The sequence below is a fragment of the Xenopus tropicalis genome, chromosome 3 (assembly GCF_000004195.4).
Source record: "Xenopus tropicalis strain Nigerian chromosome 3, UCB_Xtro_10.0, whole genome shotgun sequence".
Taxonomy (NCBI): domain Eukaryota; kingdom Metazoa; phylum Chordata; class Amphibia; order Anura; family Pipidae; genus Xenopus; species Xenopus tropicalis.
Window position 1 is genome coordinate 139,189,719 of NC_030679.2, and position 109,857 is coordinate 139,299,575.

Consider the following 109,857-nt stretch of genomic DNA (forward strand, 5'->3'; position numbering starts at 1 on the left):
AAGGCACTCAGGGGCGGGGTTACTGGAATAAGGAGTTACAGGGACAATAAGGCACTCAGGGGCGGGGTTACTGGAATAAGGAGTTACAAGGACAATAAGGCACTCAGGGGCGGGGTTACTGGAATAAGGAGTTACAGGGACAATAAAGAAAGGTTTATAGGACAATAAGATGGCAGAGGTAATGAGGCAGTACAGTTCTGCAGGCTCTGGGGAAATGTGTTTTTATTTGTAACACACAAAACAGAAAGGTCACAGAATCACAGTCAGACAGATCTCTGGTTGGCGTCATCACCCGCTGTTCCCACAATCCTGCTGCTCCCTCCAACGTCACGACATGCAAGTCCCTGACCCTCTGTTCTGTGCGAAGCCTCCAAGTCCTATCTGGAATGTAATGGGGATGCACACGGAGGAACAGAGCAAACAGAGAAAGGTACAAATCCGGAGGCAATTGGGACAAACAGAAAAGTTTGCTACTTTAACGGAGGAACCACAAGATTATTTTATTATAAAGACAAAGGGAAAAGGGTTATTTAATTTTAAAGGGGCACTTTGCAGGATTGAGCCTGTTGTATGTATGTAAGATATTTAGAATCAGATGATGAGTACAGGGAATTCTGGGTGTTATAAAGAGGGCACAGATACAGTTAGGGGTGTCCCAGATAGGCTGGGGCCTAGCACTACAGCTGAGCTTGTATCTCTGAGATAATGGTGGGAGCCTCTGTAGAACAGAGACCGGTGAGGGGTTGGTAGGAGGGTCCATCACTGCTTGCCCTTTTTCTTCTTGGGGCGGGTTCTCCTCTTTGTTTTCGATTCAATGATTTGCTGGGACTGTCTCTTTAAGGTTGCTCGTGTCACCACATCACCTTCATCTTCTCCGCTGTCCTCTTCATCTGCAGTGAGGGAGACAATGGAGGCTTACGTCATCGTAACAGGAAGCGGGATGGAAGGAAGTGACTAGTGGCTTCCAGGGTTAGATATTCTTAGCGAATTGCTAAGTAGAACTTAGAAGGTATTCTATCCTGTGCTGTGATTTGCCTACTGCCAACACCTGGAAGGGTATCTGCCCTCTGTATGCCAAGTTATACATTTCCTGCATTCTTTGAGCCCACCCTTGTGTGGAGACATTGAAGCCCTGTACAATGCATGCCACTTTAGTCAGAATATGTGCTCCTACCCACCTCCCTGTCCCCTGTCCCCTATACTAACCCTAATGGTGTCAATCACCATGCAGCTACCAACCTCCCTGTCGCCTGCACCTACCCACCTCCCTGTCCCCTTTACCAGCCATGCAGCTATCAGCCTCCCTGTCCCCTGTACCAGCCATGCAGCTATCAGCCTCCCTGTCCCCTGTACCAACCATGCAGCTATCAGCCTCCATGTCCCCTGTACCAGCCATGCAGCTATCAGCCTCCCTGTCCCCTGTACCAGCCATGCAGCTATCAGCCTCCCTGTCCCCTGTACCAGCCATGCAGCTATCAGCCTCCCTGTCCCCTGTACCAGCCATGCAGCTATCAGCCTCCCTGTCCCCTGTACCAGCCATGCAGCTATCAGCCTCCCTGTCCCCTGTACCAACCATGCAGCTATCAGCCTCCATGTCCCCTGTACCAGCCATGCAGCTATCAGCCTCCCTGTCCCCTGTACCAGCCATGCAGCTATCAGCCTCCCTGTCCCCTGTACCAGCCATGCAGCTATCAGCCTCCCTGTCCCCTGTACCAGCCATGCAGCTATCAGCCTCCCTGTCCCCTGTACCAGCCATGCAGCTATCAGCCTCCCTGTCCCCTGTACCAGCCATGCAGCTATCAGCCTCCCTGTCCCCTGTACCAGCCATGCAGCTATCAGCCTCCCTGTCCCCTGTACCAACCATGCAGCTATCAGCCTCCCTGTTCCATGTACCAGCCATGCAGCTATCAGCCTCCCTGCCCTTTGTACCAACCATGCAGCTATCAGCCTCCCTGTCCCCTGTACCAACCATGCAGCTATCAGCCTCCCTGTCCCCTGTACCAGCCATGCAGCTATCAGCCTCCCTGTCCCCTGTACCAACCATGCAGCTATCAGCCTCCCTGTTCCATGTACCAGCCATGCAGCTATCAGCCTCCCTGTCCTCTGTACCAACCATGCAGCTATCAGCCTCCCTGTCCCCTGTACCAACCATACAGCTATCGGCCTCCCTGTCCCCTGTACCAACCATGCAGCTATCAGCCTCCCTGTCCCCTGTACCAGCCATGCAGCTATCAGCCTCCCTGTCCCCTGTACCAACCATGCAGCTATCAGCCTCCCTGTTCCATGTACCAACCATGCAGCTATCAGCCTCCCTGCCCTTTGTACCAACCATGCAGCTATCAGCCTCCCTGTCCCCTGTACCAACCATGCAGCTATCAGCCTCCATGTCCCCTGTACCAGCCATGCAGCTATCAGCCTCCCTGTCCCCTGTACCAACCATGCAGCTATCAGCCTCCCTGTTCCATGTACCAACCATGCAGCTATCAGCCTCCCTGTTCCCTGTACGAACCATGCAGCTATCAGCCTCCCTGTCCCCTGTACCAACAATACAGCTATCAGCCTCCCTGTTCCATGTAACAGCCATGCAGCTATCAGCCTCCCTGTTCCCTGTACCAACCATGCAGCTATCAGCCTCCCTGTCCCCTGTACCAGTTCTGCCACTATCAGATTTCCGGTCTCTTGTACCAGCTATGTGTCAGTCTTCCAGATCCCCTATACCTGTAGCTATCAGACTTCTCACTGCCTGTTCCAATCCTACACTAATCCAACCATGCAGCAATTCCTACCCATATACCTATGCCGAACCCTCTGCCCATTTATTCTCAATTACTATCAAATCAGCCCTAAAAAGTGAAAGTAAATGTCTGTTCACCCTCTTGCACACATGGTATAACCGAATCAGTGAAAGAAACACACACATGGATATCAAGAACATTTTGTACAGACTGCTTTTTTTTTTTTTAAATTGGTTCGCTACTACCCCTCCCAGCTACCCAACCATGTGCTTTGTAATGGTTTTGTATTGCTAAAGTTAGTGCCAGGAACACTTACCTTCAAACATGTCCTGCTTGGATGGAGCTGGAAGGGAAATTCGTATGTTGTGCGCTGGCAGTTTGCCCTCAATGCTTGCCTGGAACTGAGAATATTGGGATTATAATATAGCGCATAAATGAATGCAAATCTATGCCCCTTTAGGCGCACTCCCAGCATCAAACAGTTAAGTACCAGCCATGGTACTCTCCCCCTTCATGATGCACAAAGCCATTAGAAATCACCAAAATCAATAGGAGTAATGTTCATTCCTTACCTACACATAGGGCGCATTACTCATGCAAGGTGCAAAAAACACAGGCCCAGTGGGCTGTGCGCTTCAGAACCATTACTTTCTCTTTTACTCACCTCTTCTTCATCCATTTGTTTGATAATCTGTCCCAGATCCTGCCCCTCCAGCTCTTCCAGAAGCTTCTGCAACTTCTCCTCAGTGATGCCCATTAGGTCAAGGACTTGCTCATCTGACAATGGAGAACCATCCAGAGCAGGAAAATAGACCTTTGGCTAAAATGGTGAAGAGATTAATCATAATATGGTTGTACTGTGCAGCCAAGAATGATACCCAGCTCCCCACGAGAGTCCTGGGAATCTGCTCCGAGGATGCTCTTGGGCCTAAAACTAACTTTGACTTTTAGTACAGGCTGTCTCCAGGAATTTAGCACTACCAAGGAAGCAGGCCCAGACTGCCAATCTGTGGGTTCAGGCAAATGCCAGAGGGGCTGCTGTAAGGTGCCATAGACACTCACTATTTATTGGGCCTATGGGGGGCTGTTTGGGCCTCTGTGTACTGAAAATCAGGCCCAGACTGGCAATCTGTGGGTTCAGGCAAATGCCAGAGGGGCTGCTGTAAGATGCCATAGACAGTCACTATTCATTGGGCCTATGGGGGGCTGTTTGGGCCTCTGTGTACTGAAAATCAGGCCCAGACTGGCAATCTGTGGGTTCAGGCAAATGCCAGAGGGGCTGCTGTAAGATGCCATAGACAGTCACTATTTATTGGGCCTATGGGGGGCTGTTTGGGCCTCTGTGTACTGAAAATCAGGCCCAGACTGGCAATCTGTGGGTTCAGGCAAATGCCAGAGGGGCTGCTCTAAGGTGCCATAGACACTCACTATTTATCGGGCTGGTTTGGGCCTAACTGAACTTAAAATACCAGGTCCTATTTTAAATCCCAGTCCAGGTCTGCAAGGAGGCTAACCAGCCTCCGATTTGGAAAACTTTAAAAAAATTCATAGGTTGTGAAAAAAATTGTCAGTAGTCCACAGCTGTAAGGTCATGTGAGTCTAAAAGGTTCTGACTCTGGCTAAAGAGTTTGGGTCCTGGAATATGCAAAGAGTGCCGAGAATTCTGGAATAAACCGGGAGCTCAATGCATCCCTAAAAATTTCCCCTGGCACCAGTCAGCCATTCCACTTTCTGTTGGCCGCTTTCCCAGGCTGTTCAGGAAAACCTGCAGCTCTCAGCAATGTACACTGTAGGATGGCAGCCAATCAGCACTGAATACATTTCCTGTATTGCATCAACCTAGTACTCACCACCTTGATGTGCTTGACTTTGCTTGCTAGATGTTCCACTCCAGCTTTGGTCTCATTCAGAATTTTGGACATTTGTTCTAGTTCCTCTTTGGTTTTCTCACACCTTTTCTCTTCTTTCTGGAGGTGACTCTGCAGCTCTTCCAGATCCTGCTGCCCTCTATTATGGAACAAAGTAAATGATGAGAGATATTATGTGGCTCTAGGCATTACAGTTAGGGTGAAGACACACGGAGCTAATTAGTAGCAGCTACTTGTCACGGCTACTAAATGCTGGAAAATCCCCTGCCATAGACAATACTGAGAATTGCCTCTGCTAAAACACACAAAGAGACAATTATCAGTAAATTATCAGCATTGTCTTTTTTTGTAGCCTTGACAAGTAGCTGCTACTGGTAGCTCTGTGTGTCTTCACCCTTAAGGTGGCCATACACATAGGCCTTATATTAACAACAGACCCCAGTCAGCCACTCCAGACCAATTCAGCAGCCATACACGTAGCAATAACGATCGTTCCTACCCTCCACTGACGTTCAGGGCTGAATTGTCAGATATGGAGGTAAAAACAATAGAAATTCTACCTCCACCTGCCAATTCAGTCCTGAAAATTTTGCTTGGGCGCCTTCAATGGTGCAATCTGGGCAATCACAGGGGTGGGCATATTGGGAACAGGTCCGCTCCATTGGTGACCTTGTGCTCTTTACATGTATGGCCAGCACATATGGCTAAATATAGAACATAGTTCCCTCTGTTCAGGATGATGGCCCAAACAAGCATTAAGTGAGATGGTTCTACAGCTCTGCTAGCAAACCTTTCTGCAGATGCAATGATGTGACTGAGGATTTCCATGACCACATAAGACCACTCTCAGTGGTCACAAGGAAACATATATACCTGGACAATTTGGCTTCCCCAGAGTACTTCTGGTTACGGAATTCCTCCTCCAGTTTCTCCTTCTGCTCTTTCAGCCTCACCAGTGTCCTTTCATTCTCAATCTTTAGTTCCTCCAAGTGTTTGCTAGTTTCTCCCTGGGCTATGAAGCGCCTCACAATCTCCTGCAGGGTTATAGGGGGAACATGGGGTGAAACCTCGGTAGTGCTGCAAGACACGTGTCCCAACCAGGCATTCAGCCTCCAGGGCACTCTATTGTATGTCACATGGCTAATGTCCCAGGATTGCTTTGATCTCAATGAGAAACGTGAGAGCACTGTGGTATATACCACGTATTACTGACAGCCCCCTCACCTGAGTATCTGTCACGCCAGTGGCTTCCTTTATCCTCTGAAAGGCTTCCTGGAAGGTGCGTATCACCTTTTCTTCATCTTCTCCACTTGGCGTCTGTTGAGTGTCCACTGTAGCATCGTCTCCAGGCAAGGCCACTCGCTGAGCCTATAAAAGCATCACAATTTCACATTTCATCAGAACAGCCAGGATCCAAAATGGATAACAGAGAGTAACATGATGACAGGGCCATGCCTATGGTCTCATTTATCAACAAGTGGAAAGGAGCAAAACCAAAACGTGCATGGCACTATGATTTCTGCCCACTATGCACAGTCACCTCCAAGTGGTGCTTAGAATAGTGCAAGAGTTGTGCTTTTCTCTCTCCCTGATAAATTTCACATGGAAAAGAGTTGGGTGTTCCTGGCATGTCCTACCTTGACATTATTCAGCATGCACCAAGCAGCATTGCTGGGGGTGGGGGCGAAAGGCACAAGAGAACCCTTTACTTAATGCCTCAACTTGAACCAATGTAGCAATAGTCAGCTGTCCTCCAGCCAAAAAGTCCCACAATGCTTTGTATGCTTCTTCACATTAATCAGTTGGCTTCTGCTACATTGTTTCAGGAGTCAGACAGATACTGCATTAATAGCAATCACATTTAGAAACTGGCGCTTGCCCTCAGAGTAGCACACAAGTGCCCACACTCCCACATGCCTTCCATGCTTAGTGCAACTTGCACCCAGATGAACAGTATTCACTAACCTGGGAGATTCTTTGTGTCTCTGGGTTTGGGCACAGAGATTGGCAGAGTCATTATGAGGGAGAGATATGGGGTAAAGCTCTTTGGGTGGGGTAGGGAATCAAAACCTTACCCTTCTTTCCACGCGCTCAGCATGAATACGTCTCTCTTCCGCTTGCTTTTTGTAATTCTGAAGGGTGCGCTCTCTTTCCCTTCTTTCTCTTGTAACTTCTTCTTCCTGCTGCTGAAGGTCAGTCTGTCAACCAGAAGGTAAAAGAGCATACCATAAATACCCAGCGCTCAATGCACACGAACTATAGTAACTATACTATATAGTAGGGATGCTTCGAATCATGGATTCGTTTTGGGATTTGGCCAAGATTTTGCCTTTTTCAGCAGGATTCCGCCGAATCCATGCTCCTGGCCAAACCAAACCCGAATTCTAAAAAGCATCTGATTTTTTTGTCACGTAAACATGGAAGTTTTTGCCGCACAACCTTTAACCCTTCCATGATCTAATTAGCATTCAGATTCAGTTCAATATTCGGCTGAATCTTTTACCAAGGATTCGGGGTTCGGCCGAATCCGAAAAAAGTGGATTTGGTGCATCCCTACTATATAGGGATATTTCTAGAAGTAAAGGACTCCCTGTCCCTCGTACCCGCGCCTCATCCCGTGCTTGCACAGCATCTCTGTTCATCTTCTGAAGCTCCTTCAGCTCACTTCTCTGCTTTATGATCTCAGCCTCTATGAGATCCAGCTGAGTCTGAAATGTCAGGCTTTCCTCCTGCAGAGATAGAAAGAGAGCATTGAGAGAAGGGACTCCTGTTCTGTGGAGCTTACACTCTAATACAGTGATCCCCAACCAGTGGCTCGAGGGCAACATGTTGCTCACCAACCCCTCTGATGTTGCTCCCAGTGGCATGAAAGCAGGTGCCTATTTTTGAATTTCTGACTTGAAGACAAGGTTTGGAGGCATAAAGACCATATATACTGTCCAGCAAAGCCTCCTGTAGGCTGCCAGTCATCACTGGGATACCAAATAACCAATCACAGCCCTTATTGATCATCCCCTAGGAATTTTTTTCCTGCTTGTGTTGCTCACAGGTAAAAAAGGTTGTGGACCCCTGCTCTAAAACATAGGGGGAAACAGATAAAATACAGTGTGAGGGGAATCCTATCCTATTCCATACACAAAGGCAGAACCATAGAGTGACAATGACTAAACCCAGTGACCAGAAGTGGAAAGAAGTGGCAGCATGAAGCAGTGGCCAAGCTCTAGAGACTCCTGTTACCTGCATGTGCTCTCTTAGCTTTTGATAGACGCTGAAAATGTGTTCTGCCTCCTGGTTCTTCAGCTGCGCCTTTTCCAGTCGGTTTTCCAAGAGACGCATGGCCTGCTGAACAAAGGGCAGGAGAGACTTACTGAGGGGAAACCATATAGCTGACTAGAGGTAAAGAGAAACCCAAAGCCTGTTAGAAAGCTAGCACCAGTTGATTCGGCAATCGAAAATCACAAATGGTTCTGCAAAGCAAAGGAGGTTCAGACAAAGATATAATAATTAACCTGTTCTGGTACTTCCTCTTTGTCTGCAGCTTCATCCTGTGGATGAAATAAGTAAACTGTGAACAAAATAATTTTCAGATGAAACCTGGAGTCTGTAGGCCTCATTTACTAACAGCAGCCATTGTGCAAAATGCAAAAAAGTTGCTGCAATCAGCCATGGTTTTAAGTTGGCACACTCATTGTTTTTCAGAATCCCAGCACCTTTGCATGGGTTAAAAGTTTCAAGCTATGCATCAGTACTACCTCCTGCTGTAAAGCGCAATGGCATCCATACAGCCCCCACATGGACCTGCCATAGTTGTATGTGTAAGCTATAGCACAAACTATATAAATAACTAGAATTAAATGAAAGCTTTGCTGCATCTATTCACCTGCTCATCCTGTGAGGGTCCCTCCTCTGCCACCATCTTGCCCTGCATTTCTAGTTCCCTCTGCTTGTACTCGGTCTGCAGCTCTTCCAAATGTTTCCTCTTCCTCTCTGCCTGGTGGTGCAGGGCATTCAGGCGCTTCATCTTATCACACAACTTCTGATCCATGAGCTCAATGGCAGCCTGAGCAATGGCAAAACATAAAATAACACATTAGGAAATGATACATGGAATAGTAGAACCACAATAGTCAAAAAGCCTTCTTGCTGGACATCCCTCCTTTTCAGAAGAACAGCAACCCCAGGGTCTATATCTGTTGCTGGTAATGTGAGGTAGGGACTGCTCATTAAAGCTTGCTCCAGAAACTGCCATAGGAAGTGATTTTCAAGTCATTGCATTGTGGGGCTAAAGGATGTTTTGCCCATTGTAGCTTTACCTGAAATAACTGAAGTGGTTAAATTCCTTAGTGCGTCAGATCACTAATGTAACACCAGATAATAAAATCGCATTCATGTATTTATCCATAACACTGGCAAAAAATATCTGCATCAGTAGAAACATTGGGTAACAGTTACCCTGTATCGTATTAGGGGTACCCATGGCACAAATAAACACTCACCCCAAATCCCCCCTAACTGGCCTTCAGGCTGGGCCCCCTTAGCTCATAACAAGGTTACAGATATATAGAAACATTGGGGTAACAGTCACCCTGCTATCGTTCCAGGGGTACCCAGGGCACAAATAAGCACTCACCCCAAATCCCCCCCTAACTGGCCTTCAGGCTGGGCCCCCTTAGCCCATAACAAGGTTACAGATATATAGAAACATTGGGGTAACAGTCACCCTGCTATAGTTCCAGGGGAACCCAGGGCACAAACAAGCACTCACCCCAAATATTACTGTTGGTCACTGTTACAAAAAAGATATAATATTCTAAGGTCTAAAGCTTTTAAGATGCCGGGAGTTGTAGTATAACAGCTGGAGCACTGCATAAGGAAATATCTGCATCTGACATGGAGTAAACCTTTAGTAAGCAGAATTTACATCACACAGGCCATTCAATTCAGCGTGTGCTGATGACTCTCCAGATTTCTTTGCTCGTTGCTCACTTACAATTACCCACCTGCCCACTCTTGTTTTTCATGGCGGCTTTTTCCGAAGCATGTCTCTGAAATGCCTCCTTTATCACTTTCTCATCACCCTGAGCGATAAAGAAGGATACAAGTTACTCAGATATTATAGTGTATTAGGTCTAAATTGCAGGGCAAAAAAAATCTCAGTTACTAGGAAATCTCAATGTTCCACTGCAATTGTTAGGTTTAGGGCTGGATAGTAGAAGGTTAAAGGGCAAGAATCCTCTCTTATGCTATTTCTTCAATATGGTACAGATTTGTTCCCGGCAATTACAATAGCAGGTAAGGGGATTCTGGCCAATCGTTATACTTGCTGCACAGCCTGGGCACATCTCAGTAAAGAAGAGACAGTACAGGAGTGAGGAGAAGTATATACCGCGAGCATGTCCGCCAGTTTCTTGTGCAGCTTCTTGTTTTCTTGTCGCAGGCTCTGAATTCTATCTTCATTTTTCTCGATATCCGACTGCGACCTCTCCACATAAGCCTTGTGGTCCCCATCTGTAAACACAGGATTCAACAGTACAGTATATGAGATACACAGACACACTCTTCCCAGCCACCTTTCAGTTTACCTAATAAGAACTGTAGCTTACAGCAACCAATCAGCACTTAGGTGTTCTCTAAGAACTGAAATCAAATATCTGATTGGCTGCTAAGAATTACTGAACTAGGAAAAACCTTCTCGATCTCACAGTTTTTACAGACAAGGAAATGCAGGTTGTGATGTATTAAAGTGTTCTCTCTGCTTCCCTTTGCTGGCTTTCCATTTCCATTTTAAAAGTGAACAAGAAAAGTTTGCAGTATATATGCGTTAACAATATGCAGCCTTTTTAATATAATAATATGGTTTGGAACAGTTCCCTAAGCCCCGCCCCCTGTTCCCCTGCTGAGACTACTTTGAGACTCAAAAAAAATGTAACAGTAGTCGACTGCCCTCAGCCTGCCTTCAGCCTGCATCCTGCAAATCCCACAATCCCCTGCACACGTGATCACAGTGCAATGCATTGTGGGTTATGTAGTTCCTGTATGCTGTCTGTAAGTTGTAGGGAAGTTGTTACAATTTGTTACAACTTGATAAAGGGCATCACATTGCCCGAAACATGTTGTGTATTTTGGTCTGAAATAAATGGCGTTTTAGCAGAATTCTGCTTTATGGTGCTTTCCTCTATATTTGGATTGTATTGAAGGGCTCAGCGGTGTGCCTTGCGAGGATGGATGCATCAAGCCTGAGTAAGAGGCTGTGCGGTTGAATACCTATTTGTTTATTTGTAACATCAATGTTTCAGTCCCTCCTCCCCTGCCAGGATTTCAAATGATGAAAAAGAAGAATTGTTTTGCAGCTGGACTTCAGCATATAAAAATGGTATTTATTTATACTTTTTGAAGGAACAGATTACAGAGACAGGTATATATAAATATATAGGGGTTTCTGTGTTGTGTGGGGCTCTTGAACAAATGTTGGTTGGGAATCTGGAGCCCTCATTTAATGACCCTTTTCTGTTGTAGGAAGAAATGTTATTATGGATACCCAACCTAAATAGAATTGGGACCCATTACTGTTCTGTGACTAGAGACACAAATGATGCTTACTCAACATTCCTCTTTGAACAATGATATGACTCGGTGGCTAATTACAGTGCTCAGTGATTGGTGGCATTAATGAGCACTCTTAAAATGGATCTGCGACGGCTATTTGGCCAGCCAGCCATGTAGCTAAACTGTACATTATAACCAATGAACTTACCCAGGAGTTGGAGTTTCTTGTGCAGCTCAGAGATCTGCTCATGTATGGGTGGTTTAACTGCATCCAGGGTGACTGTGGTTGGCATGGCTGCCCGTCGGAGATGGCTGGAAGCAAGATGTCTCAATTCAGATATTTATGTTTTCCATTAACTCTTCCCCACCCACACAATTCAAGTCTCCCTTGATGGGTTCCCACTGCTTAGCAAGACCAGGGGCAAATCTTTCCTATACCCCCTTATCAATTCTGTGGCATAAATAGAAGAGGTATGCGAGTTGCCCTTTAGTACCATAGTAACAGCCTGGAAAGTCTGACGTGCTGCCAAACTACAACTCCCATTACATTACATTACATTAACATTTATTTATAAAGCGCCAACATATTCCGCAGCGCTGTAAAATATAACTGCTGAGCCCTGAGTTTGCTAAGTTTTTGTATGCCTTGTCATAATTTATATTATTTCCTGAACACAATGAAAATATTTTACTTTTACCCACCGTGATACTGAAGCGCTATCTCTTTCCTCACTGTGGCTTATAGCGGCGTTCAGTTCCCTTGGCTACTAAGCAACGGTCTCCATGGTATCGGCATACAAGCCTTCTCATTGGCTGATTCGCCTATTCCACCTGCACCGTAGTACCAGTGAGACGTCCTCCATCTTGGTTCACCCAATGAAGGCACCTCCTTTAGTTTATAGCCTTGTAGTTACAACACAAATGAAGTCGCAATAATACAGGCTAGGCAACGCCCACTCCCAGTAGACAATGATTCAACGTTGTCAACCTGTTCTGCATTTTTGTGATATTTACCCCACTTTTTTTAAAAAATGGAATTGCTTTCTGCCACACTTAATATGGCGCCCACACGGGGTCGCCGAAAGTGATGACGTTGAAGGAAGTGCGCCGGTGCGCTCGGAACTCGTTGGCGTTATCTGATAGGTTGCCGATAGCTCGCCATTGCCGCTTTGCTGTGTGTCTGTATCGTGTCCTGGCGGAAGGAAGAATGAAGGCTTTGCTTTTGCTGCTGCTTGTCGGGGTTCTCGGCTGCTGGGCGGTGGAGGTGAAGAGGCCCCGGGGGGTCTCCCTATCCAGTAAGTGCAGCAGGAATCCATGTTCAGGCTTCCCATTCAGTCGTCCCTTAGCAGCTCCTTCTTGCCCGGGATTTGTAACATGGCTGTCAGTCTGAGGCATTAAAGGGGAACTCCACCCACAAAGTGGTTTTTGTTTGTCTAATGAAAGCAAATGCCATTGCAAAAGGCTTCCCAATAGACTTTCATGTATTTATGCCATTTCTTTGGTTTTAAAACTAATGTGTAAATGCAGTGGCTATGGAAAATAGCGCTAAAAAAAGCCGTAATAATTAACATTTTTCCATTTGCAGACCGCGCTTTCTACGATGATTCCAAGCCATTCACTTGCCTAGATGGATCTCGGACAATTCCTTTTGATAGAGTCAATGATGATTACTGCGACTGCGCCGATGGGACAGATGAACCTGGTGAGCGGGGGATTCTATGTCTGTGTTTGTAAGTTAAAGGGGAACTCCACCTAAGCACGACTTGAGCTTTCTGAAAAGCAGACACGGTTTCAAGCAACTTTGCAATATACATCAATTAAAAAATATTTTTTCATGATTTGTAATGTAATAAAAGGGTTTGGTACACTTCCCTAAGCTCCACCCCCTGTTCCCCTGCTGATCTGGCCGACTAATTTTGAGACTCAAATAAAATGTAACAGTAGTCGCCTGTCCTCAGCCTGCATCCTCGCAATCCCATAATCCCCTGCTGCACACGTGATGTCAATAAGGAAATGAACATCCCATCACAAACTTTTTAGTGTTTTCAGAGACATTTCGTAGTTTTAGACTGATAATACCAGGCTTTGAATGTAACAGTTCTCTTTGAAAGTCAGCGACCCTAGCTGTCCCTGCAGTTCTAGTTGGTTCACCCAGGGGTTCTGGGGTTCTGACTTTCAGAGAGAGAGCTGGTGAGGCAAAAGCCTGGTGTAAGCAATCTGAAATTATTAATATCCCAGAAACTGCAAAAATCCTCTAAAACATTCTGATTTACATGGATAGAAAACTGGCTACAGGATCGGGTACAGAGGGTGGTTGTTAATGGCACATTCTCTACTTGGAGTAAGGTTCTCAGTGGGGTCCCTCAGGGTTCTGTACTGGGTCCACTTTTGTTTAATTTGTTCATAAATGACTTAGGGGAGGGTATTATGAGTAATGTATCAGTGTTTGCAGATGACACAAAACTCTGCAGACCAGTCAATTCTATCCAGGATGTGACATCCCTGCAGCAGGATCTTGACCAACTGGCAATCTGGGCAGCTAAGTGGCAGATGAGATTTAATGTGGATAAATGTAAGGTCATGCACCTGGGATGTAAAAATATGCAAGCCCCGTATAACCTTAATGGGACTGCACTAGGCAAATCCATAATGGAGAAGGATCTTGGAGTCCTTGTAGATAATAAACTTGGCTGTAGCAAGCAATGCCAGGCAGCAGCTGCAAGGGCAAACAAGGTTCTGAGCTGTATTAAAAGGGGTATAGATTCACGGGAGGAGGGGGTTATTCTTCCCCTTTACAGAGCACTGGTAAGGCCCCATCTAGAATATGCTGTTCAGTTTTGGTCTCCAGTGCTCAAACGGGACATTATTGAGCTAGAGAGGGTCCAGAGAAGGGCAACTAAGCTGGTAAAGGGTATGGAAAGTCTCAGTTATGAAGAAAGACTGGCCAAGTTGGGTCTGTTTACACTGGAGAAGAGGCGCTTAAGAGGTGACATGATAACTATGTATAAATATATAAGGGGATCATATAATAACCTCTCTAATGTTTTATTTACCAGTAGGTCCTTCCAACGGACACGAGGGCACCCACTCCGGTTAGAAGAAGGGAGGTTCCATTTAAATATTCGGAAAGGATTTTTTACAGTGAGAGCTGTGAAGTTGTGGAATTCCCTCCCCGAATCAGTCGTACTGGCTGATACATTATATAGCTTTAAGAAGGGGCTGGATGGATTCTTAGCAAGTGAGGGAATACACGGTTATGGGAGATAGCTCTTAGTACAAGTTGATACAGGGACTGGTCCGATTGCCATCTTGGAGTCAGGAAGGAATTTTTTCCCCTCTGAGGCAAATTAGAGAGGCTTCAGATGGGGTTTTTTGCCTTCCTCTGGATCAACTTGTAGTTAGGCAGGTTAGGTATAGGCATTATGGTTGAACTTGATGGACGTATGTCTTTTTTCAACCCAACTTACTATGTTACTATGTTACTATGTTACCAGTATCTGCCAAGTGAATGTACAGTGGCCCACATGGCACTTCTGGCCCACCAATAGAAGTCACCAGCTGGGGGCACTTTGCCCCTGCCAAACAGGGTCGGAGTGGGCCGCCAGGACACCTGGAAAATACCCGGTGGGCCAAAGCGGCCCAGACCCGACCCTATTGCTGCTTCCTCTGGCCTCCGATGTCCTCCCCTGACGCGTTTCACAGTTCAGGGGAGGACGTTGGACAGGGGCCCCTGAGGGGGGGTTAGTGGGCCCTGCACCCCCCAGTCTGACCCTGCTGCTAAATGACTAATGTTGCTTAAATCCAGTTGGGGGTCAAGATCTGACAGAAGGAAGGATGGCGCTGCCCACTCCTGCACGGTGCCCACCATTTTGTTGTTCCATGCCACTTACCCAGCCCTGTGTATGACACTTTATCTGCTTGCTCTGTAGGAACCTCAGCCTGCTCCAATGGGCGATTCCACTGCACCAACGCCGGCTACAAACCCCAGTACATCCCATCGTCTCGCATCAATGATGGAATCTGTGGTAAGTGTGCAATTGGACTACATGCTATATGGCACGGCTGGGGATTGTGTTTTAGGCTGAGCCCCCCTAATGTTTTGTACAGTTTCCGGTACACAAGGCAAGTGCAGCAAGAAAATGCCTCACTTCTGCCAATGAACACACAAGGGTTTTGCCTGCTGCATTTGCCTTGTGCACTAGTAAATATTCTTCTAAACTGCAGTATAATGAGAGGGAACCATTGGGAGAAGGGAATCCTGCCCTGCAGAGCTTACACTAATATACAGAGGGACACAGATACAATACAGGGAGAGGGAACCATTGGGAGAGGGGGATCCTGCCCTGCAGAGCTTACACTCTAATATACAGAGGGACACAGATACAATACAGGGAGAGGGAACCATTAGGAGAAGGGAATCCTGCCCTGCAGAGCTTACACTCTAATATACAGAGGGACACAGATACAATACAGGGAGAGGGAACCATTGGGAGAAGGGAATCCTGCCCTGCAGAGCTTACACTCTAATATACAGAGGGACACAGATACAGTACAGCGAGAGGGAACCATTGGGAGAAGGGAATCCTGCCCTGCAGAGCTTACACTCTAATATACAGAGGGACACAAATACAATACAATGAGAGGGATCCATTGGGAGAAGGGAGTTCTGCCCTGCAGAGCTTACACTCTAATATACAGAGGGACACAAGTACAATACAATGAGAGGGATCCATTGGGAGAAGGGAGTTCTGCCCTGCAGAGCTTACACTCTAATATACAGAGGGACACAGATACAATACAGGGAGAGGGAACCATTGGGAGAAGGGAATCCTGCCCTGCAGAGCTTACACTCTAATATACAGAGGGGCACAGATACAATACAGGGAGAGGGAACCATTGGGAGAAGGGAATCCTGCCCTGCAGAGCTTACACTCTAATATACAGAGGGATACTGATACAATTCATGGGAGACGTAATCATTGGGGGGAGGGGTAAAATATGGTAGTAGGGGACCCTAACACAGAGCTTACACTTTCTCTCCCCTTTCTCCCCAGACTGCTGTGACACAACAGATGAATATAACAGTGGGGCGCTGTGTGAGAATACATGCAGGTAAGGTCCTGTACAGCAACATGGAGGGGATCCTTCCTTGTACTAGAATGTACCACAGAGTAACACTGGTTTGCTCCGACTCTCACCCGCTCTCTGCAGGGAAATGGGCAAGAAAGAGCGAGAAGAGCTCCAGATGGCGGCGGAGATAGCCAGAGAGGGGTTTCGGGTGAAACAATTGTTGATTGAGGATGCCAGGAAGGGCAGAGAGGAGAAACAGGTACAGACCTATCCCACGCCTCCCTGTGAGGATACAGTTGCATCATGGGTAACAGCAGCTGTGTAATGTAAATTCATGGAGAGGGGAAGTGACATCAACTTTTAGCATAATGTAGAGAGTGATGTTCTGAGACAATTTGCAATTGGTCTTTATTTTTTATTTTTGTTTTTTGAGTTATTTAGTTTTATATTCAGCAGCAGTTTGGAATTTTAGCAGCTATTTGGTTGCTGGGGTCCAAATTACCTTAGCAACCAGGCACTGATTTAAATAAGGGGCTGCAAATAGGAGAGGGCTTTAATATAAAAATGAGTAATAAAAAATAAGCAATGACAATACAATTGTAGCGTTATAGAGCATTTTTTTACATGTTGGGGTCAGTGACCCCCATTTGAAAGCAGAGTTGGAAGAAGAAAGCAAATTGCTTAGAATTAGCCATTCTATGACATACTAAAAGTTTGCTTTTATTAAGTTACAGAATGGCCAATTCTAAGCAACTTTTCACTTGGTCTTCATTATTTATAGTTTTTGAATTATTTGCCTTCTTCTTCCAACTCCGCTTTCAAATGGGGGTCACTCAAAGCTTCTAACTCGGCTTTGAAATGGGGGTCACTCACCCCGACAGCTAAAAAACTATTGCTCTTTGAGGCTACAGTATTATTGTTATTGTTACTTTATATAATATATTTTTCTATTCATATTTCAGTCTTTCATGCAAACCACTCCCTGGTTGCTAAGGTAATTTAGACCCTAGCAACCAGATAGCTGCAGAATCTCCAAAACGGAGAGCTGCTGAACAAATTTAAATAGTTTAAAAAAAAAAAAAAAAAACTACAAATAATAAAAAATGAAGGCCAATTGCAAATTGTCTCCGAAAATTACTCTTTACATCATACAAACAACCGCTTTAAGTGTGCATTCCAAACAGGCACATATGAGACTAATTGGGACTTTTTGTCACAGACCAAGTTACAGGATATGGTACAGAGGCGCCAGGCCCTGCAGAGCCAAGTGGACGCTCTGCGCTTACAGAAAGAAGAAGCAGAAAAGCCTGAGCAAGAAGCAAAGGATGCACATCAAAAGGCCTGGGAAGGTAAGTGTTCATGTACCTGCCGCCTATGTATATTTGTGTGTATTTGCAAGTTTCATGTATTTTGTGTGTGTGTGTGTGTGTTCTGATTGCCCTTGTGTTACAGAGCACAAAGAAGCAGAGAAGGCTGAAGAGGATAAGCAGCGATCGCTGGAGGTCTTCACTGAGCTGGACCAGGACTCTGATGGAATGTAAGTGTGCAGCCATTGGCCAGAGCAACATGGAGTCTGATCGTATTCTATTATTCTTGCATCAGGTGTTACTACACATACCTTAAAAGTGGCCTATTTTCCCCTTTACTACCCTCTTGCTGGGTATCTTTGCCCTACACCAGGGGTCCTCAAACTTCTGAAACAAGGGGCCGTATCAAGGTCCACTCATCAGACTGTTTGGGGGCCAGACCCCCATCACCAGCAACCCCCCCCCGTCGTCATTGCAAACTGTGGCCCAAACTAGTCGCATTCCCCCCAACCGCTTACCCCGGTGCTCCGTTCGTTTGGGGTCTGCCATCTGTCCTCCCGTGTCCCGCTCCCTGCTGAGTCCTCTCTCTCTCTCTGCTGTCAGGGGTGAGGACGCAGCGGGGGGCCGGGTAAATTTCCCCCGCGGGCCGTAGTTTGAGGACCGCTGCCCTACACGGTTGTCCTGAGATGTGTAGGAACTACACAGGGTGCATTCAGATATGCATGTTGTGCAGGCTTCTATCTGTTTTTAGTTACTGTCCCCCTTGATTATACTAAGTATCTATCCAGTGGGAGGCCATATTATGGGGTATATTTATTATAGTGTGTAAGCCAGCTTCAATGGTGATGCTGCCTGTAGCAACCAATCAGCAATGAGATTTGAATGGTCAACTACAAGTTAGGAAACAAAAGCAAAGATCTAATTGGTTGCTATGGGCAACATCAGCAGTGATGTTGACTTACACACTATAATAAATATTCCCCTATAAGTATTATTGTTGTATCTGTCTGCTTATTATTGACTTGTGTGGCACCTTGTCTGTGCTTGCTGAGGCCAACTCTACCTATTGCCCTGTTCCCAGGCTGGCTGCTTCTGAGCTGCGCTCTCACATGGAGCTGGACGTGGACGGCGATGGAGCTATGTCAGACGAAGAGGCACAGGTGAGCACCCATTCCTGCACATCTTATGTCGCTCTGTAGGTTCACAGAATTATTTCACTAAAGTGTTGTCTTCTCCTTGTGCTCAGTCTTTGCTTGGCGACACTTCTGTGGATGTCGGCATTTTCCAGGAGTCTGTCTGGCCTCAGATCCGAGAAAAGTTCAAATCAGAGGTGAGATGTAGGAACTGGCCTCGCTATGGCCTTGCATGATAGATATTGTGGTGTGCTAAGCAGGCAGATTTGATGGGGGGGATCTAAAAGCCCATGTGGAACTTGGTGCAACCAGGCATAGGCATATGGGGCATTTACTGGTAGACCCCATGGGAGTGTGGAATATCCCCCTTCTGTTTGTATCTGGCACTTAGACCGATGCCCAGGCAGTGCCTCCTATAGAGGAACCAACTGAGTCTCACCCAGAGGTCCCTGAGGATGAGGATGAGGAAGATGGAGATGAGGGAGAAGATGATGAAGAGGATGAACCTGAAGAGGACATTAGGGTAATGAACCAACCAGACTCCCCATTTCCCATACTAACAGTGACAGCCAGAAGGGAGGGGGTTCTGTCGGGGAGATAGACTGATGCATGGGAAGAGAGGGGACCTGGCTTATAAACCTTCATCGTCTCATAGGTTCCACCCAGCAAGGCACAGGAGGCAGAACCAGAGATGCCACCTTATGATGAAGTGACGCAGGCTTTGATTGATGGTGAGCATGTGTAAAGCTGTCTGTGCTTCGGGTACTCCCTAACCCTGCCCTCTGTATGCATGCTAACTTTATTGAATCTTTCACTTCCCTGGCCTTAAACTCTGTAATGCTACTTCTCACCCATAATGTCTCCCTTATTTCATCTGTGCCTGGGGTGTGCACCCTTAACCTACATCTTCCTACTTCTCCAGTACAGATAACTGTTAGATTGTTTTCCTTTTCTTTCGTAGCTGCTCAGACAGCCCGTTCAACGTATGAAGAAGCAGAGAAGTCTCTGCGTGACATGGAGGATACTATTAAGTTAGTAATAAACATTTTTTTTTCTTTTGAGTCCCTGAATACCCCATAACTCCTTATTCCAGTAACCCCGCCCCTGAGTGCCTTATTGTCCCTGTAACTCCTTATTCCGGTAACCCCGCCCCTGCGTGCCTTATTGTCCCTGTAACTCCTTATTCCAGTAACCCCGCCCCTGAGTGCCTTATTGTCCCTGTAACTCCTTAGTCCACTAACCCCGCCCCTGAGTGCCTTATTGTCCCTGTAACTCCTTATTCCAGTAACCCCGCCCCTGAGTGCCTTATTGTCCCTGTAACTCCTTGTTCCAGTAACCCCGCCCCTGAGTGCCTTATTGTCCCTGTAACTCCTTATTCCAGTAACCCCGCCCCTGAGTGCCTTATTGTCCCTGTAACTCCTTGTTCCAGTAACCCCAAGTGCCTTCTAAGTGCATTCTGTAGGAATGCAGCTGAACCTGTTCTTTACCTTTGCTGTAACCACTATTACTCTGTATTTTAGGGGTTTGGAGAAGGAGATTTCTTTAGATTTTGGACCCACTGGAGAATTTTCTTACCTCTATGGAGAGTGCTATGAGCTTTCGACAAGCGAGTGAGTAGAAAGATTTGCTGGGGGCGCCAGTGAGGGAGTAGCTGGGAGGCTGTAGCATGGGGTGTTGGTGCTGAGAGAACTGAGTGAGAAGCCATTATGGGAAGGGTATGGGGGGGGGGGGGCATAATTAATGGGCGATGAAACCCAAATATAATGTTTTGTATTAAGTATGTAAATTGCGGTTTCTTTCCTTGGCTGTTCGCTACAGCAAGAGCGCAGGGCAGTACACTGAGAATTCTCTCTCTTGCTCCCCCAGGTACGTTTACCGTCTCTGCCCATTTAATCGTGTGACTCAGAAGCCGAAACATGGAGGATCTGAAACCAACCTTGGGTGAGGCTTTGCAACCCTTGCATACAGTATCCCTCCTCCTATTGTACAAGTTGTATATAGATACATTGCAGTTATTGGCTTTTATGGAGCCCTAATGTGGTGCTACTTACCCTTACCCAGCTCATTTATGTACATTACTTCCTGCTTGTGTTAAAGCAAACCCTCTGCTTATAGAGGTGGAGAAAAGGGGGAGAGTCATATGACTGTAGCTCAGGGCCATTGATATTTTAAATAACTTTTTTTAAATTAAGGCATACAGTGCTTATTGGGTATTGTAACTGGGTTTTCTATTCCCTTAAATCCACATGCTTTTACCTTGAAGTGCTATACCTGAGACAAATGTGGAAGGCAGAGTCTAACGCCACTGGAAATTTCCATGCATAGCATTGCTTATTGTTTCTCACATCCCACAGGTCATGGGGATCCTGGGCAGGACCTGAGGATAACAAATTCAGCTTTATGAAGTTTGAGCATGGTACATCATGTTGGCAAGGACCAAACCGCTCAACACTGGTACGTGGCACTGTGGGACATGGAGTCTGTCCCTCCCACTGCAGGGTGATACAGTGACACAAACAGGAGGGGGCTATGGGACACGGAGTCTGTCCCTCCCACTGCAGGGTGATACAGTGACACAGACAGGAGGGAGCTATGGGACATGGAGTCTGTCCCTCCCACTGCAGGGTGATACAGTGACACAAACAGGAGGGGGCTATGGGACACGGAGTCTGTCCCTCCCACTGCAGGGTGATACAGTGACACAGACAGGAGGGGGCTATGGGACATGGAGTCTGTCCCTCCCACTGCAGGGTGATACAGTGACACAGACAGGAGGGAGCTATGGGACATGGAGTCTGTCCCTCCCACTGCAGGGTGATACAGTGACACAGACAGGAGGGGGCTATGGGACATGGAGTCTGTCCCTCCCACTGCAGGGTGATACAGTGACACAGACAGGAGGGAGCTATGGGACATGGAGTCTGTCCCTCCCACTGCAGGGTGATACAGTGACACAGACAGGAGGGGGCTATGGGACACGGAGTCTGCCCCTCCCACTGCAGGGTGATACAGTGACACAGACAGGAGGGGGCTATGGGACATGGAGTCTGTCCCTCCCACTGCAGGGTGATACAGTGACACAGACAGGAGGGAGCTATAGGACACGGAGTCTGCCCCTCCCACTGCAGGGTGATACAGTGACACAGACAGGAGGGGGCTATGGGACACGGAGTCTGCCCCTCCCACTGCAGGGTGATACAGTGACACAGACAGGAGGGAACTATGGGACACTGAGTCTGTCCTATTACAGGGTGACACAGTGACATAGGGATGCTTTGGGACAATGGAGGAGGTGGCATTCATTCATGTATATGTCATTAGGTGAAGTTATCCTGTGGGAAGGATTCCATTTTGACCTCCACATCAGAACCAAGCCGCTGCGAGTACCTGATGGAGTTCTTCACCCCTGCAGCCTGCCACCCACCCCCCGAGGTCCTGCCAGATGACCATGATGAGCTGTAATACAGGTGAGTGCAGTTTCTCTAGAGCCCATAGCAGCTCTACACCTTGGCTTCACTATGTGATTGCTACGTGGCTTTGGTAGCAGTTACATTTTATCAGTGCTACTAGGTGGGAATCACTGCCCTGCACTGTATATCATTGGCAGGGGCTGTGGGAACCTGTGGGATTCAGTGGGACCTTTAATGGCCCCAAAAACATGACTAAATGAATGCAAAAGAAATAAAATGCCATTGGTATGTACTTAGGGGGGAATGGGGAATAATACATGGCACACAGAGGTGGGATAACTTGGAAACTGAGCTCTGTCTGCCTTGGAGGAGCTGATGTAGGGAACCAGGCATACAGAGACTGTTTTTGGGGTTCCAGCAGTATCTGTTATATTTGAGCTTCGAGGCCAAACCTTAACTTTGTTGGCTGTGCAGGTGCCCAGCTTGATTGGCCCAGGGCTGTAGTAAGCTCAGTTGGGTTAAGCCCAGCAGTATGGGCCCAGCATAGATGTAGCCATTTGCCGGTTTGTGTTCAGTGAGCAACTTAGTGAGCAACCCAGTGACTGCTTCAGATTTTGTATTCCAGCTCAGGATATAAAAATGATGGCACACCTCATTGCCAACAGATGAAGCTGCTCTCTTTTGGGGCCCGAAGATGTGCGACCAGTAAGGTGGGAACCCTCCCCTGCTTAAGAAAACCTCTCCAGAAGAGCCTCCTCTCTGAGCCAATCACGTGCCGACACCCTACCCTCCTTCCACGGGCAACCAGACACTGGCAACCAGAAGACACATTCCATCCCTTAGCACTTTGCCTTTCCCTAAGCTGTACATATTGCTGGAAATGGCTTGTCATGTTGTGTTTTGTTAAATAAAAGAGTCCTACCTTTTAGTCTGCCGGTTTCCTCCATGGACCAATAGGAAATGGGGGATGATCCATGACCGGATATCACAACATCAGCTATTAAAGGAGACATATCCTATAAAAATGATGAATGTACCAGTGAATTATACTCTAGATAGTTGTGTTTCAGACTATTTAATTGAGAAATTCCCCCCAAAACCCCACTAGCCCTGCCCATCTGTTCCACTTACTGCTGGCTGAATTCTCTGGATGTGCAGGGGGGCCGGCGGCACTCAGCACACTGCATTGTAGGATAGGAACCAATCAGCTGCTAGGCTGACCTGATAGGGAACTGAAGCCTGTCTTTGCTTGTTTGACTGCAGGGCTGTGATTGGCTCTCCCCCTCCTACTGTGCTTCTAGCAGAGACTGTTAGAACACGCCCACCCTTTATTTTAAACATAGACAGAGAAGTGAGAGGATCTATAGGAAGCTCCAATAAAGGGGCCATTTTTACCGGTAGGATTAATGGGCTTCTAAACAAGGAATAGGGGGATCAGTAATAACATTTTAATGAATGTCATAGATATTAGGAAAAACCCCAGTCTGTTAGCTGGTATTGGGCAGCAGTGGCCAAATCTGATCCGGACAAGACCAGATGCTTGGTGGCAACCATTTTGAACCATATTTAATGAACAGCACCCAATCCAAAAGCAAGGTTAATTACTGTCCTATGCTGTCCATTTACTGTGAGAACCACTTCGTCCAATGACATTACAGTATTCAAAGAGCCGCTGAATGGTTGTCAGCTGACCCAGCAAAGTCCTGGTACCTGCGGTGAAATCACTCCATCTTCAGACACCAAACTCCAGAAATGGAAATGCTCTTCTAAAAACAATGTCTCGGTCCAGCGGGTAAATGTTAAATAGATTTGTGTGTATTACTTGTTCATTCCCAGATTGTACTGACTACTTTGAGTGGCGTAGCAATAGAGTAAGCACGGGGGGGCGGGACCCTTGGGGTCTGCTTCCTCCATTTTACATATAAATCCCAGCTCCACGCTGGCTCCATGACCCCATTAGGGCAGGGGGCCTGGGAAGTTTGCTACTCTGGGCCGGGCCCCCCTGCAGAAAAAAAATATCTTCAAAGGGGCCCCACTGGCCACTATTAGCTTGTTACAGTAAGTGTGGAAAGTGTGGGTCGGCAAAGTTAGTGCAATAGAAATAACCTGTGTCCGAATATGCTTTATTATGTTGTCAGCCAGTCATTTAAAGGAGAACTAAACTCTAAAAAGGAATATGGCAAGAAATGCTCAGTGGGATCTGGGCTGATAAGAAGCTAAGCTTAGGGGTCTGCCATAGAAACTGATGCTGCAGGGCTGATTACTAAAATCTGATGCACACTGCACTGGTTTCAGAGCTGCCATGTAATGAGAATCTGGATTAATGACTAATCAGCCTTGTATTCTGACATTTATATGCTATATATACAGTATATTGTGAGGTGGTCCCTAAGCTCAGGTTATATTGTGCCATTTATATTCTGTATATACAGTATATTGTGAGGTGGTCCCTAAGCTCAGGTTATACTGTGCCATTTATATTCTGTATATACAGTATAGTGTGAGCGGGCCCCTAAGCTCAGGTTATATTGTGCCATTTATATTCTGTATATACAGTATAGTGTGAGCGGGCCCCTAAGCTCAGGTTATATTGTGCCATTTATATTCTGTATATACAGTATAGTGTGAGTGGGCCCCTAAGCTCAGGTTATATTGTGCCATTTATATTCTGTATATACAGTATAGTGTGAGCGGGCCCCTAAGCTCAGGTTATATTGTGCCATTTATATTCTGTATATACAGTATAGTGTGAGTGGGCCCCTAAGCTCAGGTTATATTGTGCCATTTATATTCTGTATATACAGTATAGTGTGAGTGGGCCCCTAAGCTCAGGTTATATTGTGCCATTTATATTCTGTATATACAGTATAGTGTGAGCGGGCCCCTAAGCTCAAGTTATATTGTGCCATTTATATTCTGTATATACAGTATAGTGTGAGCGGGCCCCTAAGCTCAAGTTATATTGTGCCATTTATATTCTGTATATACAGTATAGTGTGAGCGGGCCCCTAAGCTCAAGTTATATTGTGCCATTTATATTCTGTATATACAGTATAGTGTGAGTGGGCCCCTAAGCTCAGGTTATATTGTGCCATTTATATTCTGTATATACAGTATAGTGTGAGTGGGCCCCTAAGCTCAAGTTATATTGTGCCATTTATATTCTGTATATACAGTATAGTGTGAGTGGGCCCCTAAGCTCAGGTTATATTGTGCCATTTATATTCTGTATATACAGTATAGTGTGAGTGGGCCCCTAAGCTCAGGTTATATTGTGCCATTTATATTCTGTATATACAGTATAGTGTGAGTGGGCCCCTAAGCTCAGGTTATATTGTGCCATTTATATTCTGTATATACAGTATAGTGTGAGCGGGCCCCTAAGCTCAGGTTATATTGTGCCATTTATATTCTGTATATACAGTATAGTGTGAGTGGGCCCCTAAGCTCAGGTTATATTGTGCCATTTATATTCTGTATATACAGTATAGTGTGAGTGGGCCCCTAAGCTCAGGTTATACTCTGCCATTTATATTCTGTATATACAGTATAGTGTGAGCGGGCCCCTAAGCTCAGGTTATACTGTGCCATTTATATTCTGTATATACAGTATAGTGTGAGCGGGCCCCTAAGCTCAGGTTATATTGTGCCATTTATATTCTGTATATACAGTATAGTGTGAGCGGGCCCCTAAGCTCAGGTTATACTGTGCCATTTATATTCTGTATATACAGTATAGTGTGAGCGGGCCCCTAAGCTCAGGTTATATTGTGCCATTTATATTCTGTATATACAGTATAGTGTGAGCGGGCCCCTAAGCTCAGGTTATATTGTGCCATTTATATTCTGTATATACAGTATAGTGTGAGTGGGCCCCTAAGATCAGGTTATATTGTGCCATTTATATTCTGTATATACAGTATAGTGTGAGCGGGCCCCTAAGCTCAGGTTATATTGTGCCATTTATATTCTGTATATACAGTATAGTGTGAGCGGGCCCCTAAGCTCAGGTTATATTGTGCCATTTATATTCTGTATATACAGTATAGTGTGAGTGGGTCCCTAAGCTCAGGTTATATTGTGCCATTTATATTCTGTATATACAGTATAGTGTGAGTGGGCCCCTAAGCTCAGGTTATATTGTGCCATTTATATTCTGTATATACAGTATAGTGTGAGCGGGCCCCTAAGCTCAGGTTATATTGTGCCATTTATATTCTGTATATACAGTATAGTGTGAGCGGGCCCCTAAGCTCAGGTTATATTGTGCCATTTATATTCTGTATATACAGTATAGTGTGAGTGGGCCCCTAAGCTCAGGTTATATTGTGCCATTTATATTCTGTATATACAGTATAGTGTGAGCGGGCCCCTAAGCTCAGGTTATATTGTGCCATTTATATTCTGTATATACAGTATAGTGTGAGCGGGCCCCTAAGCTAAGGTTATATTGTGCCATTTATATTCTGTATATACAGTATAGTGTGAGTGGGCCCCTAAGCTCAGGTTCCTGACAGCAGCACAGAGTATGTGCAGGGAATCTAACCCACTCAGCCCCCTCCCTCAGGAATTTACTTTGGCTTTTGGCTCCTGGGCATGCTCAGTTCTTCTCAGCTCAGATTACTAAACACGCCCTCCACTCTAGCAGCCAATGGCATTGCTGGTTCCTATAGAAACTCAGCTCTAGCTGTCTTCACATATTTTTTTCTCCTGACCAACTCTTCTGAGCTCAGCTTAACCATCACAGTGCTCAATCAGAGCAGAACTTTTTGCCAAAGGATGTTCTGCCTGGGTAAGGCTGCATTCTCAATGACATTTACGCTGAATAAGAGTTTTTATACCTGTATGCTGTTTGCAGATATAAAATGGCCGCTGGGTGAAAGCTGCCATTTGTTTTAGATGGTTCTGGCAAACTGAGGGAATATATGCAGTGCAAATGGTGCCATTTGGGTAGGGATAGAGGAGCCCAACTTACTGTACATGGTAGGAATATGTAGGGTTTACATGTCCATTAAAACCCCCCTAATTGTTTTGCACCTGAAATGATTCCTCTCTTGCGCACCATTCACTATACTTTTGTCCATTCATTGCCCCCCATCACCATTCCTCCCCTTGCTCCCTACACACAACTCCCCCCATCACCATTCCTTCCCTTGCTCCCTACACACAACTCCCCCCCCCATCACCATTCCTCCCCTTGCTCCCTACACACAACTCCCCCCATCACCGTTCCTCCCCTTGCTCCCTACACACAACTCCCCCCCCCATCACCGTTCCTCCCCTTGCTCCCTACACACAACTCCCCCCCCCATCACCATTCCTCCCCTTGCTCCCTACACACAACTCCCCCCATCACCATTCCTTCCCTTGCTCCCTACACACAACTCCCCCCCATCACCGTTCCTCCCCTTGCTCCCTACACACAACTCCCCCCATCACCGTTCCTCCCCTTGCTCCCTACACACAACTCCCCCCCATCACCGTTCCTCCCCTTGCTCCCTACACACAACTCCCCCCATCACCGTTCCTCCCCTTGCTCCCTACACACAACTCCCCCCCATCACCGTTCCTCCCCTTGCTCCTTACACACAACTCCCCCCCCATCCAGGGCCGGATTTCTATCCTGGGCGCCCCGAGGCCTCCCCTGTGGGTGTCTCCCAGTGCGCATGCGCAACGCGCCATCTCCCCAGTGCGCATGCGCGAACGCTCCTTTAAACTCCCATACGGAGCAGTGGGGAGAGGTCCCGACTGCTCCGTATGGGAGCCAAATTTAAAAATTTTCCTTGCGGCGGGGTGGCATGCCGCCCCTAAACTTCTGCCGCCCTAGGCCCGGGCCTTTGTGGCCTCTCCACAAATCCGGGCCTGCCCCCATCACCGTTCCTCCCCTTGCTCCCTACACACAACCCCCCCATCGCAAATAAACACACAGAGTAGTTATTAATTATCTTTTTATTTTTTTTATTTTTTTTTCTTTAAATTACTCAGTGCTCTTAGCTCCTTGGATTTCAAACCAGCTTATAAAAAAATGCACATTATTCGGTTTTTTTTTGTTCAGTTTGTGGTTTTTTTTTTCTCTTTTTTAAACAATGTTTCAGTCCCTTTCTCGCTCTTTAAATAAATTAACCTTTCTTCCCTTACAACCAATGAAAGCCTTTTCCTCTGTCGGGGGAAGGGCTTCAAAAAAACCTTGTTTGCTTCGGCTCGGAACAAACATAAATAAGCACATATTTATACCCACACAAATAAAGAATAAATACTTCGAAATAAGTTAAAAACAACAATTCAAAAAGATCTCGCCAGGATTTCATAGTCATTTTTTTTTGCATTTTTTTTTTAAACATTTTCTATGTTCTCTGTTGATTCTTCTTAAATTTTTTTTTTTTTGTAATTCATAAGAGATCCTACAACTTTCTACTAAACACAGCCATAATAACCACACGGAACCTAAAATACAAAGATCTAAATAAAATTTGTGGGTTCGGGCAGGAATTCTCCTCCCTCTTTCCCAACTACATTATATATATTTTTTTTTAAAAGAAACACAAACAATTTCTGATTAAATCATATTAAAAACAGTGAAAAAGAGATTTCAGGGGGGAACTGAAAATAAACGAGAAAACGATTTATAGAACAGACGCTAACTTAATAAACAAAACTAATTGTTCTAGCGATGTCGTCTCCTAGACTAGAAATAAAGGCCAAGCCAAATTTTTTTTGTGTGTTTTTTTAGAAATCATTTTGTTTCGATATAAGGCTGCAGTCCCACTTTCCAATAAAATCGTACAGAAATGCCGTTATTTGACCCAAATGCAAATGGTTTGTTCTAAGAAAAGCTGGCTCAAGGTCCTGCAAGTGATAGTGAGGACAAAAAAAGTCACGCAACAAACGCGTTTCGCGTTTCATGCGTTTTCCTGTCCTTTTGCAAATTTTTTGCCGAAGAGAAACAGGACAGATTCGCTCATCGCTAAAATTCAAGCATTTTTTTTTACTGATTTATCAGTATTGATTTATCTGAAAATCAGACAAGTTCAGTATTTGACTAAAACTTTAGTGGAAGATTCAGTAATCAGTTGAAATCCTGAATCTGACAACCCTACTCCCAACCCATAAAGCCACGTGACTTTGAAGCTTTGGACAGCTGGACATGGCAATTTTTTTTATCAAGTATGATCCAATTCTTTTATTGTTTTCAAATGTGAATTATTAAATTAAGGTTTAGATTTGGTTCGGTATTTGACTAAAACTTTAGTGGAAGATTCAGTAATCAGTTGAAATCCTGAATCTGACAAACCTAACCTTAGAAGCTTTGGAGAGCTAAACATGGCAATTTTTTTTCTTGTATGATCCAATTCTTTTATTGTTTTCAAATGTGAATTGTTAAATTAAGTTTTAGATTTGGTTCGGTATTGAACTAAAACTTTTGTAGAAGATTCAGTAATCAGTTGAAATCCTGAATCTGACAAACCTAACCTTAGAAGCTTTGGAGAGCTAAACATGGCAATTTTTTTTCTTGTATGATCCAATTCTTTTATTGTTTTCAAATGTGAATTGTTAAATTAAGTTTTAGATTTGGTTCGGTATTGAACTAAAACTTTTGTAGAAGATTCAGTAATCAGTTGAAATCCTGAATCTGACAAACCTAACCTTAGAAGCTTTGGAGAGCTAAACATGGCAATTTTTTTTCTTGTATGATCCAATTCTTTTATTGTTTTCAAATGTGAATTGTTAAATTAAGTTTTAGATTTGGTTCGGTATTGAACTAAAACTTTTGTAGAAGATTCAGTAATCAGTTGAAATCATGAATCTGACAAACCCATTCTTAACCCATAAAGCCACATGACTTTGAAGCTTTGGACATGGCAATTTTTTAATCACGTATGATCCAATTCTTTTATTGTTTTCAAATGTGAATTATTAAATTAAGGTTTAGATTTGGTTCAGTATTTGACTAAAACTTTAGTGGAAGATTCAGTAATTAGTTGAAATCCTGAATCTGACAACCTAAGCTTTAAAGCTTTGGACAGCTAAACATGGCAATTTTTTTTCTTGTATGATTCAATTCTTTTATTGTTTTCAAATGTGAATTATTAAATTAAGGTTTAGATTTGGTTCGGTATTTGACTAAAACTTTCGTGGAAGATTCAGTTGAAATCCAGAAATTATGAACTTAATGCATCCCTAATCAGATCATATATATCGTTTTAACACTGCAGAAAAATATATTTCAATGATTTTCATAGAAAAAAATCAGGAATCCTTTATATCCATGATTAAAAATTTTTACCGCTAGTAGGCAGATTCACAGCCCGATTTTTAGAGTCCTTTTGCTTTTCCTTATGGCCAAAGCAGACCTTATATTTGTTTTTGTCTAATATATATTTATATACAACTTTTTTACATTTGCTTATGGGTTTTCCTCATGCATTTCTGTTTTGTTATAAGAAAAGAATCCTTAGAAAATATATATTCTATGTTCACCAGCTGGAAGATTTAATTGCGCAAATTCGCTTGAAATTTTTGTTCGTTTTTTAAGATTTTTGTTCAAATTTCCCGGATAAGTGGGTCTGGAGCAATAATCGTTAAACATCGGTCCAATCCAGATTTTTTTTCTTCTAATCTCCTCCCCCCAAAAAACCTGGCACTCTATTTAGTAAGAAAAAAGAATATTAATAAAAATACATGCTATTTTTGTTTACCCTCATTTTTAAAACATAAAGTCGTTTCCTGGCTTTTAATTCCCTAAAATGGAGGCCTCTGGTACACAAGCAATGGAGACTCACTGAATGAAACCTACTGAGAGAGATGGAACTGAACAGCACAATCCCACTGGGCGGAGTAAGTGTTCATTGGTTATTTTTTTTTTTTGTCTGTATAAAAATAGGATTTCTTTTCTTTTTTTTTATTTCAGAACCCACATTAGGGAATTAAAAGCACAATTCTGTCCAGTGGGCTTATTTTTTGGACAGGTATGAAGGTTCTGTCTGCTTGCGGGATTTTTTTTTTATGCTTTTTTATATAAAAATATATATATATATTTTTTAAATGTCTGCGCCCGTCTCATTTCTTCGTTTATAATCACCTTTCCGTAGAAGCATGAGGTTAGGGAGGTGAAGAGCGCGGGGTTTGCAGGGAGCTTGGAAAATGGTTACGGCAGCAGATGGGTTAATGTTTTTTTTAGATGTTTGGAAGGGCAGAAGATTAACCCGTTCACTGCCAGAGAGAGAGTAGAATAACGTTATTAGACCGCCATGTCAGGATAAATATCCTCACTGCTTAGCCCTACTTTAGGATTTCCCATGTCCAGCCACAGGAATTGGAACTGTTTTGGAACCACAAAGAGGCTGGTTTCTAAACCAAGACGTCACGCTCAATGTCCTGTGCCAGACTCTTTGCTTTGGGACACAGGCTTAGAGGTGACTCTATCTCCATATTTGTTTTTTGATTCCTATTCCTCCTCTATCCTCCCCTTCCTCACAACACCTATTTCCCTCTATCTCAATCCTTCCCCCTCTCTCTCTCTCTTTTTCTCTCTCTCTTTTTCTCCCCACTCCTGCCCTGCCTCTCACTCCCTTTCCTTACGATATTTCCCTTCAGGCCTTGTGCTGTTTACTGGTTTTGAATGACACTTGCAGGACCCGGTCTCCCAGGCGGTATCCGTTGAGACTAGCGATAGCCATGGCAGCTTCATCGTAGTTCGTCATTGTGACGAATCCAAAGCCTTTGCACTTGTTAGTAGTGAAGTCCCGGATCACTTTGACGTTTGTCACGGCTCCAAATGGTCCAAACAGCTGCCACAGGACACTCTCATCTGCCTCAGGGGACAAGTTGTAGACAAAGATGCACCAACCAGCAGTGGTGGGACCAGTAAGGCTGACGCCGGCAAGGTTGGTAACACTGTCTATGGTGATAGGTGAGAACCTGGGGAGGAAAGAAAGCGGACTACATTGGGTGTAAGGAAGAGATCTGGACGAGAGAAATGGAGGAGAGGAGATTAGAAGAACTGGAGAAATAAGGAAATAAAAACCCTTTAGAGTACAGGGAAAGAACTACTCAAGAAGACTTCTCTTCAAGCACAGACACAGGGGGGCCCTGTGCTTGCTCAGTAGTTCTGCAGACATAGAGGAAGAAGCAGGCTGAGGATTGGCCAGAAAGATCGAAATAGAGGTCATTATATATTTCACAATGGCAATGGCTGGAAATGTCTGTGTAGGAAGTTCAAGAGGTAAGAGGGTGTGAAGAGTGGAGGCTGCTATTTTGTAAATTGTAGCATAAAAATAAGATAAAAAATTAGTAGAGGAAATGAGGGATGAGTGAAAGAAGAGATAAAATAAAGAGAAGGAAATGATTTAGAACCTACAGAAGATAATGTGGTTGGGTGGGTAGGGCAGATACATGGTGGATGGCAGAGGAGAATGGTGAAATACATATGAAAGAGAAGCTACTGTACAGCCTTCTGTGCCTGCCAAGACTCTATGAATGTGGGACCTGCCTATCTCACCTATCATATGACAACATTTTCTAGACCCTCTGTTTGGTTGCCTAACTTCTATGTACATCATCTTATGTACATCATAGCTAACCAGTCCCTTAGGGATATCTAATAAACAGCTCACCGTATAGTCCCACTGAATGTTGTTTGATCACTTTGCTCCCCAGTGGGACTGACCCAAATGTTAGGGGATGGCACTATTTTGTCCTAAATAATGAATTATTGAACTACATAATGGATTGTTGGTGGTTCAGCTGCTTACAATTCCAAGCCTGACTCACTTAGGAGGTTTGGTAGCGGTATCTTGCCCAGGAAGTGTTGGTGTTTGCAGTACGACCAAATATCAATGTTTTCTGAACAAAATGTAATCTTCACCAGGCAAACAAGGGGCAAACTGCCAACCTAAGTGTGGCATAACACGCTAAATTCATCCTTTGTATGCTCACAAGGCATTGGTCGGGCTTAATAAATGAGCTCCTGAGAACATGAGGGCACCTTTTTATCTTTTGGTACCTTTATCTACTCATTGCTAGACCTTGGATGGAGACCAAACACAGCCAGAGCCTGGCTTAACTTGTGACTGGCTGTATCCATGGCGGCATCATCATTAATGGACTTGGGTTCATTGCTTTTGACCACACATAAGAAGACTAGAGCATTGCTTCCCATTGGATTGGAAAGGACAATTATAAATATAATGAGTTATTACTAAACCCAAAAGACCCTTAGATCACAACCTATACTTAAGGTAGAAGGTAATTGTGGTATTTACAGGAACAGATAAAATATTCTGCCATAAAGGACATTGGTGGTCAATGGTTTAACCCCATTGATCATTTTAACATCTAGCCCATTGGATTTGGGCTTGTTTGATTTCCCAATATATTGAGCATTTATGACCCCCAGATCACTGACAGCCAAGATCACGTGATCCATTCCTTGTTACCTCCCAAATAACTTATGATTTAATTGCATGTACCCCCCTGCACGGACCTGATTGGACCTTTTTCTAGGATGTATGGACCACCTCCCTTTTTCTGATTATCCTGGGGTTCCCCCTTTATTCATGGCACGGGATCTTGGCTTGTCTAACTAAACCAGTCAACCTATATTGGTACCTTATAGTATTTTGATAAGAGGCACTGTCCAACCCTAGCTGGCCACTAGTTGACCTTACAGCATGGCATGGAAGCAGGATATAAGTAAGGCAGTTGCCTGGCCAATTAAACTCCGCCCCAACATGTGAGTGTTTGCACGACACAAGTGAATCATTGATAAGACAAATATACTTGGCACACAGGCACACAACATAACGATACACGATCTACAGTAACACTAAAAGCGAAATTAAATGCCAACGAGAAAGAGAAAAAACTGATACTCTACGAAAAAAGGACAAAATTAAAAAAATGCACTAAAAAAATAATTCCCAGAGCAGCCAAAAAAACTAAAAAAAAAAGAAATTCTCAAGAGGGGGTTGTACTGCAGTTTAATGTGCGGAGGGAATTTCTGAATAATCATAAGTATAGTAGGTGTATCTATGGATGAACTGGTGTCTCCCAGTCTTCCATATGGGAGCAGCCATATTGCCATTACCTTCCACAGCTCCGTATTGTCCATCCCTATTTTGATCACTTTCTAGACTAGATTTTAGGAATTCAGTGTTCTATGAACACTTACTGAGAAGGTCTAATCCATGCAAGCAATATTGCTGGCCTTAGTGCTCCAACGACCATTCTACCTCTATCTATGGGATCATGTATGGGATCGTGGGATTGTGTAATAAAAAAGGGCAACATTTGTGTAGATCAAGTAACACTGAGCAACCAGTCAAGAATCAACATAAAAACCCCTATGGAGCCAGAAGACCAAGTCTTGGAACTGTAGCTTCCTATCAGTTGACCAATAAGTTCTCCATGTTGAAAGGTTGCTATGGGTTACTAGACTTATGGCAAACTATGCACCTTTTATTATATTACGAAAAAGGTTAAGTTAATGATATAACGACCCCGCTCAATAATAGGGATATATTGAACCTTGAACTTATTTTGCCTTACTGTTGCTATGTTGTCCCGCCATCTTGCCAGTGAGTAGCAAATGTATGCCAGATTCACTATTTACAATGCATTTTGCGCCCATGTTTATGAGCCCATAGGGGCAGTGGAAGACAATTTGCCTTTGTTTAAGTGGTGGTGGATACTAGTCAAGAAGAAGAGTATTCCCACCAAACAGCGGAACCAGTTCTATATACCCGCCTGAGTATCCCTAACCTCGTTGTGAATATATGTTGCACTGTATAGTAATGAAGAGTATCCTAGTCCGTTCATTAAACTGCAGTAATGGGTAGGGGAGGTAGTGGGGCAGCGGGTTTGGCTCTTGTTTACCTTTTGACTCCATACGCCATGTTTATTAAAGAGTCCAGCCTGTGAGAGAAGGGACAGGAGAGGGAGTGGAGTGTTAGTAAGGCTGCAGGAAGAGCAGGGGTGAGGGTGGGGGGTCGGTGGGGAGACTGCTGCTCTGTAGATGGCACCAAAGACTAGCAGAATCTGAGGGAAGAAATGAAATATACATTTCACTCATTTAATCCATGTCTTCCTGCGTCCCCGTCTCTCTGCACATAATTGTCCGTATTTCCACCAGCCGCCGAGAATTGGATCAACACTCGGAGGTGTTTCAACAAAAATAAAAATAACAACTAGAAATGGGGGATCAACACAGAGCTATCGGGTTGCTCGACACAGAACAACACAGAGAATGATCTGGAAGATATTACACCCACACACAGGGAATGATGGGAGCTCTGAACATCTAGAAGAGCCTCGCTTATCAAAACTGGGAAATTACAACAAATGTACAAAGAAAAATCATAAATGTGTGCAGGTGTGTGTGCACAAGTGGTTGTGCCATGCCTAATGGGTGCCCAAAGCACGTGCAAAGCTGAGAAGTCCTTGAAAAGGCATGGTGGTTACAACTGTAGGGCGCCCAATCATTTCTTAGGGTGTGGAAGACAGTAATGTTTACTATATTATAGGGGAACCCTATGGAGCCCGTGGGGTGAATGTGGATCTGATTGCAGCAAAGATATACAAGATGGCGTTGAGATCGGTCTTGTGTTATAGAGTCACCCTTTTACATGTCAAATGACTTTAGGACAATGGGTTCCAAACTGTGAGGCTATTCCCTGCTAGAACCCAGAGCCTTGGCTTGAGAAGCCCATTTTAAAGTCTATTTAGAAAATTAGGAAGAATATACTGATATATAGCTTTGGAAGCCTAGCTTGAAGGTCAGTAAGAATGAGATGATGGACTACATAATGGGACTTGAACTGAAAACCTAGGGTTTAAATAGTAAAGTCCACATAATACAAATAGCTTTTGGTTCTAATCTGTCAAGACTTTGCAGGGCAACATTCACACACCACCACTGGGGGCAGCATAGTCAGTTCTGATGCAAACCTGATTTCTGCTTTCTGTTGGTAATGTTCTATAGCCATGGCACTCAGTCGTGTGGTCACCAAGTCCAACACGTTTGGCTGTTGACCACTTTGGTTAATGGGGTAACTTTAGACAGGATTAGGGTAGCCAATATTATTTAAGCATGAGTATCTACTGCCACAGAGTGTAAAATAATGAGAGATGTAGGTGGTGTACATAGAAGTTCTTTATACTAACCAAGATATCGATCAACCCCATATTCTCCATCATCAGGTTAAACATGGCTGGGGGTTATTTACATATGGGCTGCAGAGCAAGGGTAATAATTCTGGGCAACACCAGGTAGCATTTATAGACCCATCTCCTACAAAGGACCATCAAGGCTGCACAGACTTTTTGTTGCCCATCAGAAGATGCCACCAGTATGTGTCCCTCTGGAACAGCAGGATTTTGATGGCCCTCTATGCCAGTTGGCATCTGCCTTAGGCCTAATACCATCCAATCATGTTTGTAAAATTGTAGTCAGCCAATGATAATAGTTTCCTTGTCTCTGTGAAAGCATGGGCTTCTTTGAGTCTCCAAATGTCAATGGCAACAAACTGAAGCTTAGAAAGGCTGTATCTACCACACAGGCCAAAAAAGCACAGTAACCTCAGCCTACTTCTGAAAACCACACCTTGGCTTTTAGGCAAAACAAATAACAACAAGTCAGTGACATTCTGTAGGAATATTTTGGTGTAACCGCCTTGTTGCCATCATGTAGAATACAGACACAAGCTCACCTGATTGGTTGGCCATCTCTTACCTTGAAATGGCAAGGAGAGGTTTGGAAGGACTAGTAGGGAATGACAAGATGGAGCACAGAGAAGCAGACAACAGGTTTAAGAGGTGTTGAAGTGGGGATTTGTACAAGTGGGGACCATGAGCCGAGTCTAGCTAAGACCTTAGCCAATCATAACTGTTAGATTTAGTTGTGTGACCTGGTGTACAGAGGATCTCTACAACCCTCATCTGCTACGAGAGCTTTGAAGACTTCAGTCAGTATAATCAATCCACAGAGTATTTGGCATATCAGGTTGACTGAAGAACTGTAGGTAAGAATCAGTAATAGTGTACCAATAGTTATGTGGCTAGTTGCCTAATGGACTCTAAGGCTACTAGCACTCATAGCCTTTTCACGGTCAATGGCATATGAAACAGGAGGTATCAGAAGGAGAAAGCACTACATGTGTTAGGCTAAGTACTTTGGCTGGAAATGGGCAGCAGATGCAGCTAGTTGTAGGCAAGCACAGAACAGGCATGGCTGGTGGGTTGTCCTACCATAGAAGCAACATAGGCAGCAGAAAGAAGTTGTATACTGAGAAGAAGCAATGACTGTGTGATGGGCATCATGGGAAATCTTGGAACAATTGAGAATGTTGCTAGTAGAATGGGCAGCCATGAAACATAATGTGAGGTTATTGGGTAATGTATATGATAGGAGGAGGAGCAGAGGAGTAGAATAGCATCAGTAAAATAAAATTGATAGGAAAGAGCAAAGGGGTTTCTTGTAACATGAGATGGCCCGCAACTTGATGGACTCTAGAGGGCATAGGGTTGGTGGTATAGATAAAAAAAATAGGTTGGGGCTAAAGAGGCTATAACAAAGTTTGGGAATTAGATGGATGTGACATGGACTGTAGAGCTGATAAGAGAGTGACAGACCAATAGCCGTGCAGGATTGGCGGTGAGGGGAATAGAATAACATGTGGGTAAGGTAATGAGCTTTGCAAGGCATGGGATTGAGGTGATAGATATGGAGGATTAATGATAATAGGAGCGTCCCCTCACCTGAATCTCTGAGTTTGATGGTGCAGGGGTCCTGTGTACCTCCGAGCTGTAGTCTGGTACAAGTGAGTGAGTAGCGCCTGTCCTGTTTTCTGACTGGGATTGTTGGCAAATTTGACTGTGATTGGTTCACTGGCACCAAGTGGTTTCTGTCCATTAAGGCCTTTAATAGCCTCCTCTGCCTCTATTCTCTTATCAAACCGAATAAAGCCCACACCTCGGGAAACACCTGATTGGAACACAAAAAGGATCATTAAATATGTCCAGGGCTAACTCTAATAAATAAGGCGTCATACAGACTATAAGGTGCTCAGCGGCAGGTTACAGAAATAAGACAATAAGGCACTCAGGGGCAGGGTTACTGGAATAAGGAGTTACAGGGACAATAAGGCACTCAGGGGCGGGGTTACTGGAATAAGGAGTTACAGGGACAATAAGGCGCTCAGGGGCGGGGTTACTGGAATAAGGAGTTACAGGGACAATAAGGCACTCAGGGGCGGGGTTACCGGAATAAGGAGTTACAGGGACAATAAGGCACTCAGGGGCGGGGTTACCGGAATAAGGAGTTACAGGGACAATAAGGCACTCAGGGGCGGGGTTACTGGAATAAGGAGTTACAGGGACAATAAGGCGCTCAGGGGCGGGGTTACTGGAATAAGGAGTTACAGGGACAATAAGGCACTCAGGGGCGGGGTTACTGGAATAAGGAGTTACAGGGACAATAAGGCGCTCAGGGGCGGGGTTACTGGAATAAGGAGTTACAGGGACAATAAGGCGCTCAGGGGCGGGGTTACTGGAATAAGGAGTTACAGGGACAATAAGGCACTCAGGGGCGGGGTTACCGGAATAAGAAGTTACAGGGACAATAAGGCACTCAGGGCAGGGTTACTGGAATAAGGAGTTACAGGTGCAATAAGGCACTCAGGGGCGGGGTTACTGGAATAAGGAGTTACAGGGACAATAAGGCACTCAGGGGCGGGGTTACTGGAATAAGGAGTTACAGGTGCAATAAGGCACTCAGGGGCGGGGTTACTGGAATAAGGAGTTACAGGGACAATAAGGCACTCAGGGGCGGGGTTACCAGAATAAGGAGTTACAGGGACAATAAGGCACTCAGGGGCGGGGTTACTGGAATAAGAAGTTACAGGGGCAATAAGGCGCTCAGGGGCGGGGTTACTGGAATAAGGAGTTACAGGGACAATAAGGCACTCAGGGGCAGGGTTACTGGAATGAGGAGTTACAGGGACAATAAGGCACTCAGGGGCGGGGTTGGTGGAATAAGGAGTTACAGGGACAATAAGGCACTCAGGGGCGGGGTTAGTGGAATAAGGAGTTACAGGGACAATAAGGCACTCAGTGGCGGGGTTACTGGAATAAGGAGTTACAGGTGCAATAAGGCACTCAGGGGCGGGGTTACTGGAATAAGGAGTTACAGGGACAATAAGGCACTCAGGGGCGGGGTTACCAGAATAAGGAGTTACAGGGACAATAAGGCACTCAGGGGCGGGGTTACTGGAATAAGAAGTTACAGGGGCAATAAGGCGCTCAGGGGCGGGGTTACTGGAATAAGGAGTTACAGGGACAATAAGGCACTCAGGGGCGGGGTTAGTGGAATAAGGAGTTACAGGGACAATAAGGCACTCAGTGGCGGGGTTACTGGAATAAGGAGTTACAGGGACAATAAGGCACTCAGGGGTGGGGTTACTGGAATAAGGAGTTACTGGGACAATAAGGCACCATATCATAATCAGACCATATGGAACAATAGAGCAATGTAGTCAATCTATAACATGTCCTTTGCAGGTATGTTCTGTGGGGGAGGGGTTAGGAAAAAGTACTGCTACCTGTCACTTGATCCACCAGGATACGGGAGGTTATGATTCTGCCATACTGAGAAAAGAGCTGCTCCATTTCTTTCTGGTTCATAGTTTTCGGAAGGCTACTGACATATAAATTGGCATCTCGGATGGAGGCAGAGCTGGGACGAGCATAGGAGACCTGAGAAAGAGGGAAGACAAGGCATCAGCGGTACTGAGATTATGTACAGTGCCGATCACTGTATTGGGTAAAATACCTTACTTTGCAGAGCTGACAGTATATATAGTGTTCATTGCCCAGTGAGAATCATGGAATCCATTATACTCACCTGTAGATTAATATTAAAACCACTATAAGATAAACTATTGAGGAACATTGTTTACTTATCTAATAGCACACATGGTGCAACAGCAATTATGGCCAATGTGGGTTGGAGCAAGGAGGGGACAGGGAGCAGGTAGTAGTTAATTACGCCATAAAGTGCAGCGGTACTATTGACCTATATTATTTCTTTTTGGATTATCTGCTTCTTATTGTATTATTATATATTCTTATTCTGCCTGCACCTGATTTGATGTTGTGATTGTTGAGGTCACTGACCCCAGTAACCAAAATAACAGTCTGAACCGTACAGTTCTCTTAGCCATATAATAATAGCCTGACCCATGCAGTACCCAGGGCCATATAATAACAGTCTCAACCACACTATACCCATGGCCATATAATAATAGCCTGACCCATGTAGTACCCAGGGCCATATAATAACAGTCTCAACCACACTATACCCATGGCCATATTATAATAGCCTGACCCATGCAGTACCCAGGGCCATATAATAACAGTCTCAACCACACTATACCAATGGCAATATGGTAAAAGCCTGATTCATACAGTACCCAGGGCCATATAATAACAGTCTTAACCACACTATACCCGTGGCCATATAATAATAGCCTGACCCATGCAGTACCCAGGGCCATATAATAACAGTCTCAACCACACTATACCCATGGCCATATAATAATAGCCTGACCCATGCAGTACCCAGGGCCATATAATAACAGTCTCAACCACACTATACCCATGGCCATATAATAATAGCCTGCCCATGCAGTACCCAGGGCCATATAATAACAGTCTCAACCACACTATACCCATGGCCATATAATAATAGCCTGACCCATGCAGTACCCAGGGCCATATAATAACAGTCTCAACCACACTATACCCATGGCCATATAATAATAGCCTGACCCATGCAGTACCCAGGGCCATATAATAACAGTCTCAACCACACTATACCCATGGCCATATAATAATAGCCTGACCCATGCAGTACCCAGGGCCATATAATAACAGTCTCAACCACACTATACCCATGGCCATATAATAATAGCCTGCCCATGCAGTACCCAGGGCCATATAATAACAGTCTCAACCACACTATACCCATGGCCATATAATAATAGCCTGACCCATACAGTACCCAAGGCCATATAATAACAGTCTCAACCACACTATACCAATGGCCATATAGTAAAAGCCTGATTCATACAGTACCCAGGGCTATGTAATAACAGCCTGATCCATACAATGACTAAAAGACACCAGTGTGGGCCTATAAGATGCTGTTAGACCTGTTTAGCAACTACTCTGGAGCCAATGTTAATTGAAGGGGATAATACAGACATTAGTGCTGTTTGGGGAAGTTCATAACAGTCCAATTATATCTTTGTCTCTTGTCGTTCATTAAGTTACGAGGGAACGTTTGTGGTCTCCCTTCAACTTGCAGGAAGCTAAAGGTGCAACCTGCTACCTTCCCTTTCCCCAGGGCATGTGGCCTGTTGAATATAATGCTGCAGGGGTTACTATGGAAACATGGCAGTCCCATAAGAGATTTTCCCGCTGTGTTGCTAAGGGCAGATGGAGTCTGATGCAACTGACTTTAAATTTATCTGTGTTCCCTGCTATTATATTTGTTACATACCTCACTCTTCCTACATACTGCCGCTGGATTACGAGTATTGCCCTGGGCAGTCATCAGAAAGGCAAATAATACAAACATCATAACCGTTTCCAGTGGTTTTTAAAGTTATTTGTAAATGTACACAGTATTTCTCTGGCTGGTTATATTCTCTGTACTGCTGGTTCTGACTTTTGAAAAAATGTAGCAGAAGCCAGCCCTCTCAATAGCAATTACATTTACAAACAACTTTAAAACCAGGGGCATATTTTAAGAAATGCATTTGGGATTTGCTAAGAAGTTTCCCTTCAAAACTTTCTTGCACTAACATAAGCCACATTGGTATTAATATTTTTTTTATTAATGTATATATACAGACTAGGGATGCCCTGAATCCAGGATTCGGATTTGAATCCATGGCCCTGGCCAAACCAAATCCGAATCCAAAAAATCACATGACTTTTTGTCATGTTTATATGGACGTGGACATTTTTTTGCCACACACAAAGCGCATGGCAACATTTAACCCTTCCAAATCCTAATAAGCATATGCTAATTAGTATTCAGATTCGGTTCAGTATTCGGCCAAATCCCTTAAGGTGGATTCGGGGGTTTGCCCGAACCCGAAAAACTGGTTTCCGTGCATCCCTAATATGGACTAAGCTATGTTTGTGTCCGGCCTAACAAAATGGCCGCCTGATTACTAAATACACAGAGCTGTGGTTTTTCCTCACCCTGCAGTTGCTCAGTACTGCTCTCCATCCCATTGCTATGTTTGTGTCCGGCCTAACAAAATGGCCGCCTGATTACCAAATACACAGAGCTGTGGTGTTTCCTCACCCTGCAGTTGCTCAGTACTGCTCTCCATCCCATTGTTATGTTTGTGTCCGGCCTAACAAAATGGCCGCCTGATTACTAAATACACAGAGCTGTGGTGTTTCTCACCCTGCAGTTGCTCAGTACTGCTCTCCATCCCATTGCTATGTTTGTGTCCGGCCTAACAAAATGGCCGTCTGATTACCAAATACACAGAGCTGTGGTGTTTCCTCACCCTGCAGTTGCTCAGTACTGCTCTCCATCCCATTGTTATGTTTGTGTCCAGCCTAACAAAATGGCCGCCTGATTACTAAATAAACAGAGCTGTGGTGTTTCTCACCCTGCAGTTGCTCAGTACTGCTCTCCATCCCATTGCTATGTTTGTGTCCGGCCTAACAAAATGGCCGCCTGATTACCACATACACAGAGCTGTGGTGTTTCCTTACCCTGCAGTTGCTCAGTACTGCTCTCCATCCCATTGTTATGTTTGTGTCTGGCATGGATTTGTCATGTCTGGTCTAACAAAATGGCCACCAGATAAACATACACAGAGCTGCGGTGTTTCCTCACCCTGCAGGTGCTCAGTGCTGACTCTCCATCCCATTGCTATGTTTGTGTCTGACATGGATTTGTCATGTCTGGTCTAACAAAATGGCCACCAGATAAACATACACAGAGCTGCGGTGTTTCCTCACCCTGCAGGTGCTCAGTGCTGACTCTCCATCCCATTGCTATATTTGTGTCTGACATGGATTTGTCATATCTGGTCTAACAAAATGGCTGCCAGATAACCACATACACAGAGCTGTGGTGTTTCCTCACCCTGCAGGTGCTCAGTGCTGACTCTCCATCCCATTGCCATGTTACTCTCAATCTCTTGTCATTCATAATTCGCATGCTGTGAGGGCCCCTATTGTTCCCCCTGACTGTAATTCCTTTTTATTGTCCTCTTACTGCCGCAGTAGCTAAAGGCTCTGATTGAGCCTATTGTCCCTTGTCCCTTGAATAGCTTTGCTTTTAAATAGAATAAGCAGGGTGTGCAATCACTTTATTTTCCTGTAAATGTCCAGGAACAGATTGGCTTAGGTAATTCTCAAGGGGGCCCGGGGGGCCTCATATATTTGCATACTTGTGTTTATTCATGGGAACAGCGACACCGTCACTAATGAGCTACTCTTGTGCAAAGACTCCACTGAAACAGTGCCCTCTGGTGACTTCACTGTGCAATAACCTCTTAACAATGCATCTCTGTATTTAATATTTTCCAACTCAGTATAATATTGCCTTTCTAAGCTTCGTTATCTCACTCACTCTGCATTTTACTTGGTGCTTTATGGTGATTATTCATGCCAATTCCTGCCCAAGTAGGGTTTATAAATGAAGATCCCTACAGTCATCTGGAAACAGTTAAACCGACTGTATATTTTTGGAGTGTGGAAAGAAACTGTAGCATCCAGAAGAAAGCTACACAGACACTGTGAGAAAATACAAATGGCCTGAAGGTAGTGCCCTGGGGTTGGAATTAAAGCAATGAGAGAGAGCTGCAATATATGTGCCAAGGTGCTGCCTGTGACCATTCCCATGGTTTTAGATGGAATTTGTGTCACCGTCACAGTATACAGATAGCTAGAATCTCAGAATACACTGTTATAAAGATAGCTAGATAGCTAGAATCTCAGCTGTAAAGCAGGGCAGACCTGCTGCTTACAATGAGGATTGAATAGGATCTGTGCCACTGTGACAGAATGCTTTGTTATAAAGATAGCTAGAATCTCAGCCATAAAGCAGGGCAGGACTGTTGCTAAAGGTGGCCATACACGAGCGGATCTTTCCCCGATATCCCCACCTACGGGTGGGCGATATCGGGGACCATTTAGGTAAAAAAAATAATAATCCGATCGTTTGGCCCTGGGGCCAAACGATCGGATTATGTGGGCGGCAATGGGGCAGTCGGATCGGGGACCGCATCAACGAGCCGATGCGGTCCCCGATCCGACCAGATTTTCTAACCTGGCCGATCGAGATCTGGCCAATTTCAGGCCAGATATCGGTCGGCCAGGCCGCTCTGCTCTCCCCATACACGGGCCGATTAGCTGCCGAATTGGTCCAAGGGACCGATATCGGCAGCTATAGTCGGCCCGTGTATGGCCACCTTTACAATGGGGGGGATCAGATAGGATCTGTGCCACTGTGACAGAATGCTCTGTTATACAGAGAGCTAGAATCTCAGCTATAAAGCAGGGCAGGACTGCTGCTTACAATGGGGGAATCAGATAGGATCTGTGCCACTGTGACAGAATGCTCTGTTACACAGAGAGCTAGAATCTCAGCCATAAAGCAGGGCAGGACTGCTGCTTACAATGGGGGGGATCAGATAGGATCTGTGCCACTGTGACAGAATGCTCTGTTATACAGAGAGCTAGAATCTCAGCTATAAAGCAGGGCAGGACTGCTGCTTACAATGGGGGGTATCAAATAGGATCTGTGCCACTGTGACAGAATGCTCTGTTATACAGATAGCTAGAATCTCAGCCATAAAGCAGGGCAGGACTGCTGCTTACAATGGGGGGGGGGGGGTCAGATGGGATCTGTGCCTCTGTGACAGAATGCTCTGTTATACAGATAGCTAGAATCTCAGCCATAAAGCAGGGCAAGACTGCTGCTTATAATTAGGATCGAATAGGATCTGTGCCACTGTGACAGAATGCTTTGTTATAAAGAAAGCTAGAATCTCAGCCATAAAGCAAGACAGAGCTGCTGCTAGACATTTCCCCTATAGAAGCAGCAACTGTTTCACAAAGCAAATTGAACTGCTGTACTTTACTAAACCTTACACCCCGTTTTACTGGTGCATATATAAATGTTATGGGTTTAATTGTAACCCCTACTCCCATACCGACTATCAGAGTGGCTGACCCCCTTTCTCCTTCTCCTTGAGTCATTGGGTCGCTCCGTTACCTTAACTTTCCCTTTCCCTAACCCTAATTTCTTATTTAACAAGAGCAGCTGCTTGAGCATTCACTCTTCCTCCTACTTACACTCCAGGGAAAATGCCCCCATAATTAGCCAGAGAGAGAAGACAGATGGCTGAGTGCTTTTTTGTCTCTCGAGCCCCCGCCTCCCTATTCATTGCAGCCCCCCCTTCGACCAAGGGCCATGTTGTATTTGAATGACAATAGAATATAAAAGAACTCACTCCCTTCCATCAATCCTGACCTGCTGCTTCTGAGTATATTGTGTGACCTTAAGAGGGGTTTGTGGGCGAGCTGGAGGGCATCTGTCAAATGCGCCTTCTGGCAGGGTGGTGGGAGTCATATCTGATTTCTGCCGGGGAAGGGATGCAATCTGTTAGCACCACTAGAACGCAGGCATTTATAAACCCTGTCAGATCAGTGACTGAATAAGAATATAAATCTCAGTATGTCTGAACTGACTGTGACATAATTTACTTCCATAGGGTGTGCAGGTTATTGTAGAACAGGTACATCTTACTGGCGGCCCACAGCAGGGTGAAGTAAGGCTTTTCAAGAGATTTTTGTAGCCCCCAGCATAGCTAAGACCTCCATAGGCTTCTGTATATGACATTGTTTTATAATAATCCCAAGACATGATACAGCAAATTAATGGCCCACGGACAAGATATAGAGGAGGAGCAGATAATGAAGCAGACAGAACAATAAATAGATATAGGGTGGGCAAAACAATAGAGATATGGGAATGCAGAGGTGGAAACAGAGGTGGATATACAGTAGATATGTAAGTACAATGTTATCAGGCAGCCAGTCATGTGCATTGTAACATCATCCTTATTAGTACTAATCATGTGATCTCTGAATGCCCATTATATATATAACAGCCACATGCATTGTGACATTATCTGTCATGTATGAGCCATGTGCATTGCAACAATACAAGCCATGTCTGCTCTCAGCACTCCTTATCAGTACCAGCCATGTGCAGAGTAACATGATTGTATCAGTGCCACCCAAGATTGGGCCAATCAATACCAACCAAGCAGATAGCAACATGATCATTATCAGTAGTCAGACTCTGATACACCTACAAAGAATCCGGACATTACAAAAGCAGATTGCCACGAGTCACATTTAGTATTCTATCAGGGTGTAGATATGCTGTATGATTACGCACTGTGGGGCATGTTCCTATGGGATTGATGCCAAGCTAAATATATATACATATATATGGAATTAAATATTTACCTTGATGGTCTTAGTCTGTAGTTTCAGTCCATTTAGGGTGTTTATTGCTTTATCTGCATCATTTGGGTCAACATAGTTTACAAATCCATACCCCAAGCTCTGACCTGAAAGGAAGAGAAAAGAGGGAACGTCATTACACGTGTAGAAATGCAGGCCTTGTGGCACAAGGGGCTAGGAAAGACTAGGCCAATACAGCTGATGGCTATGGGGGTGTTTACGCTATCAACTTCTGCTATGAGTGCTGGATAGACTACACCGGCCCCATGGGCCAACCATTGGAGATGTTAAACTTGATGAGCTTTGGCCTTTTTTTATCCTACTGTAACTTAATATTAGATCACCTTGGAGATAACTACACCAATGGTTTGATGTGGTCTTTGCCCAACGTGAGCTTTCAGTGAGCTTAGTTGCCTAGCCAAGATACAGCCAAGGTTGGAGAGGGAACTGTTTTCACCTCAAAGTGGCCCATGGGCCAGGTGTGGCCTCCCAAGTGCTTTTTATGGCCCTCAGCATGGTCAGAACTTCCATAGACCTCTTTTGAAACCCACTTCATAACTAAGTACTGGATCACATTAGGTGAAGACCTGGGAGACTACTATTCTAATGGTTCAATGTGGTCTTTGCCCAACGTGACCTTTCAGAAATCTTAATTGTCTGACCAAGCTCCGATCACATGGAGGTCAGAGAGGCCAGTGTTTTGACCTCATATAAGGGCAAATAAGTCGATGGATAAATCAGGAGTGACCAAGTTTGGAGACAATATTGATCTGTATCTGGCCGACTCAAGAATCTGAAGAGGAATGTCGAGGGATCCTGACAGTTACAACTGGAGGTTTATATAGCAGACACGTTGCACAGATAACTGAACATATTACACTTCCTTTCTCTGTTTCCCAAGCTAATGCGATAGCTCAGCAACATTCACTGCACGGCTGCAGAGCCAGCTGTAGCTCAAGGACACATCAAGGGCGCCCATGTAGCTGGATGCGCATAATAGCTAGGAGGGGATTTAGGAAACTTGGGGAGATATACTCGTGCATTAATTCAAACACAGTGTAAAGCAAATGGGGGTCTTTGCATATAATTAGATTACAACATTCCCATAATAATATTATTATAAGCCTCAAAGCCATTGCTTAGCATTAATTACCACCCATGAGTCTAGCTATCCAATTAGTGCGCAGTTCCTAAGGCCAAGAATAATCTTTCTGACTGGACTTGATTCCTCATAATGGATGAGCCAGGTTTATTAAAAGGACTGAGTGTATGGGAGGGTAGAGAAGGGCAAAGCTTCTGCTTCTTTCCACTTCCCTCACGTGGGGATGTTCTGCAGCTCCTCGTCCATGAAAGGAAGAGCCAGTACCTGTGATTTTGTCCCTGACCAGCTTGCAGGACTCAATCTCTCCTATGCTTCCAAACAGGCTCTTGAATTCCTCCTGGGTCATGTTCTGAGGGAGGTAGTTGACGATCAGGTTGGTTTTGCTGTCATCGGCTGCCCCGTTGGTGCCATTGAGGATACCTACACTTCCTGGCCCATTACTGGCCTGGGTCTCCATGGTGCTGATTATCTGCTGGAGGGAAGAGGAGAAGGGGAGAGAGCGGCAGGTCAGGGCTTATCCATGTCTCAGGAGGAAATTACCATGTCAGCAAATCAAATGTAAGGAATAAAATGGAACAAACTACTACATCATCCCAGTATGATGAATATGCCATCATTAACTATCTTTACCTTTCTGTGATGTCATATCTTAATAAACAGCACTACAAAAACTATATCACATATATATATTACAACTGTTTTATATATGATAGGGAATTCTATAATTCTCCTACTATGAGGCAGTCATTAAAACACAATATTTCCATCTTGGAGTCCCTAGACCCAATGCCACAGGATGTATAGTAAGCAAGTGGGGGCTATGCATCAGAATATTAATGGCACTCCTGCCAGACACCTATATTAATGTAAATACAATTATCATGTGATTAAAAAAAATATATATAAATATAAACACATTTTGTAACAATAATCAACTGGCATATTGTGAAAAAATGTACATTAATATGTCAAATGTATCCTTATATATGCTATTTAATCCACTAATATCCAGGGAATTATGTACCCCCCACTGTAAATTATAAGGATAATATGCATGACATCTGATATCATGTATATGACATCACTAAGCATTTTAATAAATATATTTTCATGTTATTCACTTTTGCTTATTATATATACACACACACACACACACACACACACACATATATATATTTATTTATTTATTTATGTTGGCCTGCTCTATAATAAACGATCCCCCTAATTACCTTGTGTAACCTAATGGAAAGGGTTACGTGGAGCAGGCACAGCTAATGTGACCCAGATCTGTAGTCCCTTATTAGATTTTTCAGACTCCATGAGAATGCCATTCATGAGCAATCTCTGGATAAAAGACCAGTCCAGAAAAAGAGACAGATCCATGGGGAAGGAGGGGGTGAAGGGGGCAGCATCTGCCTAGCAAGAGATGCGTCCTGTAATTAGCAAGACAGCCAGGGATAAGCAGGGCGACTTTAACAAGATTTTAGCAGCATTATGTATTAACGACCCATCTCATCCACCCGGATGGGATTAAAGTAGGGCAATGGGAACTAAAGCTTTAAACCCATTAAAAAATTCTCTTCTGGTAGATCAGGGGTTAAGGACTTTCATTGTTTTTTATCCCAATAAATGAGACCCCCCAAGTGGATTCAGGCGGGTTTTAATTGGGCTATGGAAGATCCCTCTGATTAGACCTGCAGGAAACTAATAAACTTTGCAAATCAGACCTCAATGGGCAGTGGCACAAATATGTGTGAGAGAGAGTGCTGGGCACCCCGGGAAGGGGGTATTGCATGGGCCTTTAGTTATACCACTATTAGTTGGTACCTGCAGAATTGTCCTGTGTCAAAGAAACCAGCCTAAACTATCTTTTGACTTAATTTCATTTGTATGTGGCCAGCAACACCATCAAGTAGCTTGGATGGAGTAAGAAAGACTGGGTTAACTCAGTAGGGAAAGATGGTGACAGTGACACTCTATAAGACTGTTACTCAATAGAATTATCTTCAGGAGTCTTTACTCATTATATTATATTCGGCCATGCCTACTATCCCACAGCCCCAGTCCCTGCCAGGCAGCAGCTGCAAGGGCAAACAAGGTTTTGAGCTGTATTAAAAGGGGTATAGATTCACGGGAGGGGGGGTTATTCTTCTACTTTACAGAGCGCTGGTAAGGCCCCATCTAGAATATGCCGTTCAGTTTTGGTCCCAAGTGCTCAAACAGGACATTATTGCGTTAGAGAGGGTCCAGAGAAGGGCAACTAAGCTGGTAAAGGGTATGGAAAGTCTCAGTTATGGGGAAAGACTGGCCCAGTTGGGTTTGTTTATACGGGAGAAGAGGCGCTTAAGGGGGATATGATAACTATGTATAAATATATAAGGGGATCATATAATAACCTCTCTAATGTTTTATTTACCAGTAGGGCCTTCCAACGGGCACGAGGGTCCCCACTCCGTTTAGAAGAAGGGAGGTTCCATTTAAATATTCGGAAAGGATTTTTTACTGTGAGAGCTGTGAGGTTGTGGGATTCCCTCCCCGAATCAGTCGTACTGGCTGATACATTATATAGCTTTAATAAGGGGCTGGGTGGCTTCTTAGCAAGTGAGGAAATACAGGGTTATGGGAGATAGCTCTCAGTACAAGTGAGGGAATACAGGGGTAGGGGAGATAGCTCTCAGTACAAGTGAGGGAATACAGGGGTAGGGGAGATAGCTCTCAGTACAAGTGAAGGAGTGCAGGGTTATGGGAGATAGCTCTCAGTACAAGTGAAGGAGTACAGGGTTATGGGAGATAGCTCTCAGTACAAGTGAGGGAATACAGGGTTATGGGAGATAGCTCTCAGTACAAGTGAGGGAATACAGGGGTAGGGGAGATAGCTCTCAGTACAAGTGAGGGAATACAGGGGTAGGGGAGATAGCTCTCAGTACAAGTGAGGGAATACAGGGGTAGGGGAGATAGCTCTCAGTACAAGTGAGGGAATACAGGGGTAGGGGGGATAGCTCTCAGTACAAGTGAGGGAATACAGGGGTAGGGGAGATAGCTCTCAGTACAAGTGAGGGAATACAGGGTTATGGGAGATAGCTCTCAGTACAAGTGAGGGAATACAGGGGTAGGGGGGATAGCTCTCAGTACAAGTGAGGGAATACAGGGGTAGGGGAGATAGCTCTCAGTACAAGTGAGGGAATACAGGGGTAGGGGAGATAGCTCTCAGTACAAGTGAGGGAATACAGGGTTATGGGAGATAGCTCTCAGTACAAGTGAAGGAGTGCAGGGTTATGGGAGATAGCTCTCAGTACAAGTGAGGGAATACAGGGTTATGGGAGATAGCTCTCAGTACAAGTGAGGGAATACAGGGTTATGGGAGATAGCTCTCAGTACAAGTGAGGGAATACAGGGTTATGGGAGATAGCTCTCAGTACAAGTGAGGGAATACAGGGTTATGGGAGATAGCTCTCAGTACAAGTGAGGGAATACAGGGGTAGGGGAGATAGCTCTCAGTACAAGTGAGGGAATACAGGGGTAGGGGAGATAGCTCTCAGTACAAGTGAGGGAATACAGGGGTAGGGGAGATAGCTCTCAGTACAAGTGAGGGAATACAGGGGTAGGGGGATAGCTCTCAGTACAAGTGAAGGAGTACAGGGTTATGGGAGATAGCTCTCAGTACAAGTGAAGGAGTACAGGGTTATGGGAGATAGCTCTCAGTACAAGTGAGGGAATACAGGGTTATGGGAGATAGCTCTCAGTACAAGTGAGGGAATACAGGGGTAGGGGAGATAGCTCTCAGTACAAGTGAGGGAATACAGGGGTAGGGGAGATAGCTCTCAGTACAAGTGAGGGAATACAGGGGTATGGGAGATAGCTCTCAGTACAAGTGAGGGAATACAGGGGTAGGGGAGATAGCTCTCAGTACAAGTGAGGGAATACAGGGGTAGGGGGGATAGCTCTCAGTACAAGTGAGGGAATACAGGGGTAGGGGAGATAGCTCTCAGTACAAGTGAGGGAATACAGGGGTATGGGAGATAGCTCTCAGTACAAGTGAGGGAATACAGGGGTAGGGGAGATAGCTCTCAGTACAAGTGAGGGAATACAGGGGTATGGGAGATAGCTCTCAGTACAAGTGAGGGAATACAGGGGTAGGGGAGATAGCTCTCAGTACAAGTGAGGGAATACAGGGGTTATGGGAGATAGCTCTTAGTACAAGTGAAGGAATACAGGGGTAGGGGAGATAGCTCTCAGTACAAGTGAGGGAATACAGGGGTAGGGGAGATAGCTCTCAGTACAAGTGAGGGAATACAGGGGTAGGGGAGATAGCTCTCAGTACAAGTGAGGGAATACAGGGGTTATGGGAGATAGCTCTTAGTACAAGTTGATCCAGGGACTGGTCCGATTGCCATCTTGGAGTCAGGAAGGAATTTTTTCCCCTCTGCAGCAAAATAGAGAGGCTTCAGATGGGGTTTTTTGCCTTCCTCTGGATCAACTAGCAGTTAGGCAGGTTATATATAGGCACTATGGTTGAACGTGATGGACGTATGTCTTTTTTCAACCCAACATACTATGTTACTAAGTTCCCAGAGGCTATTATCCCCCCACTCCTACTATAGGCACCATCTCTCCCTACTATACCTGCTATCCCACAGCCCCAGTCCCTTCCCAGAGGCTATTATCCCCCCACTGCTACTATAGGCACCATCTCTCCCTACTATACCTGCTATCCCACAGCCCCAGTCCCTTCCCAGAGGCTATTATCCCACTGCTACTATAGGCACCATCTCCCCCTACTATACCTGCTATCCCACAGCCCCAGTCCCTTCCCAGAGGCTATTATCCCCCCACTACTACTATAGGCACCATCTCTCCCTACTATACCTGCTATCCCACAGCCCCAGTCCCTTCCCAGAGGCTATTATCCCCCCACTGCTACTATAGGCACCATCTCTCCCTACTATACCTGCTATCCCACAGCCCCAGTCCCTTCCCAGAGGCTATTATCCCCCCCACTGCTACTATAGGCACCATCTCTCCCTACTATACCTGCTATCCCACAGCCCCAGTCCCTTCCCAGAGGCTATTATCCCCCACTGCTACTATAGGCACCATCTCTCCCTACTATACCTGCTATCCCACAGCCCCAGTCCCTTCCCAGAGGCTATTATCCCACTGCTACTATAGGCACCATCTCTCCCTACTATACCTGCTATCCCACAGCCCCAGTCCCTTCCCAGAGGCTATTATCCCCCCACTGCTACTATAGGCACCATCTCTCCCTACTATACCTGCTATCCCACAGCCCCAGTCCCTTCCCAGAGGCTATTATCCCCCCCACTGCTACTATAGGCACCATCTCTCCCTACTATACCTGCTATCCCACAGCCCCAGTCCCTTCCCAGAGGCTATTATCCCCCCACTGCTACTATAGGCACCATCTCTACCTACTATACCTGCTATCCCACAGCCCCAGTCCCTTCCCAGAGGCTATTATCCCCCCACTGCTACTATAGGCACCATCTCTCCCTACTATACCTGCTATCCCACAGCCCCAGTCCCTTCCCAGAGGCTATTATCCCCCCACTGCTACTATAGGCACCATCTCTCCCTACTATACCTGCTATACCACAGCCCCAGTCCCTTCCCAGAGGCTATTATCCCACTGCTACTATAGGCACCATCTCTCCCTACTATACCTGCTATCCCACAGCCCCAGTCCCTTCCCAGAGGCTATTATCCCCCCACTGCTACTATAGGCACCATCTCTCCTTACTATACCTGCTATCCCACAGCCCCAGTCCCTTCCCAGAGGCTATTATCCCACTGCTACTATAGGCACCATCTCTCCCTACTATACCTGCTATCCCACAGCCCCAGTCCCTTCCCAGAGGCTATTATCCCCCCACTGCTACTATAGGCACCATCTCTCCCTACTATACCTGCTATCCCACAGCCCCAGTCCCTTCCCAGAGGCTATTATCCCCCCACTGCTACTATAGGCACCACCTCTCCCTACTATACCTGCTATCCCACAGCCCCAGTCCCTTCCCAGAGGCTATTATCCCCCCACTGCTACTATAGGCACCATCTCTCCCTACTATACCTGCTATCCCACAGCCCCAGTCCCTTCCCAGAGGCTATTATCCCCCCACTGCTACTATAGGCACCATCTCTCCCTACTATACCTGCTATCCCACAGCCCCAGTCCCTTCTCAGAGGCTATTATCCCACTGCTACTATAGGCACCATCTCTCCCTACTATACCTGCTATCCCACAGCCCCAGTCCCTTCCCAGAGGCTATTATCCCCCCACTGCTACTATAGGCACCATCTCTCCCTACTATACCTGCTATCCCACAGCCCCAGTCCCTTCCCAGAGGCTATTATCCCCCCCACTGCTACTATAGGCACCATCTCTCCCTACTATACCTGCTATCCCACAGTCCCAGTCCCTTCCCAGAGGCTATTATCCCCCCACTGCTACTATAGGCACCATCTCTCCCTACTATACCTGCTATACCACAGCCCCAGTCCCTTCCCAGAGGCTATTATCCCCCCACTGCTACTATAGGCACCATCTCTCCCTACTATACCTGCTATCCCACAGCCCCAGTCCCTTCCCAGAGGCTATTATCCCCCCACTGCTACTATAGGCACCATCTCTCCCTACTATACCTGCTATCCCACAGCCCCAGTCCCTTCCCAGAGGCTATTATCCCCCCACTGCTACTATAGGCACCATCTCTCCCTACTATACCTGCTATCCCACAGCCCCAGTCCCTTCCCAGAGGCTATTATCCCCCCACTGCTACTATAGGCACCATCTCTCCCTACTATACCTGCTATCCCACAGCCCCAGTCCCTTCTCAGAGGCTATTATCCCACTGCTACTATAGGCACCATCTCTCCCTACTATACCTGCTATCCCACAGCCCCAGTCCCTTCCCAGAGGCTATTATCCCCCCACTGCTACTATAGGCACCATCTCTCCCTACTATACCTGCTATCCCACAGCCCCAGTCCCTTCTCAGAGGCTATTATCCCACTGCTACTATAGGCACCATCTCTCCCTACTATACCTGCTATCCCACAGCCCCAGTCCCTTCCCAGAGGCTATTATCCCCCCACTGCTACTATAGGCACCATCTCTCCCTACTATACCTGCTATCCCACAGCCCCAGTCCCTTCTCAGAGGCTATTATCCCACTGCTACTATAGGCACCATCTCTCCCTACTATACCTGCTATCCCACAGCCCCAGTCCCTTCCCAGAGGCTATTATCCCACTGCTACTATAGGCACCATCTCTCCCTACTATACCTGCTATCCCACAGCCCCAGTCCCTTCTCAGAGGCTATTATCCCACTGCTACTATAGGCACCATCTCTCCCTACTATACCTGCTATCCCACAGCCCCAGTCCCTTCCCAGAGGCTATTATCCCCCCACTGCTACTATAGGCACCATCTCCTGGAGGCTATTATCCCCACAGCCAGGACATGAGTTGCCCCCACTCAGTTGTGGTACTTTATTGAGCCTTCCTACACTATTACTTCTTACAGGTTGCCCCCTATGAGCACTTCCATAAGAAAAACTGTGTAATGGATTGTATTTTCAATATACATGACGGTACTATGCAGTACTTTGCATCCTATATATGATTTATATACACTCATTTAATATAGCATGCAGACTTGTGCAGGACATCTCTAGTAGCAAAGAATGTTCATCCCCATCCCCCCCCCCCCTCCACATTTTTATCTCTTGTGCAGACATCTGCCTTAGTAGGCCCTAAAGGCCTGGGGCCATGTGAGCCTGTTGCCATGGATACCAAGCATCCTATGTATAGAAGGAGCAAGACCACCCCCCACAAACCCAGCTGAACCCCATTCACTGGAGAGCACGCGGAGAGTTAAAAGAGGGAGAATCAGGAAGACAAAGAGAAAGGAAGCACGGGCTGCAGCTGAGGGGAAAAGAAAACCTAGATAGATATGTAAAGGGGTGGGTGGGGCAATGGCAGACAGATTTCCCATCACAATGGTTCTTTCAGGTCCAGTGAGAGCTCTCTGCCTGACACCGGCACTCCATACACTCCTTAATATCTGTCTCAACAATACCCTTGCCTTTTGTTTGGTGGGAAGCCTGGCACTGCCAATGTCTACCGGGCGTGGAAGGGAAAAACGGACACTTGAAGTTTTGTAGCATAGTTGTCCCCTGTACAGTAACCTAGCCAGCCAATAAGAAGCTTGCTTTCTCTACTTTAACTTTACTAGACCAGTCCATGCTGTCTGCTAATTGGTTGCTATGGGCTAGTGGGCTGGGGTGCAAAGGAGATTAAGTACTAGGTAGCGTACCCCGTGCTTCAGTGGTGGCTACCTCTAAGTTAACTTTCAGTATGTTATAGAATATACCTTGTGGTAGTGTATGTGTGGAGGGGACATAGGAACTGCCGCTGCCTGTACTGGATCTGTGTGGCGTATATTGTACATTTCCATGTTCACGTGTCTCTGCCCACACTGTCTGAGTTGTTCCACTTAATATGGTATCTCTGGCAGAGCCTAAAAATATCCTAGGTGTGTAAACCTGGCTCACAAAAATAGATGCTCCCTCCTTGTAGATCAGCGGGGAGGTGAGGAGACAACAGGCAGGGAGGAGGAGCAGAGCGAATGAGAGAAGGATGAGAAAGAATAATAAAATACCAGCTTAATAAAATAACAGAGTGCGGATAGGCTCCAAGGGAGATGCATAGTCTCTGTATATCTGACAGATGCCAAACAAGCCACATGTTGGCCATAATCTGATATCATTAGTCCTGATTCAGTTACTGGAACAGTCGCAAGTTCCATCTTCTCTCTGTGACACAGGCCCCAAAAATACACACCCTGTATATATAATACACAAAAGGCACAAGTAACCTGAAGGATAAATGGTGAATAATGTACCCCATATTGTAAAATATAAAAATATAAGTTACCGAGGAGTTTACAACATGGCATTACGTAATTTATTAGTATACACACAGTTCAGTCAGTCATGTGACAGAAATGACATCACAAAGCACCGATTACAATGGATGACATCACTAAGCAACGTTTATAAGGATATCATTTACTGGATAGACATGGCTCTGGTGTATTATATCCTTATAAATGACTCTTAATGATGTAATCATTCATATTTGACTCCTGGTGATGTCACTTCTGGCACATGTAACTGGCGTATTGTTATATATATGGTTGAACGTGATGGACATATGTCTTTTTTCAACCTAACTTACTATGTTACTATATTCTACTTTAAATATAAAGTCATCTTGCAGTCCTGAGACTTTCTGGACACAGAACAGGGTACATACATTCTCTAAAGAGACAGACAGGATCCCTGATAGGGTTTATGCTGGAACAGTCCATGGAGATCACATGGCTGTGGGTAAGTGTCATTAAGAGTCTCTTTGCATGCAAAGCTCATTGTGCTGCCTTCTTATTAGAGAGAGAGAGAGGATAATGGTAATTAGTCGAAACAGAACTCTGCAGTTCAATTAGCTCATTTGGCCCCTTTCTAATTGGTAACCTCTCGGAAGCCAAGCAGTAGGGGTCACGATTTGTATTCTGTTGTTGGAAATCCGGTCTTATGCCTTGCCCGTGTAAGGAGATTAATATAGTAAATTCATATTAATATATATTTATTTATTTTCAGGTTTGTTGTCCCTGTTTGTATGTTTGTACTATCTATCGTCTATCTTGTTATCTGCCTGTCTGTCTCTGCAGTTTCCCATGTCACACATACAGTGTGTATCTACAATATAAGCAAGCAGACATTTTATCAATGCACAGCAAGGCCGGGCCTTATGGTCATCCACATGTAGCCTATCTGCTCAATAGTCAGCCAGCCAAATATCTTATATCTTATCAAATATCTTATTCTATAGCCGCTCCCTATCCTTGTCCCTTGCTGTACCCCAATAACATTCCATTCCTGTATCCATCCTAGCACCCTACTGCTCCCCATTCCATTCCCTTACTGAATCCCACCCCCATTTCTTGTAACCCACACCTGTCCCATACCGTACCCCATCCCTACCCTGTATTGTACCCTATCCATGTTCCTTCCTGTTTCTTATCCCATTCCCTGACAATACCCTCTCCAATATCCTTACTGTACCCCATTTCTTTTCCTTACTGCACATCTTCCATTCCCATTAAGTACTCAACCCTTTTTCCTTACTGTGTCCATTTTCTTACTTTCTTACTTTAAATGTTCCTTACTGCTTTGTTATTGTACCATAACTGCTTGTCATTCAATTTCTCTTACCAAACCCCATTTTTATCTTTTGCTGTACCCCACCCCTAGCAGTTACTACTCCACATACTCCTTTATCGTGTTCCATGTTTGTCATTTACTGTACCCCATCTGTGCCCCTTACTGTATCCCATCCCTGCCTCATACCTAGCTTTTACTGTACCCATCCTTGTCCCTTACTGTACACAATAAACATCCTTTACTGTAGCCCCAACCCGTCCCTTACTGTACTCAGTTGCAGCCCCTGTACCATCACTATCCTTTACTATCCCTTACTATCCTTACTATGCCAATCTTGCAGTCCCCCCAGCCTTGCCCTTACTGTATCCTGTCCCTGTACCGTACTGTACCCCATGCCTGTATTTGAGCATTTCCTATTCTTGTGCCTTACCTCTCCATATACATGTTCCTCGCTGTACCCAATAACTGTCTACAGCTGTACAATATCTCACCATACTTGTGCAGTCAGAATGTGCAACATGGGCCGGGCTGTCACTGGCAATGTGTGTAAGACAGCTCAGGATATCTCAGGCAATGTGTGATGCAGGCCAGGTTGCCTCAGGCAGTGTGTGGCACAGGTCAGGCTTTCTCAGGTATTGTCTTACACAGGTCAGACTATCATAGCAGTAAGTGGCACAGGCTCTCAGGCAGTGTGTGGCACGGGATCTCAGGCAGTGTGTGGCATGGGATCTCAGGCAGTGTGTGGCACTGGACCTGGCACAGGATCTCAGGCAGTGTGTGGCACTGGACCTGGCACAGGATCTCAGGCAGTGTGTGGCACTGGACCTGGCACAGGATCTCAGGCAGTGTGTGGCACTGGACCTGGCACAGGATCTCAGGCAATGTGTGGCACTGGACCTGGCACAGGATCTCAGGCAGTGTGTGGCACTGGACCTGGCACAGGATCTCAGGCAGTGTGTGGCACTGGACCTGGCACAGGATCTCAGGCAGTGTGTGGCACTGGACCTGGCACGGGATCTCAGGCAGTGTGTGGCACTGGACCTGGCACGGGATCTCAGGCAGTGTGTGGCACTGGACCTGGCACGGGATCTCAGGCAGTGTGTGGCACTGGACCTGGCACGGGATCTCAGGCAGTGTGTGGCACTGGACCTGGCACAGGATCTCAGGCAGTGTGTGGCACTGGACCTGGCACAGGATCTCAGGCAGTGTGTGGCACTGGACCTGTCACGGGATCTCAGGCAGTGTGTGGCACTGGAACTGGCACGGGATCTCAGGCAGTGTGTGGCACAGGATCTCAGGCAGTGTGTGGCACGGGATCTCAGGCAGTGTGTGGCACAGGATCTCAGGCAGTGTGTGGCACGGGATCTCAGGCAGTGTGTGGCACAGGATCTCAGGCAGTGTGTGGCACTGGACCTGGCACAGGATCTCAGGCAGTGTGTGGCACTGGACCTGTCACGGGATCTCAGGCAGTGTTTGGCACTGGAACTGGCACGGGATCTCAGGCAGTGTGTGGCACAGGATCTCAGGCAGTGTGTGGCACGGGATCTCAGGCAGTGTGTGGCACAGGATCTCAGGCAGTGTGTGGCACGGGATCTCAGGCAGTGTGTGGCACAGGCCAGACTATCTCAGCTATCAAGTACAGACATTTTTGTTTCTATAGATATTTTGCTACTAAGAGAGGTGACAATGACCCTGGCAATGCTGTGTGCAGAGTTCAAGGAGTTCAATACCAAGGTTATATGTAGGGCAAGATGAGTGGGCAATAGAATATATCTGTTTATCCAGCTTTTCACACATTTTTACTTGAAATAAAAACAAGAATACGCGGTAGCGAGGCCCTGCACCAACATTCTCACGCACACACGCATGTTCACCCGCACACGCCCAAAGCCTGACATGTCTACTCTATTGTTCTCAAGAACCTTCTCTCCTCCTTCTCTGCTCCCTCCCCCCTGCGCATGTAGGTCTGTAGGTACCAGCTGGATGTGGGTTGGGTATTTGTGGTATCAGCCTGTGTCTCAGCTCAATATCCAATCATCCACCCATTGTGTGTGACTACATGTGCCGTGTAACAGTGACAACTGTATCCTTCTATCCTCCTAGTTCCATCAACTCAAATATATGTCCACTATCCACCAGTCTATCTGCCTATTATTCAGTCTAACTATCCCTATATCTATCCAAACAATGACTAACTAGCCCTCTGCTATTTATAATTCTACCTTGTCTAATAATCAATCAGCCCATCATTTCCTCCATCAAATCATTCTGTCCACTCATTTCATTGTAAATCCACCCATTATCCATCTATCTATCTATCTATCTATCTATCTATCTATCTATGTAATTAACTTTCTTTCTTTCCATCATTCTATCATCCATCTGTATGTCTATCTGTCATCTCTCTATATAACGCCCTGTATTCATCCCTCCAGCCAACCATTAGCTACTTATCCCTCTGCATAAATCTCCAACCTTCTATGTAGCTATCCAGTTATAAATCTGTCAGTCTATGTAGTCCTCTATGTACCCACCAATAACTATCCCTCTATCTGACTGTCTTTCTATGGATCATTCCATCCACCCACCCATCCATCCATCTTTCCACCCAGTATCTTATGGTCTAACCAATTATCTCTTTGTCTCTCTACATATTTGTCCATCCATTATCCATCCCAGTTACATGGCAGTACCACAGTGCACCAAGGACACAGTTTCTCCTTTCGGCCCCCCCTTCCTTCTCCTTCACCCTCCCCCCCACCCCTGTCCTTCCCTGTGCTGCATTGTAAGACGCATTTAAGTCCCAAAAGGGGCTCCCCTGGGATTTTGTCCCTACCCTTCATCCCTACCCACCCCATGTAATACCAAACAGAAAATAACCTGCTTCGCCCCCTCGTAACCCCTTCATCTCATGCAGCATCAGGACACCAAGAATCAGTCATTAAAAAGAAAGATGGCGGCACTTACAGTCACCATGCTTAGGGAACGTAGGTTGGATCCTGTAGATTTTCGGTTGCGCCTCTCTAGCCTTCTTGTTCCTTTCCTCAGCGTCCTGGCGTCCGAGGTGCGCCTGCCCACCCCGCCGCTCCCCTGCTCCCTCCCGGCGGCCGTCACGGGATCGAATCAGAAAACCGAATTGTGAAAAATAATGGTATCAAAATACTCCCTCAGCTGGTGAGAAGGGGCAATAAATTCCAAAAATGGTACAAAATTGGGAGAGGTGGGAAGAAATCCCCAAAATAGGAATTATATATATAGAAATGAGTGACGGAAAAACCGGTGCTAAAGAGGAATTGAGGGATAGTGTCAGTAGTAAGTTGGGGGGGTCTTTGTCTGGAAAGAGGAGGAGGGGGTTGCAAGATTTTGGAGAGAGAGGGAAAAGGGAGGGGTAGAAATGGTTCTCCTGGTGCCGTTATCCCAGTGTGGTGACACCTCGTTCCCTTGCTCAATCTGAACAATCCAGTCCCCCCTCTCTTGTCTTATATACAGCACTCTGCATGGTGCAGCTCTCTTCTCTATTGGCTGGGAGGCAAGGGGGATGAGAAGAGAAGAAAGGAGGGGGGGGAGGCAGGAGATGTAAATCGCTCCCTCCTCTCTCCTTGTGATTTTTTTTCTTACTCCTTTATGTGCTTCAGACCCCCTGAGAAGAGGGACACAGAGGAGGAGACTGTCACACCTGCCAAGCAGCCTTTCTGCTTCTGTTTCCATACATCCTCCATCCTCCATTGACTCCATCTCTCTCCCATAGGCACATTCTCCCCCCCCCCCCCACTCACTCACACACATCAACCTGCATCTCCTTGCATTTATTTTCATCCTCTGCTCCCTCTCGGCTCCAGCCGTTGCCTTTATTCTCTGCCTGTGGCACCCTGCCTGCATTCCTTGTGCTGATGCCTCCCTGTGTCTCCATCTTCCTATACATCAGTATCAGAGATGCCTGGTCCCTTCCCTCGTACCTTTCGCTCTCCTCCCAGAGGCTTCTGTCCATCACTGTCTCTCTCTCCTCCCTCCTCCCTCTGTCCCTCTCCTATATACTGGCATAAGAGCATATAACACTAAATATTCACGTACAGTCAATGGAATGACAGGCTTATTTTGCCTTGGGCCCTCCACCCCCATGTAACAAATGGACCCCAAGCCACAAGATATTATTGTCAAATTACAAATGCCATGTCGTTTTTGTTCTCTCACATTGGCTTCCTTCATTGAATGAGACCTCCTAATCTCTAACTCATACCCTGGGCCTCATTTATGAATAGAGCACCAAAGTCTTTCAGTGGTAAAACACCTGCCCTCCACCCCCTGCCCGACTTTTCACTTTATATCTGAGGCACAAAGAGAGATAAAGGGAAAGTTTCCCCTTTAAATGATCATGTACCATGGGGAAGAAGGGAGCAAGCAAGTGGGAATGAGAGATGAATAGGAAATGCCTGGAGGAATATAAGCACAAGCAATAAAACTAAGAAGGAAACTAAGGCTGCAAAGGTGATCTGTTTCTATGGTTGCTAGGGTCAGTGACCCAGACAACAAGATAGCCTTTTTACACTCACAGGCTGGGAGAAAATCAAAAAAAGGGAGGCTAATACTTGTACTTGAAAATACTTTAAAAATGCACACTTAATAGTGAATATGTTAAATGTTCATTTAAAGGTACACTTCTCCTTTTTACTGAGCAACTTGCAGTTACCTGTTGCTACAAGTGGTCCCTAGTTACAGGGCTTCCTGCTGTGCCCTTCATGCCCTCTGGGGAGGGAATTATTGACACTAATAATCTGTGTCTTTGTGGTTACTAAAAAAATATTCAGCTCAAAGCTGCTACAAATATAGTGACTGTCACTGGCTTTCCTGGGAGTCTCGTGAGTATAAAGGTGGGATATAGAGAGTGAGAGGGAATGCCGAGTGTGAGTATAAAGGTGGGATATAGAGAGTGAGAGAGAATGCCGAGTGTGAGTATAAAGGTGGGATATAGAGAGTGAGAGAGAATGCCGAGTGTGAGTATAAAGGTGGGATATAGAGAGTGAGAGAGAATGCCGAGTGTGAGTATAAAGGTGGGATATAGAGAGTGAGAGAGAATGCCGAGTGTGAGTATAAAGGTGGGATATAGAGAGTGAGAGAGAATGCCGAGTGTGAGTATAAAGGTGGGATATAGAGAGTGAGAGAGAATGCCGAGTGTGAGTATAAAGGTGGGATATAGAGAGTGAGAGAGAATGCCGAGTGTGAGTATAAAGGTGGGATATAGAGAGTGAGAGGGAATGCCGAGTGTGAGTATAAAGGTGGGATATAGAGAGTGAGAGAGAATGCCGAGTGTGAGTATAAAGGTGGGATATAGAGAGTGAGAGAGAATGCCGAGTGTGAGTATAAAGGTGGGATATAGAGAGTGAGAGGGAATGCCGAGTGTGAGTATAATGGTGGGATATAGAGAGTGAGAGGGAATGCCGAGTGTGAGTATAAAGGTGCGATATAGAGAGTGAGAGGGAATGCCGAGTGTGAGTATAAAGGTGGGATATAGAGAGTGAGAGGGAATGCCGAGTGTGAGTATAAAGGTGGGATATAGAGAGTGAGAGGGAATGCCGAGTGTGAGTATAAAGGTGGGATATAGAGAGTGAGAGGGAATGCCGAGTGTGAGTATAAAGGTGGGATATAGAGAGTGAGAGGGAATGCCGAGTGTGAGTATAAAGGTGGGATATAGAGAGTGAGAGGGAATGCCGAGTGTGAGTATAAAGGTGGGATATAGAGAGTGAGAGGGAATGCCGAGTGTGAGTATAATGGTGGGATATAGAGAGTGAGAGGGAATGCCGAGTGTGAGTATAAAGGTGGGATATAGAGAGTGAGAGGGAATGCCGAGTGTGAGTATAAAGGTGGGATATAGAGAGTGAGAGGGAATGCCGAGTGTGAGTATAATGGTGGGATATAGAGAGTGAGAGGGAATGCCGAGTGTGAGTATAAAGGTGGGATATAGAGAGTGAGAGGGAATGCCGAGTGTGAGTATAAAGGTGGGATATAGAGAGTGAGAGGGAATGCCGAGTGTGAGTATAAAGGTGGGATATAGAGAGTGAGAGGGAATGCCGAGTGTGAGTATAAAGGTGGGATATAGAGAGTGAGAGGGAATGCCGAGTGTGAGTATAATGGTGGGATATAGAGAGTGAGAGGGAATGCCGAGTGTGAGTATAAAGGTGGGATATAGAGAGTGAGAGGGAATGCCGAGTGTGAGTATAAAGGTGGGATATAGAGAGTGAGAGGGAATGCCGAGTGTGAGTATAAAGGTGGGATATAGAGAGTGAGAGGGAATGCCGAGTGTGAGTATAAAGGTGGGATATAGAGAGTGAGAGGGAATGCCGAGTGTGAGTATAAAGGTGGGATATAGAGAGTGAGAGGGAATGCCGAGTGTGAGTATAATGGTGGGATATAGAGAGTGAGAGGGAATGCCGAGTGTGAGTATAAAGGTGGGATATAGAGAGTGAGAGGGAATGCCGAGTGTGAGTATAAAGGTGGGATATAGAGAGTGAGAGGGAATGCCGAGTGTGAGTATAAAGGTGGGATATAGAGAGTGAGAGGGAATGCCGAGTGTGAGTATAAAGGTGGGATATAGAGAGTGAGAGGGAATGCCGAGTGTGAGTATAAAGGTGGGATATAGAGAGTGAGAGGGAATGCCGAGTGTGAGTATAAAGGTGGGATATAGAGAGTGAGAGGGAATGCCGAGTGTGAGTATAAAGGTGGGATATAGAGAGTGAGAGGGAATGCCGAGTGTGAGTATAATGGTGGGATATAGAGAGTGAGAGGGAATGCCGAGTGTGAGTATAAAGGTGGGATATAGAGAGTGAGAGGGAATGCCGAGTGTGAGTATAAAGGTGGGATATAGAGAGTGAGAGGGAATGCCGAGTGTGAGTATAAAGGTGGGATATAGAGAGTGAGAGGGAATGCCGAGTGTGAGTATAATGGTGGGATATAGAGAGTGAGAGGGAATGCCGAGTGTGAGTATAAAACAGCCCCCCAACAGCTAACTAAATAGTGACTCTATGGCACCTTACAACAGCCCCCCTGCTGCTGCCTCTAGAGGGGAATACATGGTCTTGCTTAGACTGAAGGTTAATTCAGGCCGGTGCTGTGAGGGCTGCACCAGATGCTGAGCTATATAATGCCTCAGGCACTAGGGTAAGAAGGCTGTGTCTGGGAGACTGTAGTTCTGCATGGGTAGAGTTTGGATGATCTTGGGTCTTTGCTATGTTCCCTTTATGTGAACAAAGTATTTTTCTACTCTGTGGTTACTATGCTTCCAATCTATGGTTACAATGCTTCCACTCTATGGTTACAATGCTTCCACTCTATGGTTATTATACTTCCACTCTATGGTTATTATACTTCCACTCTATGGTTATTATACTTCCACTCTATGGTTATTATACTTCCACTCTATGGTTATTATACTTCCACTCTATGGTTACAATGCTTCCACTCTATGGTTATTATACTTCCACTCTATGGTTATTATACTTCCATTCTATGGTTATTATACTTCCACTCTATGGTTATTATACTTCCACTCTATGGTTATTAAACTTCCATTCTATGGTTATTATACTTCCTCTCTATGGTTATTATACTTCCATTCTATGGTTATTATACTTCCACTGTATGGTTATTATACTTCCACTCTATGGCTATTATACTTCCACTCTATGGTTATTATACTTCCACTCTGTGGTTATTATACTTCCACTCTATGGTTATTATACTTCCGTTCTATGGTTATTATACTTCCACTCTATGGTTATTAAGCTTCCATTCTATGGTTATTATACTTCCACTCTATGGTTATTATACTTCCACTCTATGGCTATTATACTTCCACTCTATGGTTATTAAACTTCCACTCTATGGTTATTATACTTCCACTCTATGGTTATTATACTTCCATTCTATGGCTATTATACTTCCACTCTATGGTTATTAAACTTCCATTCTATGGTTATTATACTTCCACTCTATGGTTATTATACTTCCACTCTATGGCTATTATACTTCCACTCTATGGTTATTATACTTCCACTCTATGGTTATTATACTTCCATTCTATGGTTATTATACTTCCATTCTATGGTTATTATACTTCCACTCTATGGTTATTATACTTCCACTCTATGGTTATTATACTTCCATTCTATGGTTATTATACTTCCATTCTATGGTTATTATACTTCCACTCTATGGTTATTATACTTCCACTCTATGGTTATTATACTTCCACTCTATGGTTATTATACTTCCACTCTATGGTTATTATACTTCCACTCTATGGTTATTATACTTCCATTCTATGGCTATTATACTTCCACTCTATGGTTATTAAACTTCCATTCTATGGTTATTATACTTCCACTCTATGGTTATTATACTTCCACTCTATGGCTATTATACTTCCACTCTATGGTTATTATACTTCCACTCTATGGCTATTATACTTCCACTCTATGGTTATTATACTTCCACTCTATGGTTATTATACTTCCATTCTATGGTTATTATACTTCCATTCTATGGTTATTATACTTCCATTCTATGGTTATTATACTTCCATTCTATGGTTAACATGGTTCAACTCTGTGGTGGTTTCACTCGATGGTTAACCTGCTTTATCTGCATGGTTATTTAGTTTTCAATGTGCAGTTTAAATGGTTTTATTGATTGTTTCCCACTGCGTGAACCATGGCAGCATGGCGTGGAGCAGTGATCCCCAACCAGTGGCTCCTTTGATGTTGTTCCCAGTAGCCCCAAAGTAAGTGGCCATTTTTAAAGAGACAGTTTTACTCCAAGCAGAGCCTCCAGCAGGCTACGGGGGGCTACCCAACAGCCAATCCCAGTTGATATTTTGCATCCCCAAATACATTTTTTCATCCCCAACCAAGTAAATAAGGTTGGGGATCCCTGATATCAGGCAAACTTGAGATTCACCCCCAGGATGGAACCCTTTGCCTTTGAATGTTTTTAAAAGCAGACTCAAGACATACTGTATATGCCTATACATGGCTTTCAAAATATATTCTCAGCCGTAAGTGCAGTAAAGCTAAAATAGATTCAGTTGATGCAGGTTTTGATGCAGTTTATTAACGGTACAGGCTCCTACATATCCCTATAGTAACTCCATGGGTCATTGGCTCCATCCCTCCGCTTCTGCTGAATCTCGTGCAAGTGCAACTATTGATGCAAGGGGATTCCAGGCTTCTCGCTGCTGGCTGCAGGGAATACAATCACTCACAAATATCATTTTAATGCTGAGCACAGCAGTTCGGGTTGTATTATAAATAACATGGCCCTCTCTGGTCCCTTCACCACCAAGGACAGCCCTATTGCCAACCTCAGAACCACTCACTAAGACAGGCCTGGACTGGCATTTAAAGTAGACCCTGGCATTCTAAGTACACAGAGGCCCAAACAGCCCCCCCTCAGCCCAATAAATAGTGAGTGTCTATGGCACCTTACAGCAGCCCCTCTGGCATTTGCCTGAACCCACAGATTGCCAGTCTGGGCCTGATTTTCAGTACACAGAGGCCCAAACAGCCCCCCCATAGGCCCAATAAATAGTGAGTGTCTATGGCACCTTACAGCAGCCCCTCTGGCATTTGCCTGAACCCACAGATTGCCAGTCTGGGCCTGATTTTCAGTACACAGAGACCCAAACAGCCCCCCATAGGCCCAATAAATAGTGAGTGACTATGGCACCTTACAGCAGCCCCTCTGGCATTTGCCTGAACCCACAGATTGCCAGTCCGGGCCTGATTTTCAGTACACAGAGGCCCAAACAGCCCCCCCCCCATAGGCCCAATAAATAGTGACTGTCTATGGCACCTTACAGCAGCCCCTCTGGCATTTGCCTGAACCCACAGATTGCCAGTCCGGGCCTGATTTTCAGTACACAGAGGCCCAAACAGCCCCCCCCCCCATAGGCCCAATAAATAGTGAGTGTCTATGGCACCTTACAGCAGCCCCTCTGGCATTTGCCTGAACCCACAGATTGCCAGTCCGGGCCTGATTTTCAGTACACAGAGGCCCAAACAGCCCCCCCATAGGCCCAATAAATAGTGAGTGACTATGGCACCTTACAGCAGCCCCTCTGGCATTTGCCTGAACCCACAGATTGCCAGTCTGGGCCTGATTTTCAGTACACAGAGGCCCAAACAGCCCCCATAGGCCCAATAAATAGTGAGTGACTATGGCACCTTACAGCAGCCCCTCTGGCATTTGCCTGAACCCACAGATTGCCAGTCCGGGCCTGATTTTCAGTACACAGAGGCCCAAACAGCCCCCCCATAGGCCCAATAAATAGTGAGTGACTATGGCACCTTACAGTAGCCCCTATGATTGCCAGGCCAGTGAATCCTACATTTGGACTGGATCTGATTTGGACAGCTGAGAATTTTTTCTCTAGATAATTCAGTTGCGAGATTCACTTTGCCATTTGGCAGGTATAGTTTTGGCGCATTAGTACAAGCTCGTTATCCATAGCGTCTCTGTCCTGCCCCGTGATCACTTACTCATGTTCCTTCTCAGTGAAATTTCGATTTGTGCTGTTTAAGCTTTTTCATTCACTGCCCTACATTCGGCTGGGGGTTTAACCGCCCACATTCCCATTCCTTATGCAGCTGAGCCAGGTGATCAGTAAGCGGCACTTTGGCTACTACCTGTAAGGGATTAATTTAATAGGGACAGTCACCTAAAAACACAGTTTCAGCATTTTCTTCTCATTTGTCTTTTCCCTTCTTCTTTGTAGTTCAGATTTTTCACTCTTCTCTTCCAGCCATAAGCAAGTTAGTGGTCAGAATTGTGTCTATAGAACAGTGGCTCCCGAGGCACATTTCAGCCACCCCATTATTTTACGTGCCCATAACAAGCAATGTCAATGAGCCTAAATTGCTGTAATTTGGGAGTGGATGTGTCGGCGTGGGGAATAGGCCTGTAAGGGGACAAATTTGAGCGTTGGGTCCGTACTAAGGTCCTGGTCATAAAGAGCCAGTTGGAGAAGTTAAGAGTAAGTGCAACGGGAGAGAAACCTAAGAAATAAGGGGAATAAGAAATTTATTGACAAATTTATACCGGCCCCGATTTACCAAATGACCAGTGAATTATGAGCCGGCTGGCAACCCTATTTATGTGCGGCCCAGACAGAAGCACTAAGGGGTGCAATAGGCCTGTCCTTTCCAGCAGGGCACCATTGCAGCCTGCATCCTCTGCTGTTTAGGGAGGGGTGCTATGTGACCCCCCGACCAAACTGCCCATGGCTAATGTGCATAAAAACGCACAGAAATATATTGTTGTTGAAGATAGTATTCTGTTATTTAGCACCTTCTGTTAGGTTTGGCAACCAGCTAGGGACCCCCCTCCAAACCCTCTGAGCAAGCCGGAGACTCCAGCACTTACAGTTGCGGTGACAGATTGCCCTGTCTATTTCTCCTTGCTCACCGATTCCCAACAGGGCCGGAGAGCTCATTAGTTGGCTGCTCAGGGAAATCCCTGCCCAGTAATGCTCCCCTCACTCAGCCTGGCAAAGTGCTCAGCACTGCTCTCTCTGGCCGCTGAACCATATTAAGGCTCCAGTACATGGGCATCTAAGTGCTCTGATAAATCTCCCTCTGAAACTTAGCCGCGCTCTGTTCCGGAATGGGCACTGTATGCATTTGCCTCACAGTAATGATGCTTAAGTAATGCCTATGGCTCAGTGCTGGCACTTTCATAGATCCAGGGTTAGATATAGGGCAGCCTAGTGGGCAGGGCAGTCATCAGGGGGTACAATTCTGTTCTATGGCAGGTGTAAATCATTGGGCTGCCTTGCTCCTGCTCCTGAACAGGGCCAGAAGTAGGGGTAGGCAGAAGGAGCACCTGCCTAAGGCACAACAATGGGGGGTGCCAGGCTTGGGGAGCAAGGGGCGTGGTGGCTGACCCGATTGCCTAGGGAACCTGGTTGGCTTGGTCCTGCCCTGACCCTCAACCTCTTTCACATGAATATCCCCTGTGGGTGCACACTTTTCCACCACAGTAAATAAGCCCATTTATATAGTAAATATTACAACTGTAAAATAGTCACAATTTATACATCAGAAATACATGTTTTGCCTGAGATTGGGGGTCCCAGCTTCTCTGCAATATCAGGGGCCCCTGAAAGTCAAACTCCATCCTTTCGGCCTACAGCTAAGCCTGATAAGCAGATGAGAAGAACAGCTGGTGGGAGACTGCTGCATTGATCCTTATCTGTATTCAGAGCATTGCCACGCTGCAATGAGGGAGGCTGCCCGATAGCTGAAAGCTGCAGTGCCTCTCCGGCCAATCTGCTCTGCATCTGAGAGTCAGTAGTGCTGCTCGCTTGTGGTACCTTCCAGCTAAATGAAATGGATTGGCGGATGCATTGTACTAGCAATGGAGTCACAAGGCCTCTTTATGAATGGGTCGGTGGAAGCCAATGGAAGTCGGCGCATGTAGTACCTACTAGGACCACACTTGCAACCTGTTAAGCTGTTCATTGTCAGACTGGGGTGCGTGGGGCCCCCCTGCCCCAGTTTGAGGCTCTCCATAGGGATCATTGCTAATGGCAACCCTGTCACCGCTGCATGTCCATCTGGCTCTTAATGGATGTGATTGGGGTTGGAGGGGGGGAGCCCGGGAGCACCCACGGACAGTTCCCGGCAGGGACAGAGAGCAGGACCGTGTCAGCTGGGTCCACAAGGTCTGGGGTCCACTGGGGTTTTTCTTGGAGTCCCGCAGGCCCAATCCAACCCTGAAGCTGTCTGGTTAAGCTAGGTTGCAGATCATTCCCCAATATGCCCATGTGTATACACCTGCCATCAACATTGGATCACAACAAATGGGAATGCATCAGGGTGAGAACCGTATCAATCAGCCAATTCAGTTCTTGCCCCATACACAGGTAGATAAGTTACCGATACGGTCTAAAGGACAGGGTTGGAATATCCAAGGCTATTGTGATACTAATATCTACAGTTAGTATTACTGGTTGTATATATATATAGTTTATGTATGTGAGTGTATAGATTGGTTAGTATAGGTTGTGTGCTGGGTTTACTCGGATGGGTTGAACTTGATGGACAATGGTCTTTTTTCAGCCCTATGTAACTATGTAACTATGGAATGGTCTGGTGGTAAACTTTGTGGGCTATGGCCTTCATGGGTCCCTCCAACCCAGGCCCACTCCCTGTACTGCACACACTCCCCCCACACACTTTCCTCTGCAAGAAAGTTAAAGCAACAAGTTAAAGGGTGGCAGGGGGATGTATGTCCTTAATGTTGCAAGAGGGGTCTTGCTGGTCTGATGCTGCTGAAGGTGCTGAATTGGCATCTTATCTGGCCACCTTTAGAGAATGTGACAACCTTCTAGCAGGAAAATTCACATGATCTGCTCAAGTGGAGATTCAAACTTTCCCTTTGCACAGAGAGCAACAGAAGGCTAAAAAGTGCTGCCCAATGACAGGGGAGAACAATGTCATTCAAGTGCTGCCATAGCCCATGGGGGTGTACATTAAAATGGGGTGGGTGCAGCTGATTCCCTGGTAACTAACATGTGCAATCTGTTCTGAGACCCCAAACAGACCAATTATTTATTATACTGTGTAAATTGAAATTTGCTGAAAAAAAACAGTGTAAAAAGCTGTGTAAAATAAATGGAAAAGTTCACCGTCCAAATACCAGATTTTACACCATTATTTTATGCAAGTTCCAAAAAACGTGTAAAAAAAAAGTACACCGTTTTTATGCCATTTTTACACAGCAAAGCCTGCCGACGCATGGCGAATTTTGTCACCCTTTTTTACACAGCATAATAAATCTGCTCCCAACTGTACATGGAGGAACAAGCTCTCACAAAAATGTGTGAAGCGTCAGTTGTTGTAAAGTTTACAATCAGATAGGGGGGGGGGGGTCTTCTGTTTCTGTCAATGAAATAAAGGGGGCTGGAGCAGACAGGTAAGCAATGGTACAGCATGGAGCAAATCGGGTAAAATGAAACCATATTAAAACTAGGGATACATGGAATCTATGATTTGGTTCGGGTCAACAGGATTTAGCTGAATCCATAAAATCACTTGCTGCATGCAGGGTCATGCTGGGCCGCCAGGACACCGGGCCGCCGGGACACCGGTAAAAATCCCTAGTGGGCCCCCGCGGCCCAGACCCGACCCTTGCTGCCTCTTGCTCCCTCTGCCCGACCGTTCCTCCCGACGTGTTAAATTTACACATGCTCAGGGGAGGACGTCAGGTGGGGGACCCAGCGGGGGTTTAGGGGGGCCCCTGTGGGGGGGATGTAAGGGGGCCCCGGTGGGCCCTGCACTCCCCAGTGCAACCCTGGCTGCGTGTAGCACGCAGTTGTCTTTACCTCTTATCATTTTCAGATTTGATTCCGTATTTGGCTGAATCATTTGCAAAGGATCCAGGGTTCGACCAGATCCTAAAATAGTGGATTTGGTGAATCCCTAATTAAAAAAACAAAAAGAACAACAAAGAAAAAGTTACAAACCACTGGGGTCCTGCCTCAGACTAATGGGGCCACATTTGGGGGGAACTGGGAAAAGGTGACAGTGGCAGATGTACCGTGTTTTTCCACTGAGCACTCAGCTACCCCAAAACCAAGTTAGGCGGCCATTTTCAAGCAAGATCTTTCCAGGCATTGCACATGGGTTTTCGTCCATTAAGTTGATTCTGAAGTGAGAAAATAGAGCAGATTCGACAGCTGCTGGGGGGGGCATGAGGTACTGAGGGCCCAGTGGGGATCCTGACTGAACAACATCATATTGGAACATATTTGTAAGAGACAACTTCACACAAACTGAGGAGCTATTGCTGTACAACTTGCAAATGGCCTCACAGAGCTACCGTATCATGGCTGCCAGCAGGAAGAGATGCATGCTGGGCGTGCACCATGTTGTTTAGAACAATAAAGGCAAGTGATTGTATTTGTATCTTCCTGCAATCCCTGTTATGTTGAGGTTTGTAAAAAGAATCAGTTCCCCTCTCTTTCTCCTCATGAATAAGTAATCCCCCACCCTCTCCGCCATCCTCTTCTCCCCTCTCAATTACCAGCCATTAGCTGTGATCAATAATTAATGCCCTTGCTGGTCCGGGGTTGGTTGGATGATGTGCTGCACTCAGACAGATCAATGCATTGATTGAATAAGAAGCCGGGTGTTTTAACCCATAACAAACCTTATTATGGCCTCCCCATCTGTTAAGAATAGACCCCGTGCTTTGCCAACACAAAGTGCTCTCCTTCAAGGAAAAGCCATTACTTTCCCTTCCCTCATGAAGAGTTAGAGCTGTTAGAAGCTAGGGGCGCCAATGGATTTCCCTTGCACCTCATACTTCCTGTTTAGGGAATAGCCTTCTGGGTGTTGTATTTAAAAACAACATAGATCCCTTTATGGGTTAATACATTTGATTTATGCAGTGCAAGGGTTAATTCATTGATCCGCAGGAGGGAAGCTCAGAAATAATTGGAAATACAAAGTTTTTTTCTGTGATCAGCTTTTCTGCTTGCTCCTGTGAGTACAGACCCACCCGGCAGGCTTAGTTAACTCTTGCTTTGACTGTGGGTCTGCGGTACAGAGCTTTCTGCTGGGCCCCAGTCTGGCACTGGTTCTAGATATGAATTCAGGATGAGAGCACTGGTCTCTGAGGTGATTCACCAGTGACTCATTGGAGGCGGCCATGTCTTCACTAATGAGTAATGGGAAGTGCAGGGAAATGCCACCCCCCCACCTGAGATCATTGCTTTATATGAGGGAATGCATGGTTTTGGCCAATAAGACAGGGCCGTTGTTTACCCCACTGTATTCTGGGAAATGCTTGGAGCTTGTCCGGTAAATTGGGAGCTGGAGTCTATTGAATATACTGAAAATGATGATATAATTGGTATAACCTGGTGGGATGGATTGTGTAACTGGGCTGTGAATTATAAATGGGTATATATTTTATAAATGTGAGTGTATAGATTGAACTTGATGGACTTTGGTCTTTTTTCAACCCAACTTAACTATATGCAAACTCAGGTTCTCTCAAGGCCCAGGTTTTGGGGTGTTCAACTTGTGCGGCTACGTAGAGCGCCGTAAGGGAACTATGGGTCTCGCTCTCCTGGAGGGGGCTTGTACCAGTGTTGGGGTGCGGTGGGGGAGTTTTTAGGTAAATTACATGAACGTTAATGGAGCACAATATTGGGACGCACTGCCATTGTGTGTGATCTACTAAATAGTTAATGGTTAAAGGGATACTGTCATGATTTTTATGGGGTACATTTTATTTCTAAATGACACTGTTACACAGCAAATAATTCCCTCTGCTATTTAACCTTTTATTCTTGAACCAACAAATGTATTTGTAGCTGTAATATTGGTGTGTAGGCGCCATCTCAGTGCATTGTGCCTGAGTCTGAGCTTTCAGCCAGCGCTACACATTAGAACTGCTTTCAGCTAACCTATTGTTTCTCCTACTCCCATGTAACTGGAGGAGTCCCAAGCCGGACTTGGATTTCTTACTATTGAGTGCTATTCTGATACCTACTGGGAGCTGCTATCTTGCTCCCTTCCCATTGTTCTGCTGATCGGCTGCTGGGGGGGAGGGGGGGGATATCACTCCAACTTGCAGCGCAGCAGTAAAGTGTGCCTGAGTCTGAGCTTTCAGAAGGAGCCAGCGCTACACATTAGAACTGCTTTCAGCTAACCTATTGTTTCTCCTACTCCCATGTAACTGGAGGAGTCCCAAGCCGGACTTGGATTTCTTACTATTGAGTGCTATTCGGATACCTACTGGGAGCTGCTATCTTGCTCCCTTCCCATTGTTCTGCTGATCGGCTGCTGGGGGTGAGGGGGGGGGGATATCACTCCAACTTGCAGCGCAGCAGTAAAGTGTGCCTGAGTCTGAGCTTTCAGCCAGCGCTACACATTAGAACTGCTTTCAGCTAACCTATTGTTTCTCCTACTCCCATGTAACTGGAGGAGTCCCAAGCCGGACTTGGATTTCTTACTATTGAGTGCTATTCTGATACCTACTGGGAGCTGCTATCTTGCTCCCTTCCCATTGTTCTGCTGATCGGCTGCTGGGGGTGAGGGGGATATCACTCCAACTTGCAGCGCAGCAGTAAAGTGTGCCTGAGTCTGAGCTTTCAGCCAGCGCTACACATTAGAACTGCTTTCAGCTAACCTATTGTTTCTCCTACTCCCATGTAACTGGAGGAGTCCCAAGCCGGACTTGGATTTCTTACTATTGAGTGCTATTCTGATACCTACTGGGAGCTGCTATCTTGCTTCCTTGAGAAACTGCAGAAGCCCACTGATCAACCCACGTGAGAGCTGCTACATTCGTGCAAGAGAAAGAACCAGCAGTGCAGAAAGGCACAGATACTGCTTTCAGTAGCAATTACATTTACAAGTTGCTCAGAATTCAATTTTCTTTCATTGTTTGGGCTCCCGTCCCCTTTCACGTTGACTGGTCCTCATTGTCCCCAGCCTTCCTTATCTTCACTAAAGGAAATCACATTTTCTTCCTATAGGGAATCTGGTTTGGCCCTTACCGGAAATTACCCCCCCCCTGTTTTTGCTGACATTTTCAATTGGAAGAGCCTTTTATCCTCTCAGCATTGGGAAGAGAGCAAATTCATCAAGTTTGGAAGCCCATTCATTATTCCTCCCCCACTGTAAATCTCCCCTCTCTCCCTTTTTACTATCCCCCCCCCCTCCGCCATTATAAACCCCTCTGTGCATTTCTATGTACTAATATATACAGGCACACTCCCAAACAAACACACAGATGTGGGAGGCATATACAGATAGCCTCTGGCCCCTGACCCCCAGACATCTGCCACTGAAAGTGCTGGGGCCTGAGCTCTCTGGAGGAGCAGGGGGGAGAGAGAAAGAGAGGAACCGGGATGGCCCCTCATAGATACATCACATTGCTGATATCCTACTCTGCCATATATATACAGATTGTAAGCTCTATGGGGCAGGGACATCTATCATCTTGTCTCTTTGATTCTTGACTTATTGCAGCTGTACCTTGTATTTATGTATGTATGTATGTATATCTTTATTTATAAAGCGCTACTTATGTACAGTAGGATACACTGATACAAACAGAGGGTTATTAAGATAATAATAGATAAATAATAAGATGATAATAATAGATAAATAAGATAATAATAGATAAATACGATAATAATAGATAAATAATAATAAATAATAATAATAGATACATTTAATGTTATACTATCTATTATTATCTTATTAACCCCCTGTTTGTATTAATGGATTCTACTGTACAGCGCTGCGTACATAAGTAGCACGTTATAAATAACGATATACATACATACATATATTGTAGCCTATAGACCTATGGAAGAGCACAGTATGCATTTTACAGTATTAAGCTTCAGTATTATGTTCATCGATTGTATGAGTGCGATACGGCCATTAGATTGTAAGCTCCATTGGACAAAACACTACGGAATATGTTAATAATCAAGGGTATCTTTATTTATAAAGCGCTACTTATGTACAGTAGAATACATTGATACAAACAGGGTGTTATTAAGATAATAATAGATAAATAATAAGAGGATAATAGATAAATAAGATAATAGATAAATAATAAGAGGATAATAGATAAATAAGATAATAGATAAATAATAATAATACATTTATTGTTATACTTTGTATTTATCTATTATTATCTTAATAACCCCCTGTTTGTATGAATGTATTCTACTGTACAGCGCTGCGTACATAAGTAGCACTTTATAAATAAAGATATACATACATACTAATATTGTAGCCTATAGACCTATGGAAGAGCACAGTATGCATTTTACAATATTAAGCATCAGTATTATGTTCATAGAGTGTGATACGGTCATTAGATTGTAAGCTCCATTGGACAAAACACTAAGGAATATGTTAATAATCAAGGGGTATCATGCCCTAATATTACAGCATCGTCAAAATTCCCCCCCCCAGCCCTTCACTTTCCCCTATTACACCTGACACTAGTGATCATGTGGTCAACATTTATTTTTGGGTTTATGTCCCCTTTATTGGCGATAAAAGTCAGGGATTTGACATTGGATTTTTCACAAGATGCTGCATTGGGGTGCAATGAACCCCCAGGAGCCTGAGTTAAATGTGATACAGCGGCATATTAGCCATATATATTCTAGGTCTAATTAAGAAAGGGGTCCTGGTACCAACTCTGATGAGTTGTAGCTCCAATTGGGGGGGGGGAGAGTATTATTCTTTGGGATAAGATTGTAAGCTCTTTTGGGCAGGGCCCTCTTCCTCTCTTGTATCGGTTATTGGTTGCTTTATATGTTACTCTGTATGTCCAATGTATGAAACCCACTTATTGTACAGCGCTGCGGGATATGTTGGCGCTTTATAAATAAATGTTAATAATAATAATTAATAATAATATTTAGCTAGTGAGCTGACAGAGTGCAGCATAGCTGTGCTCTTGTCCCTGGCAGAGCAGGGGGAGGCACAAAGATAATGGCAAATCACACCCTCTGCTCTTTGAACGATGCTCCGGGTGGGCAGATTGCAAGACCAGCAAAGACTGGGGGCTGGGAGGACAGATGTAGAGTCCTAGAGGTAATTAGTGGCATATGGTTGAACCTGAGGAGGGCGGGGGATTGAACCTGGCCACCTGATCCCAACAGAGAGGTACTTAGGGTGGGATGAGATAAAATAAGACATAAGGGTAAAAAAGTGTCACTTCTTTTCAAGTCAGTGTCCTCAAGAGGAAAGTCACACTTATGTACAGCTATAGACTTATCAGCACACTTATGTACAGCCATAGACTTATCGGCACACTTATGTACAGCCATAGACTTATCAGCACACTTATGTACAGCCATAGACTTATCAGAACACTTATGTACAGCCATAGACTTATCAGCACACTTATGTACAGCCATAGACTTATCGGCACACTTATGTACAGCCATAGACTTATCAGCTCATTTATGTACAGCCATAGACTTATCAGAACACTTATGTACAGCCATAGACTTATAAAAACACTTATGTACAGCCATAGACTTATAAAAACACTTATGTACAGCCATAGACTTATCGGCACACTTATGTACAGCCATAGACTTATCAGCTCATTTATGTACAGCCATAGACTTATCAGCACACTTATGTACAGCTATCAACTTATCAGCACACTTATGTACAGCCATAGGCTTATCAGAACACTTATGTACAGCTATCAACTTATCAGCCCACCTATGTACAGCTATCAACTTATCAGCACACTTATGTACAAGCCATAGGCTTATCAGAACACTTATGTACAGCTATCAACTTATCAGAACACTTATATACAGCCATTGACTTATCAGAACACGTATGTACAGCCATAGGCTTATCAGAACACTTATGTACAGCCATAGGCTTATCAGAACACTTATGTACAGCTATCAACTTATCAGCACACCTATGTACAGCTATCAACTTATCAGCACACTTATGTACAAGCCATAGGCTTATCAGAACACTTATGTACAGCCATAGACTTATCAGAACACTTATGTACAGTTATCAACTTATCAGAACACTTATGTACAGCTATCAACTTATCAGAACACTTATGTACAGCTATCAACTTATCAGCACACTTATGTACAAGCCATAGGCTTATCAAAACACTTATGTACAGCCATAGGCTTATCAGAACACTTATGTACAGCTATCAACTTATCAGAACACTTATGTACAGCTATCAACTTATCAGCACACTTATGTACAAGCCATAGGCTTATCAAAACACTTATGTACAGCCATAGGCTTATCAGAACACTTATGTACAGCTATCAACTTATCAGCACACCTATGTACAGCTATCAACTTATCAGCACACTTATGTACAAGCCATAGGCTTATCAGAACACTTATGTACAGCCATAGACTTATCAGAACACTTATGTACAGTTATCAACTTATCAGAACACTTATGTACAGCTATCAACTTATCAGAACACTTATGTACAGCTATCAACTTATCAGCACACTTATGTACAAGCCATAGGCTTATCAAAACACTTATGTACAGCCATAGGCTTATCAGAACACTTATGTACAGTTATCAACTTATCAGAACACTTATGTACAGCTATCAACTTATCAGCACACTTATGTACAAGCCATAGGCTTATCAAAACACTTATGTACAGCCATAGGCTTATCAGAACACTTATGTACAGTTATCAACTTATCAGAACACTTATGTACAGCTATCAACTTATCAGCACACTTATGTACAGCTATCAACTTATCAGCACACTTATGTACAAGCCATAGGCTTATCAAAACACTTATGTACAGCCATAGGCTTATCAGAACACTTATGTACAGTTATCAACTTATCAGAACACTTATGTACAGCTATCAACTTATCAGCACACTTATGTACAGCTATCAACTTATCAGCACACTTATGTACAAGCCATAGGCTTATCAGCACACGTATGTACAGCTATCAACTTATCAGAACACTTATGTACAGCTATCAACTTATCAGCACACTTATGTACAAGCCATAGGCTTATCAGCACACGTATGTACAGCTATCAACTTATCAGCACACTTATGTACAGCTATCAACTTATCAGCACACTTATGTACAAGCCATAGGCTTATAAGAACACTTATGTACAGCTATCAACTTATCAGCACACTTATGTACAGCCATTGACTTATCAGAACACTTATATACAGCCATAAACTTATTTCACCAAAGTACAGTCATAGACTTATCCCAGTGTAAACCTATTGCACAGCCACAGGCTTATTAAAATGCCAATGTGCAGCCACAAAGCCTTAATGTATAGCTACAGACTTTTCAGAGCATAAAGACACAGCCAAAGATGTATCAGAGGCAGAGTACTAAGCCAAAGAGTTACTGAAATGCTAATGTACAAGCACAGACTTATCAGAGCAGGAATATGAAGGCACGGACTTATGGGAACACTTACAGTACGTTGACTTAGTGAAACACTAATGTACAGCCACTTATTCATAAAAATAGTAATTTACAGCAACTAACAGGTTTAACTAACTGACAATGAACACGGGCAATATAACATATCAGATCCTTGTTATATCAGACACAGTAGAAGATCATTTCCATGTGGGGGGGGGGGTAGATTTGCTATGTCATGCATGGTTTTTCACACCCCCCTTAGTTCTGATACCTATGCTTCATATACAAACTGTACAGATATACATATATAACATTATACACATATAGAGCAACCCCCTGCTACCCTCTACAGGTCACAAACAGTTAAACTCTGACCCCTGCTGTCAGCCCCATGGCACTGTCCCATAAGGCCATCTGTTTAGTTTACCCTATTCTGCCTCTAGACCCTTCATCTCAGTTATATACAGAGAGCCAAGACCAAGAGGCTTCTGGGGGGGGGTACCATAATGGGTGGTCAGTTGGGCAGAATAACACCCACCCATCGCAGCCAGCAGGGCATTCATTTCATTGGCCTTGCAGATTCCAGGATGAAAAAGGGTTTCTTATCTTGAAATCGAGTAACCCCCATGTGCAGGAGTAAGGAGGGTGAGATGCTGGGTAGGGTGATAAAGAGAGAGAACGGGAAAAAAAACGAGAGATTAGAGAGATAAAAGGAGAAGATGAGCTGAGACTGAAAAGAAAGGATGAAAGAGAGAAAGAAGAAGGGGGAGGGAACAAGGTCTTCAAGATTGTCCTTGGCTGCAAAGCATTCTGGGAGCTGCTCTACCTGCCCCCCCCCCCCCCCTTTCCCCACTTCCGCGTTCCCTGCATTATTAATAGCGCTAAATAATGTATGCTGATTATCCAATCCCTGCTATTTAAAGGGACTGTGGAGACAGAGGGTGGCATCAGCCGAGTGGAAGTAATGTGCAGCAGCCGTACGGATGGATCCAGATAGAAAATGCCTTCCGCTCTCTGAGGCAGAGATGGGATCCCCCTGGCACCATGAGTGCCACACTGGCACCTCCGATACTATCATTAAATTCATAAATAAAATGGCAGCCTTCTTATCCGACGGGCAATTAATTAAAAACACAAATTCAGACAAAAGCCATGGATGGCCATAACCGTATAAACTGGCCGTGCCATTCCTATTGTGCCCTAGGGGCTCCTTCTCCAGTCGCCCCCTGAATCTGAATAGACAGACTGAATTCCGCCAAGTTCCATGATCTTTATAGCCAAACCGGCAGCCTTTATACATGGCACCTCAGCCAGTAATACACTGGAAGATCCGCTCACTTGGCACGGCCAATAGTCTAGTGGCTCGGTGACCAAATACACATATTCAGTGGTCCAGCAGAGTGTGCTGGTTAAAGGAAACTGCTATCAAGATGGTGGCCCAACTGGTGCCAATGGGTTCCCCCTGCAGGGCCATTGGGAGAGTCCTTGCCCGACGGGATTTCTGCCCAGTACAACTTTACCCCAGATTATAAAATGGAAATTCAGCTCTGAAAGTTACCAGGAGCAGCTTTTTGCCATAATAACATAAGGGGCTCTGCCGCCTCAGGCAAGTTTCTCATCTCACCTCAATGCAGCAGAGCCCCCGCTTTAACCAGATATCAGTAGGGGAGGCTGTCACTTTGCACCAGTGCCAGTCAATAAGCCGGTGAGGCTGTCAGGAGTGGCCAAGTGAGCAGCCAATGTATGGCCATCTGTACTGAGGCAGTCAGGGAGGGAGGCTTTATCCAGCAGTGCATGTAGTTCTGCACCTCCGCAGCGGCGCCGGGAGAGCTGTCAGAATTACCCACCCACTTACTGACCAGCATCCTGCTGGGGCGATGGTGCACAAAGCACGGGATTGGCCATGCTTGGAGCAGCGATGGGAATCACTAGAGTAGAAAAGCCTGGGAGGATCTCTAAGTGAAGCAGGCGGCAGAGCTCCCTCTGCTGGACAAATTTGATATGGCTCAAACGGCTCCATTTTATTGCAAAGCATGTTGGAACATTGTTGGGGGATTGGCTTGAATTCAGTCACAGGAGCATTAGTGACGCCGGCCAGTGATGTTGGGAGATCAGGCCTATCCTGCAGTTAGCATTCTAATTCATTCAATTGGGGTTCAGTTGGGTCAAGGTCAGGGTTCTGTGTTCTCTCCGTCTCAGCAAATCCATTCTGTGCAGACCTGGCTCTGTTCTATTACAGTTATACAGGCGCCGCCCCTCTGGGGAGGGATCCCAGTAATATCTGCGCATTTATACGGCCCCTTTCTATTACAGTTATACAGGCGCCGCCCCTCTGGGGAGGGATCCCAGTAATATCTGCGCATTTATACGGCCCCTTTCTATTACAGTTATACAGGCGCCACCCCTCTGGGGAGGGATCCCAGTAATATCTGCGCATTTATACGGCCCCTTTCTATTACAGTTATACAGGCGCCGCCCCTCTGGGGAGGGATCCCAGTAATATCTGCGCATTTATACGGCCCCTTTCTATTACAGTTATACACGGCGCCGCCCCTCTGGGGAGGGATCCCAGTAATATCTGCGCATTTATACGGCCCCTTTCTATTACAGTTATACCCGGTGCAGCTCCTCAGGGGCGGGGTCTCAGTAATATCTGCGCATTTATACGGCCCCTTTCTATTACAGTTATACGCGGCGCCCCTCTGGGGAGGGATCCCAGTAATATCTGCGCATTTATACGGCCCCTTTCTATTACAGTTATACGCGGCGCCGCCCCTCTGGGGAGGGATCCCAGTAATATCTGCGCATTTATAAGGCCCCTTTCTATTACAGTTATACAGGCGCCGCCCCTCTGGGGAGGGATCCCAGTAATATCTGCGCATTTATACGGCCCCTTTCTATTACAGTTATACAGGCGCCCCCCTCTGGGGAGGGATCCCAGTAATATCTGCGCATTTATACGGCCCCTTTCTATTACAGTTATACGCGGCGCCGCCCCTCTGGGGAGGGATCCCAGTAATATCTGCGCATTTATACGCCCCTTTCTATTACAGTTATACAGGCGCCGCCCCTCTGGGGAGGGATCCCAGTAATATCTGCGCATTTATACGGCCCCTTTCTATTACAGTTATACGCGGCGCCGCCCCTCTGGGGAGGGATCCCAGTAATATCTGCGCATTTATACGGCCCCTTTCTATTACAGTTATACGCGGCGGCGCCCCTCTGGGGAGGGATCCCAGTAATATCTGCGCATTTATACGGCCCCTTTCTATTACAGTTATACACGGCGCCCCTCTGGGGAGGGATCCCAGTAATATCTGCGCATTTATACGGCCCCTTTCTATTACAGTTATACACGGCGCCGCCCCTCTGGGGAGGGATCCCAGTAATATCTGCGCATTTATACGGCCCCTTTCTATTACAGTTACACACGGCGCCGCCCCTCTGGGGAGGGATCCCAGTAATATCTGCGCATTTATACGGCCCTTTTCTATTACAGTTATACGCGGCGCCGCCCCTCTGGGGAGGGATCCCAGTAATATCTGCGCATTTATACGGCCCTTTTCTATTACAGTTATACAGGCGCCGCCCCTCTGGGGAGGGATCCCAGTAATATCTGCACATTTATACGGCCCCTTTCTATTACAGTTATACACGGCGCCGCCCCTCTGGGGAGGGATCCCAGTAATATCTGCGCATTTATACGGCCCCTTTCTATTACAGTTACACACGGCGCCGCCCCTCTGGGGAGGGATCCCAGTAATATCTGCGCATTTATACGGCCCTTTTCTATTACAGTTATACGCGGCGCCGCCCCTCTGGGGAGGGATCCCAGTAATATCTGCGCATTTATACGGCCCTTTTCTATTACAGTTACACACGGCGCCGCCCCTCTGGGGAGGGATCCCAGTAATATCTGCGCATTTATACGGCCCTTTCTATTACAGTTATACACGGCGCCGCCCCTCTGGGGAGGGATCCAGTAATATCTGCGCATTTATACGGCCCCTTTCTATTACAGTTATACACGGCGCCGCCCCTCTGGGGAGGGATCCCAGTAATAATCTGCGCATTTTATACGGCCCCTTTCTATTACAGTTACAACACGGCGCCGCCCCTCTGGGGAGGGATCCCAGTAATATCTGCAGCATTTATACGGCCCCTTTCTATTACAGTTATACACGGCGCCGCCCCTCTGGGAGGGGATCCCAGTAATATCTGCGCCATTTATACGGCCCTTTCTATTACAGTTTATACACGGCGCCGCCCCTCTGGGGAGGGATCCCAGTAATATCTGCGCATTTATACGGCCCCTTTCTATTACAGTTTATACAGCGGCGCCGCCCTCTGGGAGGGATCCAGTAATATCTGCCATTAACGCCTTTCTATTACAGTTATACGGGCGCCCTCTGGGAGGGATCCCAGTAATATCTGCACATTTATACGGCCCCTTTCTATTACAGTTATACGCGGCGCCGCCCTCTGGGGAGGGATCCCAGTAATATCTGCGCATTTATACGGCCCCTTTCTATTACAGTTATACAGGCGCGCCCCTCTGGGGAGGGATCCCAGTAATATCTGCGCATTTATACGCCCCTTTCTATTACAGTTATACGCGGCGCCCCCCTCTGGGGAGGGATCCCAGTAATATCTGCGCATTTATACGGCCCCTTTCTATTACAGTTATACAGGCGCCGCCCCTCTGGGGAGGGATCCCAGTAATATCTGCGCATTTATACGGCCCCTTTCTATTACAGTTATACGCGGCGCCGCCCCTCTGGGGAGGGATCCCAGTAATATCTGCACATTTATACGGCCCCTTTCTATTACAGTTATACGCGGCGCCGCCCCTCTGGGGAGGGATCCCAGTAATATCTGCGCATTTATACGGCCCCTTTCTATTACAGTTATACGCGGCGCCGCCCCTCTGGGAGGGATCCCAGTAATATCTGCGCATTTATACGGCCCCTTTCTATTACAGTTATATGTGGCGCCGCCCCTCTGGGGAGGGATCCCAGTAATATCTGCGCATTTATACGGCCCTTTTCTATTACAGTTATACAGGCGCCGCCCCTCTGGGGAGGGATTCCAGTAATATCTGCGCATTTATACGGCCCCTTTCTATTACAGTTATACGCGGCGCCGCCCCTCTGGGGAGGGATTCCAGTAATATCTGCGCATTTATACGGCCCCTTTCTATTACAGTATACACGGCGCCCCTCTGGGAGGGATCCCAGTAATATCTGCGCATTTATACGGCCCCTTTCTATTACAGTTATATGTGGCGCCGCCCCTCTGGGGAGGGATCCCAGTAATATCTGCGCATTTATACGGCCCCTTTCTATTACAGTTATACGCGGCGCCGCCCCTCTGGGGAGGGATCCCAGTAATATCTGCGCATTTATACGGCCCCTTTCTATTACAGTTATACACGGCGCCGCCCCTCTAGGGAGGGATCCCAGTAATATCTGCGCATTTATACGGCCCCTTTCTATTACAGTTATACGCGGCGCCGTCCCTCTGGGGAGGGATCCCAGTAATATCTGCGCATTTATACGGCCCCTTTCTATTACAGTTATATGTGGCGCCGCCCCTCTGGGGAGGGATCCCAGTAATATCTGCGCATTTATACGGCCCCTTTCTATTACAGTTATACGCGGCGCCGCCCCTCTGGGGAGGGATCCCAGTAATATCTGCGCATTTATACGGCCCCTTTCTATTACAGTTATACGCGGCGCCGCCCCTCTGGGGAGGGATCCCAGTAATATCTGCGCATTTATACGGCCCCTTTCTATTACAGTTATACAGGCGCCGCCCCTCTGGGGAGGGATCCCAGTAATATCTGCACATTTATACGGCCCCTTTCTATTACAGTTATACGCGGCGCCGCCCCTCTGGGGAGGGATCCCAGTAATATCTGCGCATTTATACGGCCCCTTTCTATTACAGTTATACAGGCGCCGCCCCTCTGGGGAGGGATCCCAGTAATATCTGCGCATTTATACGGCCCCTTTCTATTACAGTTATACGCGGCGCCGCCCCTCTGGGGAGGGATCCCAGTAATATCTGCACATTTATATGGCCCCTTTCTATTACAGTTATACAGGCGCCGCCCCTCTGGGGAGGGATCCCAGTAATATCTGCGCATTTATACGGCCCCTTTCTATTACAGTTATACAGGCGCCGCCCCTCTGGGGAGGGATCCCAGTAATATCTGCGCATTTATACGGCCCCTTTCTATTACAGTTATACGCGGCGCCGCCCCTCTGGGGAGGGATCCCAGTAATATCTGCGCATTTATACGGCCCCTTTCTATTACAGTTATACGCGGGCGCCGCCCCTCTGGGGAGGGATCCCAGTAATATCTGCACATTTATACGGCCCCTTTCTATTACAGTTATACGCGGCGCCGCCCCTCTGGGAGGGATCCCAGTAATATCTGCACATTTATACGGCCCCTTTCTATTACAGTTATACAGGCGCCGCCCCTCTGGGGAGGGATCCCAGTAATATCTGCGCCATTTATACGGCCCCTTTCTATTACAGTTATACGCGGCGCCGCCCCTCTGGGGAGGGATCCCAGTAATATCTGCGCATTTATACGGCCCCTTTCTATTACAGTTATATGTGGCGCCGCCCCTCTGGGGAGGGATCCCAGTAATATCTGCGCATTTATACGGCCCTTTTCTATTACAGTTATACAGGCGCCGCCCCTCTGGGGAGGGATTCCAGTAATATCTGCGCATTTATACGGCCCCTTTCTATTACAGTTATACGCGGCGCCGCCCCTCTGGGGAGGGATTCCAGTAATATCTGCGCATTTATACGGCCCCTTTCTATTACAGTTATACACGGCGCCCCTCTGGGGAGGGATCCCAGTAATATCTGCGCATTTATACGGCCCCTTTCTATTACAGTTATACAGGCGCCCCTCTGGGGAGGGATTCCAGTAATATCTGCGCATTTATACGGCCCCTTTCTATTACAGTTATACACGGCGCCCCTCTGGGGAGGGATCCCAGTAATATCTGCGCATTTATACGGCCCCTTTCTATTACAGTTATATGTGGCGCCGCCCCTCTGGGGAGGGATCCCAGTAATATCTGCGCATTTATACGGCCCCTTTCTATTACAGTTATACACGGCGCCGCCCCTCTAGGGAGGGATCCCAGTAATATCTGCGCATTTATACGGCCCCTTTCTATTACAGTTATACGCGGCGCCGTCCCTCTGGGGAGGGATCCCAGTAATATCTGCACATTTATACGGCCCCTTTCTATTACAGTTATACGCGGCGCCGCCCCTCTGGGGAGGGATCCCAGTAATATCTGCGCATTTATACGGCCCCTTTCTATTACAGTTATACACGGCGGCGCCCCTCTGGGGAGGGATCCCAGTAATATCTGCACATTTATACGGCCCCTTTCTATTACAGTTATACGCGGCGCCGCCCCTCTGGGGAGGGATCCCAGTAATATCTGCACATTTATACGGCCCCTTTCTATTACAGTTATACAGGCGCCGCCCCTCTGGGGAGGGATCCCAGTAATATCTGCGCATTTATACGGCCCCTTTCTATTACAGTTATACGCGGCGCCGCCCCTCTGGGGAGGGATCCCAGTAATATCTGCGCATTTGTACGGCCCCTTTCTATTACAGTTATATGTGGCGCCGCCCCTCTGGGGAGGGATCCCAGTAATATCTGCGCATTTATACGGCCCCTTTCTATTACAGTTATATGTGGCGCCGCCCCTCTGGGGAGGGATCCCAGTAATATCTGCGCATTTATACGGCCCCTTTCTATTACAGTTATACACGGCGCCGCCCCTCTGGGGAGGGATCCCGGTAATATCTGCGCATTTATACGGCCCCTTTCTATTACAGTTATACACGGCGCCGCCCCTCTGGGGAGGGATCCCGGTAATATCTGCGCATTTATACGGCCCCTTTCTATTACAGTTATACACGGCGCCGCCCCTCTGGGGAGGGATCCCAGTAATATCTGCGCATTTATACGGCCCCTTTCTATTACAGTTATACACGGCGCCGCCCCTCTGGGGAGGGATCCCGGTAATATCTGCGCATTTATACGGCCCCTTTCTATTACAGTTATACACGGCGGCGCCCCTCTGGGGAGGGATCCCAGTAATATCTGCGCATTTATACGGCCCCTTTCTATTACAGTTATATGTGGCGCCGCCCCTCTGGGGAGGGATCCCAGTAATATCTGCGCATTTATACGGCCCCTTTCTATTACAGTTATACAGGCGCCGCCCCTCTGGGGAGGGATCCCAGTAATATCTGCGCATTTATACGGCCCCTTTCTATTACAGTTATACACGGCGCCGCCCCTCTAGGGAGGGATCCCAGTAATATCTGCGCATTTATACGGCCCCTTTCTATTACAGTTATACGCGGCGCCGTCCCTCTGGGGAGGGATCCCAGTAATATCTGCGCATTTATACGGCCCCTTTCTATTACAGTTATACGCGGCGCCGCCCCTCTGGGGAGGGATCCCAGTAATATCTGCGCATTTATACGGCCCCTTTCTATTACAGTTATACACGGCGGCGCCCCTCTGGGGAGGGATCCCAGTAATATCTGCACATTTATACGGCCCTTTTCTATTACAGTTATACGCGGCGCCGCCCCTCTGGGGAGGGATCCCAGTAATATCTGCACATTTATACGGCCCCTTTCTATTACAGTTATACGCGGCGCCGCCCCTCTGGGGAGGGATCCCAGTAATATCTGCGCATTTATACGGCCCCTTTCTATTACAGTTATATGTGGCGCCGCCCCTCTGGGGAGGGATCCCAGTAATATCTGCGCATTTATACGGCCCTTTTCTATTACAGTTATACAGGCGCCGCCCCTCTGGGGAGGGATCCCAGTAATATCTGCGCATTTATACGGCCCTTTTCTATTACAGTTATACAGGCGCCGCCCCTCTGGGGAGGGATCCCAGTAATATCTGCGCATTTATACGGCCCCTTTCTATTACAGTTATACGCGGCGCCGCCCCTCTGGGGAGGGATTCCAGTAATATCTGCGCATTTATACGGCCCCTTTCTATTACAGTTATACACGGCGCCGCCCCTCTGGGGAGGGATTCCAGTAATATCTGCGCATTTATACGGCCCCTTTCTATTACAGTTATACGCGGCGCCGCCCCTCTGGGGAGGGATTCCAGTAATATCTGCGCATTTATACGGCCCCTTTCTATTACAGTTATACACGGCGCCCCTCTGGGGAGGGATCCCAGTAATATCTGCGCATTTATACGGCCCCTTTCTATTACAGTTATATGTGGCGCCGCCCCTCTGGGGAGGGATCCCAGTAATATCTGCGCATTTATACGGCCCCTTTCTATTACAGTTATACACGGCGCCGCCCCTCTAGGGAGGGATCCCAGTAATATCTGCGCATTTATACGGCCCCTTTCTATTACAGTTATACGCGGCGCCGTCCCTCTGGGGAGGGATCCCAGTAATATCTGCACATTTATACGGCCCCTTTCTATTACAGTTATACAGGCGCCACCCCTCTGGGGAGGGATCCCAGTAATATCTGCACATTTATACGGCCCCTTTCTATTACAGTTATACACGGCGGCGCCCCTCTGGGGAGGGATCCCAGTAATATCTGCGCATTTATACGGCCCCTTTCTATTACAGTTATACAGGCGCCGCCCCTCTGGGGAGGGATCCCAGTAATATCTGCGCATTTATACGGCCCCTTTCTATTACAGTTATACACGGCGCCGCCCCTCTGGGGAGGGATCCCAGTAATATCTGCGCATTTATACGGCCCTTTTCTATTACAGTTATACACGGCGCCGCCCCTCTGGGGAGGGATCCCAGTAATATCTGCGCATTTATACGGCCCCTTTCTATTACAGTTATACGCGGCGCCGCCCCTCTGGGGAGGGATCCCAGTAATATCTGCGCATTTATACGGCCCCTTTCTATTACAGTTATACACGGCGCCGCCCCTCTGGGGAGGGATCCCAGTAATATCTGCGCATTTATACGGCCCCTTTCTATTACAGTTATACGCGGCGCCGCCCCTCTGGGGAGGGATCCCAGTAATATCTGCGCATTTATACGGCCCCTTTCTATTACAGTTATACACGGCGCCGCCCCTCTGGGGAGGGATCCCAGTAATATCTGCGCATTTATACGGCCCCTTTCTATTACAGTTATACGCGGCGCCGCCCCTCTGGGGAGGGATCCCAGTAATATCTGCGCATTTATACGACCCCTTTCTATTACAGTTATATGTGGCGCCGCCCCTCTGGGGAGGGATCCCAGTAATATCTGCGCATTTATACGACCCCTTTCTATTACAGTTATACGCGGCGCCGCCCCTCTGGGGAGGGATCCCAGTAATATCTGCGCATTTATACAGCCCCTTTCTATTACAGTTATACACGGCGCCGCCCCTCTGGGGAGGGATCCCAGTAATATCTGCACATTTATACGGCCCCTTTCTATTACAGTTATACAGGCACCGCCCCTCTGGGGAGGGATCCCAGTAATATCTGCGCATTTATACGGCCCCTTTCTATTACAGTTATACGCGGCGCCGCCCCTCTGGGGAGGGATCCCAGTAATATCTGCGCATTTATACGACCCCTTTCTATTACAGTTATATGTGGCGCCGCCCCTCTGGGGAGGGATCCCAGTAATATCTGCGCATTTATACGACCCCTTTCTATTACAGTTATACGCGGCGCCGCCCCTCTGGGGAGGGATCCCAGTAATATCTGCGCATTTATACGGCCCCTTTCTATTACAGTTATACACGGCGCCGCCCCTCTGGGGAGGGATCCCAGTAATATCTGCACATTTATACGGCCCCTTTCTATTACAGTTATACAGGCACCGCCCCTCTGGGGAGGGATCCCAGTAATATCTGCGCATTTATACGGCCCCTTTCTATTACAGTTATACGCGGCGCCGCCCCTCTGGGGAGGGATCCCAGTAATATCTGCGCATTTATACGGCCCCTTTCTATTACAGTTATACGCGGCGCCGCCCCTCTGGGGAGGGATTCCAGTAATATCTGCGCATTTATACGGCCCCTTTCTATTACAGTTATACACGGCGCCGCCCCTCTGGGGAGGGATTCCAGTAATATCTGCGCATTTATACGGCCCCTTTCTATTACAGTTATACACGGCGCCCCTCTGGGGAGGGATCCCAGTAATATCTGCGCATTTATACGGCCCCTTTCTATTACAGTTATATGTGGCGCCGCCCCTCTGGGGAGGGATCCCAGTAATATCTGCGCATTTATACGGCCCCTTTCTATTACAGTTATACACGGCGCCGCCCCTCTAGGGAGGGATCCCAGTAATATCTGCGCATTTATACGGCCCCTTTCTATTACAGTTATACGCGGCGCCGTCCCTCTGGGGAGGGATCCCAGTAATATCTGCACATTTATACGGCCCCTTTCTATTACAGTTATACAGGCGCCACCCCTCTGGGGAGGGATCCCAGTAATATCTGCACATTTATACGGCCCCTTTCTATTACAGTTATACACGGCGGCGCCCCTCTGGGGAGGGATCCCAGTAATATCTGCGCATTTATACGGCCCCTTTCTATTACAGTTATACAGGCGCCGCCCCTCTGGGGAGGGATCCCAGTAATATCTGCGCATTTATACGGCCCCTTTCTATTACAGTTATACACGGCGCCGCCCCTCTGGGGAGGGATCCCAGTAATATCTGCGCATTTATACGGCCCTTTTCTATTACAGTTATACACGGCGCCGCCCCTCTGGGGAGGGATCCCAGTAATATCTGCGCATTTATACGGCCCCTTTCTATTACAGTTATACGCGGCGCCGCCCCTCTGGGGAGGGATCCCAGTAATATCTGCGCATTTATACGGCCCCTTTCTATTACAGTTATACACGGCGCCGCCCCTCTGGGGAGGGATCCCAGTAATATCTGCGCATTTATACGGCCCCTTTCTATTACAGTTATACGCGGCGCCGCCCCTCTGGGGAGGGATCCCAGTAATATCTGCGCATTTATACGGCCCCTTTCTATTACAGTTATACAGGCGCCGCCCCTCTGGGGAGGGATCCCAGTAATATCTGCGCATTTATACGGCCCCTTTCTATTACAGTTATACGCGGCGCCGCCCCTCTGGGGAGGGATCCCAGTAATATCTGCGCATTTATACGGCCCCTTTCTATTACAGTTATACAGGCGCCGCCCCTCTGGGGAGGGATCCCAGTAATATCTGCGCATTTATACGACCCCTTTCTATTACAGTTATACGCGGCGCCGCCCCTCTGGGGAGGGATCCCAGTAATATCTGCGCATTTATACGGCCCCTTTCTATTACAGTTATACACGGCGCCGCCCCTCTGGGGAGGGATCCCAGTAATATCTGCACATTTATACGGCCCCTTTCTATTACAGTTATACAGGCACCGCCCCTCTGGGGAGGGATCCCAGTAATATCTGCGCATTTATACGGCCCCTTTCTATTACAGTTATACGCGGCGCCGCCCCTCTGGGGAGGGATCCCAGTAATATCTGCGCATTTATACGACCCCTTTCTATTACAGTTATATGTGGCGCCGCCCCTCTGGGGAGGGATCCCAGTAATATCTGCGCATTTATACGACCCCTTTCTATTACAGTTATACGCGGCGCCGCCCCTCTGGGGAGGGATCCCAGTAATATCTGCGCATTTATACGGCCCCTTTCTATTACAGTTATACAGGCACCGCCCCTCTGGGGAGGGATCCCAGTAATATCTGCGCATTTATACGGCCCCTTTCTATTACAGTTATACACAGCGCCGCCCCTCTGGGGAGGGATCCAGTAATATCTGCGCATTTATACGGCCCCTTTCTATTACAGTTATACGCGGCGCCGCCCCTCTGGGGAGGGATCCCAGTAATATCTGCGCATTTATACGGCCCCTTTCTATTACAGTTATACGCGGCGCCGCCCCTCTGGGGAGGGATCCCAGTAATATCTGCGCATTTATACGGCCCCTTTCTATTACAGTTATACGCGGCGCCGCCCCTCTGGGGAGGGATCCCAGTAATATCTGCGCATTTATACGGCCCCTTTCTATTACAGTTATACGCGGCGCCGCCCCTCTGGGGAGGGATCCAGTAATATCTGCGCATTTATACGGCCCCTTTCTATTACAGTTATACGCGGCGCCGCCCCTCTGGGGAGGGATCCCAGTAATATCTGCGCATTTATACGGCCCCTTTCTATTACAGTTATACGCGGCGCCGCCCCTCTGGGGAGGGATCCCAGTAATATCTGCGCATTTATACGGCCCCTTTCTATTACAGTTATACGCGGCGCCGCCCCTCTGGGGAGGGATCCCAGTAATATCTGCGCATTTATACGGCCCCTTTCTATTACAGTTAAACGCGGCGCCGCCCCTCTGGGGAGGGATCCCAGTAATATCTGCGCATTTATACGGCCCCTTTCTATTACAGTTATACGCGGCGCCGCCCCTCTGTAGAGGGATTCCAGTAATATCTGCGCATTTATACGGCCCCTTTCTATTACAGTTATACGCGGCGCCCCCCTCTGGGGAGGGATCCCAGTAATATCTGCGCATTTATACGGCCCCTTTCTATTACAGTTATACGCGGCGCCGCCCCTCTGGGGAGGGATCCCAGTAATATCTGCGCATTTATACGGCTCCTATCTATTACAGTTATACGCAAATATGGGTGCCTTGACCCATGTTAAAGGTGAACTAAACCTCCAGGCTGCTGTCAGACACCTGAGCTTATGGGCCAACTCAGATACAGTATATATACACACAAAATACAGTCTACATACTACAGGGTGGATTGCTACTAATATCAGATTACGTGGCAGCTCAGAAACCTATGCAGTCTGCATCAGAATGTATTCATCCTTGTAGCATCAGCTTCTGTGACAGATGAACCTCACTTTTCTTTGTTTTGATGCTTTCCAATGGCCCCTAATCTTAGCAGCAGTGCAAAGCACACTGAGCATGTGCAGGGCCAGTGACACACACACACAGCCAATACAGCAGAGGCCAGCTGACTGGTTCAATAGGCAAAATTGTATTTTTTGGGTCTGCAGCCCTTTTGGTTTGCCCTTTATTAGGGGGCCAGACATAGCCAGCTAGTCAGATACTCTGCACAGACCTCACTCCATCCAAATGGTACCAGGGCCTCATTCTCTATACAGGGTGGCAGCTTAAGGGGGGGGCTGTCTGTGGGTGCCTATAGAAGGGATGAAAAATGTCCCCTGCCGGGCACTTGCTGTATGATCCAGTGGCAGAGATGATTGGGGGTTGGGGTAGTACCCCTCTACTACTGAATTGATGGCTGGACTATACTGAATCTAAGCCAATCAGGAACAGGGCAGGTACTGGGCCTCAATGGGACACTGAGCTGCACAGACGCTGCATTAGGAACTGCACTGCTCAGTAAAACACCCGCTGCTGGGAAAATTGTTTTTAATGAACTAATACTGAACATCAGTAGAAATAATAAATACCGGGCAGTTTAACAAAAGCAGGGGTGGGAAACAGGCACTTCAAGTAGGCCAGGGTGGGATTCATAGGCGTCCTCTAGTGCAGGGCAGTTCTGCTCCAGTGCCTCACACCCCTCCGCTAACACTAAGTGGGGAAGCAATCTAGGGAGTGATGTGGGGGAGCCTGCAACGCCCCCTCCTGGTAGTGCTACAACTACGCCATGTCCCTTCATTCACACATGGAGGGTAGGCGCCTGGCTGGCCCATACTGATGGCTATACACAGTCTGCATCCAATGGAAGCCAAGTGGAAGGGTGAGCCCCCCAGCCGCCGCCTCAGGTGGGCTTCTCATCGGGGTGACTCTTCAGCTTATGGAACTTCACGCTCTCCTTCTTCTCAAAGCGCTTGCCGCAGTACTCACAGGAGAAGCTGTAACTGATCTCTTCCCGGTGCTTCCGCCTGTGCCAGTTCAGGGAGGCCCGCTGCCTGCACTGGTACCCGCACACCTCACACCTCCAGGGCACAGAGGGACAATAGGTTAGGGACACGGGCAGCAGTACAAACCCCGCCCCTTTCACTCACACACTGACAGCAGCAGTACAAACCCCGCCCCTCCTTCACTCACACACTAATAGACAGCAGCAGTACAAACCCCGCCCCCTTCACTCACACACTAATAGACAGCAGCAGTACAAACCCCGCCCCTCCTTCACTCACACACTAATAGACAGCAGCAGTACAAACCCCGCCCCTCCTTCACTCACACACTAATAGACAGCAGCAGTACAAACCCCGCCCCTCCTTCACTCACACACTAATAGACAGCAGCAGTTACAAACCCCGCCCCCTTCACTCACACACTAATAGACAGCAGCAGTACAAACCCCGCCCCTCCTTCACTCACACACTAATAGACAGCAGCAGTACAAACCCCGCCCCTCCTTCACTCACACACTAATAGACAGCAGCAGTACAAACCCCGCCCCTCCTTCACTCACACACTAATAGACAGCAGCAGTACAAACCCCGCCCCCTTCACTCACACACTAATACACAGCAGTACAAACCCCGCCCCTCCTTCACTCACACACTAATAAGCAGTACAAACCCCGCCCCCTTCACTCACACACTAATAGACAGCAGTACAAACCCCGCCCCCTTCACTCACACCACTAATAGACAGCAGTACAAACCCCGCCCCTCCTTCACTCACACACTAATAGACAGCAGCAGTACAAACCCCGCCCCCTTCACTCACACACTAATAGAAAGCAGTACAAACCCCGCCCCTCCTTCACTCACACACTAATAGACAGCAGCAGTACAAACCCCGCCCCCTTCACTCACACACTAATAGACAGTACAAACCCCGCCCCTCCTTCACTCACACACTAATAGACAGCAGTACAAACCCCGCCCCCTTCACTCACACACTAATAGACAGCAGCAGTACAAACCCCGCCCCCTTCACTCACACACCAATAGACAGCAGCAGTACAAACCCCGCCCCTCCTTCACTCACACACTAATAGACAGCAGCAGTACAAACCCCGCCCCTCCTCCACTCACACACTAATAGACAGCAGCAGTACAAACCCCGCCCCTCCTTCACTCACACACTAATAGACAGCAGCAGTACAAACCCCGCCCCTCCTTCACTCACACACTAATACACAGCAGTACAAACCCCGCCCCTCCTTCACTCACACACTAATACACAGCAGTACAAACCCCGCCCCCTTCACTCACACACTAATAGACAGCAGTACAAACCCCGCCCCCTTCACTCACACACTAATAGACAGCAGTACAAACCCCGCCCCCTTCACTCACACACTAATAGACAGCAGTACAAACCCCGCCCCCTTCACTCACACACTAATAGACAGCAGTACAAACCCCGCCCCCTTCACTCACACACTAATAGACAGCAGTACAAACCCCGCCCCCTTCACTCACACACTAATAGACAGCAGCAGTACAAACCCCGCCCCCTTCACTCACACACTAATAGAAAGCAGTACAAACCCTGCCCCTCCTTCACTCACACACTGACAGCAGCAGTACAAACCCCGCCCCCTTCACCCACACACTAATAGACAGCAGTACAAACCCCGCCCCCTTCACTCACACACTAATAGACAGCAGTACAAACCCCGCCCCCTTCACTCACACACTAATAGACAGCAGTACAAACCCCGCCCCCTTCACTCACACACTTATAGACAGCAGCAGTACAAACCCCGCCCCCTTCACTCACACACTAATAGACAGCAGTACAAATCCCGCCGCCTTCCCTCACACACTAATAGACAGCAGCAGTACAAACCCCACCCCTCCTTCACTCACACACTGACAGCAGCAGTACAAACCCCGCCCCTCCTTCACTCACACACTAATAGACAGCAGCAGTACAAACCCCGCCCCCTTCACTCACACACTAATAGACAGCAGCAGTACAATCCCCGCCCCCTTCCCTCACACACTAATAGACAGCAGCAGTACAAACCCCGCCCCCTTCACTCACACACTAATAGAAAGCAGTACAAACCCTGCCCCTCCTTCACTCACACACTGACAGCAGCAGTACAAACCCCGCCCCTTCACCCACACACTAATAGACAGCAGTACAAACCCCGCCCCCTTCACTCACACTAATAGACAGCAGTACAAACCCCGCCCCTCCTTCACTCACACACTAATAGACAGCAGCAGTACAAACCCCGCCCCCTTCACTCACACACTAATAGAAAGCAGTACAAACCCCGCCCCTCCTTCACTCACACACTAATAGACAGCAGTACAAACCCCGCCCCTCCTTCACTCACACACTAATAGACAGCAGTACAAACCCCGCCCCCTTCACTCACACACTAATAGACAGCAGTACAAACCCCGCCCCTCCTTCACTCACACACTAATAGACAGCAGTACAAACCCCGCCCCCTTCACTCACACACTTATAGACAGCAGCACAAACCCCGCCCCCTTCACTCACACACTAATAGACAGCAGTACAAATCCCGCCGCCTTCCCTCACACACTAATAGACAGCAGCAGTACAAACCCCACCCCTCCTTCACTCACACACTGACAGCAGCAGTACAAACCCCGCCCCTCCTTCACTCACACACTAATAGACAGCAGCAGTACAAACCCCGCCCCCTTCACTCACACACTAATAGACAGCAGCAGTACAATCCCCGCCCCCTTCCCTCACACACTAATAGACAGCAGCAGTACAAACCCCGCCCCCTTCACTCACACACTAATAGAAAGCAGTACAAACCCTGCCCCTCCTTCACTCACACACTGACAGCAGCAGTACAAACCCCGCCCCCTTCACCCACACACTAATAGACAGCAGTACAAACCCCGCCCCCTTCACTCACACTAATAGACAGCAGTACAAACCCCGCCCCTCCTTCACTCACACACTAATAGACAGCAGCAGTACAAACCCCGCCCCCTTCACTCACACACTAATAGAAAGCAGTACAAACCCCGCCCCTCCTTCACTCACACACTAATAGACAGCAGTACAAACCCCGCCCCTCCTTCACTCACACACTAATAGACAGCAGTACAAACCCCGCCCCCTTCACTCACACACTAATAGACAGCAGTACAAACCCCGCCCCTCCTTCACTCACACACTAATAGACAGCAGTACAAACCCGCCCCCTTCACTCACACACTTATAGACAGCAGCAGTACAAACCCCGCCCCCTTCACTCACACACTAATAGACAGCAGTACAAATCCCGCCGCCTTCCCTCACACACTAATAGACAGCAGCAGTACAATCCCCACCCCTCCTTCACTCACACACTGACAGCAGCAGTACAAACCCCGCCCCTCCTTCACTCACACACTAATAGACAGCAGCAGTACAAACCCCGCCCCCTTCACTCACACACTAATAGACAGCAGCAGTACAATCCCCGCCCCCTTCACTCACACACTAATAGACAGCAGCAGTACAAACCCCGCCCCCTTCACTCACACACTAATAGACAGCAGCAGTACAATCCCCGCCCCCTTCCCTCACACACTAATAGACAGCAGCAGTACAAACCCCGCCACCTTCGCTCACACACTAATACACAGGCAGCTTCTCTTACTGCAAGGGGGTCTCCCCGGTGTGGGTTCTTTTGTGGACCTGCAGGTGACTTTTCCTTTTGAAGGATTTCCCGCACGTTTCACAGATAAAATCCCGTTCCCCTATGAAAAGAAAAAGGATGAATGATGTAGAAAGGCGGCCGTCCCTTCTCTGCTCTGAGGGAGCGCCTGTAGGGAGCCGCGTACCTGTGTGTATGAGCATGTGTCGGCGCAGGTGATTGGTCAGGTAGAAGCTTTTCCCACAGCCGGGTTCAGTACACACTTTCGTTCTGCCCTTTTTGTGGACCAGATTGACATGGTTCTGGGGGGAAAGGATACGGTTACAAGTTTGTGCCTAGCAGGACCCTGGGCAGTTGGGACAGACCGACCAACAGTCGTGGGGCTGGGGAAAGATCCCAGCATAACACAGACATATAATGCTTTCCACCATGGCAATGAGCTACAGCCCCACCCATCTATCTATAAGAGCCAGGAATATCCTGAATACAGATCTTTATACATGGCGCACAGCCAGCTCCCCAATTATATCCGACACCCCCAATGTACCTGGAAGCTGCTGAGAGCCCTGTACACCTGTGAACACCCCTCATACTGGCAGTGGTACATCTCAAGAACACCATCGTCTTTCCGTACCCGGTTAGGGCGGCTTTTCTTCCTGTGTGAAACATAAGAATGCCCACAATTAAAATGGCACCTACCTAAATCTTTGCCCACAACAGGACTAAAAAAGCTCTGATAATCTGATAATGACTGCTCAGCCTAATGCTACTCTAGCGCCACCCACAGGAACACTTATCTCCTACATACTTTGCAGGCTCCTTTTGGGGGTGCGGTGTATAATCTGATGTGTAGTCAGGGTCTTCTACAAGCTCCGGATCATCATCATCTTCATCATCATCTTCTTCATCATACTGGTCATGTACAGACTCATCATAGGATATATGGTGGTAGATCTCTGCTACATGTCCTCCTGCCTCTACCTGCTGTGGGTGGAACTCTGCTTCCTCATCTTCCTCTTGCACTGACCGGAAACAAATAGAGAAACAAACTTACTGGGTTCCTTGGCTTTAATATGATACAAATTTGCATCAAAGGAATGGGTGGCACTGTGCACTGGCAAGGAGTAGCGTGACCCCAATATTAGCCAGCTCTATCACCCTCTGTACCCCCAGTTGCCTCCTGTCTGTGTCACTGTATCACCCTGCAGTGGGAGGGGCAGACTCCGTGTCCCATAGCCCCCTCCTGTCTGTGTCACTGTATCACCCTGCAGTGGGAGGGGCAGACTCCGTGTCCCATAGCCCCCTCCTGTCTGTGTCACTGTATCACCCTGCAGTGGGAGGGACGGACTCCATGTCCCATAGCTCCCTCCTGTCTGTGTCACTGTATCACCCTGCAGTGGGAGGGACAGACTCCGTGTCCCATAGCCCCCTCCTGTCTGTGTCACTGTATCACCCTGCAGTGGGAGGGGCAGACTCCGTGTCCCATAGCTCCCTCCTGTCTGTGTCACTGTATCACCCTGCAGTGGGAGGGGCAGACTCCGTGTCCCATAGCCCCCTCCTGTCTGTGTCACTGTATCACCCTGCAGTGGGAGGGGCAGACTCCGTGTCCCATAGCTCCCTCCTGTCTGTGTCACTGTATCACCCTGCAGTGGGAGGGGCAGACTCCGTGTCCCATAGCTCCCTCCTGTCTGTGTCACTGTATCACCCTGCAGTGGGAGGGGCAGACTCCGTGTCCCATAGCTCCCTACCGTCTGTGTCACTGTATCACCCTGCAGTGGGAGGGGCAGACTCCATGTCCCATAGCCCCCTCCTGTCTGTGTCACTGTATCACCCTGCAGTGGGAGGGGACAGACTCCGTGTCCCATAGCTCCCTCCTGTCTGTGTCACTGTATCACCCTGCAGTGGGAGGGGCAGACTCCATGTCCCATAGCCCCCTCCTGTCTGTGTCACTGTATCACCCTGCAGTGGGAGGGGCAGACTCCATGTCCCATAGCCCCCTCCTGTCTGTGTCACTGTATCACCCTGCAGTGGGAGGGGACAGACTCCGTGTCCCATAGCTCCCTCCTGTCTGTGTCACTGTATCACCCTGCAGTGGGAGGGGCAGACTCCATGTCCCATAGCCCCCTCCTGTCTGTGTCACTGTATCACCCTGCAGTGGGAGGGGCAGACTCCATGTCCCATAGCCCCCTCCTGTCTGTGTCACTGTATCACCCTGCAGTGGGAGGGGACAGACTCCGTGTCCCATAGCTCCCTCCTGTCTGTGTCACTGTATCACCCTGCAGTGGGAGGGGACAGACTCCATGTCCCATAGCCCCCTCCTGTCTGTGTCACTGTATCACCCTGCAGTGGGAGGGACAGACTCCATATCCCATAGCCCCCTCCTGTGTCACTGTATCACCCTGCAGTGGGAGGGACAGACTCCGTGTCCCATAGCCCCCTCCTGTCTGTGTCACTGTATCACCCTGCAGTGGGAGGGACAGACTCCATGTCCCATAGCCCCCTCCTGTCTGTGTCACTGTATCACCCTGCAGTGGGAGGGGCAGACTCCATGTCCCATAGCCCCCTCCTGTCTGTGTCACTGTATCACCCTGCAGTGGGAGGGGACAGACTCCGTGTCCCATAGCCCCCTCCTGTCTGTGTCACTGTATCACCCTGCAGTGGGAGGGGCAGACACCATGTCCCATAGCCCCCTCCTGTCTGTGTCACTGTATCACCCTGCAGTGGGAGGGACAGACTCCATATCCCATAGCCCCCTCCTGTGTCACTGTATCACCCTGCAGTGGGAGGGACATACTCCATGTTCCATAGCTCCCTCCTGTCTGTGTCACTGTATCACCCTGCAGTGGGAGGGACAGACTCCGTGTCCCATAGCTCCCTCCTGTCTGTGTCACTGTATCACCCTGCAGTGGGAGGGACAGACTCCGTGTCCCATAGCTCCCTCCTGTCTGTGTCACTGTATCACCCTGCAGTGGGAGGGACAGACTCCGTGTCCCATAGCTCCCTCCTGTCTGTATCACTGTATCACCCTGCAGTGGGAGGGGCAGACTCCATGTCCCATAGCTCCCTCCTGTCTGTGTCACTGTATCACCCTGCAGTGGGAGGGACAGACTCCATGTCCCATAGCTCACTCCTCTGGAATGACTCCATATCAGTTTCTTGCTGTCTGCCTCCAAATCCCAAAAGCCTCTCTGATTGTTAGCCTATAGTTACCTGTCACTAAGCTCCTAGCATTTTCAGGGTGCGTTCGTGTATATGCAGACACGGCCTCCATTGCTGTGCAAGTCTCATGTTCTTCCCCATCTCCATCTGCCACATTTAGATGGATTCCTTCAGCTGTCAGTGCCTCATACCCAGGACCAGCGATAATGATCACCTGAGAGGGGCAGCTTGCAGCCACCACATGCCCCAGTTCCTCCTGAGATACCCCCCCAAATAGTGCCCCTTCATCTGATCCTATGGGGACACACACTACAGTCTCTGAGCTCTCAGAAGTCTGTGCCCCAGATTCGATGACGCTCTCAGAGAGGTGGGGGAAGCCGGCATGCACTGGGTGTTCCACGTGATAGACTTCGGGCGACTGCTCCACAGGGGGCGTGCTTGAGGAAGAATCATCAGAACTGGCACCATCATCGCAGCCTGTGGGGGTAACGACAAGAAAGTAAGTCAGGGTGGGGGCAAGTTATTAGGTACATTGCACCTGAAATTACCAGAGGAATAAAACAGAAAATTAATCTCTGCTATGGATCTGGAACCTCAATGAGATGTCCCTCATGTTAAACTACATCTCCCAGCATGCTTAGTGACTACCAGTGAGTACACATCTGCACCCATAACAATGCTTGTTCTCAGCCACCCAAATGCTCCTAACTCATTACTAGTGGGATGTTGCATAGAGACAGGTAACATCCCAACCAAAGAGACTGCCATTTTCGTCAGAACATGAACTAAATGTTTCCCCTGCCAAGGTACTATTCTGTGCATTGGTACTTGCCTCTCTGGCTTATTGCTTTGAGGGGGCAGCGCAGGTCCTGGAAGTATCGGTGCCCCTCCTGGCATTGCCACACTGCTGTAGTGTACAGAACATGACTTGTGTCCAGCTCAGACAGGGCAGGCTCGTGGGGGCAGTGGGTCCTGTGGGCATGGTACCAGGTCGCTAGGCTCAGCAAACTGTTCACACAGCGTCTTCGCCCTGCAAGAGAGAAACATGGGTGCGTTATAACACACAGTGCCAGCTGGCAAGCAAACAGAGCCCTGGCATCTCCCACTGACTATAAAAGCCGCACTAAGGGAACCACAGCCTGATACTGGGGCCCCCTATGCCAACAACTGGATCACAATGGAGACCCACACAGGCCCATAAGGAAGAGCCCACATCAACGGGCCAACAGGATCCTCAGCAGAAATCAGTTGGACGGGACATGTTGGGAAGGTCTCCATAAACAGGCCAATCAGCTGCTGAGTCAGCCAGCTTACCCCAGAGGGTGGGGGTACTGATCCTGCCAGCTTACCCCAGAGGGTGGGGGTACTGATCCTGCCAGCTTACCCCAGAGGGTGGGGGTACTGATCCTACCAGCTTACCCCAGAGGGTGGGGGTACTGATCCTGCCAGCTTACCCCAGAGGGTGGGGGTACTGATCCTGCAAGCTTACCCCAGAGGGTGGGGGACCTGATCCTGCCAGCTTACCCCAGAGGGTGGGGGACCTGATCCTGCCAGCTTACCCCAGAGGGTGGGGGTCCTGATCCTGCCAGCTTACCCCAGAGGGTGGGGGTCCTGATCCTGCCAGCTTACCCCAGAGGGTGGGGGTCCTGATCCTGCCAGCTTACCCCAGAGGGTGGGGGTCCTGATCCTGCCAGCTTACCCCAGAGGGTGGGGGTCCTGATCCTGCCAGCTTACCCCAGAGGGCGGGGGTACTGATCCTGCCAGCTTACCCCAGAGGGCGGGGGTACTGATCCTGCCAGCTTACCCCAGAGGGTGGGGGTCCTGATTCTGCAAGCTTGCCCCAGAGGGTGGGGGCCCTGATCCTGCCAGCCGACCCCAGAGGGTGGGGGTCCTGATTCTGCAAGCTTGCCCCAGAGGGTGGGGGTACTGATCCTGCCAGCTTACCCCAGAGGGTGGGGGTACTGATCCTGCCAGCTTACCCAGAGGGGGGTCCAGTCCCAGTTAGGCTTGGGGGGGTAAATATCAGCCCCAGAGGATGCTGGGCACTTACTGTTTTTGGGCAGCTTCCCAGGCTGGAGCGTCTCGCAGGGTTTCCTGTAACACACACAGCAGTGGGTCAGTACCAATGGGGGCAGTGCCAATGGGGGCAGTGCCAATGGAGGCAGCGCCAATGGGGGCACAGCGCCAATGGGGGCACAGCGCCAATGGGGGCAGTGCCAATGGGGGCAGTGCCAATGGGGGCAGTGCCAATGGGGTTAGAACCAATGGGGTTAACCAATGGGGGCAGTGCCAATGGGGGCAGTGCCAATGGGGGCACAGTGCCAATGGGGGCACAGTGCCAATGGGGGCACAGTGCCAATGGGGGCAGTGCCAATGGGGTTAGAACCAATGGGGTTAGAACCAATGGGGGCAGTGCCAATGGGGTCACAGTACCAATGGGGTTAGAACCAATGGGGTCACAGTACCAATGGGGTTAGAACCAATGGGGGCACAGTACCAATGGGGTTAGAACCAATGGGGGCACAGTACCAATGGGGTTAGAACCAATGGGGGCACAGTACCAATGCGGTTAGAACCAATGGGGGCACAGTACCAATGGGGTTAGAACCAATGGGGGCACAGTGCCAATGGGGTTAGAACCAATGGGGTTAGAACCAATGGGGGCACAGTGCCAATGGGGGCAGTACCAATGGGGTTAGAACCAATGGGGGCACAGTGCCAATGGGGTTAGAACCAATGGGGGCACAGTGCCAATGGGGGCACAGTGCCAATGGGGGCACAGTGCCAATGGGGGCACAGTGCCAATGGGGGCACAGTGCCAATGGGGGCACAGTGCCAATGGGGGCACAGTGCCAATGGGGGCAGTGCCAATGGGGTTAGAACCAATGGGGGCACAGTACCAATGGGGTTAGAACCAATGGGGGCACAGTACCAATGGGGTTAGAACCAATGGGGGCACAGTGCCAATGGGGGCACAGTGCCAATGGGGGCACAGTGCCAATGGGGGCACAGTGCCAATGGGGGCACAGTGCCAATGGGGGCACAGTGCCAATGGGGGCACAGTGCCAATGGGGGCACAGTGCCAATGGGGGCACAGTGCCAATGGGGGCACAGTGCCAATGGGGGCACAGTGCCAATGGGGGCACAGTGCCAATGGGGGCACAGTACCAATGGGGGCACAGTGCCAATGGGGTCACATTACCAATGGGGTTAGAACCAATGGGGGCACAGTGCCAATGGGGGCACAGTACCAATGGGGTTAGAACCAATGGGGGCACAGTGCCAATGGGGTTAGAACCAATGGGGGCACAGTGCCAATGGGGTTAGAACCAATGGGGGCACAGTGCCAATGGGGATAGAACCAATGGGGGCACAGTGCCAATGGGGTTAGAACCAATGGGGGCACAGTGCCAATGGGGTTAGAACCAATGGGGGCACAGTGCCAATGGGGTCACAGTACCAATGGGGTTAGAACCAATGGGGGCACAGTGCCAATGGGGGCACAGTGCCAATGGGGTTAGAACCAATGGGGGCACAGTGCCAATGGGGGCACAGTGCCAATGGGGTTAGAACCAGTGGGGGCACAGTGCCAATGGGGTTAGAACCAATGGGGGCACAGTGCCAATGGGGTTAGAACCAATGGGGGCACAGTGCCAATGGGGTTAGAACCAATGGGGGCACAGTGCCAATGGGGTTAGAACCAATGGGGGCACAGTGCCAATGGGGTTAGAACCAATGGGGGCACAGTGCCAATGGGGTTAGAACCAATGGGGGCACAGTGCCAATGGGGCAGTACCAATGGGGTTAGAACCAATGGGGGCACTCGGCCTCTGCACCCCCTGCAGCCAGACACATCCCCGCTCACCCATGCCTCTCCAGGGCCAGTAGATAAGCCGCCAGCTTGGCATCGCTCCACGGCTCCCCGCCTGCCTCTGTCATCCCGCCGCCTCTCTCCCTCCGCAGCACCCAGGCACCATGCACCTCCCCCAGGTACACCCGCCTGCAGTCATACTTCTTCCGCGACTCCAACCTCCGCCGCACCCGGTCTGTATCCGCCAGCCTCGGCCTCCCCCGGGCCTTCGCCCGCAGCTCCTCCTCTTCATCAGAGCCCAATATCTCCACTACTGGAGCAGCCATTGTGCGCCGGCTGCCTCACTCCGCCTCCTGTACCGGAAGTGATTCCCTTCACTAGCCCCGCCCACACCGGAATGACGCCCATTTCCAATCCCATGCTGGCACTGATTTACTGAGCTCCGCCCACAACATGGGAACGTCACTATCCTTTCACCAATCCGTAACGAGAGCGCCAAGCTGTCCTGTTTGATAACAAACTGCGTGTATATGTCATTGCTTAGTCAGACACATAAGCATTTCATTACTTGTGTAGCTAATTAACCCTCACTGTGTGGGTATGAGTGGGTATGGCTGCAGCAGAACCCCCAGAGAAACCCCCCCCCCCCCCCCCCCCTCATTATCTCACTGGGACCTCTGTAAGGGCCATTAGTAGTGGGGAGCTGGGCAGGGAACTCACAGCTTCTTCACTGCCTCCTGGGCCTACAATGTGCCCTACATTGGCAGCACTGCTGGCAGGGTAGGCTTGGGTAGGGCAGGCTGCCATTAGGGGCCACAGGCAGGGCCTTTGAGAGAATCACATGAACACTCTTTGCCCCCTGCCCCTGGGCATGCAAGGTAACAGCTGGGGCACTGAGGCGCTGACACTATGGGTGGGCCAGACCATTTCATTGGTGGGGGTCTCACAGTTTATTAAGCTGAGCATACCTCCCAACATTTGAAAAATGAAAAGAGGGCCCGCTTTTGTGGCCACGCCCCAATTACCACACCCATCCATTTTTTTTTGCCAAAAAATACTCCTTTTATATAGATGAAATGGCGGGATCAGACGCAAATGTGCTATACCCTCATACTGAATGACCTAAGGAAAACAATATAGCAACTCCTATATATAAATACAAATATAGAGAGAAGGCAGTCAGTTATAAGTGAGTTATAACTATGTACCAGTTTTGCCCCCCCATACACAGTGCCCCCATACACAGTATCCCCCATACACAGTAGCCCCCAATACACAGTATCCCCCATACACAGTAGCCCCCAATACACAGTAGCCCCCATACACAGTAGCCCCCCATACACAGTGCCCCCATACACAGTATCCCCCCATACACAGTATCCCCCCATACACAGTATCCCCCCATACACAGTATCCCCCCATACACAGTGCCCCCTATACACAGTAGCCCACAATACACAGTGCCCACCATACACAGTAGCCCCCCATACACAGTGCCCCCATACACAGTATCCCCCCATACACAGTGCCCCCATACACAGTATCCCCCCATACACAGTGCCCCCTATACACAGTAGCCCACAATACACAGTGCCCACCATACACAGTAGCCCCCCATACACAGTGCCCCCATACACAGTATCCCCCCATACACAGTGCCCCCATACACAGTATCCCCCCATACACAGTGCCCCCATACACAGTAGCCCCCAATAGCCTAAAATATAGTACCCCCATACACAGTGCCCCTATACACAATGCCCCCAATTGCCCCATAGAAAGTGCCCCCATAGACAGTAACCCTCCATAGAAAGTGCCCCCATACACAGTGCCCCCAATTGAGACAGTCCCCCCCATACACAGTGCCCCCAATTGAGACAGTCCCCCCCCATACACAGTGCCCCCAATTGAGACAGTCCCCCCCATACACAGTGCCCCCAACACCACAACTTGCAGGGGCACCGGCGCCACACAGTCCCCTCTATGACAGGGGTGCCCAGACTTTTTAGACCCAGAATTATTTCTTACTAACCTCAACACTAACACTTTTCTGGAACGATCTCGCTTACAAGGGGAATATACTAACACGTATACAGGTATAGAATCCGTTATCCAGAATGCTCGGGACCAAGGGTATTCCGGATAAGGGGTCTTTCTGTAATTTGGATCTCCATACCTTGAGTCTGCTAAAAAATCAATAAAACAGTAATTAACCCCAATAGGATTGTTTTGCATCCAATAAGGATTATTTATATCTTAGTTGGGATCAAGTACAGGTACTGTTTTATTATTACAGAGAAAAGGGAATCATTTAACCATGAAATAAACCCAATAGGGCTGTTCTGCCCCCAATAAGGGGTAATTATATCTTAGTTGGGATCAAGTACAGGTACTGTTTTATTATTACAGAGAAAAGGGAATCATTTAACCATGAAATAAACCCAATAGGGCTGTTCTGCCCCCAATAAGGGGTAATTATATCTTAGTTGGGATCAAGTACAGGTACTGTTTTATTATTACAGAGAAAAGGGAATCATTTAACCATTAAATAAACCCAATAGGGCTGTTCTGCCCCAATAAGGGGTAATTATATCTTAGTTGGGATCAAGTACAGGTACTGTTTTATTATTACAGAGAAAAGGGAATCATTTAACCATTAAATAAACCCAATAGGGCTGTTCTGCCCCCAATAAGGGGTAATTATATCTTAGTTGGGATCAGTTACAAGGTACTGTTTTATTATTACAGAGAAAAAGGAAATCAATTTTAAAATTCTGAATTATTTGATTAAAATGGAGTCTATGGGAGACGGGCTTTCCATAATTCGGAGCTTTCTGGATAACGGGTTTCCGGATAAGGGGTCCAATACCTGTACTTGTTAAGCAACATTTTAAAGATATTCCATTTTCCTTCTGTGTTAATATATTTCAGATACCCTTATACCCTTTTTTTTGATGTCCAAAAGCCGATTTTGTTGGGGGAAAAATGTGAATTTGTCACAATTTATTATGCGATAAGTTTTCTGATTTAGACATGTTTCCCTAGGAATGTTCCCCACAACAACTGCACAGAAGCGAATTTAAAACCAGAAATGTGCTGACCGAGTATAAAGATGGTATGTAGATCCATTAGAGCAGTGATCCCTAACCAATAGCTCACGCGCAGCATGTTGTTCACCAACCCCTTGGATGTTGCCCCCATTGGCCTCAAAGCAGGGGCTTTTTTTTTTTTTTTTTTTTTTTTAATTCCTGGCTTGGGGGCAAGTTTTGTTTGCATTAAAACTCAGTATAATACCAAGCAGAGCCTCCAAATAGCCCTTATTTGGCACTGCCGGAACTATTTTTTATACTTGTTTTGTTCCTGAACACTTGTTTCAATTTATTGTGGGTCAGGCATATAAAAGTTGTTGCTCCAATAAGAGGTTCCTAAGAGGAGAGGCTGAGCTGATTCATTCCTGGGATGCTGGGGCAGAATCACTGCTGATCCCTTGCATGGCTGCTACATGATAAAAGCCGCGCTCATCCATTTTTATGAAACAGTGCAAATGTAGCATTTTATTGTACATTATCTGCGAAGAGCATTAAGGGGATTCTGTCATGATTTTTATGGGGTACTTTTTATTTCTAAATGACACTGTTACCCAGCAAATAATTCCCTCTGCCATTTAAACTTTTATTCTTGAACCAACAAATGTATTTGTAGCTGTAATATTGGTGTGTAGGCGCCATCTCAGTGCCTTGTGCCTGAGTCTGAGCTTTCAGCCAGCGCTACACATTAGAACTGCTTTCAGCTAACCTATTGTTTCTCCTACTCCCATGTAACTGGAGGAGTCCCAAGCCGGACTTGGATTTCTTACTATTGAGTGCTATTCTGATACCTACTGGGAGCTGCTATCTTGCTCCCTCCCCATTGTTCTGCTGATTGGCTGCTTGGAGGGGGGGATATCACTCCAACTTGCAGCGCAGCAGTAAAGTGTGCCTGAGTCTGAGCTTTCAGAAGGAGCCAGCGCTACACATTAGAACTGCTTTCAGCTAACCTATTGTTTCTCCTACTCCCATGTAACTGGAGGAGTCCCAAGCCGGACTTGGATTTCTTACTATTGAGTGCTATTCTGATACCTACTGGGAGCTGCTATCTTGCTCCCTTCCCATTGTTCTGCTGATTGGCTGCTGGGAGGGGGGGGGATATCACTCCAACTTATTGTTTCTCCTACTCAGTTTACCTAATATAATCCAAATCGCATTGAAGCAAACAAGGATTCTTCTGCTTGGGTGCTATTCACACATCTACCACTAGGTGGGGCTAATGCAAAATGT

General features: G+C 47.1%; 4 protein-coding genes across 19 annotated transcripts; 1 reads left to right on the forward strand and 3 right to left on the reverse strand.

Annotated features, from left to right (window-relative positions):
* Positions 1-205: 205 nt before the first annotated feature.
* ccdc151 (coiled-coil domain containing 151) lies at positions 206-12,013 on the reverse strand. Of its 4 annotated transcripts, none has more exons than XM_002939113.5 (15): positions 11,852-12,013; positions 11,358-11,461; positions 9,990-10,111; positions 9,604-9,681; positions 8,484-8,663; positions 8,113-8,148; positions 7,841-7,942; positions 7,207-7,332; positions 6,679-6,801; positions 5,828-5,971; positions 5,477-5,637; positions 4,586-4,742; positions 3,400-3,555; positions 3,052-3,136; positions 206-890 (listed from the first exon to the last, which is right to left on the reverse strand). In XM_002939113.5, exons 2-15 carry the CDS (start codon positions 11,440-11,442, stop codon positions 760-762), a joined length of 1,686 nt encoding a protein of 561 aa, XP_002939159.2. In that variant the 5' UTR covers positions 11,443-11,461; positions 11,852-12,013; the 3' UTR covers positions 206-759. The 4 variants fall into 4 exon arrangements, with proteins under 4 accessions (XP_002939159.2, XP_004918954.1, XP_004918956.1 ...); XM_004918897.4 differs by having other exon boundaries at positions 7,841-7,945; positions 11,852-12,011; XM_004918899.4 differs by lacking the exon at positions 8,113-8,148 and having other exon boundaries at positions 11,852-12,012.
* A 208-nt stretch (positions 12,014-12,221) lies between these two features.
* Positions 12,222-22,997, forward strand: prkcsh (protein kinase C substrate 80K-H). Of its 3 annotated transcripts, none has more exons than XM_012953153.2 (17): positions 12,222-12,444; positions 12,735-12,851; positions 15,079-15,174; positions 16,204-16,261; positions 16,361-16,478; positions 17,439-17,568; positions 17,672-17,756; positions 18,608-18,686; positions 18,773-18,856; positions 19,051-19,182; positions 19,315-19,390; positions 19,621-19,690; positions 20,180-20,269; positions 20,526-20,600; positions 21,014-21,113; positions 21,981-22,126; positions 22,735-22,997. In XM_012953153.2, the coding sequence occupies exons 1-16, from the start codon at positions 12,237-12,239 to the stop codon at positions 22,119-22,121; spliced, it is 1,659 nt and encodes a 552-aa protein (XP_012808607.1). In that variant the 5' UTR covers positions 12,222-12,236; the 3' UTR covers positions 22,122-22,126; positions 22,735-22,997.
* A 5,112-nt stretch (positions 22,998-28,109) lies between these two features.
* elavl3 (ELAV like neuron-specific RNA binding protein 3) lies at positions 28,110-61,445 on the reverse strand. Of its 10 annotated transcripts, XR_004221853.1 has the most exons (8): positions 60,946-61,445; positions 48,000-48,207; positions 46,637-46,740; positions 39,661-39,817; positions 37,823-38,048; positions 34,943-34,981; positions 29,709-32,008; positions 28,110-29,162 (listed from the first exon to the last, which is right to left on the reverse strand). XR_004221853.1 is itself a non-coding variant. In XM_012953162.3 (7 exons), exons 1-7 carry the CDS (start codon positions 60,952-60,954, stop codon positions 31,660-31,662), a joined length of 1,089 nt encoding a protein of 362 aa, XP_012808616.1. In that variant the 5' UTR covers positions 60,955-61,445; the 3' UTR covers positions 28,436-31,659.
* Positions 61,446-94,416: 32,971 nt separating this feature from the next.
* Positions 94,417-105,922, reverse strand: znf653 (zinc finger protein 653). 2 transcript variants are annotated; one of them, XM_031899436.1, is made up of 9 exons: positions 105,596-105,922; positions 103,781-103,824; positions 102,563-102,760; positions 101,782-102,207; positions 99,380-99,593; positions 99,119-99,227; positions 98,759-98,873; positions 98,575-98,674; positions 94,417-94,963 (listed from the first exon to the last, which is right to left on the reverse strand). In XM_031899436.1, exons 1-9 carry the CDS (start codon positions 105,865-105,867, stop codon positions 94,786-94,788), a joined length of 1,656 nt encoding a protein of 551 aa, XP_031755296.1. In that variant the 5' UTR covers positions 105,868-105,922; the 3' UTR covers positions 94,417-94,785. The 2 variants fall into 2 exon arrangements, with proteins under 2 accessions (XP_031755296.1, XP_031755297.1); XM_031899437.1 differs by lacking the exon at positions 103,781-103,824 and having other exon boundaries at positions 105,596-105,738.
* Between the last annotated feature and the right edge of the window lie 3,935 nt (positions 105,923-109,857).

Bases quoted from the DNA above. Each gene is read 5' to 3' on its own strand.
- ccdc151 (XM_004918897.4), bottom strand. From the start codon at position 11,442: ATGCCAACCACAGTCACCCTGGATGCAGTTAAACCACCCATACATGAG. The intron at 4,743-5,476 runs GTATATATGTTT...GTTCCATAATAG, and splicing joins GGGGAAGCCAAATTGTCCAG to AGGGCAGCAGGATCTGGAAG. The intron at 3,137-3,399 runs GTGAGTAAAAGA...CAATATTCTCAG, and splicing joins AACAAATGGATGAAGAAGAG to TTCCAGGCAAGCATTGAGGG.
- prkcsh (XM_012953153.2), top strand. From the start codon at position 12,237: ATGACGTTGAAGGAAGTGCGCCGGTGCGCTCGGAACTCGTTGGCGTTA. The intron at 12,445-12,734 runs GTAAGTGCAGCA...TTCCATTTGCAG, and splicing joins CCGGGGGGTCTCCCTATCCA to ACCGCGCTTTCTACGATGAT. The intron at 19,183-19,314 runs GTAATGAACCAA...ATCGTCTCATAG, and splicing joins AACCTGAAGAGGACATTAGG to GTTCCACCCAGCAAGGCACA.
- elavl3 (XM_012953160.3), bottom strand. The intron at 38,049-39,660 runs GCAGTACTTTTT...TGTTCCAATCAG, and splicing joins GGTGGATCAAGTGACAGGTA to GTGTTTCCCGAGGTGTGGGC. The intron at 34,982-37,822 runs GTGAGGGGACGC...CTTCTCTCACAG, and splicing joins CATCAAACTCAGAGATTCAG to GCTGGACTCTTTAATAAACA.
- znf653 (XM_031899436.1), bottom strand. From the start codon at position 105,867: ATGGCTGCTCCAGTAGTGGAGATATTGGGCTCTGATGAAGAGGAGGAG. The intron at 102,761-103,780 runs GTAAGTGCCCAG...TCTCTCTTGCAG, and splicing joins TGGGAAGCTGCCCAAAAACA to GGCGAAGACGCTGTGTGAAC. The intron at 99,228-99,379 runs GTATGTAGGAGA...TGTTTCACACAG, and splicing joins CCCCAAAAGGAGCCTGCAAA to GAAGAAAAGCCGCCCTAACC.